The 108,832-nt window shown below is 48.1% G+C and overlaps 2 long non-coding RNA genes and 1 pseudogene across 7 annotated transcripts; 2 read left to right on the plus strand and 1 right to left on the minus strand.

Moving 5' to 3' along the window:
• The first annotated feature begins 35,954 nt into the window (after nucleotides 1-35,954).
• LOC101113870 (developmental pluripotency-associated protein 2-like) lies at nucleotides 35,955-42,003 on the plus strand (annotated as a pseudogene).
• A 294-nt stretch (nucleotides 42,004-42,297) lies between these two features.
• LOC105606443 (uncharacterized) lies at nucleotides 42,298-82,484 on the minus strand. 6 transcript variants are annotated; one of them, XR_009595693.1, is made up of 6 exons: nucleotides 82,386-82,484; nucleotides 81,309-81,503; nucleotides 71,311-71,370; nucleotides 70,433-70,558; nucleotides 54,754-58,375; nucleotides 42,298-43,990 (listed from the first exon to the last, which is right to left on the minus strand). It is a non-coding gene; the product is annotated as an uncharacterized LOC105606443 (long non-coding RNA). The 6 variants fall into 6 exon arrangements; XR_009595694.1 differs by lacking the exons at nucleotides 42,298-43,990; nucleotides 54,754-58,375 and adding exons at nucleotides 65,995-67,043; nucleotides 79,145-79,338; XR_006061477.2 differs by lacking the exons at nucleotides 42,298-43,990; nucleotides 54,754-58,375 and adding exons at nucleotides 70,070-70,362; nucleotides 79,145-79,338.
• Nucleotides 82,485-82,512: 28 nt separating this feature from the next.
• Nucleotides 82,513-96,095, plus strand: LOC105606444 (uncharacterized). Its single transcript, XR_003590937.2, has 4 exons — nucleotides 82,513-82,622; nucleotides 92,414-92,484; nucleotides 93,581-93,675; nucleotides 95,559-96,095. It is a non-coding gene; the product is annotated as an uncharacterized LOC105606444 (long non-coding RNA).
• The last annotated feature ends 12,737 nt before the right edge of the window (nucleotides 96,096-108,832 follow it).

Here is a 108,832-nt window from a genome sequence, read left to right on the forward strand (position 1 = left end):
AGATTACCATTCATCACTCTATTGTCACACCACCAACCAATCAGAAGAAGGTCCATGATCAGCCATCCTACCCCCTAAACACTGTCTTTAGTATCACACATTCAAAAAACTAAGATCATGATATTCAGTCCCATCACTTCACGGCAAATAGAAGGGGAAAAATTGGAAACAGTGACAGATTTTATTTTCCTGGGCTCCAAAATCACTGTGGATGGTGATTGCAGCCATTAAGTTAAAAGATGCTTGCTTCTTGGAAGAAAGCCATGACAAACCTAGGCAGTGTATTAAGGAGCAGAGACAAAACTTTGCCGACAAAGATCCATGTAGTCAAAGCTGTGGTTTTTCCAGTGGTTGTGTACAGATGTGAGAGTTGGACCATAAAGAAGGTTGAGCACCAAGGAACTGATGCCTTTGAATTGTGGTACTGGAGAAGACTCTTGAGGCTCCCTTGGACTGCAAGGAGGTCCATCCTAAAAGAAGTCAACCCTGAATATTCTTTGGAAGGACTGATGCTGAACCTGAAGTTCCAGTACTTTGGCCACCTGATGGGAAGAGCTAACTCACTAGTAATGACCGTGATGCTAGGAACGGTTATGGGCAGGAGGAGAAGGGCATGGCAGAGGGTGAGATGTTTGGATGGTATCGCCGACTCAATGAACATGAGTTTGCGCAAACTCTGGGAGATAGTGAAGGACAGGGAAGCCTGGTGCACTGCAGTCTGTGGGGTTGCAAGAAGTCGGAGGTGACTTAGCGACTGAACACCACCACCACCAATGTCTTTAAAAATCCTTGCCATCAGAGAGTTTGAGTCTTTTAATCATGAGCTGCCCATTCTTCTTGGTGCTCTGCAAATAAATCTTTCTTTCTCCAGAAACTCGGTGTTTTGTTTTGTTTGGCCTCACTGTGCAGCACTGATACTGCAGCTGAAACTGCAATACTTTGACCACCTCAGGCAAAGAATTGACTCACTGGAAAAGACCTTGATGCTGGGAAAGATTAAAGGCAGGAGGAGAAGGGGATGACAGAGGATGAGATGGTTGGATGGCATCACTGACTTGATGGACATGAGTTTGAACAAGCTCCGGGAGTTGGTGACGGATAGGGAAGCCTAGCCTGCTGCAGTCCATGGGGTTGCAAAGAGTCAGACATGACTGAGCGACTGAAATGAACTATGCAGCAAGCACACGGACATGGGTTTGACAATTTCAGCGTGAGTTTTGGGGGAGATGTGATTCAACCCATGTCACTTAATTTTCTTAATTTCGTTTAAATCAGAGTGTATCTGGGGACTTCCCGGGTAGTCCCATGGTTAAGAATCTACCTTGCAATTCAGGGGACACAAGTTAAATCCCTGGTTGGGGAAATGAGATCCTACTTGCCTGGGAACAAATAAGCCTGGGCACCATAACTAGAGAGTCCATGTGCTACAATGAAAGATTCTGCAAGGGCTTTCCTGGTGGCTCAGTGGTAAAGGATCTGCCTGCCAGTGCAGGAGACATGGGTTCGGTCCCTGATCCAGAAAGACCGCACATGCCTCAGAGCAACTAAGCTTGTGCACCACCTCTATTGAGCCCGTGCTCTAGAGCCTGAGAGCCGTAACTATTGAAGCCTGTGTGCTGTAGAGTCTGTGCTCTGCAATGAGAGAAGGCACAGCAATGAGAAGCCAGTGCATCGCAGCTAGGGAGTAGCCCCCACTCTTCGAAACTAGAGAAACGTTTGCAGGACAGCCAAAAATTAAAAATAAATAAATATTAAAAAAAAAGATTCTGCCAGCCCCAATTAAGTCTTGACACCAGCAAATAAATTATTTTATTTTTAAAAATTTTATTTTTTAAAAGTGTAACTGTTCTGGAACCCTGTCAGGCAGCATGGAAGGGAAATTCACTCTCAGGAAGGCAGCTCTGGCTTCCTGCCTTCCCACCTGCAGAGATGCTGAGGGTCTCTGGAGGCCATTGAGACCCTAGGGGGCAAGACCCTTGGAACTTCCCTCCTCATTGGTCGGTGCTGATATGCCCTCGTCCTAGCTGCCCACTTCCAGATGAAACTGGGAGCCCCACTCCTACCTGCCCCCACATCCTCCAGGTGCTTGTTCCCCCAGAGCCCCCCAAGGATACAGACCAGCCCTCAGTTTGCTCCTTCTCTGCCAGCCCCTCCCTCAGCCCCCAGCCGCAGGCAATTCAATTCTTTTCTGAGTCTAAGAAGACTCCGAATTTGGCCTCAGAGCAGAGAATTCTAAGTGTCTAGCCTCAAAACCCAGTTGGTATGTCTTAAGGAGGAAGGGAGGGAGTAACAAATAGCTGGGTTCTTTTTTCCAAGAGTAGGGAAACCAAATGCTCACATTCCATAGTTTAGTAGATGATGCTGGCACATTCAAGCTTTCTGTCCTCCACTGTGCTCTCTCTCAGCAGTGGCTTCTGCAAATCTCTATTCTGCTTGGAACCACCCTCTGCCACCCTCCTCCATGCCCCCCCCACCCCCACCCCCGGCTGACCTTAAATGATGCCAGCTTGTCTGCCTCCTTGAACTCCTGTGATTTCCTGCCAGCAATCCTTGCACATGGCACCATCTCTTCTCCTCTGCTTCCCTGGGAGGTGGAAAGTTCCGGCCCCAGGCCAAGTGCTCCCCACTCTCCTCCAGCTCCATCAGTGGCCCCTCTTTTAGATTTTTTTTTTAAAATAAAGTTTTATGTTTGGTGGTGGTTTAGTTGCTAAATCCTGTCTGACTCTTGAGACCTCACCATGGACTGTAGCCTGCCAGGCTCCTCTGTCCATGGGATTCTCCAGGCAAGAATGCTGGAAGTTGGTTGCCATTTCCTTCTTCCTGACCCAGGGATTGAACCCTGGTCTCCTCTACTGTTTATGTTTAGAAACATTGATGATTTACAGAAAAGTATACAGAGACTTGTCATATACAACCCTCTCACCCAGTTGTACACTACTAACTAAGTTCACACTTCACTCAAATTCCTTTAGTTTTTACCTAATGTCCTTCTGCTGTTTCAGGGCGCCACCCAAGATGTCTCGTGACATTCTGTTGTCATGCCTCCTTGGGCTACTCTTGGCTGGGACAGTTTCTCAGACTTTCCTTGTCTTTGAGAATCTTGATGGTTTGGGGAAGTATGGTTGTCAGTAGACTGTCCCTCATTTGGGGTTCTTGTGGTGGTTTGTTTGTTTTTCTCATGACTAGACTGGTGTTTAAGGGCTCTTGGGAGGAAGACCACAGAAACGAAATGTCATCCTCATCACAACGTTTCAAGGCTGCCTGATGTCAACATGCTCACTGCCGTGGGTGTTGACTTTGATCACCTGGCTGAGGTGGTGTCTGTAAAGGTCTTCTTTGTCTCTCATTCCATACTGTGCTCCCTGGAAGAAGTCAGTAGGTGTAGCCCCTGCTTAGTGGGTGGGGAGTCAAGCTTCATTTCCTTGAGGGGTCAATATTTACATCAATTATTGACAATTTTCCCATACAGAGACCTCTCTCCCTCTTTTATTTGCTTATTCAATCATTTATTTGCATCAATACAGACTCACAGATATTTATTTTATCCTTTGAGTTGTTATCAAATATGTTATTTCTTTTTTGTTCACATTGTTCCTACCTTTGACTTTGGGTTGAGTCAATTTTAGTAGCTTCTGTGGTCCTTTGATGTGGCCCCATCCCTTTGTTTTGGAAGCATTTCCTTCCTTCCTTCCCAGCTTCCAAGATGCTCCAGGCTCCTCCCCCAGGCTAGAATCAGACACTTCTTCCAGGAGCCCTGGTGTCTGTTATTAAGGAGAACAGGCTAAGGAACCTAGGTCTGGGTGCTGTGTGCCTTCTAAAGGAACAAAATTGGAAATTTACGTGGAAATATAGATAACCTGTGTATAATACACATGACTAGGATGCTGGGAGAAATATCAACAACCTCATATATGCAGATGATACCACTCTGATGGCAGAGAGTGAAGAACTAAAGAGTTTCTTGATGAAAGTGAAAGAGGAGAGTGAAAAAGCTGAGTTGAAAGTCAGCATTAAAAAAAACTAAGGTCATGGCATCCAGTCCCTTCACTTCATGGCAAATAGAAGGGGAAAAAGTTAAAGCAGTGACAGATTTTATTTTCTTGGGTTCCAAAATTAGTGCAGATGGTGACTGAAACTGTGAAATTAAAAGATGCTTGCTCCCTGTAAGGAAAGGTATGACAAACCTAGACAGCATATTAAAAAGCAGAGATACCACTTTGCTGACAAATGTCCATCTAGTCAAAGCTAAGGTTTTTCCAGTAGTCATGTATGGATGTAAGAGTTGCATAATAAAGAAGACTCAGCACCAAAGAATTGATTCTTTCGGATTGTGGTGCTGGAGAAGATTCTTGAGAGTCCCTTGGACTGCAAGGAGATCAAACCAGTCAATCCTATAGGAAATCAATCCTGAATATTCATTGGAAAGACTAATGCTAAAGCTGAAGCTCCAATATTTTGACCACCTGATGCAAAGAGCTAATTCATTGGAAAAGACCCTGATGCTGGGAAAGACCGGGGGTGAGAGGAGAAGGGGGTGGCAGAGGATGAGATGGTTAGATAGCATCCCTGACTCAATGGATATGAATTTGAGCAAACTCCGGGAGATAATGGAGGACAGGAGAGACGGGCATGCTGCTTTCCATGGGGTCACAAAGACTTGGACATGACTTAGTGACTGACCAACAACAACAGCATTTCTGTATTTACCCATTTATATTTTTATAAGATAAATGAGTTGCTGCTTATATCTCCAACTTTAAACCAGTACCACGTGGTTCATTCCAGCCTTTCCCTTGCTCATCTATAACTTCCCTCTGCAAATGGGAGAGACTCAGCTCCCACCACCCATCATCCCTTTACTTATTTATTTGTCCATGTGATTCAGCGGTGTTAGCTTGCTCACCATGAGCAATGAATTTATCAGCAAGAGAACAGCACTACATGCAGCTCCCTTTGTCAACAGACTTTGGCAGGATGAGAAAGGGGAAACAGAGAATGAGATAATTGGATGGCATCATTGACTCAGTGGACATGAGTTTGCGCAGGCTCCAGGAGATAGTAAAGGACAGGGGAACCTGGCGTGCTGCAGTCCATGGGGTCACAAAGAGTTGGATACGACTGAGTGACGGAACAGCAACAACAAAGTCTTATGGCCACCAGTCATTCCCACAGTTGCTTAAGAAACTTCAGATCAGCACCTCTTCTCCCCCATCTCCTTCAGGGAGGTTATGCGACTTTTCTAATACAGTTACATTCTTTGTTCACAGTCTGCACTCTATCCTGGGATTCCCCCACTATCTCCTAAATGAATTTTTTAAAAAAATGTGTCTCCATTAAGGTTTGCTCTGTGCTGTAAAGCTCTGGGGATTTGACAGTGGACAATGTCGTGCATCCATCATCACAGTGTTATATAGAACCGTTTCATTCCACCCCCCTAATTCTCCTGTGCCTTCCTTCCAACCCTTGGCAACCACTGATCCGTTTTCAATTTCTATCTCCTGCATTTTATTTATTATTTTATTTTTGTCTTTTCATGGCTTTACGGCTCATTTCCTTTTTAAAAAATTCTTTTTGGAGTGTAGTTGGTTTAATGTTGTGTTAATTTCAGGTGCACAGTAAAGTGAATCAGTCACACACACACACACATTAATACATGTGCTGTGCCATGCTCAGTCGCTCAGTCATGTCTGACTCTGCAACCCCATGGACTGTAGCCCCCCTGACTCCTTTGCCCATGGGATTTCTCAGGGAAGAATACTGGAGTGGGTTGTCATTTTGTCCAGGGGATCTTCTCGGCCCAGGGATTGAACCTGCATCTCTGATATCTCCTGCATTGGCAGGAGGATTCTTACCACTGAGCCACCCGAGTAGCTATATGTAATATATATATGCACATACCCCTTTTTAGATTCGTTTTTCCCAACAGATCATTACAGAATGTTGGGTAGAGCCCCCAGTGCTCTACAGTGGTTATTAGTTATCTCTGTCTTATATATATATATGTGTGTGTGAGTCGCTCAGTCGTGTCTGACTCCTTGTGACCCCATGAGCTGCACCCACCAGGCTCCCATGACTTGGTGCCCACCAGGCTCCTTCATCCATGAGATTCTCCAGGCAAGAACATGGGAGTGGGTTGCATTCCCTTCTCCATATCTTATACAAAGTAGTGTGTATATGTCAGTTCCAATCTCCCAGTGTATCCATTCCCCCGCTTCTCCCTAGCGACCATAGGTTTTTTTCTACATCTGTAACTCTATTTCCATTTTGTAGATAAGTTCATTTGTATCCTCTTTTCAGATTCCACCTATGAGTGATATCATATGTTACTTGTTTTTCTCTGTGTGACTTACTTCTCTTGGAATGATAATCTCTAGGTCCATCTCTGTTACTGCAAATGCATTTTAACTGTACTCCACTTTCTCCATGGACTCCTGCCCACCAGCATTTATCATCCTTGAAAATCCTTCTCTCTAATCACTTTGGGTACCTCCTACTATGACATCACCTGTTGTCTCTCAGACACAAACTCCACATTTGCCCTGAATTTGAATGAACTTTTTGGCCAGCTAGATGGTACATGTGGTTCCCTTAAGGACATTTGTACATCTGCTGGCTGGTGATGCCAAAAAGAAAGCAATCTGAAAACTTGCTTACACAAATATTCATAGCAGCATATCCTTGAGAACTAATTAGCATAAAAATCCAAATTTCCATCAATTGATGGGTGGATAAACAAAATGTGGTCTGTGCTCATAATGGAATATTACTCAGCAGAAACAGGAAAGAAGCGCTGATACAGGCTACGGCGCAGATGAACCTTGAAAACATTGCACTATGGGAACGAAACCAGAGACAAAAGGCCCTGTCTTATGTTACTATGATTCCATTTATATGGGATGTCCAGAACAGCCAAATCCATAGACAGAAAGAAAAGAAGACTGGCAGTTGTGAGGGGCTGAGGGGAGGGAGAATTAGCGGGCAATGGCTAAGGGGTGATCAACATGTTTTAAAATTGATTGTGCTGATGACTGCACAAGACTGTGACTATACTCAGTCAGTTCAGTTCAGTTGCTCAGTCGTGTCTGACTCTTTGCGACCCCATGAATCGCAGCACGCCAGGCCTCCCTGTCCATCACCAACTTCCGGAGTCCACTCAGACTCACGTCCATCGAGTCAGTGATGCCATCCAGCCATCTCATCCTGTGTCATCCCCTTCTCCTCCTGCCCCCTATCCCTCCCAGCATCAGAGTCTTTTCCAATGAGTCAACTCTTCCCATGAGGTGGCCAAAGTACTGTAGATTCAGCTTCAGCATCATTCCCTCCAAAGAAATCCCAGGGCTGATCTCCTTCAGAATGGACTGGTTGGATCTCCTTGCAGTCCAAGGGACTCTCAAGAGTCTTCTCCAACACCACAGTTCAAAAGCATCAATTCTTCGGCGCTCAGCCTTCTTCACAGTCCAACTCTCACATCCATACATGACCACTGGAAAACCATAGCCTTGATTAGATGGACCTTTGTTGGCAAAGAAATGTCTCTGCTTTTGAATATGCTGTCTTGGTTGGTCATAACTTTTCTTCCAAGGAGTAAGCATCTTTTAATTTCATGGCTGCAGCAACCATCTGCAGTGATTTTGGAGCCCCCCCAAATAAAGTCTGACACTGTTTCCACTGTTTCCCTATCTATTTCCCATGAAGTGATGGGACCAGATGCCATGATCTACATTTTCTGAATGTTGAGTTAAGCCAACTTTTTCACTCTCCACTTTCACTTTCATCAAGAGGCTTTTCAGTTCCTCTTCACTTTCTACCATAAGGGTGGTGTCATCTGCATACCATCAAATTGTACACTTTAGATAGGTGGATTGTATGGTATGTGAATTACAGCTTCATAAAGTTGTTACAAAACAACACAAAACAATTCCCTCACTGATTTGTGCTAAGACGATATCCATTGAGATGAGTCATACTCTGTGAATTCTCAGGATGACTCAGGGTTACAGGGTTATTTTCATGACAGCCCCAAGTTGGGCTTCAGGTCGACCCAGGACCAGCCAGGGAGGTTTATTCAAAGGTGCTCAGAACTGCTTTATGCAGGAGCTGGCCATGCACACCTGTGAAGCCTCTTTGGCTATGCGGTCCCAGAGATGGAGCAGGCTGTGAACAAAAACACTGTCAGGGTCATTTCAGCTCTGGACCCTCCTTTCCCTCCATTCTAGGGCTTGAATTGGGATTGGAACCTGGGACAGTTCTGCAAGTGACAGAATTTGAGCCCTGTCTGTAGGACTGTGGCCCACACCTCCAGGGTGGGGGTGGGGTGGGGGGGACCACTTTCTGATGCCAGATCAAACGTGGACGTGATTACAGCAGTAGGGTTAGGTTGGTTTAAGTTGCTCAGTCATGTCCGAGTCTTTGTGATCCCAGGGACTGTAACACGCCAGGCTTCCCTGTCCTTCACTGCCTCCTGGAGCTTGCTCACACAGCAACAAAGCAGCCAAAGAAATTGGTGCCAGAATCTAATCTGAGAGGGAGTGTCACACATAGAGTCATACGCATCTGTTCTCAATGGGAGTGACCTGTCACGGGGGACGGAGATCAGGTGGATTGTCAGAGCAATTACGTAGAATTCGCTCTCCCTCCAGTTCCAGCTCTACTTGCTGACCTGTTGGTCTCGCTCAAAACCTCCCAGCATGTTCGTCAGTAGGAAATCTGGACACTGTGTATTTCCTGCTGATCGGTCTCCCTGTCCACGACCAGAGGGCAGGCAATGAAGGAGCTGGTTTGTCTTCCTTTTCACCACTAACTCACCTGGTCTTACCCTCTGTGGTGGGTTGAATGGTCCCCAACCCCCTGCCCCCATGGATCTACCTAGAACCTGTGAACATGACCTTATCTGGAAAAAAGGGTCTTTGCAAATGTAATTAGATATTTATTTATGTATTTGACTGCACTAGGTCTTAGCTGCAACACTTGGGAGCTTTAGATCCAGCAGGGTAACTCTTAGTTCTGGTAAGTGGAATCTAATTCCCTGACCAGGGATCGAACCCCGGCCCCCTGCACTGGGAGCCCAGAGTCTTAGCCACCAGACCACCCGGGAAGTCCTCTGCAGATGTAATTAAGTCAAGATTCTCTACTTGAGATCATCCTGGATTATCTGTCATTGGCCCTAAATCTAATGACTGATACTCTCATGAAGGACAGAATAGGAGAAGCCACACAGAGGGGAAGGCTGTGAGAAACGAAGGCAGAGATCCAGGCAGTGCACCTCAAGGCGAGGAAGGCCTGGAGCTGCTGGAAGCTGCTAGAAGCCAGGAAGCCTCCTCCCTGAAAGTCTTTGGAGGGAGTTGGGTCCTGCTGACCCCTTGATTTCGGACTTCTGGCCCCTGAAATTCTAGAGAATACATTTCTATTGTTTTATGTCACCAAGTTGGTGGGGATTTGTTATGGCCGCCTGAGGAAATGAATACATCCCTGAGTCTCTGAACTTCATCTATAAGATGTATTAAAACAAAACAGCATGGACCATGTGCCAGGGATTACGTAGGCTAAGCCTTAACCTACTTATGCCATCTAATTCCTGGTATTCCCATTTTGCCACGTTGGAAGGAGGTGAAACAGGAGGCTGTGACTGTGCCGTGGACAGGCAGGACCTGCTGTGTGGTCACCTCCCCCAGGGCTTTTGTCCTTGGCTCCCTAACACTCAAGCACTGGGAGTCTAACTCATATAGCCTCTGGCCTGGCCTGTTCCTGAGATCTTCCATTCTGTGCACCAGCAAGCACTGCAGGGACTTGAGGGGCCACCGGGGGATTAAAGGGTTAAACCCAAACCTCAGTGGCCAGGCCTCTGATGTGGTCCCATTGCTGTTGTTCAGTCACTAAGTCATGTCCAACTCTTTGTGACCCCATGGACTGTAGCACACCAGGCTTCCCCGTGCTTCACTATCTCCCGGAGCCTGCTCAGATTCATGTCCATTGAGTCAGTGATGCCATCCAACCATCTCATCCTCTGTCCATTTCTCCAAACTACAGGGAGGGAGCACAGCCCCATCTATCAGCAGAAAATTGGATTATTGGATTAAAGATTTACTGAACATGGTCCTGATCACCAGAGCAAGACCCAGTTTTCCCCACAGCCAGTCCCGCTGTCAGGAAGCTTACACAATCTTCTTATCCTCATCCATCAGAGAGCAGACAGAATGAAAACCACAATCACAGAAAACTAACCAAATGGGTCACATAGATCACAGCCTTGTGTAACTCAGTGAAACCATGAGCTGTGACGTGTAGGGCCACCCAAGACAGACGGGTCATGGTGGAGAGTTCTGACAAAACGTGGTCCTCTGGAGAAGGGAATGGCAAATCACTTCAACATTCTTGCCTCAAGAACTCCATGAATAGCATGAAAAGGTAAAAAGTGGTTCTGGGGTTCTCCTATTGCTCTGCCCAGAAGGTCCTCTCAGCAGCTCTTCCCATCCCTGCCGAGCCCTAATGTACCCTGATTTGGAGAGGAATGCTTATGCTGGGAAACAGAGTAGACCCAGAAGTCCTCCCAAAGAGCATCCTCTCCTCTTCCAGAGAGACACTGAGTCCAACCTGGGTGGTGACAGGCAGGTTGGCCTGTTGCTTCATTTTGGTGCTAGTGTGGACCGTGACTGCAGCCATGAAATGAAAAGATGCCTGCTAGCTAGAAGAAACGTTATGAAAAGCCTAGACAGCAAAGCAGAGACATCACTTTTTAAAGGTATGATTTTTCCAGTAGTCGTGTACAGATGTGAGAGTTGGACCATAGAGAAGGCTGGGCGCCAAAGAATGGATGTTTTTAAATTGTGCTGGAGAAAACTCTTGATAGTCCCTCAGACTGCAAGGAGACCAAACCAGTCAATCCTAAACGAAATCAACCCTGAGTATTTCTTGGAAGGACTGATGCTGAAGCTCCCATACTTTGGGCACCTGATGTGAAGAGCTGACTCATTGAAAAGACCTTGATGCTGGGCAAGATTGAAGGCAAGAGGAGAAAGGCGTAGGACAGGGTAAGATGGTTAGCTAGTATCATGGACTCAGTGAACAAGAATTTGAGTAAACTCGGGGAGACACTGAAGGACAGGGAAGCCTGGCATGCTGCAGTCCACGGGATCACAGAGAGCTGGACACAACTTGGCAACTGAACAACAACAACAACAAGTAGGAGTCATGGCAAGATGTTGACGGCTTGGCAGGACAGAGACAGGGCCTGTGAGAAGAGTCATGGTCACAGTGCACAGGGCAAGTGGGCTCACTGGGAGCCCCCCACCCTCAAGGGTGGGGACCCCTTGTCCCTTCCTAGAGCCACAGCTTCTAAGCACGATGGCTCCTAGGAGGCTGCCCGCAGGCACCCCTCATCTGTCATCCTTTAGCCTCAGAAGAAAGCAGCGTGGTTTGTTAAAACACATTTCATAATAAAGTAAACAAGTTTGGGTCCCAGGCTGCAGGACACGTGTTCAAGGCAAGTAACATGAGCCCTGTGACCTTTCCCACGCTGGCCGGCTGGGAGCTCGTCCACCTCTTGGGCCAGAACAAGTGCACCTGTGAAAGTCACCCAAGCTGCCTCCTGCTGTTCCCTCTTCCTCCAGCAGCAAATAGCAGCTTGCAGATGCCTTAGGTGCCAGCTGAGGCCCAGGCGGGACGGGCTGTACGCAATGGCTCCTCTGGGGCTGGGGCCACGGTGCAGTTATTTATAAGCTCTGGCTGCTGCCAGCCGTCCTGGATCAGGCTGGTTTGTTTGAGTCTCTGGTGCCAAGTGTTTTCCTTTTTTTTCTTTTCCCAGTGAGCATCTGAATCTGAACATTGCCGGAGAAACCCAGAATAAATCACTGGATCAATACTTGCTCAACACCCACTGTCAAGGCCTCAAAGTTACAAATGTATGGTTTATCACCCACTCTCCCCTGGAATGATGGTGGGGCTGCTGGGTGTGTGTGTTGGGGGGTACTTCCAAGAGCACCTGCCTAGAATTTGTCCTTGAGTATGTCTGGTGGCTTAGCGGTAAAGAACCCGACTCCCAATGCGGGACACCCAGCTTCAATCCCTGGGTTGGGAAAATCCTCTGGAGAAGGAAATGGCAACCCATTCCAGTATTCTTGCCTGAAGAATCTCATGGACAGAGGAGCCTGGCGGCCTACAGTTCATGGGGTCACAGAGTCAGACACGACTTAGCAACTAAACTGCAGTGTCCTTTTTAGAGAGGGCTATGTCAGAGATTTGTTGTTATTTACCAAGTAGATTGATGTCCCTGAAGAAAGGATATTCAGAGTATTTATTTGCATAATGTAGGGCTCAGGGCTGCACTGTGACTTCCACAGGCCCTGAGCACTTCTGTTTTTTTTTTTTTTTTTTGTCTCATCCTTCATTAAAAAAATAATGATAAAATTTTTTTAATTAAAAATTGGTATTGGGTTGGCCAAAAAGTTCATTTGGGTATTTTAATATCATTTTTCAGAAAAACCTGAATGAACATTTTGGCCAACCTATCACTTCATGGGAAATAGATGGGGAAACAGTGGAAATAGTGTCAGACTTTATTTTTTTGGGCTCCAAAATCACCACAGATGGTGACTGCAGCCATGAAATTAAAAGACGCGAGAAGAAAAGTTATGACCAACCTAGATAGCATATTCAAAAGCAGAGACATTACTTTGCCAACAAAGGTCTGGCCAGTCAAGGCTATGGTTTTTCCAGTGGTCATGTATGGATGTGAGAGTTGGACTGCGAAGAAAGCTGAGCACTGAAGAACTGATGCTTTTGAACTGTGGTGTTGGAGAAGACTCTTGAGAGTTCCTTGGACTGCAAGGAGATCCAACCAGTCCATTCTGAAGGAGATCAACCCTGGGATTTCTTCAGAAGGAAAGATGCTAAAGCTGAAACTCCAGTACTTTGGCCACCTCATGTGAAGAGCTGACTCATTGGAAAAGATTCTGATGCTGGGAGGGATTGGCGGCAGGAGGAGAAGGGGACGACAGAGGATGAGATGGCTGGATGGCATCACTGACTTGATGGACATGAGTCTGAGTGAAGTCCCGGAGTTGGTGATGGACAGGGAGGCCTGGCGTGCGATTCATGGGGTCGCAAAGAGTTGGACACGACTGAGCGACTGAACTGAACACAAAGCAGACATGATTCAGGATGGATTTGCTGCTATATATTCATTATTAATGTATTCACTTTTTCCTTTTGATTTTGTAAATTGTGTGTGTGCCATGCTCTCAGTCGTGTCCAGTTCTTTGTGGCCCCAGGGGCTGTAGCCCACCAGGCTCCTCTGTCCATGGGATTTTCTGGGCAAGAATACTGGAGTGGGCTACCATTTCCTCCTCCAAGGGATCATCTCCACCCATGGAGTGACCCTGAGTCTCTTGTGTCTCCTGCTCTTGGCAGGAGAGTTCTTTGCCACTGTGCCCACTGGGGAAATAATTAAAACCTTTTTGAGGGCTCTTAAAGTGCCCCGGTCCAGTGAGTGCCTCCTGCTGGGCCTCCCTGCCAGAGCTGTTTTATTCTCTGATGGTCACCCACATTCAGATTTACTGTGCTAAGTGATTTACATGCAAAGTCCCATTTCTTCTCTGCAAAGTCCATGGGGAAGGTAGCCTCCCTACCCCACATCCACAGATGGGGAAGCTGAGAAGTGAGATCACTTGTCCAAGGTCACGCACAGCTGGGGCTGCACCCACTGCCTCATCCTCAACTTCCACGCTAGATGCCTCTTCACCCACATTTGACTTCAAAAAGCTTTCATGCCCACAGTTCATGCTTCCTGGAGGCCACTTGGCAATAGCCACTTGCTTCTGGCCCAGTGAGATGCTACCAGGAATAGAAGGTCCAGGCAGAGGGAACCACAGGGGTGTGGCTGTGTCTGGAGCCAAGCTGTCCCTTCCCCACCTCCCTGGACATCCCTGGGCCCAGTGGCCTCGGTGTTGTTCAGTACCCGAGGCAGTTGGCTCTGTCTGGCCTTGACTGCCTCAGACCCAGGGCCACTGCCCTGTGAAAATTAGTAAAAGGCGTCCCTTCCTCAAGACCCTTGATTGCCAGGAAACTGGTGCATTAAACACCCAGATCTATGATGTGCAACATGTTTGTTATGGGGCCCCTTGTAATGTGTGACGTGTGCATCCTGCCCAACCAGACAGGGTGGCCCTGGCCAAGCTCCCAGAGCCCTGGTGCCAATGCCCGCTTTCAAGGATGCTTTAAGTGATAATAGGCCAGTGTTGGGAGAAGGCTGGAGATGAAAGCATTTGCAGCAGAGAGGTGGGGGGGGGGGGGGGGGGGGGGGGCAGGGGAAAGGTCTCAGGCTGGCTCCACAAGAAGGGGTTGGGGGCTGCAGTTGGAGTTGAAAGCAGAAATCTTGGCTGCCTGATGGTCACATGGGGAGTTGTACTTGAGGTCAGGAACATCTAGCCCTGCATGAACCAAAGGCGGGCCTTGGAGCATGCACCGAGTTCTACAAAGGCAAAGACTAAGGGACAATTACGTCTGCCGGGGCAGAAAGGACAACCAAGAAACGCTTCATGAAAGACGAAACATCTGAGCTGGGCTTTGGCGGGATAAATAGGAGTTCACTGTGCCAAGAATCCAGGAAGAACATTTTAAAAAGTGTGTAGGGCTTCCTGGGTGGCTCAGTGGTAAAGAATCCACTTGCCAAATCAGGAGACATAGATTTGATCCTTGGGACAGGAAGATTCCCACATTGTTGTAAAGCAACCAAGCCCATGGGCCATGACTACTGAGCCTGTGCTCTAGAAGCTGGGAGCTGCAAGTACTGAACCCAGGTGCCCTAGAGCCCATGCTCCGCAACAAGAGGAGCCACCACAATGAGAAGCCTGCACTCCACAACTAGAGAGTAGCCCCCGCTCACCGTGGGTAGCGAGAAGTCCATGTAGCAGTGAAGACTTAGCGGAGCCAAAAATAAAGAAATAAAATTATTATGTTTTAAACAAGGTGTGTGGAAGAGAAGGAACAGAGAGGCAGGAGACTACAGGATTTCAAAAGACCCCTGGGTCACCCCTGTCTGGCACTGACCCACTCTGTGTTACAGGAGTGGTTTGCCACATCGCTTTCCCACTGCACTGCAGGCTCTTGTGGGCAGGGACTGAGTCTAGTTTGCTCGTATCTCAGAACAGGTTATGGCCTGGCATAAACAGGCTCTTGGTAAATATGTGCAGGAAGAATGTACCCCCTGTTGTTTGACTAGCTGTTGCAGCCAGAGTTTAAGGGGTTGGGAATTGGGATGGGGAGGTGGGAGGAAACAAGGCAGAGAAGACCAGCTGGAGACACTGTGTGGTCCTGGGGGCTCTGCCATGGAGCCCATGTTTCACTGTGTTGGGGATGTGGGGTCAACAGAAGGGTGATCCAGACCTGCCTAGGTCACCAGATCTGTTGCCAAAGGTTTGAGGTGGCCTCCAGTTCAAGGGTGGCTCAGTGGTAAAGAATCCGCCTGCTAATGCAGAAGTTGCAGGAGACTGGGTTTGATCCCTGGCTCAGGAAAATCCCTTGGAGGAGAAAATGGCAACCCACTCCAGTATTCTTGCCTGGAGAGTCCCATGGACAAAGGAGCCTGTATAGGGTTGCAGAGTTGAATATGACTGAGTACGTATGCACCAGGCCAAGTGGGCAGAGCCTTGAGATAACGGAGGAGAGAGGAGGAAAGTGTTGGGGCTGTGGGCTCCTGGCCATATCTACTTGCTCTAAAATGATGAAAACTGGGGAATTCCCTGATGGTCCAGTGGTTAGGGTCTCCCACTGTCACTGCCAAGGCCCTGGGGTTCAATCCCAATGTGGGGAACTGAGATCCTACAAGCCATGTGGCATGGTCAAAAGGAGGAAAAAGATGGAGACAGTCCCACTGAGGGAAAGAGAGAGTTCTCCAGTTTAGAGGCATGAGTCAAGAAGAGCACCATAGTCTCCTGGGTCAACTTGGGTGTGGTAACATTTGGAAAACATAACCTGTCACAGGGCTAGCATATAAAACTATTCACTCAGCACCATGACCAAGTGGGATTTATGCCAAGTGTGTAAGGCTGGTTCAACATTTAAATACTAATGAATGTAATCTATTGTATCAACAGACTAAAGAAGAAAAAGAACCACATGATCATATCAACAGATGCAAAAAAATCATTTGACAAAATCCAACACTCACTCAAGATTAAAGCTTCCAGCAAATCATTAAGAGGGGTACTTCCTCAACTTAAAAAACATTTACAAAAAAACTACAGCTAACATCATACTTAACGGTGATAAACTTGAAGCTTTCCTGCTAAGATCAAGAACAAGGCAAGGATCTCCCCTCTCACTGCTCCTTTTCAACATTTCGCTGCAAGTCCTGGCTAACGCAATAAGACAAGAAATGGAAGTAAAAGTTATACAGATTGGGAAGGAAGAAATAAAACTGTATTCACACATGACACAATTTTCTCTGTAGAAAATCTGAAAGGACCAACAACAACAACAAAAGCTCTTGGAATTAATAGGCAATTTTAGAAAAGCTGTAGGATACAAAGTTAATACGTAAAATCCAGTAGCTTTCCTGTACCAGCAACAAATGAGTGGAATTGAAGTTAAAAACATATCATCATTTACATTAGCACCCCCCCATATCTATATGAGGAAAACTACAAAATTCAGGTGAAAGAAATCAAAGAACCAAATAAATAGGAAGGTGTCCATGTATCAAGATGTTGTGTGTGCTAAGTCACCCAGTCATGATCAACTCTTTGTGACCCTATGAACTGTAGCCTGCCAGGCTCCCCTGTCCATGGGATTCTCCAGGCAAGAATATTGGAGTGGATTGCCATGCCCTCCTCCAGGGGATCTTCTCTACCCAGGGATTGAACCGGCACCTCTTATGTCTCCTGCATTGACTGGTGGATTCTTTTACCACTAGCGTCATCTGGGAAGCCCAAGAAGATGTCAGTTCTTAACTTGATCTGCAGATTAATGTGATCCAAATCAAAATGGCAGCAACTTATTTTATGGATATTGATAAGCTGATTCTAAAGTTTACTTAGAGAGGCAAAAGACCCAGAATAGCCAACTCCATATTGAAGGGGAAGAACAAAATCAGAGGAGTGACTTGACCCAATTTCAAGTCTTATTATAAAGCTATAGTAATTAAGACAGTATATTAATAGCAAAAGAACAGACAAATAGATCAATGGAACAGAATAGAAAGCTCAGAAATATACTCACATAAATACAGTTAACTGATCTTTAACAAAAGAGCAAAGGTAATACAAAGGAACAAAGAGAATCTTTTCAACAGATGGTGCTGGAACAGCTGGGCAACTATATGCAGAAGAAGCATTCAGACATAAATCGTACATTCTGAAAAATTAACTCACAATGGATGACAGACCTAAACATAAAGAGCAAAACTGTAAAGATTCTTGAAGATGATATCAGAGAAAATCTAGATGGCCTTGGGTATGGCGATGACATTTTAGATATTACACCAAAGGCAAAATCCATGAAAGGCAGAACTGATAAGCTGAACCTCATTGAAATAAAAACTGCTCTGTGAAAAAAAATGTCAAGTGCATGAGAAGACAAGCTACAAACTTGGAGGAAATATTTGCAGAAGACATATCTGATAAAGGATTGTTATCCAAAATACACAACAAAGTCTTAAAACTCAACAAGACATCAAACAACTTAATTATAACATGGCAAAAGAAAAAAATAAAATGGCGAAAGATTTGAACAGACACCCTACCAAAGAAGATATACCAATGGCAAAATGCATATGAAAAGATATTCAACATCATATGTCATTAGAGAAATGCAAGTTAAAACAATGAGATACCACTAGACTCTTAACAGAATGGTCAAAATCCAGAGCACTGACAACACCAAATGTTGATGAGGGTGTGGAGCAGCAGGAACTCTCATTCATTGCTGGTGGGAATGGAACATGATTCAGCCACTTTGGAAGACAGTTTGGCAGCTTCTTATGAAACTGAACATACTCTTACCAATGTAATCCAGCAATCTCAGTACCTGGTATTTACCCAAATGAACTGAAAACTTATGTCTACACAAAAGCCTGCACTTGGATACCCAGAGCAGCTTTATTCATAATCTCCAAAACTCGAAAGCAAACAAGAGGTCCTTCGGAAGGTGAATGGATAAATGAACTGTGGAACATTCACCCAATAGGATATTATTTACGAGAATTCCCTGGTGGTCCAGTGGTTACAACTGCACTCTCTCACTGATGTGAATCTGAGTTCAATACCTGGCCCAGGATCTAAGACCCTCACAAGCTGTGCTGCCAAAAAATAAAATAAATAACCCTGAAGCTTGTTAAAAGACGCTTATTCCTTGGAAGGAAAGTTATGGCTAACCTAGATAGCATATTGAAAAGCAGAGACATTACTTTGCCAACAAAGGTCCGTCCAGTCAAGGCTATAGTTTTCCAGTGGTCATGTATGGATGTGAGAGTTGGTCTGCGAAGAAAGCTGAGCGCCGAAGAATTGATGCTTTTGAACTGTGGTGTTGGAGAAGACTCTTGAGAGTCCCTTGGACTGCAAGGAGATCCAACCAATCCATTCTAAAGGACATCAGTCCTGGGTGTTCTTTGGAAGGAATGATGCTAAAGCTGAAACTCCAGTACTTAGGCCACCTCATGCGAAGAGTTGGCTCATTGGAAAAGACTCTGATGCTGGGAGGGATTGGGGGGCAGAAGAAGAAGGGGACGACAGAGGATGAGATGGCTGGATGGCATCACCAACTCGATGGACAAGAGTTTGGGTGAACTCTGGGAGTTGGTGATGGACAGGGAGGCCTGGCGTGCTGCAATTTACGGGGTTGCAAAGAGTTGGACATGACTGAGAGACTGAACTGAACTGAAATGAACTGAAGCTTGTTTTTTTAAAAAAGAATATTATTCAAGATTAAAAAGAAATGAGCTCTCAAGCCATGAAAAGATGTAGGGAATACAAATGTATGTTACTAAGTGGCAGACACCAATCTGAAATGGCTACACACTTTATAATTCCAGCCACATATATGACATTCTGGAAAAGGCAAAACTGAAGATGGGAAAGGATCAGTGGTTGCCAGGGGAGAGAGCGGGATCAACAGGAGACACACAGAGGCTTTTTAGGCCGTGACGTTTTACTCTGTAAGATACTAGTTATACAATAGCGGATTCGTGTCCTGATACATTAGTCAAAACCCACAGAATGCACAACGCCAAGAATGAACCCACCTGGAGCATGAACTTTGGGCGATGATGTGTCAGCATAGGCTCATTGATTGTAGTGAAAGTGTCACTCTGTGGGGCAGGGTGAGGGAGGCTATGGTGTGAGACTTGTAGCTTAGTCTCTGGGTCATGTCCGATTCTTTTGCAACCCCATGGACTGTAGCCCACCAGGCTTCTCTGTCCATGGGATTTCCATGGCAAGAATACTGGAGTGGGTTGCCATTTCTTTCTCCAGGGGATCTTTCCGACCCAGGGATCAAACCCACATCTCCTGCGTTGGCAGGCGGATTCTTTACTGCCAGGGAAGCCCGTGAGTGTGAAGTGACAGGAGGTAAAAGGGAATTCTCTGAAATTTCTGCTCAGTTTTGCTGTGAACCTAAACCTGCTCTAAAAGATAAAGTCCATTACAAATTACTGAGTCGATCTCCCTTCCTACTCCTGTCATCAGTCCCTGAGCTGGGGGAGGAAGGAGAGAAGGGAGCTCACAGGAGAGGGGCTCCAGAAGAAGCAAAGGACCCCAGCAGTCCCACATCCAGGCCTGCTCAGGTCATCCCTACCTTCCCAGGCCTCAACAGCCTAGGAGGGGACACTTGAGGGGGTTGATGGTGACTGTAAAACATGGGCTGAGTGGGGACTTCCCTGGCGGTCCTGTGGTTAAAACTCTGTGCTTCTACTTCAGGGGACACTGGTTCAATCCCTGGTTGGGGAACTAAGATCCCATATGACCAAAACAACAAAAACCAACTCCCACCCCCAAATCCAAGGGTTGGGTAGTCACCTCTGGGCAAACTGCCTCTGGACTCTGGCTCCAGAGGTCCTGGCTCCACCACTTTTCAGCTGGGAAACTTGCCAAGTGGACGCCTGTCTGTAAAATGGGCGTAGTGCATTCACAATAGTGCATCTACTGTGGGTGCCGATGAAAATTACCGGAGTAACCCAGGCTGATGGCCTAGAGCGGACAGCTGGACAGCAGTACCAGCCAGGAGGCAATCGTAAGATCTCCGCGTTCCTGCACGCGCCGCTGCGCCCCCTGGTGGCCGCATAGGGAGCGGCAGCACTGGCCGGCGGCCTGGGGCAGAGCCACGCTCCCTCCTGCGGCTGTGCGCGGCTTGCTTTGCCAGCAGTGAGCATTGCGTGCCTGCGTGCCCTGTCGCTTCAGGAGTGTCCGACTCTTTCCGACCCTATGGACTGTGGCCCACCAGATTCCTTCTGTCCATGGAGTTCTCCCTGCGCGAATTCTGGAGTGGGTTAGTATGCCTTCATTAATCAAGCGTCCCTAGAGGTAGCCATGCTGTTTTCTCCCAGTTTCCTCTTTCTCGGGTCCTGGGGTCGCCATCCCCAGGACAGGTTTGGTGGATGCTCGTAGAAGTGTGCTCTAAAGGCTTTCACCCACCGATAACCGATAACCAACTCTATCCAGGATGAAGCCCCTACCCCTTGTCCTGTGTCTCCCCCTTGGGCTCTCCCAGAACACAACCCCAGAGGTGGAGGAGCCAACCCCTTCCTCTCTGGAAACCATGTACCAGCCCCAGGCAGCCCACCCTACTAAGCTGGACTGGTAGGGATGGATGTACCAACAGGTCCTCTCCAGGGACTGTCTGTCAAGGAGCAGGAAATCCAGGGAAGGGCCCTGCTCCCTGGTTTTTAAGGGACGCTGAGTGCTACCACTTGGAGGGGCTTTAGACACTCCTGTCTCCCCTGTGCATGCCTGCTGGGTGTGCGCTCAGTCGCTCAGTCGTGTCTGACTCTTTGCGACCTCGTGGACTGTAGCCTGCCAGGCTCCTCTGTCCATGGAATTTCCCAGGCAAGAATACTGGAGCGGGCTACCATTCCCTTTCTCCAGGATGTCTTCCCGACCCAAGGATGAAACCCGTGTCTCCCAAGTCTCCTGGATTGGCAGGCAGATTCTTTACCACTGAGCCATCTGGGAACCCCATCTCCCCCAGCAACCACAAATAAGGAAAAAAAAATTGGCAAAATATGTGTTTCAAATTCCCAAGTTGATGGGACTACTGTTTAATTCATCAAAGGAAGAAATTAAGAGAAAACAATAATGTACTGGTGAAGTAATTGATTGGTCATTAGGGGAAAATTCTAGATTCTACTTTAAAAAACTCTATTAGGTAACTTATTTGTAAGGATAAAGTTTTTTTTTTTTAAGTGTACCTAAATTTATTTATTTATTTTTTGACTGCACCATGTGGAGTGCAGGGATCTTATTTCCTTGGGATTGAACCTGTGCCTCCTGACTTGGGAGTTCGGAGTCTTAACTACCAGGGAAGACTCAGGGATAAAATATTTATTAATAACATCTTTCTGGATTATTTTCTGGTGCTGTCCTCAGTTGGCACCTCAGATGACATCTTTCATGTCAGTGTGCCCTCAGTCCCCGGCTAGAGCCCTTGAAGGGTCACCCTCGAGCCCTCTGATGAGAGTGGACCCCCACCAGCCTGACTGTTGGTATCTAGGTGCCCATCCTAGGACAGCCTGAGTATTATTAGATTCTAGAGGAAACTGGCCAAGGGCACAATTCTGCAGGCCAGAAGCTGAGTGGAGCCCCCGCCCCCCGCCCCTGCCCAGCTGGGATAGCAGAGTGGGAACCGTGGGGGAGGGAGTAGAGAACTCTGTGTCCGTGCGTCCGTGTTTGGGGTTTTAGTCTAGACCTGAGCAGGTTGTGAAATAAGGGCATTTGAGCCATGTTTTTTGAAATTTCTAAGGGCCAGTTTGGCCCAAAGTGACACATTTAGTTTAATATCACTGATGTTGCCTTGGATGTAAGAATGCTGCCAGGAAAAGGCTCTGTGATCAGGCTGCCAGGGCTGGAGGGTGGCTGACAGTTCTGCAAGGAGAAGAGAAGGGCCTCTGAGCTCAGGGAAGAAGGAGGGGTCTGAGGCTCCCATGTGGACTGTGGCCAAGCTAGGAACTAGGTGGGGGCCTCGCCTGTCCCCACCTGCACTCAGGGTTTCACAGATCCCAGTGTTTCTTACCACCTCTTTCACAGGCTCAGAAATCTCAAAAGGACGTGGAAAAATTTGAGGTTCTGGTCATTTGAAAGACATCAGTTGTGCAGCATTTTTTCATTTTTCTCTGACAGAGTTTCATGTGCGTTTTCTGTTTTAAACTTCATTTTTCTGTGATCAAACTAGTAGAGCCACAGAGAGCTGGGGAAACTGGGAATGAAAAGCAAGTAAAACCCCTGTGGCTCTATCATAAAACACGGTTGGCACATGGTTCCATTCCCTCTGTTCATGAACATGGCTACAATCCCAGGTCACTTGAAAATCTAAGTTATGTGTTAAGATAGCAAAACATGGAGAGAGTAGGTCTTAAGTGTTCTTAATACACACACACACACACACACATACACACACACACACAGACAGGCAATTATGTGAAGATATGGGTGTGTTAATTAGCTCGATTATGGCAATCATTTCATAGTGTATACCTGTATCAAATCTTTTCTTTGTATACTTAATGTATATGATTGCTGTCAATTAAATATAAAGTTGGAAAAATTTAAAAGCAGATTTCTTCAACAAATAAATTGCAAGATGATCAGGGAACCTATAGATAAAAAAAAATTTAAATGTCAAGTTAACCAATCAGTGGATCCTGATTCAAACAGACTGTTTTTTTTTTAAAAAAAAAGTATTTTTGGCATCAAGGAGACTATTCATAATACAGCACTGATGATTTAATTATGTTGAAGTTTATTTTTAGGTGTGGTGAGATTAAAAAGATTCTGTACTTTTTGTGCATTTAGAAATATTTACAGATGGAATAATATACTCTCTGGGATTTGCTTTAAAATAATAACAGTTGGAAGGAGAGGGTAGAGGTCAAGATGAAATGAGGATAAATTTGACAACATGTTGATGGCATGTGAGATCTTAGTCCCCCTACTAGCGACTGAACCCGTGCCCCCTGCACTGGAAGCATGGAGTCCTAACCACCGGAATGTCAGGGAATTCCCTATTTCTCTATTTTTCAAAAAATATGTTTGCAAAAAAAAATGTTTACAATTCCTCATAATGAATGCCCCATAATAAAAAAGTAAAAAAAAAATTTTTTTTAAAAAAAGGACACACAGGGACTAGGATTGACCTTTTGTTGCAAAGGGACTCAGCCACTGAGAGGTACCCCATGGGCTTTGTTGTTTTTTAGTTACTAAGTCATGTCGGACTCTTTTCGACCCCATGAAGTGCAGCACACCAGGTTTCCCTGTTCTTCACTAACTCTCAAAGTTAGCTCAAACTCCTATTCATTGAGTTGATGATGCCATCCAGCCATCTCCTCCTCTGCCACCCCTTTTTCCTGCCCTCAATCTTTCTCAGCATCAGGGTCTTTTTCAATGAGTCAGCTCTTTGCATTAGGTGGCCAAAGTATTGGAGCTTCAGCTTCAGCATCAGTCCTTCCAATGAATATTTGCTGGGAAGAGGCTATTCAGACTGGTCCAGCCACCAACTCCCTCCAGATGCCCCTTCCTAAGGCTCAGTAGGGCTTTCCAGGTGGCTCAGTGGTAAAAAATTCTGCTGTCAATGTAGGAGACATGGGAGGCTCAGGTTTGATCCCAGGAAAGATCCCCTGGAGGAGGAAATGGCAACCAACCCCAGTATTCTTGACTGGAGAATTCTGTGGACAGAGGATCCTGGCAGGCTGAGGTCCATGGGATTGCAGAGTCAGACATGACTGAGCAAGTGAGCATGTATGAAGGCTAAGTATCCAGTGTCCGCCAGGGGGCGACTGAGACCATGTTTAACTGACCCAGAGCCGAGGGGCTGGAGTGCTATTTTCTGGACCCCCTTTGAAATGTGCTGAAATTTCAGACTCCGTGGGGAAAGTTTGGACACATACCTAAAGATGTGCAGAGGGTCAAGGCAAGGGCTGAGATAGCAGGAATGTTGCTGAAAACCTGTGGATGAAAATTGGGCTTTCCTGCTGATTTCTCGAGAGAATTTTATTTCTTTGGCTTCTATCCCTGAGTTTCTCTAGTCTCCATTGTGGGTTTTTTATTTTTTTAATTGTTCGAGGGGGACATACAATTCATATATCATAGTGTTTACCCATTTAAAGTGTACAGAGTAATCATTTCTAGAATATTCGCAGATATGTGAAACTACCACCTCCTTCAATGTTAGTTTTTTGTTTGTTTGTGTTTTAAATCCCCTCAAAAGGAAACTGCTGGACTTCCCTGGTGGTGAAGTAGGTGGGACTCCGCCTGCCAACGCAGGGGATACAGATCCGATCTCTGGTCCAGGAAGATTCCACATGCCGCCGAGCAACTAAGCCCGTGTGTCACAACTCCTGAGCCTTTCCTCTGCAACGAGTGAAAACGAAAGTCGCTCAGTCGTGTCCGACTCTTTGCGACCCCATGGACTATACAGCCCCTGGAATTCTCCAGGCCAGAATACTGGAGTGAGTAGCCTTTCCCTTCTCCAGGGGATCTGCTCAACCCAGGGGTTGAACCCAGGCCTCCTGCACTGCAGGCGGATTCTTTACCAGCTGAGCCACAAGGGAAGCCTACAACAAGAGAAGCCATCACATTGAGCAGCCCTTGCACAGCAACAAGTAGACCCCGCTCACTGCAGCTAGAGAAAGCCTGCACGAAGCAGCACAGGCCCAACACGGCCAACAACAGAAAAGAAGGAAACTGCGGGCCATCTGGCTGTCTCCTGACTACCTTCCTGACCCCTGCCCCTAGCTCTAAGCCACCACTGATCTACTTTCTGTCTGTAGATTTCCCCACACTGGATATTCCCTTGTGGTTTTGATGAGTGAGGAGGCTTTTTTCTCTCTCATCCTGGAAGTGAGAGCATTATGGGGACCCCCTCCCCGAGGGCCTCCTGTCCCTCCCTCTCGGTAAGCTTGGTCCAGAAGTTGCAGGTTGCCGTGACGCCTCTAGACTGCTCAATGAAACTGGCTTCTCCAAAATTAGACTCTGAGGAGGCTGGGGTCCACTGGATCACAGACCCCAGTACACACGTGTGCACACGGGAGGAATTACAGTGGGCTAAAGAGCAATTTCAGTTCAGAGAGACTCCGAATGCCCTCATAGCTGGCCAGGGAGACTGTATAGCCCCTGTGGAAGTGAGTTGGCGGTTCCTCAAAAACTCAAAGTCACCACATGACCCAGTAATTCTACAACTAGGTTTACATCCAAGAGAATTGAAACTGTACATCTCTGCAACAGACTTGTACACAAATGCTCTTAGAAGCATTATTCACAATGGCAAAAAAGCCCAGAAGCCACCCGATGTTTATCAACAAAGAAATAGATAAAATTAGCATATGTGTACAACAGAATACTATTCAGTCATAAAAAAGAATGAAGTACTGATACACGAATGAACCTTGAAAACATGAAGGTCAATGCGTGAAACCAGACACAAAAGGTCACATATTACATGATTCCATTTGCAGGAAAGGAAATAAACAAATCCATGTAGACAGAAAGTAGATAAGTGGCTGCCTGGGGTTGGGGGAAGAGGGAACTGGGAATGACTGCTAATGGGGATGGGGTTTTTGGGGGGAGATGAAAATGTTCTGGGGTCAGATAGTGGCGATGGTTGAATGACCCTGTAAATAGTTACAGTGAATTTCACACTTTAGAATGGTTAAAATGGTGAGCGGAGAAAAAAAGACTGAACCCAAGGGGCCGTCTTTCAGTCAGGGAGATGGGCAGTAGGTCTGAAGACTCCTTCTAGAACTGCAGTGCAGAGCAAAATCTGAAATGTTCCAGATCATGGGCTGCGATTGCCCTCACTGCTCCCCTGAAATGGCTCTTGTCTGGGTCACGGATGATATGCTCCTGGTTTTCTCCTGCTTCTCTCAGGGCTGATCTTCAGCCTCCTCTGCTGGTCCCTCCTTTTCTGCCTCCCAAGTGTCTCCAGACATCAGTGCAGCCTGAACTGTCCCTGCCTCCAGCCTCCCTCGTCCACCTGCCTCTCCATCTTGCTGAGATGCCCAACAGGAAGTTCAAAGCTAACTTCTGCACAACCGCTTCCGCCCTCCCCATCCCAGTCTGCTCCTGACCCCTGTGATCTGTACTCCATCTTTCCAGTGGCCCAGGCAGAAGACGCTGGGGTCATCCCTGGCTCTTTCTCTCACACTCGACATCCAGTCTTTCGGAAAAATTCTTTCAGTTTGGTGACGTGAGAAGATGCTCTGGATTTGACTGTTCTCACCACCTCTCCTGCTTCCTCTCTCGACCAATTACTGTAATAACCCCCTGGGGAGTCTCCCTTTTGCTCTTCCAGAATCTTCTCAATATAGCAGCCACACTGATCATTTTAAAAAATAATAATAATTAATTTTATTTTGGACTGCATCGGGTCTTAGTTGTGGGATGTGGGATCTTAGTTCCCAGATGAGGGATTGGATCCAGGGGAGCCTCACACTGATCCTTTTAATCATGAATCAGATCATGTCACTCTTCTGCTCGAAACCTCCCAAGGCCCCCATTTCACTGAGGGGGGAAAAAGCTGAAGTTTGTTCTGTTACCGAGTCTAAGCTTGTACTGCTTGCCTGACAGGACAATAATTGAGACATGAGTTGTTGGGGCAAGGAATCACTTTATTCAGAAAGCAAGCAAACTGAGAAGATGGTGGACTCACGCTGCCAAGAACCATCTTGCCCGAGTTAGAATTCTGGCTCTTTCTATACTAAAAGGGGAGGGAGCAAACTCAAACAATCTGCTTCCACTCAGACTCTGGAGGGGACGTGTTCATTTCTGTGCATCACCTTACGGTCAGCATCACCGACTCAATGGACGTGAATCTGAGCAAACTCTGGGAGATGGTGAAGGACGGGAGCCTGGCATGCTGCAGTCCATGGGGTCGCAAAGAGTCGGACACAACTTGGTTACTGAACAACAACAAGGCTGCAGTCATTGACTGATGGACCTGCTCAGGATGTTCCCTGTGAGCTAACAAAGGTGTTTTAGCTTAATGCTCATTACCTGGGAAGTAGGGTTCCCAGAGCTGGGCTATTATGTATAATTTAAGCTTATGGGCACCATCTATACAGTGATTAACTTCCAGCCACTTTACCCAGGGAAGGATGATTGAGCTGTGTGTCAGCAAAGAGGAGTCTGCAATGCCAGACTGCAGCCCCATTTAATTTTTTTATTGTGGTAAAATACACATAAGTTTTCCAGGTGGCCCTAGTGGTAAAGCATCTACCCGCTAATGCAGGAGACTCAGGTTTGATCCTTGAGTCTGGAAGATCCCTTGGAGAAGAAAACGGCAATCCACTCCAGTATTCTTGCCTGGAAAATCTCATGGACAGAGGAGCCTGGTGGGCTACAGCCCATGAAGTTGCATAGAGTCAGACATGACTGACTGAGCGTGCATGCATGCAAAATACATGTAACATGAATGTTGCCGTTTAAAACCATTTTAGAGTATGTACTTCAGTGGCATTAAAGGCATTCACCATGCCGGGCAACCACCATTATTGTTTGGTTCCAGAACTTTTTCATCACCCCAAAAAAAGACCCCACACCAATTAAGCAGCTGCTTTCAGTTCTTTCAGACTTCCCTGGTGGCTCAGACAGTAAAGCGTCTGCTACAATGCGGGAGACCCGGGTCCAATCCCTGGGTCGGGAAGATCTCCTGGAGAAGGAAATGGTAACCCACTCCAGTATTCTTGCCTGGAAAATCCCATGGACCTCGAAGCCTGGTAGGCTACAGGCCATGGGGTCGCAAAGGGTCAAACACGACTGAGCGGCTTCACTTTCTTTTCAGTTTTTTCTTCCCTCCAGCCCCTAGAAATCACTTGTCTGCTTTCTGCCTCTATAGATATACCTATTCTGGATATTTCTCTTTTTTTTTAATTAAAAAAAAACTCAACTCTTAGTTGAGTCATGTGGAATTTACCTCCCCGACTTAGGATCAAACCTGAACTTCCTGCATCGGGGATCTGGAGTCTTAGCCACTGGACCACCAGGGAAGTTCCTCTCTATGGGCATTTGCAGGGACCTGGGATGCTGGAATGACCAGGGGAGGGGGTCGGGATGGTCCCAGAGCTCCAGGATTACCCGCTAAGTCACATGGCTTTGCTTCTCAGGTTGAATGTGCTTTAGGCAGAAACATCACGACACAAAGCAGTTTCCTCTTACAGCCTGATAAAGAGGATCCAAGGAGGGCAGAAAAGCAGGCCAGGAACAGGAAGAAAACTCACGCTCAGATAGAACATGTGATTCCATGAGTATCTCAAATATGCTCAATCCAGCCAAGATCGTGTCTGCAATCAGGCCGATGAGAAGTCCTTGCACAAAAATAGCACCCTTGGAGATAAGAAGATGTTTCTTACCAGGAGAATTTTCTTTTGGGTCTTCACATAGTTCACCAGTGACTCTGGAGGGAATTTTGAGGAACGAAGGCAATAAATGTGATGAAGAGGTTGGAGGGCCTGATTATGAGTGAAGATGAAACGACAGCTTGGCCATAGCATGGGTTTCGGGGAGTTATGGCCTCCATTTGGCAGATGCGAAGGGTCCCAGATGGAAGGAGAGGTTGGAGGAGTCTGGGAGGGTATAAGTAGGAGTAATGGTGTGATATTATGAAAAGAAAGCGATAGGCTGTGGATAAGATGGTTTCTGGGCAAAGAGCCTGTTTAAGAAACAAATAGCCTCCGAAGGGCGGTGGACGTGCCTCATGGCTCGTTAAGGCAAACATTTGGCAAGATCAAAGTCTTAGAAGCTGCTCTGTTGGGAGTGACCACCTCCTCCCCAACTCAGATGCTTCATCTCCACGCCCCTTGTCTCTTTCACAAGTTTGGAAGTGCCGTGTGGGTTTGCAACCCAGGTCTTCAGGGTGGTGGATGGAGTTCTGGGCCGTGAGCACAGGCTCAGAGGAGAGCTTAGCAAGGAGGAGCAGATAGATGAGCTGGCTGGAGAGCATCTTTATCTACCCAGGGAGAAGAGGATGGAGGGTGCTGTTGGAATCCTGGGGTAAACAACACATGTGCTTCTGGCCTCTGGCCTGAGCCAAGCAGATATTGGAACGGTCCTACCCGGGCCAGTTTCTTTGATTTCTATGGTTCCTCTGCCCACTGGGTTGTGATGCCTCAACGTTTCTGGTTGACAAGGCAGTTTCATGTCCATTACCTCCTTGATCGTCCTTACTATTTGAAGCTGACCCTTCGAGTGGCAGAAGGATTTGCATCATCTTGTCTGTTCCCCTGATTTGCTGTTGAGAATATTGGGGCCCCCAAAGAGCAAGTGACTTGATCTGAGGTAGCTGGTGATTCCAGACCTTGCGTGTGGAACACTGGAACCACGCGTGTGACACGTATGAGAAGAGCGCTTTGGTGAACTCCAGAAGGTTGCCTCTGGGAAGAGAAATGGGTGGCTGAGGGTGGACAGGGGCTGGAGAGAGACTTACTGTGTTTGCCCATGTACACTGAAGATTTAAAAATATATATTTATTTAATTTTCTGATCCAGAAGTTGCCCCTTTCTTTCTTTTTATTTATTTGGCTGCGCTGGGTCTTAGTTACAGCATGTACATCTAGTTCCATGACCAGGGATTGAACCTGGGCCCCCTGAGTTGGGAGCACGGAGTCTTAGCCACTGGACCACCAGAAGTTGCCCCTTTCTGACAGCAAAGACCATTTGGAATGTGGTCCACTCCTGTGTCTAGAATTCTGCCTGCTCTTTTTCCCAGGAGCCAGTCAGCTCTCACTAGGGAGGCAGCAAACTCTGAGCTGGTGGTGTGGCCACAGGGGCCTCAGGACAGCTCCCTTTGGCTGGTGTCCGCACTGCGGTCAGTGGTCTGCATGGAAGGGGCAGCGCGGGCCCTGGAGCCGCCATCCCCTCTCACTGGCAGAACTGGACGCTCTTCACCTAGTATCTGGTTTCCTCGTGCTGCTTTTCCTTCAGGAATAAACAGTTCATCTAGAGCGAGTGTAAAACTTTGTTTTGTGGGTCGGGAAGGCCACCTCTCACTGCTCCATTGGAGGAACCCATTTGGCTCCTGGAGTCACCCCTGATGGCTAGTGGACAGAGACGAAGCTGTCCATCCTGGGAGCCCCACAACCCTGCACAGAGCCCTTGGATTGGCTGACCTCTGACCTCTGACCTCTGAGTTGGCTTGTTGGCAGATGGGCTGGCTAAGGGTAGGACCACAGCCAGACTGCTGCGATACAAACGTCACCCTGCCACTTAGCAGCTGTATGACTTTGGGCAACTTACTCAACCTCTCTGTGCACTGTGCCCCCAGCTTCCAAAACATGTGGTAATAATAACACCAACTCCACCAAGCTCTTATGAGAATGAAATGGTTTGGTAGCTGCTCTTAGGACAATGACTGGCACAAAAGATTCTGTAAGTTCTTGTCACATAAACTGAAGCAAAGAGGGTGATCCTCAGCAGGATTCTGGCTCTCTCTCAGGTTCCAGGGTACTTTGTCACTGTGCTCTTCTGGTGCTTAGCAATTTTTTCTTTCTTTGGTAGCGCTGCCTGTCTTTGTGGGATCTATGTTCCCTGACCAGGGATTGAACCCAGGCCCTTACAGTGAAAGCACCAAGTCCTAACCACTGGACTGTCAGGGAATCCTCTGGCACTTAGCTATTTTTTAAAAGAGAAGATTTGTTAATTTTATTGATTCTTTTGGGTGGTGGGGAGGAATCAGTTTCTTCCATTGAATTTCTCTACTGTTTTCCTATTTTCGGTGTAATTGAGTTCTGCTATTTATTAGTTCCTTATTTATTTACTTATTTGGCTGCACTGGGTCTTAGTTGCAGTATTTGGGATCATCAATCTTCCTTGCAGCTGTGGGATCTTTAGTTGTGGCATGTCGGATTTAGTTTCCTGACCAAGGATCGAACTCAGACGCCTTGCACTGAGAGTCTGGAGTCTTAGCCAATGGACCACCAGGGAATACGCTGGTACTTGGCTATTTGTAACTTATATTATTGTTATTGGACCCAGGGTGGACATTGCCTTAAATATCTGGGCTCCACACACTATCTGGTGCAGGATCTGGGTCACAGCAGCTCTGGATGAGCATTAATGAATGAATCAGCAAATGGAACATCCCCCTTCTTCCACATTAATAGACTGTTCCTGGAACAATGAATCACCAGGAAACAACCTTTGACTTGTCTGCGGGGGCATCTGGGTCTGGTTGGGAACTTGTAGGGTCACTGTATGACCTCAGTGGGAGTGCATGAGCCACTCAGGTGCTCCAAATCCAGGCAGGTGCCAGGTGAGTGGCTTGGCTTCTCAGAGTGACATGGAGCAGGACGTTATGGTCCTGTCCCCTACGCCCTCTGCCTGTCTTTTGTCTGTGGACAAACTTTAGTCAAAGAATAAGTTTAATCAGAGAAGTGAGAAACACAACAAAGGAAAATAGTCACAGGAGACCAAATGATGATAGGGTAGTCACTAAGCATCATCAAGGACCTTCAGCTCCTTCTCAAAGACTACAGCTAATATTCTGGGCCATATCCTGTCAGCTGTCTTACAGAGACTGAAACAACACGTGGAGAAAACTGCATGATGAGCAGACTGCACCCAGGACATGAGCTGCCACACTTCCGAGAACCAGCCACAAGGAAATGGAAACAGACTGACCCTGGAACTGAAGACTGACTGTACCTAAAACAACCAGGATGACGTTGCTCAGACACTGATGACCAATTTGAAGATGACTGTCAGAGCTGACTGTGCTGCTTCTGCATGTAGCACTCCCCCTACTTCTCTCTATAAAAGCTCTTGCCCCGCTGGTTGCCAGTGTGGGGTGGGGAGTCAGCCTTTGGGCAGGTGTCCACCACCCTCCCCCAACAGTTGCTGGCATCTGAAAGTAAGCAAACTTTCCTTTCCACCAACCTGGCCTGTCTATTGGCTTCTGAATGGTGAGGAGCCAGATCCCACACACTCTTTTGGTAACGAGAGGAGGAGGCTTCCAGCCTGCCAGGCCCTAAGCTGCTGACCCCAGGAGAGAATTCAACAACAGGCTCTCCCCATACTGCCAGGAACAGTGGGGTCGATTCTGCCTGATCAAGTCCTAGGATGGGCCAGGTTATTAGAATGCTAGAGTCCTGGTGAGCGGTCTATCTGCGGAAGTCAGACCAGCAGCTCCAAGAGGCACCAAGTGTCCAGAGAGAAGACTTTTGCTCCCTGACAGGCAACTGGAGAGACTAGGGAAGAAGAACCCTGGGAACAAACTAATGTTGCTTATCATTAGGGCAAAGGCACATGCACACCTTCATCCTTTGACTCAGGACAGTGGGGCTTCCCTGGTAGCTCAGAGGGTAAAGGATCCACTTGCAAAGCAGGAGACCCTGGTTTAAGTCCTGGTTCAGGAAGATGCCTTGGAGAAGGGATAGGTTACCCACTCCAGTATTCTTGGGCTTCCCTGGTGGCTCAGATGTTAAAGAATGTGCCTGCAATGCAAGAGACCTGGGTTCGATCCCTGGGTTGGGAAGATCCCCTGGAAGAGTGCACGGCAACCCACTCCAGTATTCTTGCCTGGAGAATCCCCATGGACAGAGGAGTCTGGCAGGCTACAGTCCATGGGGTCGCAGAGAGTTGGACACGACTGAGCAACTAAGCCCCCACAGCACAATCAGTCCCTGGTACCCAGGGAAGTCCCACCCCATCTGTTCACATCTTAACTGGCGTCCAGAGGGGTGATCCCTTCTGGGACACCCAGAAATAAGGAAAGATATGCCTGGGAGGCTCCTGGCTCCATCACACCAATGTCAGCTCCTGAGCCCTTCTCTGCTCATGGGAGACCCAGACGCTGCCTCTGAGCGCATGGAGCCAGCTGACCAGAGGCAGGAGAAACCTGACATCACTGCCTTGGCTGCAAGTCGGAATCATCAGTGAGGGAGGGCGACAGCAGACGACCCCCTCTGGCAGCCTCCAGGCTCTCACATTTAAAGTCATGAATGTGGTCACTATGAGAAGCATTAGACAGGCTTTGGGTGGTGTCCCATGCTGGGGGAGAGACCTCGGTGCTCCCCACATCAACAGTGGGAGTCGGAGGCCTTCCTTCGAGCAGGTCACATCTCTCTGAGTGCCCACTCCCCTTACCCAACCACGAGCGGGATTGGGGTGGGGCTGTAGGGAGGGAAGGGCCCCAGAGTCCAACTTCAGTCAAAGCAAAGATCAATCATTGAAATATTAGACATTGCATCCTTGTACAGGACAAAATGCTTGTCTGGATGAAGGCTGCTGGATAAATTTAAACTATCTTTGGGGAAAATCTTGGGAAATAAGCTCTCTTTTCAAGCGGTTCACTTCATTCAGTCAATAGACTTGAATGACATTCAAGTGACATTTAAATATGTCTTGAAGCCTCACCGTGGCCTGAGCACCTTACTGTCAGCAGGGAGCCAGGTGCATATTCGGCCCTGAGGATTCATGTTTGAGATGTGGGCAGATAATTAACAATGTGCAGGCAAGTGCTGTGACTGAACTACCCGCAGAGTTGTGGGGAGCCTGAGGGACGTGGCTCTTTGCAGGATGAGAGGCAGGGCACTGAGTCAGGGAAGGCTTTTCAGAGAAGGTAATGCCTGAACTGAGTGATAAAGAATGAGTAAGCATTTGGGGGTCGGGGGTGGGGGTGTGATGAGAGCATTCTGGGCAGAGATCCTAAGGAAGGAAAACATCATGTATGTGTGTGTCTGTGTGTGTATGAACTGTGTGGCTGGCATAGTAAACAAGATGGGGGGCAGTGGTACAAGGGATGAAGGAGGAGGGAGACAGGGCTGGATCAGGGAGGCTGTATGTTCCTTGCTAAGGAGCTGTATTTTACTTTATTAGGGATGGAGGTATGCAAAGGCAAGTGAGTGAAATGCCACATGTATTGTTTGGGTCTCTTTTAGTCCCATATTACAGAAGCCCAGTTGCAATCAGCTTGAGCACAAATGAACCTGATGGCCTTTCAAAAGTGAAATGTCTTGGGGACAGTTCTGCCTTCAGGCAGAGTTGGATCCAGGTGCTCACACAATGTTGACAAGAATCAGCCTCCTGCTGAAACTTCCTGCTGAGTCTTCTGGCTAATTTATAATTAAAATAATATCTGGGTTTCTGTTCTTTTAAAAAAATTTATTTATTTATTTTTGGCTGTGCTGGGTCTTCATTGCTGCCAGGACTTTCTTCTAGCTGTGGTGAGCAGGGGCTACTTACTCTCTAGTTGCTGTGCACAGGCTTCTCATTGCAGTGGCTTCTCTTGTTGTGGAACACCAGCTCTAGGGCACCCAGGCTTCAGTAGTTGCGGCTCCTGGCTTGGTTGTTGTGGTGCATGGGCTTAGTTACTTCTCAGCATGTGGGATCTTCCTGGATCAGGGATCAAATCGATGTCTCCTGCATGGGCAGGCAGATTCTTTACCACTGAGCCAGCAGGGTAGCCCCCGGTTTCTGTTCTTGATCTTCCTACTCCTCTTTGTCCTAGCCCAAATCTGTTTGCAGAATTTGTTGGCTGAATCAATAAAAAGTAGTGAACATCAGGTGCTGTGAGCCACAGTTTTCCAATAAGCATCACAGTTGATGTGATGTTCTAGGTTATCTTCCAGGTCAAGATGACCTGTGCACGCTATGTTGGCTTCACAGACCATGGGTTCAAAGACACATATACCACAGACGATTCAGAAGATTAACCCCAGCACCTATGTTCCCCTTGAGAAATCTCTAACTCAGAGACCAAGTTCGAGTGGATCTGAGACTTGTTTCCCATCCCCTTGCTTGGAGACCTGCAGCAAAATCCTTGCTTTGTTGCAAATCCCCACTCTCAAGAGTTTGCCTTTCTTTGCATTGGGCACAAGAGCCCTTTGCTTAGATGCAGCCCTTTGCTTAGATGCACCCTCTGGGTGGGTATCTTTCCCAGATGGGCACTCCTTCCATGATGGCAAAGGTGGCTGCCAGTAACCCCAGCCTCCCATTTTGCTGATTCAGCAAGCCAAGCAGAGAGCACCTTACTCCAGAAGTCCTGTGACTGCTCTCATTGCCTGGGATTGAGTCACAAGCCCATCCCTGAGCCAGTCAGGGTGGCTGATTTGCCAGACTTGGGTCATGTGCACACAGTGGGTAGGGCATTCAAGTGGACTGAAGGGAAGGGTGGGATGGCCTCCCAAAGTAAAATGTGGGTGCTATGGTCAGCAGAAGGGGAAATGGTGTTCTGGGCAGCTAAAAACAACCGATGTCTGGTTCCATATTGTGTGACTCCATTTATATGAAATGTCTAGAGGAGATAAATCCAGAGACTGAAGGTGCATTGGTGGTTGCCAGGGGCTGGATAGAGTGTGAACAGGAGTGATGGTGGTTTAACGGGTAGGGGGTTTCCTTTTGGCATGATAAAAATGTTTTAGAAACAAACAGAGGTGGCATTTGCACAACACTGTGAATGTACTACTAAATGCCATTGAGATGTTAACCACTTTACAGTGGTTAATGTATTATTATTCTTATTATTTGGCCATGGGTTACCCTGGCCATGGATTGAACCCTGTGCCCCTGCAGTGGGAGTACAGAGTCTTAACCACTGCACTGCCAGGGAAGTCCCAACAAAGGTTAATTTTATGGTATGTGAATCTGGTTGGATAGCATCACTGATTCAGTAGACACGAACTTGGGCAAACTCCAGGAGATGGTGAGGGACAGGGAGGCTTCATATGCTGCAGTCCATGGGATCGAAAAGAGTTGGACACGACTTAGTGATGAACAACAACAACAAATGTGAATCCTACCTCGGTAAAAAATTAAAAAACAAAACAGAAAAATGGCACACCCATATTATGAGAATTCCTTTGAAGAGGCATTAGATAAAGGAAAAATGATTATTACATTGGTTCCAGTTAATGAGAGAATCAATGTGGATCTGCTGAGTACAAGTGATCAAGTTCATCCTCCTTAAACAAATGAACAGTTCGAAGCTTGCCCCAAATCTAGTTGCAGTAAACCAATTTCTCCTTGCTGACCATGATGCCTCCAATTGATAAGGTTCGTCAGGACACTTTGCAGAACTGGTGCCAACAACTTGAGTGCCAGTGGCCAGAAAATAGAGATTATTTGAGACTCCAGAAACTTGCTTATCCTGAAAAAGATGAGTAAATTCCTGAGTCATCTCAGGAGGCCAGATTGCAGTCATGTTGAAGGAAACACAAGATGGTGACCAAGAGCGCAAGCTTTCGGAAAAGTAGGATAAGTGAGAGCAAGGAAGGAACTAATATGGTTGAAGCGATAACTTCAGCTCAGGAAGCCATGCTGGTAGCATGGTCAGAATTGCTGAGGGACTTCCCTGATGGTCCAGTGGTTAAGACTCTGCACTTCAGTGCAGGGGCCACCGGTTTATCCCTAGTTAGGGAACTAAGATCCCACATGCCCCATGGCCTGGCCAAAATAAATGCATAAAAAGATGTTTAAAAAAAAATTGCTGCAAGCCATTCGACCTAAGGCTGTGAATTCATGGCCCCTTCCTATCTCTGTTTAGCCCATTCTGCCACAAGGTTCAGGTGCCCAGCAGTGTGTGGTCCGTGGTAGACTGTTCCTAGCAGACACAGAAGGTTGGGTTCACCTGCAGTTCCATGCAGGTCAGGCCTGAGTCCCTGACACTCCCAGGAGATGTTCTGTCTCTTCCTGCTACCTGCCTGCACTTTCCCATCCTCAGACCTAGAAGATAATATGGTATGCCCTGAATATGCTAAAAGAAATAAGAAAATTATGAAAAGATTAATTGCAATGGGGAAGAGGAAGAAACTTGGTTTGGACACACAATCAATGCTTTTTTAAAATAAAAAATTAGTAATTTATTTTTGGTTGTGCTAGGTCTTCTTTGCTGCTCTCAGGCTTTCTCTAGTTACTGTGAGCGGGGGCTACTCTTCTCTGTGGTGCACAGGCTTCACATTTCGATGGCTTGCACAGGCTCTAGGGGCATGCGCTTCAGTAACTGCAGCAGGCGGGCTCAGTAGCTCTGGCGTTCAAGCTTAGTTGCTCTGCTGAACAGGGAATCTTCCCAGACCAGGGATCAAACCTATGTTCCCTGCCTTGGCAGACAGATTCTTATACACTGCACAACCAAGGAAGTCCCATCACTGCTTTTAGATGGTTTATATCAGGAATTCCCTGGTGGTCCAGTGGTTAGGACTCAGTGCTTTCACTACTCAGCCAAAGGGGGAGGGGTAAAAAAGGAATATAGATGGTCAGTGTCTTAATACAAAATAAATGGTTATCAGAAGGGAATGGGTTTGGGATGCGTGAGATGGGAGAAGGCGGGGGTAATTGTATGGTAATAATGGTAGCTAGACTATCATGGTCTACTATTTTGCAGTGTACACAAATAATTAATTACTATGTTGTACATCTGTAACATAATGTTATATACCCATTTTACCTCAATTAAAAGATCTGTTAGAAAAAAAGAAACCCAGAACACCATGATATCAACTCCCAGGCATCCTGGGACACCTCTTTGTTTCACAGGGCCGCCTGGATGGCATGAGTAGGAAGGCTTTCCCGTCCTTCTCTTTTCCGTTTTAAACCTCAGAGAGTTGGGGCTTGCAGTGTAGTTGAAGCCAGAGGTGATTTTGGGTGTGGCCGCTGGCAGAGCCACTGCCCACCACCGCGGCCGTGGAGACCTGGATGCTTGGTCCAGAAACTGAGCTCATAGCTTATCATGAGACCTGGTAGAGCGGGCTCCAGTGAGATGCCAAGGACGTCTTGTTCACTAGCTGTACCTGTTTTCCTCCCGGCTTTGGGTGGTGGACGGGAGCTGCACTCCACAGAACTTAACGCTGCAGCTCCAGCTGGCCAGGAGGACTTGGAACGCCGGATTTCCATCATCTCTTGGCACTGAGCATGCGCAGATGACGTCACTGCGAAAGGGCGGGTCTCGGGGACAAGCTATTGGCGCTTGGAATTGTAAAGGGGAAAGAGGGTTTTGGCTCATTCTCTGGGCCTTTCCAGATCCTCTGTGCTAGGGTTTGGGCAGAGCCCAGAGCCGCCCTGGGGCTCTCCCAGAATGAGCTTGCATTTGCTTCTTCAGGAATGGAAGTTTGAATCCAAAAACTCCTCCTTGGGTTGCTGGGCACCAGCTGGCTGCGCCAGGGTGAGGCCCTCTGGTCCCAGCAGGCCCGGCCCGCTGGACTCATCTGGCCTGGACTCTGGCTGAGCTGTGCTGCCTGTTCCTGCCTTGAGCTGGCGACACCGGCTGAACTTAACCCCAGAGTCTGATCTCAGTGATGCTTCAGGGCTTCTCAGGACATGGTTCTCAGTCAGCCTCCTGCACTTAGTCACCTGGGGTTCAGGGTCCTGTTTTCAAAGCCGACCCTGGTTCCCCTCCCCCACCAGCCTACTGGGTCAGAACCTCTGAGAGGGATTTTTTACAGACTTCTTTCAGGGATTCATACACCAACTGAAGTTAGAGAGTGTCTAGAGGATGGGACCACGTTTTGCTCTGGAAAGCTGAGGATTTCCTACTTGCTTTCCCTCCTGCCTGGGAGTGCAGGATAGGAATTCTCCCAGATATTGGGCTCAGGCAGAAACCTTAGAGAGGATCCCAGGACTGGGGGACCTTGGTTTGAATCCTGACTCCACCACTTGCCAGCTGGGGACTTCTGGACTAACTGCTTGCTTCCCTGCTCCCCAGTTTCCTCATCTCTAAACAGGGGTCCCCCCCCGGGGAATTCCTTCGTGGTCCAGTGGTGGTGGTGGTTATTTAGTCGCTAAATTGTGTCTGACTCTTTGCGACCCCACGGACAGTAGCCCACCAGGTTCCTCTGTCCATGGGATTTCCCCACCAAGAATACGGTAGTGGGTTGCCATTTCCTTCTCCAGGAGATCTTCCTGACCCAGGGCTCAAACTCATGTCTCCTGCATTGGCAGGCAGATTCTTCATCACTGAGCCACCAGTGGTTAGGACTTCACATTCTCACTGCCAAGGGCCCGGGGTTTGATCTCTGGCCTGAACAACAACAACCATTACACTGTGCTGTCTTTCGCAAGAGGGAGCAGAAGGAGAACCTGATCATCTCTCAGCAGTCAGCCTGTAGCTCTGGAGAGGACCAATCTGCCAAGAAGAGCATCCCAATGAGTCCAGGGGGCACCCGCCCTGCTGATGTATTGCCTCACTCCACGCCCTCCTGGCTTCCAGAGGCTGGAGCCCCGGGAGGCCCCTGGGAGGGAGTGGGAGCGAGGAGCAGGCTGGGCAGGGCAGCGGCCGACTCAGGGTGAAGAATGCAGGCTGCTGTGAGGAATCATGGCACGTGGGCCAGCGGCTGCCTGCTGACACATCACACCCCAGAGGCAGGACAGCGGTGACCTCATGCTGGTGTCAAACATTTGGGGCCCCTCCCAGCACTGCTGATGCCTCAGCATTGCCCAGAGGGAGCCGACCCCACCCCACCCTGCCCAAGTTTGTGTGCTCGTCCCTCCCCTGCACACACAGCAGGACAAGCACACCGCCCGAGCCAAGGCTTCAGTGGAGGTTTATAATTTGGATGCTCCGGGACGGGCGAGGCCAGCAGTTTCCACTTCCCCGAGGGCAGCCACATCGTAAATCCTGGAATACGCACCCGCACATCTGCCACAGCTGCTGGGGGAGGGTGTGATGGGTTTCACGGGGACCGTTCCCAGCGTTCCCAGGGCTGGAGTCCGGGCCTCTCCTGCCTCCATCTATATAAACAATGGCTCACAGTTGGGGAAACTGAGGCCCAGAGCTGCTAAGGACCTGCTACACACCTCCAAGTCAAAGCTTCTTGGCCACAGAGTTGGGACTGGAATGGAGAATTTATCTTGGACCAAGTTCTTGTCTATCTCCTGGACCAGGGTTGTCGTCTTCTCAGCCACTGCTGCAAATCTCAGCTCCCCTGATCCTGGAGGGTGTTTTCCACCCGAGTCAGGGAGCTGTGGTTCCTGGTTTCTAAAAAGCACTCTTATTTCCTTGGCCCTCACCTTCTGACCTCTGAAAGCTCCTGACTTGTCTTCCTGTGGACTTATCCTCCTGTGGTGGTGGTTTAGTCACTCAGTCATGTCCGACTCTTTGTGACCACATGGACTGCAGCCTTCCAGGTTCCTCTATCCATGGGATTCTCCAGGCAAGAATACTGGAGTGGGTTGCCATTTCCTCCTCCAGGGGATCTTCCCAACCTAGGGATTGAACCTGAGTCTCCTGTGTTGACATGCGTGTTCTCTACCACTGAGCCACCAGGAAAAATCCCATGGACAGAGAAGCCTGGGGGGCTACAGTCCATGGGATTGCAAAGAGTCAGACACAACTAAGTGTCTGATCACACATGCACACCTTCTGGAGGTGAGTATATCTACCTTTAGCATTGATTTTAGCCCCATGAATGCCCTCTGTGTCCACCCCACCTTCAGAGAGAGTTTTCTTGAGACTCTGGCTTTGAGTTCTTAAAGTTTCAACAGATGACACTGAGCAAGGATTTTTGAGAATCTACCAAGACTCAGGGATCTGTTCTCCATGCTAGATGGAGGTCAGGTGTCAGAGTATGCAGGGCACAGGCAGCCCCTAACCTGGACTCTGCCCCCCACGCTTCCCTGTGGGTGAGCCAAATCCTTGCACGGGCTTTGACAAGCATCTGGAACAACGGGCAGGGCCACTTTGAGCTCCCCAAGGCTCCTGCTTATTTATTTTACCATCATAACTTGAAGCCAATATTTAAGCATTACCAAGGCAACAGCCCAAATCTCCCAGCCCTTGGCCCCCATCCACCTCCACATGGTGGGGACAAGGGCAGGAGGGGAGTAAGGAAAATGAGTCAACCATTCCCCACCCCGCGACCACCTGGGAAAACAGTGACCCAAAAATCAGATCCCAGCTTCTCTCACGGGGTAATTGGTCTTTTCCATGGGTCTACGACTCAGTGTTTCTCACACAAGAGGAACAGAATCGAGCAAGACCTCTGTCCCTATATTTTATTTTGTTTTTGCAGTAATGGTTGGAGACGAGAGGTTTTTCAAACATTTTATTGAAGCTTAAGGTACACAAAGAAAGTGGACAAGTTGTAAGGGTACAATTTTATGTTTGCAACCTGAACTCTCCCTTTCCCCAGCACCCCCAGCAAGAGCAGCACCCCCAATTTTCCCTGTTCCCTCATCACCATACCTCAGGGTGACCAGGATCCTAGCTGCTCACACTTTTGCCTGCTTTTGACCTAGAGGGAAGCATACATTGCGTTCCATCTTGGATTGAAGCCAATAGCATTTGTAGATTCTGGGAGGTTTCCTTGGTCCTTTTCACCGGAGGGAAGAGCACAGAGGAGCAGAATGCGCCTTCTCTGCTCCACAGGTCGTGGGGGTGTTCTCAGGCTCAGGCGTAGAGAGTGGGCCAGGGAGTGGTTCTGCTTTCAGAAAAAAAGCCACAGCATCCTTTCCTCTTTTGATGTGTGTCTCAAGTCCCCACCTGACGTGCATCATCAGAGAAAGGAGGGGGTCCTCGAAGTCATAACAAAGCCTGCCCAGGGGCTTTTCTGATGGTCTAGTGGCTAGAAATCCACCTTCCAATGCAGAAGACTCAGGTACCCCATCAGGGAATTAAGATCCCTCATGCCTTGGGGCATCTAAGCCCATGTGCTGCAACTAGAGAGCTCATGTACTGCAACTAAGACCTGACACAACCCCCGCCCTGCTGCCAAAAATGGCCTGCCCAGGAGGTCTCCAGAGAGCCCATTCCCAGAGTCCTCACTTCTCCTGGCAGGATGCCTGGGGCACCCACATCTTCTTTACTGGCCAATATACCTTGTCACTGCAGGCCTGGCTCTGATGGCCCCTGTTTTTATGCCTGGTCGGGGCAGGACAAGGGTTTACCCTAATCTGTGTGTCCCAGTGGGGATGGTGGGCCTGGGCTCCCGGCTGCCTGGTCAGCGCCCCCATGCATCCTCCCATGGCTGCCGCTGCATGGATTTCACTTTCTCCCAAGATTGAGGAGGAGTTCTTTCCTTGGCGCTTCACATCCCTTGGGCCAGTGAGTATCTGCAGGGAAGAATGTTTTGTTTTCCACATTTCCAAGCCATCACAGACTGCTGCCTTTGCGAAATACAATAACCTTGTCACAGATGGGAAAAAGCAATGAAAGAAATAAAAGCTGTACAAAATACAAGCCCACATTTCTTTTCTTATTATTTTATTTCAGATATAATAGGACAAGCCTAAGAAGGAGTGAAAGGTATATAGACGTTTCTTGGTGCTTTCTCTTGATTTCTATACTTTGTGGAGTCTGTGATCCGCTCTTAGCTGACCAATACAGGTCTGAGGACCACACTTGGAGCAGCCTCACCTTAGACCGTGACTGGTCTCTACAGTCTGCATTTGCTTGTGATCCCCCTTCCCAGCTCCTCGCAGGGTTTGTCTTCCTATTTCTATGCATGTTGCTTTAGCAGGAATAAAAGCAAGAGAAACATTTACCCATCTACTTTAGGACTTTATATGAGACTCTGAGTGCTTCCCAGGTGGCGTATTTTTGCCTGGAGAATCCCACGAGCCAGGAGCCTGGTGGGTTTCAGTCCATGGGGTCACAAAGAGATGAACACAACTAAAGCAACTTAGCAGAGCACACACATGAGGCCCTGAGCTCAGAAGCCTTGCTCTTTTCAGTTTCTTATCTTTGGGAATTGCACCTGGCTTCTTGTGACTTCTCTGTCTTAGATGTGGGACAAGTTTCCTCTGGAGGCAGGTTGGAATATTATACAGCTGACAAAAGGTGCCAATCCTGTCTCCTCCCTTCATCCCCTTCTGCCCACTGCATTCTGGCATCATGGTGTCACTCTCCAGGAGATGCTGAGAAGCTGGGAAGGGTTCCTGGAGGGTGTTTGAGGCTCCTCTGCCCTCTCCTTGCTTAAGAGACTCCATCCTGTGGTTCAGTCCTGAGCCCTCGTGTCCTGGACTTTTCCTGGGGGGAAAGCTCTCAGGATCCAAGTGGGCTGGCAGCTTCCTCCAGGCTGAGGTCACCACCAGGGATGTAACCAAGCCCTCCACCCCTTGCATCTTCTCTGTCCCCATAGGAAGCCCATAGTTTTGGCTCCTTTCTCTCAGGAGGGACAGCTCCTCTGCAGCCATCCATGGTGTGTCCGGCCCCTCTGGAGGGCAACCCACATGTGCTCTCTGGCCCTAAGTGTCCCCAGACCCATCTGACCATGGGTATATGTGAGACCATGAGCGGGGCAGACTGCGTTTTCTACTTGAGATTGGTTTCATCTGGGCTTCTTTAGGGACAGATGTGTTTAGCGAGGACCGAGTAGCCCCAGCTAGAGACACAGGCAGATCCAGGGGTGTTGGTTGAGATTTATAAGCTGTCACCGGTCCTGCTGCGTACAAGCCTTCCTGCTGTTCCCTTTCCTCTCCTCATTCTTCTGCTCCTCCCCCACCCCCTTTTTAATAACCCTGGCTGCATATTTTCTGTAAACCAAACCATCTGTTTACTAGCTTTTCTAAGTGGTAATAAAGACAATGGAGACCCGAGCGCCTGTTGGGTCCAGGCTCCTTCTCTGGCTGTTCCCAGGTGGCCCAAGAGTGGGGCTTGGAGGTCGCGTGTCCGGCAAGGTCCTTTCTGCCTAAAGTCGCCTGTTCAAAGCTGCATCTCCTTGGAAACCAGCTGTGGCTACCTCCCCACCGCTGTTATTTGCAGCTGTGATCCAGGACCATGGGGTCACCTGCCTGCGGCGAGCTGCCTACTGGATGCGGAGCTGACGCAGAGGAGCAGGGGAGTGAGGCTGCTGGGCTCCAGGTTCTCCTCCCAGGGAATGTACTGAGCTTGGAGGACAGGCGAGCCCAGGAAAACATTTCGACAACAATGCTGAGTGCCTAGGTGACGGAAAGAAAAAAAGAGGAGTCTGTTTGGGAACAGATTTCGGCCTCCTCTTCCAAGGCATTAGTAATTCAAGCAGCAGCGAGTGTCATATTTACTTGGGAAACTATGAAAAGTCATATAACAATGTTCTCTTCACAGCTTTCATCATCGGCTTCCCGGGTTCTGAGTGCAGTCAGCCCCCTAATCATAAACAGGGGTGTGCTCTGCATCTGGCAGCAGGAGTGAGAATGCTGCTGGCAGCTGGGGCCCAGGCCCCCGCAGTGCCCAGTGCCCTCCCTCCCCAGGCCCGGTGTCAGCTGCCAGGCCCCAGGAAGCCCAGAGTGTCCCCCACCCCAAACTACTGAGGTCAGGATGGCACTGCACACCGCTTGGACCAGGAAGAAGCCAGGGCTGGTGGTGCTGACAACCACATGTCCGGCCCAGCAAGATGGCCCAAGGAAAGATGAAATCTTAGGTCAACAAACCTTCACTTGATTATGTTTGGCTCAGATGCTAAAGAATCCACCTGCAATGTAGGAGACCCAGGCTCGACCCCTAGGTCGCTTTATTATGTTATGTCATGTTATTTTTAGTTTTTGGCCACACCCCATGGCCGAAACCCATCCTCTGTTTCCGCCTTCTCCTTTTGCTTTCAATCTTTCCCAGCATCAGGGTTTTTTCCAGTGAGTTGGCTCTTTGCATCAGGTGGCCAAAATATTGGAGCTGCAAAATTCTCTGCTTTCTCTATGATCCACGAATGTTGGCAATATGATCTGCCTTTTCTAAACCCAGTTTGCACGTCTAGAAGTTCCTGGTTCATGTACTGCTAAAGCCTAGCTTGAAGAATTTTGAGCATAACCTTACTAGCCTGTGAAATGAGCACAGTTGTACTGTAGTTTGAGCATTCTTTGGCATTGCCCTTCTTTGGGATTGGAATGAAAACTGACCTTTTTTCTGACTATTAGTGGGAGGAGCCAGTTCAACTCTTTACAGGCCAGGCAGGTAACCTGACAGTGAAGGGGACAGGTGTGGGCCACAGGTGGCCTGTGGGGTGGTGGTACCAAGGAGACCTGGAAAAGAGGCTTCTCCTCTTCCCCAACCCATCACTTCCATGCAAAAATGTGAGCCCTGGGCTGCCACGCATCTGAGTTTTTAAAGAATTCTTTTTGTGTGGAAATTCCCAAATTGAGAAATGTTGGCTCACATATAAAGGACATCTTCTATAGGCCAAACAAATACCTCTGGATACCAAGTTGGCCTCTGGGCAATTGGTTTGCAACCTCTTGGTTACACAGTTTCTAAGTTTCCTGTCAGCTCTGAAGTTTAACAATTTTACAACCTCCAGCCAGCCATCTCCTCTGTTAACTGGAAATGAATCACATGGCTTATTTTGAGTAAGAATAAGCAGACATAGATGTTACCAAAGCTGATTCCAAAGGGTTCATTCTAAAAAGCAGTTTCTCAGAACTTCCCTGGTGGTCTAGTGGCTAAGACTCTGTGCTCCCAGTGCAGGCGGCCCAGGTTCTATCCCTGGTCAGGGAACTAGATCCCACATGCTAAAGATGGGAAACTAAAGAGTCCATGTGCTGTGACTGAGACCTGGAGCAGCCAAACAAGTGAAATAAATAAATACTTAAAAAGAAGTTTTTCCAAAGGAGGCATTATGTTTCCAGAAAAATCTCAGGGAAAATTATTGCAAGCAACAACAGGAGCTGTCGAATTGGACTCTGAAGAAAAGGGTAAAGAGATTGAACCAGCTAGTGTGAAAGTTGGAGATAAAGTTCTTCTCCCTGAATATGGAGGCACCAGAGTTGTTCTAGATAACAAGGATTACTTCTTATTCAGAGGTGGTGACCTTCTTGGAAAACGTGTAGACAGAAACAAGTCACTACTGAAATGACATCACGTGATGTTGCCCATTCCACTGAAGTTCTGAAATCTTTTCATCATGTAAATAATTTTCATGTCTCTCTTTTATGATAAATTAATGAGATTTTTTTTAAAGTGGTTTCTGCAAACTATCCCAGGCCAGTCTATTTCTCTGTTGATTTAGGCGCTGCTGTGAACTCACGGTCGTTAAGATGCCTGCTCTAACCTGGAGGAACAGGGAAAGCAATACGCTTAGTGAAAGAGGCCAGACACAAAAGGTCACATGCTGTATGATTCCATTGATATGAAACATCCAGAATAAGCAAATTCATAGAGACAGAAAGTTGATTAGTGGTTGCCAGGGGCTGGGGGAAGGAGTGATGGGGAGAAACTGCTGATGGGTACAGGGCTTTCTTTTGGGGTGATGCAAACGTTCAGGAATTTGCTAGGGATGATGGTTACACAATGTTGTGAGTATACTAGGGACTCCTGAACATGGTTTGAGAATGGTGAGCTTTATGGTATGTGAATTACGTCTTAACTTAAAAATATACTGTAGGGACTTCCATGGCTGTCCGGTGGTTAAGACTTTGCCTTCCAATGCAAGGGGTGTGGGTTTGATCCCTGGTTGGGGAGCTAATATCCCACATGCCTTGTGGCCAAAAACCAAAACAGAAGGCACTGGCACCCCACTCCAGTACTCTTGCCTGGAAAATCCCATGGACAGAGGAGCCTCGTGGGCTGCAGTTCATGGAGTCACTAAGAGTCGGACACGACTGAGCGACTTCACTTTCACTTTTCACTTTCATGTTTTGGAGAAGGCAATGGCAACCCACTCCAGTGTTCTTGCCTGGAGAATCCCAGGGACGGGGGAGCCTGGTGGGCTGCCATCTATGGGGTCGCACAGAATCGGACACGACTGAAGTGACTTAGCAGCAGCAGCAGCAGCAGCAGCAACACATGCAACAAAAACTTTAAAGAAGGTCCCCATAAAAAAAATTCTTAAAAAAAATACTGCTAAGTTGTCAATTCTCAGATCGGTCTATAGATTTTATGCATTCTCAGTCAAAATTCCAGCAGGTTTTTGGGGTAGAAATTGACAAACTGATTCTGGAGTTCAAATGGAAATGCAGTGGACAAGGAATACCCAAAACAACTTTGAAAATGAAGGGGAAAGGAGGAGTTCTTATACCACCTGATTTTAAGGCGTGTAAAGCTACAGCAAGCAAAATAGTGTGGTATTAGCATAAAGACAAACAGGTTAGTGAAACAGATTAGAGAGCCCAGAAGTTGACCCAAACACTAGATCCCACAATCTAAAGATGGGAAACTAAAGATTGCTAAAGATATGGGAAACACATATAGGCAATAAAATTTTCAAAAGGGTTTCAAAGGCAATTCAATAAAAGAATAGTTGTTACAACAAATATTCTGAAACAACTGGATATCGATATGCAAAAAAAAAAAAGAATCTTGATCCATCCTTACATCATAGAAGAGTATTAACCCCAAACATACTTAAATGTAAGCCTTTAAACTATAAAACTTCTATAGGAAAACACAGTAGAAAATCTAGTAACTTTGGCTTGCTGCTGCTACTGCTGCTAAGTCACTTCAGTCGTGTCTGACTCTGTGTGACCCCATAGATGGCAGCCCACCAGGCTCCCCGTCCCTGGGATTCTCCAGGCAAGAACACTGGAGTGGGTTGCCATTGCCTTCTCCAAAGCATGAAAGTGAAAAGTGAAAGTGAAGTCCCTCAGTCGTGTCTGACTCTTAGCCACCCCATGGACTGGAGCCTACCAGGCCCTCCGTCCATGGGATTTTCCAGGCAAGAGTACTGGAGTGGGGTGCCATTGCCTTCTCTGCAGGCAAAAATTTATAAAACATGGAATGAAAAGTACTACCCACAAAAGAACAAATTGATAAACTGAATTCATCCAAATTTAAAAGTTTTGGTTGTTGTTGTTGTTTTTTTTTTTTGGAAAGACACTGTTAAGGAACTGAAGACAAGCCATAGACTGGTAGAAAATATTTACAAGCTATACATCTGATAAAATATGTAAAGAACTTCTAGAAGTTAAGAAAACAACCCATTAAAAATGGGTGAAATATTTGAACAAATACAGAATGATTATTTTGTTTAATAAGCTTGTACTTTTCTTAGTGGATGGCCAATAAGCATAAGAGAAAATGCTAAAATCATTACTCATTAGGGAAATACAAATTAAAACCACAGTGAGATGCTGCTACACACCTGTTCAGTTCAGTTTCAGAGCTTAGTTGTGTCTGACTCTTTTCGACCCCAAGGACTGCAGCACACCAGGCTTCCCTGTCCATCACCAGCTTCTGGAGCTTGCTCAAACTCATGTCCATTGAACTGGTGATACCACCCAACCATCTCATCCTCTGTCATCCCCTTCTCCTCCTGCCCTCAATCTTTCCCAGCATCAGGGTCTTTTCCAATGCATCAGTTCTTCACATCAGGTGGCCAAATTATTGGAGCTTCAGCTTCAGCATCAGTCCTTCCAATGAATATTCAGGACTGATTTCCTTTAGGATTGATTTGCTTGATCTCCTTACAGTCTGAGGGACTCTCAAGAGTCTTCTCCAACACCACAGTTCAAAAGCATCAATTCTTTGGTGCTCAGCTTTCTTTATGGTTTCCAACTCTACATTACCTTTTTTAAATGTAGGATGTCCCTACATAATCTTAAAAAAAAAAAAAAACTTTAGCAAAACTGTATTTGACTGTATCAGGTCTTAGTTGCAGCATGTAGGATCTTTAGCTGCTGTGTTTGGGGTCTAGTTCCCTGACCAGGGATCGAACCTGGGCCCCCTGCTTTGGGAGCCCAAAGTCTTAGCCACTGGACCACCAGGTAAGTCCATTAAGTTATTTTTTAAAAAGAAATTTCATGGGCTAAAATTTCAAAGGCAGTCTCCTCCAAGTGTCTTGGACTTGGTTTACTTCCAGCTCATGGATAGGTACCAGGACCATGATGATTTAGGGGCTCTCCCCCAACCACTCGTTTGACTCAGGCCAGGCTCCATATCACTTGCTTTCAGCCCACAGACCAAGCTTCCTCCTCCCCCAGGAAGGATGTTGCTCCCTACTGGCTACATCCTTACCTCTTCCTTCTACTCCAGGTCTCAGTGACAACCTCCATTCTGGCAATCCCATTCCTGGGTATATATCCAGAGAAAACCATAATTTGAAAAGATATATGCACCTCAATGTTTATTGTTGCACTATTTATAGTAGCCAAGACATAAAAGCAGCCTAAATGTCCATTGCTGAAGGAATGGATAAAGAAGATGTGGTACGTATATACAATGGAATATTACTCAGCTGTGAAAAAAAGAATGCAACAATGCCATGTACAGAGACATGGATGGACCTAGAGATTGTTATACTGAGTGAAGTAAGTCACTTCAGTGTTGGAGGAGACTCTTGAGAGTCCCTTGGACTGCAAGGAGATCAAACCAGTCAATCCTGAAGGAAATCAATCCTGAATATTCATTGGAAGGACTGGTGCTGAAGCTGAAGCTCCAACACTTTGGCCACCTGATTGGAAGAACTGACTCATTGGAAAAAACCCTGATGCTGGGAAAGACTGAAGACAGGAGGAGAAGGGGATGACAGAGGATGAGATGGTTGGATGGCATCACTGACTCAGTGGACATGAGTTTAAGCAACTCTAGGAGTTGCTGATGGACAAGGAAGATTGGGGTGCTGCTGTCCATGGGGTTGCAAAGAGTCGGACACAACTGAGCAATTGACCTGAACTGAACTGAACTGATGTAAATCAGGCAGAGAAAGACAAATCTCATATGATGTTGCTTATATGTGGAAACTAAAAATATAGTGGCTTCCTGGGTAGCTGAGCGGTAAAGAATCCATCTGCAATGCAGGAGGCCCGGGTTGGATTCCTGGGTCCAGAAGATCCCCTGGAGAAAGAATTGGCAACTCACTCCAGTATTCTTGCCTGGGAAATCCCATGGGCAGAGAAGCCTGGTGAGCTACAGTCCATGGAGTCACAATGATTTGCACATGACTAGTGACTGAGCAATGAGAACAAAAGAAATGGTACAAGTGAACCTATTTACAAAACAGAAAGAGTCATAGATGGAGAAAACACACTTACCAAGGGGGAAATTAGTGGGGAGGAGTAAATTAGATTGGGACTGATGTATACACACTACTGTATGTAAGTAGATAACTGCTAAGAACCTACTGTTTAGCACAGGGAGCTCTACTCAATACTCTGTAATGACTATATGGAAACAGAATTGAAGAAAAGAGTGGATGTGTGTATTTGTATAACTGATTCACTTTGCTGTACAGCAGGCACTAACACAATATTGTAAATCAACTACACTCCAATAAAAATTAATTAAAACGTATATACTAATCTCCAGGTCAAGAACATGGAGTAGGAAATGGCAACCCACTCCAGTATTCTTGCCTGGAAAATGCCTTGTACAACGGAGCCTGGGCAGCTACAGTCCTAGGGGTCACAAAGAGTCAGACGCGACTGAAGCAACTTAGCACGAGACACACACAGGTCAAAAACAAACAAACAAAACCCTGTCTTGACAGACTTCTAAAAATGCCCTTCTCCGTTCTGTCTTGGGCTCCCCTGGTGGCTCAGATGGTAAAGAATCTGCCTGCAATGCAGGATACCTGGGTTCAATCCCTGGGTCAGGAAGATCCCCTGGAGAAGGGCATGGCAACCCACCGCAGTATTCTTGCCTGGAGAATCCCATGAACAGAGGAGCCTGGCAGGCTACAGTCCATGGGCTGGTAGAGTCAGTCATGACTGAGTAACTAACACATGCTATGTCTTAATCCTTGGAACCTGTGACTAGGAGGAGACACCACTCCTGCAGTTGTGTGATGTTGTATGGCACGGTTGATCTTAAGATGGGAGGACACAAGCCCTTAAAAGCAGAGAGCTTTCTCCAGTTAGTGACAGAAGAAGTGGAGGGATGCAGGGTGTGAGAAAGACTAGACACAATTGTTGCTCTGAAGATGGAGGGCCACATGAGAAGTAATGTGGGTGCCCTTGAGTTGCTGAGAGTAATCCCTCCACCCTTGCTGACACCAGCCAGAATATAGTCCCTCAGTCCTTCAGTTCAGTTCAGTTCAGTTCCGTCGCTCTGTTGTGTGCGACTCTTTGTGACCCTAGGGACTGCAGCACGCCAGGCCTCCTTGTCCGTCACCAACTCTCGGAGCTTGCTCAAATTCATGTCCGTTGAGTTGGTGATGCCATCCAGCCATCTCATCCTCTGTCATCCCCTTTTCTCCTGCCTTCAATCTTTCCTAGTCTCAGGATCTTTTCCAGTGAGTCAGTTCTTCACAGGTGGCCAAAGTATTGGAGTTTCAGTTTCAGCAGTCTTTCCAATGAATATTCAGGACTGATTTCCTTTATGATTTGCTGGTTTGATCTTGCAGTCCAATGGACTCAAGAGTCTTCACCAATGCCACAGTTCAAAAGCATTAGTTCTTTGGTGCTCAGCTTTCTTTATATTCCAACTCTCGCATCAGTACATGACTACTGGAAAAACCATAGCTTTGACTAGATGGACTTTTGTTGACAGTGTCTCTGCTTTTTAATGCTCCCTAGGTTAGTCATAGCTTTTCTTCCAAGAAGCAAGCAACAAACCTCAGTCCCGGCTATAGACTAAATGTTTATGTTCCTCCAAATTGAAGTGTTGAAACCTAGTCCCCAGTGTTGTAGCACTTGGGAGTGGGGACTTAGGGAGGTGATTAGGTCAGGAGTGTGGAGCCCTTACGGATGGGATTAGTGTCTTTATAAAAGGGACCTGGGAGAGTGCCTTTGCCCCATTCTGCCAAGTGAGGATTCAACTAAAATATGGCTGTCTACAAACCCAGAAGTGATCTCTCACCAGACACTGAATCTGCTGGTGCCTTGATCTTGGACTTTCCAGTTTCTATTTATGGGCTTCCCAGGGTTCCCTGATAGCTCAGTTGGTAAAGAATCCACCTGCAATGCAAGAGACCCTGATTACTGGGTCAGGAAGATCTGCTGGAGAAGGGATAGGCTGCCCACCCCAGTATTCTTGGGCTTCCCTTGTGGCTGAGCTGGTAAAGAATCTGGCTGCAATGCAAGAGACCTGGGTTTGATTCTAGGTTGGGAAAATCCTGTGCAGGAGGGAAAGGCTATTCGCCTGGAGAATTGCAAAGAGTCAGGTATGACTGAGCGACTTTCACTTTTACTTTCACAGGCTTCCCAGATGGCTCAGTAGGTAAAAATCTGCCTGAAATGCAGAAGATGAAAGAGACATGGGTTCGATCCCTGTGTCAGGACGATCCCCTGCAGGAGGGCATGGCAACCACTCCAGTATTCTTCCCTGGAGAATCCTATGTACAGAGGAGCCTGGTGGGATACAGTCCACAGGGTCTCACAGGGTTGAAAAGAGTCAGATATGAGGGAAAGCAACTGCGCACGTGCACATGTATATTTTAAATATTCATGTTTGCATGATTCGGCTGCCCTGGGTCTTAGTTATGGCCTGTGGGATCTAGTTCCCTGACTAGGGGGCAAACCTGCACCTGCTGCATTTGGAACGTGGAGTCTTAGCCACTGGACCACCAGGAAAGTCCCCAGTCTATAGTTTTCTGTTATAGTAGTTCCAACGGATTAAGACAGTTCTGTGGATGCTAGAAACTGGATTCTGTGAACAACTGGAGTGAGTCTGCAAGTGGATTCTTTCTAAGAGCTTCCAGGGAAGATTCCAGCCCAGGCCACACCTTGATTTTTGCTGTGTGAGACCCTGAGCATAGAACCCAGACATCTGACCTATAGAACTGAGAGCGAATAAATGGGTGTTGTTTTGAACTGTTGAATGTGTGGTAACTTGTTATGGCAGCAAAACTCATCTACTTCCTCAGAGAGACTCCCTGACCATCCCGTCTGCAGCAGCCCCCACCCCCAGCCACCCAACAACTTTGTAATTTTCTCTCAGCCCTTCAGTTACAGCAAAGCAGTAATTTTGTCTGTTTTGTCTGACTCTCTCTGATACTACGACTTAGCTAGGAGGGCAGAGACTATCTATTTTGTTCACCTGGGGATCTGGAGTCCCAGCCCCCAGGACTGACCTGCAACTGGCCCTTAATTAGTGTTAGTGAGGTGGGGGGTGGAGGGAAGAGGGGAATAAATTGGGTGTTTGAGATTAACAGATACATATACTATATACAAAATAAACACTTAAGAACCTATTAGACTTCCCTGTGGCTCAGATGGTAAAGCATCTCTCTACAATGTGAGAGACCTGGGTTTGATGCCTGGTTTGGGAAGATTCCCTGGAAAAGGAAATGGCAACCCACTCCAGTACTCTTGCCTTGAAACTCCCATGGACGGAGGAGCTTGGTGCAGGCTACTATCCATAGGGTCAAAAAGAGTTGAGCACGACTGAGCGCTTCACTTTAAGAACCTGTAGCATAGCATGGGGAACTATATTTAATATCTTTATAATAATCTAAAGTGGAAAAGAATCTGAATGTATACATATATGTGTGTGCGATGTGTAACGAAATCATTTTGTTGTATACCTGAAACTAACACAGTACTGTAGATCAACTATGTTGTTGTTGTTTAGTCCCTCAGGCATGTCTGACTTGTGACCCCATGGAGCCTGACAGGCTCCTCTGTCCATGGGATTTTCCAGGCAAGAATACTGGAGTAGGTTGCCATTTCCTCCTCCAGGAAATCTTCCTGACCCAGGGATTGAACCCACACCTCCTGCATTGGCAGGCAGATTCTTTACTACTGAGCCACAAGGAAAGCTGTAGGTCAACTATACTTAATTTAAAAATGTCAGTGAATAGATGAGCGATCCTTGAAGATGTGCAGCCTAACCTCCAAGGAAAGAAAAATTCTTGTTTAGAATCTTTCTGGAAAGATCCAGTGATACTGTTATTGTTTTGCCCAAACATGACCGACCAATTCTTAGACGAAAGGGATAGAAGCAGCCTGGCAATTCCTGGAAAGATTAAAGATAGAATTTCCATGTGTATGTAGTGGTGGTTACACAATTCTGAATATACTAAAAACCACTGCATCGTATAACTTTAAAAGGATGAATTGTATTGTATGTGAATTATATCTCAGAAAAAAAAATGGGTATGTTACAAAGGGAAGAGTAAGAAAACAATTGGGACTTCCCAGGTGGTCCATTGGTTAAGATTCCATGCTTCCAGTGCAGGGGGTGCCAGTTAGATTCTTAGTCGGGGAACTAAGGAAAAAAAATGTGAACGGGGGTGAGCGTTGTCAGCATCACAAAGGTAAAGGATGGATGGACCCAGGAGAGGGAGGGAGGGACTGTGGAGTCCTTCCCACACCTACATTCCTACTTGGAGGTCAGACTGCTTCCCTCAGTACCACTGCCAAGACGCTGAACCTAAGAAAGCTCTTACTTTCCTGCTGAAAACACAAAGATATTTTCAGGTTTGCTCATTGGTATTCTTGTACTTCCAGGGGAAAAAAAAAAATCTATCTGTAATTTGGCATGTTAAGGCCAAAGAGTGCATGCAAGTTTCCTCTCTTCTCTAGGTGTGCCCGTGATGTCATACAGGGATCTTCTGAGTTTCTTTCTCAGGTTCCCTGCTGAGCCTTCCAAGAGCCCAGCCTCGTGCCCTCTCCAGGCGGTGGCCACCTGCCTCCTCCTGGTGTCAGCCTGCAATGAAGTCCCTCTTGTCTGATTCCGAGTCCATGGCCGATCCTTCCAAGGAATAACAGAATGCATGGAAGGAACTAGGTTCCCAAATAGCACATATAGCAGAGAGAGAAATTCCTGTTTCTTTCCCAGTTCCTCAGGGTTCATGCCCAGAGCCCTTGATTAACCCTGAACAGTCACATATATGATTTACAGAAATCAAATCACCCACCTGTGGTATCTTGGTGTGGGACCTGGAAACATCACACATGTAAATCTGAGCCTGGAGAGATTCTTGCAGTGTCAGGCCTGCGTCCACCTACAGCTTCCTCTAGGTGTCAAGCTGAGGCCTGGAAAGCACAAAATTCATTTTCCTTAGCCTTTCACAGACTTTTCCTCTTGACCCAGAAGATGAGTCCTGCTGCTGGGCTATTCAGAGACCAGGCCTTTTTATAAGCATATCGTCTTTGTTTTGAATCTTTCCTTGGAATTTCTGTAATCAAAGCTGACAAGTGCTTTTATCCCAGATGGACAGAGACGCTTGGTTCAACTCAGAGGCTTCCTGGTGTCTGCCTGGTCCCTCCTCACCATGGAGAACCCTGAGGCCTCAGCAGTGACGGCTGACTGGCCATGGCTCCTTTTCCTGGGTCGGTCTGCATTTGGGACCAGGAGCCTGGACCCCTCTGGTCCCATCTGGCTTTCCATGATCTCAGTCCTTCAATGGTCTCTGCATCTTCCCTGGGATAAACACCTCCGTCCCCACTTGGCTAACATCTTAACTAGGTTTTCCCAGATCGAACCACGTCAGCTTCACACTGTCTGAGGATGCAGACTCTGAAGGATCATGAGTAAAGCTAGTCATCTTGGGTTTTGCACAAAGGTGAGAAGATGTTGTTGGGTGACTGGAGATGGAGGTTCGAGTCCACTGCCCTGGACGCCCACTCTGGGAGCTCAGTTGGGATGTTTTGATCCACTCTCGCCAGAGGGCGCCGCACTCCTTTATTGTTCCCCCAGTCTTGCTTCCAGATTTCAGAGGCTCAGGTAGAGGGGGTGGACGCTTTCTAGATTCTCACAATCGCCGCTTGGCAAATGACTCAGAGGCATCACGTTGCCTGTTGGGGAGCTTGATGGTTTTAGGAGCGAAAACTCAGCTGACCTGACAAAGGCTCTTTGATCAAATGACCAGCTTTTGTACTGAACCACAGACGGCAAGCAAGAGTTTCCTTCTTGATTCCTATTCCATTTTATGACTCAAAAATAATTTCCTCCTTTTCCGAGGACAGCATCCACCCCATCTGGGATCTTTTGTGGCATAGAGATCCAGGAAAAAAAAAGTGCATCTGAAAAAGTGGATCCACATTAATCTTGGGTGCAGCTGTACTACACCAAGAAAATGCACCAAGACATTTATCTTTCTTGGTGCTGCTGGTCATTCAAAGGAGGGCAGGACGGAAGCCCTCAGCCACACAGGAATTGGACCACTATCCTCTTCCTCATGGACTGGACGGGGGTCCAAGGACAGACCTTCCATCAGCACAGCTCTCACTGTCCATGGGTGAGTGAAAAGCTGCTCAGAATACTACCTGGGGGAGCCCAGCCCAGGAGTCCTTGGAGATGGATCTTAACTCTCCCACCAGGGAGAAACCAGAGGCGTTGTGCCATGGTGAGGTGTGTATGTGTATGTAAAAGTTACAGGGGTGCAATCTGGGGGAGTCCCTCCCCTGACTCTGCCCATCGGTGCAGTTTGCACTCAGGATGCAGAAGCCGGGTCCTAGAGATGCTTCTGTTCTTGTTCTGGGGATCTGTGCTGCTCTGTTTCCCCAGGTGGCCAGTCTCGCTGTGCCTCTTCCATCCATGGGTGTTTCTGGCCTTACTAGGCTCTGTGTCACTGATAATAAAGGTGGCCTTCCCCTCTGGCCCAGTGCACATGGGCTCCAGGGAGCCTGGAACGCTGGGGAGGGCAGCCCAGCAGGCCGCACAGCCTAGATACTTTAACTGCAGAGCCCCTCCGGGCCTCTCCTGGGATGGCTGGGGGCCCTGGATGGGAAAAGCAGCTCTGGTTTCATCCAGGGCCTCTACAGGTCAGCTCGCCTTGGTCCCCTGGGGTCTGTGTTCTGGCCACCACTACCCTGGCTGGGAGGCACGCCATGTCCCTCAGCCTAGTTTAAGCAAGTTTTTGCCCTGGAACTTTTTTAAAAAAAGAATTTTTAAAATTTATTTTTGGCTGTGCTGGGTCTTTGTTGCTGCATGTGGGCTTTCTCTAGTTGCAATGAGAAGGGACTACTCTCTAGTACACGAGCTTCTCATTGTGGTGGCTTTTCTTGTTGTGGAGCACCTGCAGGCTTTAGTAGCTGAGGTTCCTGGCCTCTAGAGCACAGGCTTAGTAGTTGTGGTGCTAGGGCTTAGTTGCTCTGAGCCACGTGCGGTCTTCCCAGGTCAGGGACTGAACCCATGTCTCCTGCATTGGCAGGTGGATTCTTTACCGCCTGGGGCCAGGGAGGCCCCACAAGTTTTAAAAATAATTTTTGAAAGAAATTATTTTGGGGCCACGCTGTCCAGCATGCATGATCTTAGTACCCCAACAAGGGATCAAATCTGCACCTCCTGCAGTGCAAGCACAGTCTTAGCCACTGGACCACCAGGGAAGAGCCTGTCCTGGGACATTTTTACAACAGAGAATTCATGTGGTGGTTGTTGTAGGGGTGGAGGTTCTCAGAAAGACATCAGAAAAACTTGTTTCTCCCACAGGCCATCCTTCTGGAGCCCCACCCCCGCAGAGGGCCTGGCTCCTTGGTGCTGCTGCCAAACTGGGTGATGGAGAGGTGCTCTCCAATTCATGGCTTCCCATGGTTTCCTTTTTAAATGGAACCACTTCTCATGTTCGCCAAATAAGAACTTTAAGGGCAACAGCAACATACTATTCTCCTTCTTTTAAATTTAGCCCTGTTGCAAGGCACAGGGCTTCCCTGTTGGCTCAGACAGTAAAGAATCTGCCTGCAATGAAGGAGACTCAGGATTGATCCCTGGGTTGGGAAGATCCCCTGGGGAGAGGAATGGCAACCACTCCAGTAACCTTGCCTGGAGAATTCCATGGACAGAGGAGCCTGGTGGGCTACAGTCCATCAGGTCACAAACAGTCGGACACGACTGAGCGACTAACACTTCCACTTTGTGAGGTGTATGGGATCTTAATTCCCCAACCAGGTATTGAACTTGAGCCCTCGGCAGTGAAAGTACGGAGTCTTAACCATCAGATCACCAGGGAATTCCCTATTCTTATCATTTTTTAAAAGGAAAGCTCTTCCCAGGAAATTGTTTACTCTCAGAATGAATGACCAGTGTGTGTGTGTGTGTGTCTTTTTAAAATTTATTCTTGGCTTGGTGGTGCAGCTTGTAGGATTTTAGTTCCCCAGTCTGGGATTGAACCCATGCCCCCTGCAGTGGAAGCTTGGAGTCTTAAACACTGGACCACCAGAGAAATCCCTGGATGGCCTTTAAATGAAATACAGCTTGCTTTATGAAACACTTGGCACATTCCCCCTGGTATTTTTGCATTTCCCTGCTCATCTGTGACCCTGTTGTCAGGCCCCTGTGTGCCCTGCAGACCTGGGGCCTCTCTTCCACCTTTCCTCCTCTCCCTTGGGTCCTATGTCTACCTCTGGTAGGACTTGGCATTGGTTTTTCACCAAGACACTTACTTGCATTGCATGTCTCTGCGTGCTTATCCTAGCACGTCTCCCCATGGCACCTCCAAACCAGCCTCATTACCTTGAATGGCAGTGGGTGGGGGTGCTGCTCAGAGTGGCTAAACCAGTGGCATCCAACTTGGAAGTTTCCCAGCTTCTTCTAGTAACCTGTGACCAAATGGGTATGGGACAGAAATATGCAGGTGAGGGAGAAAGTTTGGATTTGCATTGAAAACCTTTGAAGCGTTCCATGAAGAAACCAAGTTTGAGTCAAACACTGAAGGGTCAGGAACCTACCAGAACTTTCAGTAAGTTCATAATCCCTCTATAGAGTAAAGGCACACTGAGAATTTATCACCCCTGGGGGCTGAGGACCAGGTGATGCCCCTGGAGATACTCCCTTAGGAGCACAGCCCAGACCGGCTGGTCCAGAGCATCCTTCAGCTCTGGCCTTGATGCCACTGGGCTCTTCTTGTTCACAGCTCAGAAAATGGTCTCAGCCCGGGGGGTGCCTTTCAACTTCTGTCTCTCATACGTGCAAAACATACTTTCTCCTTCCCCCAAACAGCTTCTCTTTCATCTTCCCTGTTTTGTCATCTCCCTTCCCCAATCTTCCTCATCCCCAGAGTTGACCCTGTGAGCTGCTCCTCTTCCCTCCATGAGCTCCATCAGTTGTCCTGGACTGTACATTCTTCCCTTACAAGGTCCTGGGGAAGAGCGCTTTTTCTCTTCTGTCTGCTCCCAGCCCACAGGCCTATTCCACCTTTGCTTTCTACACTTTACACAGGGTGGTCACCCGTGGAGCATGTGATTAAATACTAAGTTGACGTGCTCTAGGTTGTCTTGTCTCCTGCTAAAGAAAAAACTATTCAATGACACTTAAACAAAAAATTTTTTTTAAATTTATCTGGTTGTGCTGGGTTTTATTTGGGGCACGCAGGATCTTTTAGCTGTGGCACATGGGATCTACTTCCTGGACCAAGGATGGAACCCGGGCCCCCTGCATTGGGAGCGTGGGGTCTTAGACCACCAGGGAAGTCTGTAATGACGTTTGCTGAGGGCAGGAGAGCAGACTTTTATTTAAACAGGGGTCATGGCAATGGGTGCAGGGACCCCTGCAGTGGGATCTTGCAGTGGGAGAATGATCTCAACTCCGAACACAGGGTGGGCACGTGGGGGTTTACAGCCAGAGACCAGGGTTGGGTGGGGTTGGTGGATGGAAAATTCCTAAGAGGAAACATCAGGGGTGAGCTAAACCAACCTCACAGGAATTTTGCTAAAGGCAGGCCAGGGTGGGCAGACAGCCCCTGGAGGCTGGTGGGGGATGAGAAACTGATCAGATTTCGAGGGTGGAGACTTCTTGCTAAAACTGGATTTTGTAAGGAAGGGCACAGATGAGCCTAGAAAGTTCAGGAGTCTGAAAAAGTTTGATCAAGCAAAGAATCTTTGTTCTTTCCCGATATTTGCCTATTGGAAATACCGATTTTTCTTGTCCCCATGCGGTGCCAGATATTAAGTGTATCCCACAGCTTCTCCATAAAGCTGTGATGTGGGAAAAATGACTTTCTTACCCACGAGATCAGCATTCTCCTCAGGGAACAAAAGGTCTTTGTTTAGGAAAATACCCCATGAAGGGGTGAAAGGTGAAAACCACAGAAAAGGAGACAGGAAACCAAACCAAACCCCAACCACTTTAAACTCTTCTGCATAGTCAAAGGACAGGTATCTGGGGGGAGAGAGAGAAGCAAGAGGTGGGGCTATGAAGGAAGAGATGGTTGATGGATGTTTAAGAACAAGCAGAAGGCTCATATTCTGTTATTAGCATTCATAAACTTGTTTCAACTCCCCAAACCTTCAGCAAGAATGCAGAAACGTCTTTTGACGTTATTATTATCCTTACTTGGTTTTCATTCAGAAGGCATGAGGTCATACCCGTGCCAGAGTTGATGCCAAGCTGGAGATAAAGCAACAGGCAGAATCAGAGCAGGAGCAGGGCAGACTGGACTGTGGGGCAGAGAAGTGTGATGGGAAGCAATCTCGGGGAGGCTTGGACCTGCCTAAGGGGCTGGAGGGGACGGTGCCTGCAGCCTCATCCTGCCTGCAGCCTCATCCGGCACTCAACAAGCCTGCCTGGACTCATCTTGTGGATGGTCTGCATGCCACCTCCAGACAGGGAGGTGTTAATATTAAGAGTTTGGTGAGTCTTCACTTTCAATAGACATTTATGCTGCACCGACTGTGTGGCAGGCACAGTTCCAAAGGAGACACAGGAGGAACCAGCTGATCGGTCCACAGTTTCCATTGCTCCTTGGAATAAAGCTCGCTTCCTTGCTTAGAAAGCTTTGCCAGCTCCTCCTGCCTGGAAGTGATGTCAGCATTAGCACATGTTCCCCAGTGTGGCCGATGATCCCTTCGGGCCCTGCCCCAGTTCACCTATTCAGCCTCCTCCTCTGAAATCCCTCAGGAAGCCCCTCGCTCTCAGTTCATGGCTGATTCCTGGATATTCCCAGGATGCCTCAGGTCAGGCTACAAACCCTCCACACACCAGATTCTATTCCTTCTTCCCTGGACCTTTCCTGTCTATCTTTTCAAGCCAGGTCATGGCTGGGGGTCCTTCCTGACCACTCCTTCCTTTCTCCCCAACCCCTCTCCATTCCCCAGGGCCCAGCAGCCTCCACCATGTTGGTGTCTGTGTTCTCATGGTGCTCTCCATGGGCCAAGATGGACCGCATTATCATGATCCATTTTCATAGGGTCTCCCCTCTTGGGCGGTAAAGAGGAGAGGGACCAGTCTTACTCATCTCAGGGCCCACATGGCACCTGGTGCTCTATCAGCATTGAACTGTCTGGACAGTGAGGCTGAGAGATATTTTCACCTGAGGATCCCGAGAACTTTCTCCAGCATCAGTAGGACAAGGAACAGCAACTATGGCTGCAGCCTGCCCTCTGACTCATTTTCATCCAACTCCCGGTATAAATAGCTCCCTTTCCCCATATCAGAAGCCATCTGCTCCCACTAGCTGCCCAGTCTATAAATATCCTGTTGGATCCAGCCTGCCTTGGCACAGCGGCTGAGAGGACTTGAGGGGAATGAACACCAAAAGAGATGAGGGCGGTGGGAGTGAAGATGCAGAAATCGCCCAATCTCGCACTTTTTGCATCTCCAGCCACAGGCTGACAACACTTCTCACGTGGGCTTGGAAACCCCCAAAATATTCCTGGGAATCCGGCAGAGACAGATAAACATCAGCTACTCCTGGTCTGGTGGTTTTCAACACACTGTCTGCCGCGTCTCTCACCGGCTGAGACACAGCTTGGAACTCAATTTGAGGCAACCCTCCCCATTCCAGTGGGATTCCTGCAGGATGGGAAATGATATGGCTTTGAAAGGAGTTGCTTTTCAAGCACATTTCAAACGGCGTTGTGTAACTCTATGCTCCTCGAAGCTCCGTTTTACATTTAACAAACGAAAGACCTCCATTCCACAAGGTATTGTGCTCTAAAACCTGCACAGATTGCCAAGGAGGCAAAAAAGAGGCTAGTGTTTGGGAGAAGGGACCTGGGGTATGTTCCAGCTCCTCCTGCAAACACAAGCCCACTGCAGGCATCACGCACCCTGTTTGTGAAACTGCCTGGTTTGTGGGTACAGCAGAGTAAAGCCTCTTCTTTACTCTTCAGGGCCCGCCCCACACACCTGGGGGGCTGGTTTCTTTCTAATATCATCCCTCCCCCCCACCCCCAACCAGGGCACTCTCAGCAGCCCTTGCCTTTGAGCAGCCACTGGGTGGTAGAAAGTTCTCTGGTCAGTTCAAGTCTACAGGGTCTCTCCACAAGGCAGATGGGCAGAGGTTCAATTTCTTCTCCCCGACCCCCAGCTCTGGCTGCACCCAGCCAAGACCCTGCGATGGGAGATGGTAGATGTGCCTTTCTTCTTCTATTACTTCCTCTTTTTTTTAATATTTATTTTTATTTTTGGCCGCATCAAGTCTTAGTTGCAGCACGTGGGGTCTTCCTTGCGGCATGCAGGCTTCTTTCTAGATGCAGCGTTCGGGCTTAGTTCCCCCAAGGCATGCAACCAGGGATGGAACCCGTGTCCCCTGCATTGAAAGGCAGATTCTTAACCACTGGACCACCAGGGAAGTCCCCTTCTTGAAGTCCCCTCTGTGTTTTCAGCTGGGATCTCCAGAGAACGGTTAGGAGATAGAGGTATGTTTTTACTCAAGAATTGGGCTTCAAGGATCATGCAGGTGAATGTGTTCAAGATCTAGAGACAGTAAGCTGGAGACCTGGGAGAGATGAACTTCCCTGGTGACTCAGACTGTAAGGAGTCTGCCTGCAATGCGGGAGACCTGGGTTTGATCCTTGGGTTGGGAAGATTCCCTGGAAAAGGAAATGGCAACCCACTTCCGTATTCTTGTCTGAAAAATCCCATGGACATAGGAGCTTGGCAGGCTACAGTCCACGGGGTCCCAAAGAGTTGGACACGACTGAATGACCTCACTTCTTTTTTGGGAGAGACGAAGGCATGCATTCCAGTGGGAGCTAGAGTCTGAAGGCAGAAAGCAGATGATGTCCCAGTTTGAAGACAGTCGGGCAGAGAGAGAGCTTTCTTTCCTACTCAGCCCTTCAGTGGATTGGAGAGGCCCACTCACAGGGTGTGGGGGTGGGGAGAGAGCTTTTGGTTTCATTCTGTCTGTGGTCTCAAATGCTAAGCTCATCCACAGACACAAGCAGAAATAACGTTTGGCTCAGTCCCTAGGCCCCCTGCACCTGGCCAAATTGACACATGGAATGGACCCCCACACTTGGTTTCTCCACATTGTCTGTCTACTTTCTTCCTTCCCACTCACTAGGCTCCTCCAGGGTGAAGTGGGTGGGGGCTCCCATGTCATCAGCCATTGTTTCCTTTGGCCATGGCAGACATTTAAAGCTGTGAGGGGCTTTGAGATCCCTCAGAGGCTCCCAGGAGCTGGGGGACGGCTCACCTGTGGTTGCCTTGAGGGGGATGGAGCCTCACTCAACTGGGGTTTTAGCTTCATGGCTCAGCCTCCGTCTCAGGGCAGCCGTCTGGGGTCAGCTCTTTCTCATGGCCCATATCTGGTCCATGGGAAAGGCAGGAGGTAGAACTCTGTCCCTAACTGTGCAGCCAGCTCTCCTTGTAATGACTTTAGGGCTCCTTGCTGTTAAGATTTCTCCAGTATGCAACTCACTCCAAGCTCCTGGGTACGTATGTCAGCCCTGTGAATGGCATCCTTGAAGTCCTCTTTACTAGGCCCCCTGCTCCCATCCATGGGTGGGGCCACAGCCTCCAACATCTCTCTTTGAAGACTTCTAATTGAAGTCTTCTAATTTTGATGCAGATGTATAGAACGGACATGTGGTCACAGCTGGGGGTCAGGGGAAGGAGAGGGTGGGACAGACTGGGATATTAGGATTGACATATATTCCCTACTATGTGTAAAATAGATAGCTGGTGGGAGCTGCTGCATAGCACAGGGAGCTCAACTTGGTGCTCGGTGATGACCTAGAGGGGTGGGTGGGGTGGGAGGGAGACCCGAGAGGGAGGGGATATGTATGTGCAGATAGCTGATTCACCTTGCTGTACAGCAGAAACTAATGCAACACTGTAATCCAATGTTACTGATATTCCAATAGAGAAAACAGAAATCATCTAATTTTCAATCTCTCCCTGTCTGCCTTGCCACCTCTGGTCTGTGGTTGGTCACAGCTCTTTGCAGGCCATGCAGACATGGTCTAGTGCCTCCTTGGAACATAGGAGTGGTTGGTACCTACTGGTTTGTTCTCTGCCTCAGGACCTTCACCAGAGTTGAAACAGAATCACTTTTTAATATCTCACTCCATTTGTATTAGCTGAGGGTACTAGGCCAGCAGTTAGTTTTACTAGTACAGTTGTCTTCTTTGGATTAATGATAGGGATAGACTCAAGGCATGAAAATGTTTATCAAACTCTAGGACAGGGCTTCCCTGGTGGCTCAGTAGTAACGAATTCACCTGCCAATGCAGGAGACACAATCAATCCCTGGTCCAGGGGGATCCCACATACTGTGGAACAACTAAGCCCGTGCGCCACAACTACTGAGGCTGTGCTCTAGAGCCCAGGAACCGCAACTACTGAGCCCACGTGCTGCAACTACTGAAGTCCGCAAGCCCTGGAGCTTGTTCTCTGCAATGAGAAGCCACTGCAAAGAGGAGCCCACGAACCACAACTAGAGAGTAGCCCCTGCCTGCTGCAACTAGAGAAAAACCGGAGCGGCAAATGAACCCAGCACAGCCAAAAATTTTTAAATGAAATAAAGTATATGTACGTACTTGAAAATGGTGAGTAGAGAGGCCTGGATATATTTATTTTTAGAAGCCTAACCCATTGCATTCCCAAGGCCTGCCAACAAGTCCTTCCTCCATATTTGAGATGGATGTCGTGTCTGGCGGTGGGAGAACACCCCCAATATTCTTCCATAAAGACATTTATTCAGGCTGCCTCACCTCGCTCCGCTTCCACCTCCCTCCAGCCCGCTGTGGGGCTCCCGGTGCCTGCTCTGAGCACAGAGAACATTGCCAGGTCAGCAGTATGCACCATCCCTCAGACACGAGGAGTATTATTTAGTCTACAAGCTCTCAGAGGAAATATCTGCTTGCACGTGAAAAATCTCTGGAATTTCTCTGTTCCTCTCAGTCTTGCGTCCCTGTATCTGTGAGACCGCCTGGAAAAGCCTCTGTGTATACAAGTGCTGCCTTGTTCTGGGGCTGGCCACCATAGGCCCAGCTCCAGGACACCTAGATCCCCATCAGCGTCACTCCGAGCTGCCCCTGTCCCTCTGAGACATGTTGTGTCCAGGAGGAGGAAGGGGAAGAGGAAGAAGAGCGAGAGGAGGAGGGAGGAGGGAAGATGGAGAAGGGAGGGGGAGGAGGGAGAGGATGAAGGAGGATGGAAGAGGGAGGATGGAAGAGGGAGGAGGGAAGAGAGAGGATGAGGAGGAGGGAGGAGGATGGAGGAAAGACAGGAGGATGGATGAGGCAGGATGAAGGTGGGAAAAGGGAGAGGATGGAGGAGGATTGAAGAGGGAGGAGGGAGGAGGACCCTCTGAAGATCAGAAGTGAGAAGTCCTACACAGCTGAGAAAATATAAGAACAAAACCCACAGCCTTAAACCCCCTGGTCCTTGAGTACCCAAGCCTTAATGCTTTTTACTAATGAACCAGAGGAAGATTTGGGCTCTAGGTGATAATGCAGACTCCTAACACCCAGCTCACCCACAGGCTCTGCCTGGGCTGCACATCCCTCTATTCCCAGCCCCACTCACTCCCCTTCTAGATTCTCCTTCTTCCTCTCTTGAGTGTCCCCTGCTCCCCGCCCCTCCTACAGGCAACTGACTGTCCACAGATCTGGAGTTTATTTAGACAAGGTGCCCTGGATCCCAGGGGGCTTCCAAGGGCCTACTAGACAGGCTGTGAAGGCATAAGTACTGAGGATCTGCCTTTAACTCTTTCACACGAAACCAGGGAAACCCTCTTCTTCCAGTCTCCCGTGCCTCTCTATCCCTCACCCTCATCACTGTCTCCAGGGCTGTCTTGTCTCCATCCGAGCCCAGTTCCGGCAGCGCAAGACCACAGCTTTTCAGCTCCTTTTAAAAATGTCCTCCTCTTTATGCCTTTGGGTTGGGTCAAACCCAGCAGGTTGGGTTAAGCCAGACTAGCACGGAAAAGGGAAGGTGGAAAAGAAAATTCAGGGGAGAGAGGGTACCCTTTGGAAAACAAGAAATAGTCAAGTACCAGGTGTGAGTGTTTTAAATAGAAACCTGCTTACATTGCACTTGCCATAACAACAGCTGGGCTGGGAGGTCCTACTTCTTTTCAGAAGACTAACATTTAACTTCCAGACGGTTCCGGAACAGTCTTACCATCACATGAACTCATGACAGCAAAGGCCCAGTGGCCTGGCCTGCCTGTGCATCTCAAATTCCTGGTTCTAAGTTAGGTACTAAACCTCTCACATTCGGACACACACACATACAATGACCCTGTTTTTCAAAATGCAGTCCTACATGGGAATTTATGACATCAAACCCTTAAAAATGTGGAAACATCAGTTTCAAAATACTTCATAGGGGAAAATAATAAACCTCTTGATTCACAACGCCTTTGCTCTGCTTATGGTTCATTTCTGAAACTGTGACTGACTCGGGACTTAAGAGGCATAATCGAGTATTCATATATGCCCAGGCTTAGCACTGCAGACTGCTCCTCTGATCTGGAAATATTTTCCCTTCAGACAGGAATAGAGAGGTTACTTTTGGGTCACTCCCAACCTCACAAAAAGGCTTTTCAAAAAGGAGGAAAGAAAAAAAAGTTCTGATGTGTCGGGAGAAACCAGTGAGCTTTCAAATGATGAAGACGTGGTGAGCCTCCGGGGCTGTGAACCGCTTGGGTGGGGAGTGGGTGAGAAAGGCAGGGTTCCGGGGGGGGGGGGGTGGAGAGGGGTGGAGGCCCTGTTTCCTCCAGGTGTCCTTTACACAGACTTTCCAGCCTGGCTGCTGGCTGCAGGCTCCGTCCCTCTCCTGTGGCTGGGGCATCAGCTCGCGCGATCTTTCTGGAAAGCTTGTGTAACGGCCGTCCGCCTGCCTGTGGCTGCCGCACCCGCCGCTCCGCCAGTCCCGGGGCTCTGTTAGCAACCGGGGAGGTGACAACACGTCAGATGCATTTCCTCCTCAGGAGCTCATAAAAAGCAGAGCCGGTTGGCCCCGGCAGAGCGAACACCTGTGTTCCTAAATCATCGAAGGTTCTGCCTTTCCTCTGGAATGACCTCCCCTTTCCTGTGTCTGTTGGAAAAGCAGAATATACAGAATCAAGGGGGCAGCGAGGAAGAGAGGCAAACTATTTGTCCAACTCTTCCCATCTCTTTGAGGAATCAGAAAGCTTCCTTCAGCTTCTAGAACTATTGAGTTCCTTTGCTGTTGTTGTTTAGTTGCCAAGTCCTGTCTGACTCTTTGTGACCCCATGGACTGCAGCACGCCAGGCTCGTCTATCCTCCACTGTCTCCCAGAGTTTGCTCAAACTCATGTCCATTGAGTTGGTGATCCCATTCAACCATCTCATCCTCTGCCGCCCCTTCTCCTTTTGCCTCAATCTTTCCCAGCATTAGAGTCTTTTCCAGTGAATCAGTTCTTCACATCAGGTAGCCAAAATGTCGGAGCTTCAGCTTTAGGATCAGTCCTGCCAATGAATATTCAGGTTGATTTCCTTTAGAACTGACTGGTTTGATCTCCCTGCTCTCCAGTGGACTCTCAAAAGTCTTCTCCAGCCCCCCAGTTCAAAAGCATCATTCTTCAGCATTCAGTCTTCTTTACGTCCAACTCTCACATCTGTCGGAGTAGGCAATGGCACCCACTCCAGTACTCTTGCCTGGAAAATCCCATGGACGGTGGAGCCTGGTAGGCTGCAGTCCATGGGGTCTCTAAGAGTCAGACACGACTGAGCGACTTCCCTTTCAGTTTTCACTTTCATGCATTGGAGAAGGAAATGGCAAACCACTCCAGTGTTCTTCCCTGGAGAATCCCAGGGACAGGGGAGCCTTGTGGGCTTCCGTCTATGGGGTCGCACAGAGTCCAACATGACTGAAGCAACTTAGCAGCAGCAGCAGCTCACATCTGTACATGACTACTGGAAAAACCATAGCTTTGACTATACAGAGCTTTGTTGGCAAGTGATGTCTCTGCTTTTAATATACTGTCTAGGTTGTCATGAAGCACAAGCTGGAATCAAGATTGCCAGGAGAAATATCAATAACTTCAGATATGCAGATGACACCACCCTTAAGGCAGAAAGTGAAGAAGAACTAAAGAACCTCTTGATGAAAGTGAAAGAGGAGAGTGAAAAAGTTGGCTTAAAGCTCAACATTCAGAAAACTAAGATCATGGCATCTGGTCCCATCACTTCATGGCAAATAGATGGGGAAACAGTGGCAAACTTTATTTTGGGGGGCTCCAAGATCACTGCAGATGGGGACTGCAGCCATGAAATTAAAAGGTGCTTACTCCTTGGCAGGAAAGTTATGACCAGCCTAGACAGCATATTAAAAAGCAGAGACATTATTTTGTCAACAAAAGTCCATCTAGTCAAGGCTATGGTTTTTCCAGTAGTCATGTATGGATGTGAGAGTTGGACTATAAAGAAAGCTGAGTGCCAAATATACTTTTGAACTGTGGTATTGAAGGAGACTCTTGAGAGTCCCTTGGACTGCAAGGAGATCCAACCAGTCCATCCTAAAGGAGATCAGTCCTGAGTGTTCATTGTAAGGACTGATGTTGAAACTGAAACTCCAATACTTTGGCCACCTGATGCAAAGAGCTGACTCATCTGAAAAGACCCTGATGCTGGGAAAGATTGAAGGCAGAAGGAGAAGGGGATGAGAGAGGATGAGGTGGTTGGATGGCGTCACTGACTCAATGGACATGAGTAAAATCCGGGAGTTGGTGATGGACAGGGAAGCCTGGTGTGCTGCTATCCATGGGGTGGCAAAGAGTCTGACACGATTGAGTGACTGAAATGAACTGAACTGAACTGAGCTTTTCATAGCCTTCCTTCCAAGGAGCAAGCGAATTTCATGGCTGAAGTCACAATCTGCAGTGATTTTGGAGCTCAAGAAAGTAAAATCTGTCACTGTTTTCACATTTTCTCCTTCTATTTGCCATGAAGTGAATTTCTTAAAGTAGAGTGAATGCCTAATCACTGAATAGACTTTGCAAAAACATCCAGTGTCTCAGCTAGTGCCCAGTGTGCAGGGAATGCTCAGGAAATCTTTCAATGTGTATTTAATGTTCTTCAGTCACTAAATCATGTTTGACTCTTTGTGACCCCATGTATTGCAGCACAACAGGCTCCTGTATCCTCCACTATCTCCCAGAGTTTGCTCAAACTCATGTCCATTGAGTCAGTGATGCCATCCAACCATCTCATCCTCTGTCGCCCCCTTCTCCTCCTGCCTTCAGTCTTTCCCAGCATTAGGATCTCTTCCAGTGAATTGGCCTTTCACATAAGGTGGCCAAAGTATTGGAGCTTCAGTTTCAGCATCACTCCTTCCAATGGATACTCAGGGTTGATTTCCTTTAGGACTGACTGATTTGATCTCCTTGCTGTCCAAAGGACTCTCAAGAGTATTCTCCAACACCAGAGTTTGAAAGCATCAATTCTTCGGCACTCAGCCTCCTTTATGGAGGAAATGTAAGCCCTATTACAGGTATTGGGCTGTGACAGTAAACAAAAAAATGTCAAATCCCTGCCCGCACAGAGCTGGTGTTCCAATGAGGGAGGCAGGCAGAGAACAGACAGGTAGCAGCTGCTGTTACAGATATGGATGAAAGCTCCAGGGATCATCTGTGTGGAAGGAAGACACACAGGGGTGGGTGGCTGGGGCGGTCCGGGGAGGAGAGTGGTTGGGAAGGTCTCACTGGCTGGCAGGCATGTGGATGAAGACCTAAAGGAAGGGATCGAGGTAGCCACGTAGATGACCCCAAGAGTGTGTTCCAGATGGAGGAAGCAGCACGTGCCAAGACTCCAGTTGCACGTGTCTGATAAGTTCAAAAATCAGCAGGATGGCTGGGGTGGCAGCAACTGAGTGGACAGAGAGCTGAGGTGATGAGGCCAGAGGGGGTGAAGGAAGGAACTTTGTTTAGAGTCTAGTGTTCAAAAATTCCCAGAAGCACATGCAAGGGAAAAGATCGTTTCGATTGGAAAGTGACATGACAATGGTGGCTAGAACAGACAGCAGCACTGACAGCAAGTCATGGGGGTTTGGGTCACAGGAATGAGTGGATAGAGCATCTTGGGGCTGACAGAGGTTGTACTATTTTTTTTTTTTTCAAAAATATTTATTTTTGGCTGTGTTCGGGCTCAGTAGTTGTGGTGCACGGGTTTAGTTGCCCCTTGGCGTGTGGGATCTTCTTGGACCAGGGATTGAACTCGTGTCCCCTGCATTGGCAGGTGAATTTGCAACCACTAGACCACCAGAGAAGTCTCAGGTGGTACTCCAGAGGGAGGATGTCAGGGAAGTGATCTGAATCCGACTCAACTCGAACGGGCTCTTTAGATCCTCCAGTGGGCAGGGATGTTCTGAGGTCTCCTGCGGCCCCAGGGCTGACCCTTTGGATGAGAGAGAAAGCAGAGTATTCCTAAAACAACCGTGCTGAGGTCAAAGGAGGAGAGTGCTTACGTCTTTACATCTGGGACTGCGGCTCCTCCACGCTGCTTTCCGGCATGTGTGTTAGCAGCCACCGGTCTCATTGCTCTGTCAGGAGGTGAGAACGTGGGTTGTGGCATGTCCTCTGGCTTGTCAAGGCTGAGAAAGAGGAAGCTTCCTTGTTGAATCTGCCTTTGCCTGCAGCTCCTAAACCACTTTCTACTCCAGATTCCCCTCCACTCTGCCCCAGATTTTAAGTGAAACCATCTCAGCATATGATTCCCATGATCACTGTGGAATCCAAAACAAATTGCTATCTCTAACCTTCCTAGGACCTTATCTCATTGAGATAAAGACATTCTGGGCTTCCCTGGTTGCTCAGACAGTACAGAATCTGCTTGCAATGCGAGAGTCCTGGGTTCGATCCCTGGGTTGGGAAGATCCCCTGGAGAAGGGAATGGCAACCCTCTCCAGTATTCTTGGCTGGAGAATAGTCATGGACAGAGGAGCCTGGCTGACTAAGTCCATGGGGTCGCAAAGAGTCAGACATGATTGAGCAATTAAACACACACACACACACACATACTCCAGAGCTGAGAAATAGCTGCTTCAGACTCAGACTCCAGGCTTTATCCTGAGGCCGACCCGTGGCTGAAGTCAAGAAGAAGGGGAGTGGGTCAACGACACTGAAGTCTACTGCTGCCCATGCAGCCTTGGGAGCTTAGCCCTGCCTTCCCCTGGAGCATCATCACCTTTCCTCTCTGCCCTCAACAGTTCTCCCAGTCGCCTCCACAAACTTTGGGGATGTCACTCTATAAACGAGTGTCTGAGCCCTCCTGAGCTTTTGTTCTTGTTTTCATTGTTGTGGGGAGTTGGCCCAGAGGACACTCTGGCCTGTGGGACATAGTTACCTCTGGAGGTGGCTTCCAAGGCATTCTGAGTCATTCTCACGCCACACAAGTGGAACCATCCTGGAATAAATAATTAAAAAAAAAAAAAAAACACATAAAAAAACCCCCAAAACCTACCCAGTTTCCTGGCAGTTCTGAAACTCATAAGGGGCAAGATGTTGCAATACCAGGGGGGCAGGTTGAAGAGTGAACCGTTGTACTGTGGGAAACTTGGACGTGATCTCATCGAGCCCAGGCTGCTGCGCGGGCTCTGTCTGCTTCTACAGGGAAGTGTCAGCGAACCGAGGAGGAGAGCCAAGCCCCAGAAAATGCCAGAGCGAGTTGCTAATGTGGGTGAGCTGTGAGAAGGCGGCCCTGACATCCCCGGTCAGATGCGAGTGAGGACGCGGTCTGCTGACCACTCTGGTTTCTTTGCTGAAAGCCCAGCTGTGCTGGGAACTGACCTCATTCATGAAGTAAACACTGAATCAGATACCAGCAGGCCTAGCCCTGGGTAAGTGGGAACAACATAGATGTTTCCATAATTACGAAGCTGCCAGCTGGATCTGGGAAGAGCAGCTCTCAATATGTCAATCGGAGTGAGTTCATCACCTGCTCCTGCCAAAGGAATCAGAAGCCAGTTTGCCTCGTTGCGGTTGAAATTATTTATGTGAAAATGCTTTCCTTACGTTGTCGTTTTTATATCCCAAATAATGTACTGGAAAGCAGCGTAGTCTAGCAACTGGAAGACGAGATTGGGAATCTGTGGATTGGCGCCCAGTCCTGGCCGGGTCTGCAGCCCTTCCCTCCTCTGTGCCAGTGGCCGCTGTGCTCGGGATCTTGTTACTGGAAGGTGGGGGTCATAGAGCAGGGACCTGTCTCATGATCAGGCTTGGCTGCGCTCCTGGGTCCTGGTGATCACGTGTCACACGTCGAGGTCACACTCACTGTCAGCTTTTGCCGTCCACTCGGGATTCTGCTAAGCCTGTGCACCCACCTGAGAAGTTATTCATGCCCTGACTTCCCATTTCCACCTGGCTCCTTCTCCCTTTTACCCACAGCTCATTCAGGGGGTGAAAGAATCCATTTGCTCCTCCATAAACAGCTGAGACCACTCTTTGCAAAATATTCATAACTGGGGGGGGGGGAGAAATTACTTTTAATCCTTGCCACATTTTGGCTCAGAGGGTGAAGAATCTGCCTGCAATGCAGCAGACCTGGGTTCAATCCCTGGGTTGGGAAGATCCCCTAGAGACGGGAATGGCAACCCACTTCAGCATTCCTGCCTGGAGATTCCATGGACGGAGGAGCCTGGCAGGCTACATACAGTCCACGGGGTCGCAAAGAGTCAGACACGTCTGAGCGACTAACACTAACTTCTAACGGGTATTACATTTTTGTCCTCATTTACTTCTCTTTCCTGAGGGAAGTAAATGAGAGAGCTGGACTGCCTGAGTCCCAAGCCCAGCTCCTCTGCCCTTTAGGACGGGTGACCTCGGGCAAGTCACTTAAACTCTGCTCTGTGCCTTCAGCTCATCATTTGTGTGTGTGGGGCGGGGGGGGGGGGGGGGGGGGGGGGAAGTGAAAACAGCACTGACTCTGCAGAGGTGCTGTTGGGATTAAAGGGTTAAGTTGTGTGAAGCACTCAGGACTGCACTTGGCACACAAACAGGACAGCTAAGTAGCAGCCTTTGTTATCATTCTTACGGTTATTATTAGTATGAATGAGCAAGATCACACAGCAAGGAATGGCCATCTTTACGTAAGCTGGTGGTAAATTTACAAGGTGAAAAATCAATAACTAGTTCGCAGACATGGCTATAAGAAGCCAGGTGGCCAGAGTTAGGATTGACTCATTATGTCACTTAAACCAGTTACTTAATTTCTCTTTTAGTTTCTTTATCTGTTACATGGGGGTGTTTACTGTTCCTTCCTTAGAATAATCTTGTCTGATTTTTTAAAAAAATCTTATTTAACTATCTATTTGGACTTCCTGGTGGTTCAGCAGTAAAGAATCCGCCTGCCAAGCAAGAGACGTGGGAGACTGGAGTTCGATCTCTGGATCAGGAAGATACCCTAGAGAAGGAAATGGCAACCTGCTCCAGTATTCTTGCCTGGGAAATTCCATGGAGAGCAGAGCCTGGCAGGCTACAGTCCACGGGGTCGCAAAAGAGTCACACATGACTTTGTGTATTATGTATTAAATTAGTTTTTGGCCATGCCACATGCCATGTGGGATCTTAATTTCCCAACCAGGGATTGAACCCACATTCCCTGCACCCCTGCATTGGAAGTGTAGTCTTAACCACTGGACCACCAGGAAAATCCCAGAGTGATGACTTCTGACTATAGTTTGAAAGTTTCTCATGAAATCTTTATGGACAAAATAGTGACCAACAGCCTTCAAGAGCTCGAAGGGACAGTAGATAATCACGTGTCACATCTCCCTCTAAGGTGACACCACTTGCTCAGGCCACACAGCTAATCATTGTTCAGGCTGGAATCTGTACCTGGCCCCTGTCCCTGTTGCAGGCTCTGCTCCCATCTCCCTCCTCCCCGTGGCTCCTGGGTGTGGTCAGGTGGAATCCAAACAGCACCCGGGACAGTGTCCTCCCAAGGCGTTCTCCAGTGGCCTGCCCAACAGTCCTATCCTTGGCCCTAAACTCTTCAACATCTATCAACAACTCGGATGAAGCCAAAGATAACTGCTTATCAACCGTGCAAATAACGCAGGGCTGTGTGGGAAGGCCAATATGTCGGAATCACAGAATTGGGATCCAAATTATCTCAACAGGAAGGAATGATTGATGGAATCCAGCAAGATAAAATGTAACTGGAATACATGTAAGCTCCCGCATCTAGCTCCAAAACTTGATTGCAAAAGTATAGGATGTGGTTGGAAAACATGTCCAGCTTCACCCGTAATCAAAGAAATGAAATGGAAGCAAGCGTGAGATAATCACTCTTCCCTATCAGATTGGCAACAATTAAAAGAGTGAAAATTCCCGTTTGGTGGCGAGGGAGTGAGGAAATAGGCTCTCCTATAAACTGACTCTGGGCATACAAACAGAAACCACCCATTCTGGAGGGTGATCTGGAAACATAGAGCAGAAACTATAAAATGTACCACTTATCCCAGTGGTTTCTCTTATCAGAATGAATCCAAAGGCAGTTATGTTAAGATTTATGTACAAGGAGAGTCATAAAATTACTGTTAAGAGAAGAACACTTTTTGGGGAGGGGGTTGGTATTCAGTTTGGGGACAGAAGTTGCAACACCATGCAGGGCCCTGTGGAGCTCCTGGGCACAAAGCCTTTTTGTGTCCCCCATTTCTTTTTTCTTTTTAAAAAATAACTTTGCTTATGTATTTAATTTTGGCTGGCCTAGGTCTTCGCTGCTGCACGTGGGCTCTCTCCAGTCGTGGAGCCTGAGTTTCTTATTGCAGCGGCTTCTCTTGTTATGGAGCATGGGTTGTAGATCACAGGCTCAGCGCACGGACTTAGTTGCTCTGCGGCATGTAGAACCTGTGTCCCCTGCATTGGCAGGCGGATTCTTAACCACTGGACCACCAGGGAAGTCCCCCCATTTTTTTGATTATAGGAAAGAGTCTTCATTCAGCCTCCATGGCCTTCTCTAAATTCCAATGGGCAGATTCAAGCCCTTGTTAATTAGGGAAGGGAGGGGATGTGAGACCAGGGAGGAATAAACAGTCAAGAGCAGCCTTGGAGCAAGGGCCCATTTCCCCATCAATGTATACACACAATAATATTTTTGAGCTATTTTGCAGACACTGAAACCCCCTCCAGGTGGGAGAAGTTAATGATTAACGATAGCATGCTGCTCACAAGCATGCAGACCCCAGAGCAGATGGACCTGAAGGTTGAATGATGTGGAATCCTACCTACCTCACCACCAACCCATTGGAAGAATGTCCATGAGTTAATCACCCCCTTTGAACAACTGCTAGAAAACTTCTGTCTTCTCCAAGTTGGGACACATGGTTTTGAAGGCCTGCTGTGTCCCCTTTTGCCTGGCGAAGCAATACAGCTATTTTTTTCTATTTTACCCAAAACTCTGTCTCTGAGATTCAATTTAGCACTGGTGTCAGAGAAACTGAGCTTTTGGTATCAGTCTTGGAGGCCTAAGAAGGGTACCAAACAGCTATTATCAATACTTGACTCTATAAAGAGGAGGCGTTAGGGTCTGTGTAGCTCAAGGCCAGACCAGGACTTACAAGAGGTAATATATATATGTGATACACATGCTTAGCCGCTAAGTCGTGTTCAACTCTTTGCGACTCCGTGGACTGTAGCCCACCAGGTTCCTCTGTCCATGAGATTTTCCAGGCAAGGATACTGGAGTGGGTTGCCATTCCCTTCTCCAGGGAATCTTCCCAACCCAGGGATCGAACCCAGGTCTCCCACATTGCAGGCAGATTCTTTACCATCTGAGCCACCAGGGGAGCAGCAAAGCAGATTTCAAAGTTCATTTGGCCCCCAGTTAGGATGGGCTGTCCTGTAGATTTCCAGTCACTGGCAGATGGGCCCTTGTCCAGACTGTCAAAGTGGATAGTTATTGCTCCTTAGCCCCTGAGATGAAATGCTCATCTTATTTTCCTCTAACGCAAAGAAGCAACAAACTTTGCTGCATAGAGTCATCAGGGGGTAGACTCACCACTCTCCACTCACCAAGGTGGGAGGGAGATGACACCAGGTTTCACTTCCTGATACAAATTCTAGGAATGAGCTGAGAACCCTCTGTCCCCACCATTACTGAGAGTCTGTGGGAGATGACCACCCCCTTTACCCCAAGTCTTTTAGGACTACATGCTGTGTATCCATTTCACCAAAGGTAAAACCTAAGGGAGGCTTTTTAGCTGGGCCTGAAAAAAATAAAGATGAGTGCTCCCTCTCACCAAATCATTTCCACTGTATTTTGGCTTCCAGGGCTGAGTGTTCATCTGCTCTATCTACACATTTTCTCTTTTGTGTTAGTTTTATCTAAAACGTTCAGTTTCAATCACAAATCACATCTGTCTTAGCTATGTTGTATACAACACCCCCGAATGTGGGGACTGGTTTCTTTTGGATGCTTCTCCTTACTATGCTTCTGTGTTTATCATTTCAGTTTGTTAAGCCTGTGTCTGGTCTCTTTTTCAGCTATCAACTGTGTCGGGGGGCATTATACTCGTGGTTGGGGTTTCCCTGGTGGCTCAGTGGTAAAGAATCGGCCTGCCAATGCAGGAGTTTGACTGCTGATCTGGGAAGACCCCACATGCAGCGGAGCAACTAATGCCAAGCACCACAACTACTGAGCCCACGTGCTGCAACTGCAGAAGCCCGTATACCTAGAGCTATGCTCTTCAACAAGAGAAGTCACCCCCGTGGGAAGCTCATGCACTGCAACTAGAGAGTAGCCCCCGCCTGCCTCAGCTAGAGAATAGCCCCCTCTCACCGCAACAAGAGAGTAGCCCACGAAGCAATGAAGACCCAGCACAGCCAAAAATAAAATACATAAATACAATTGTTTTTAAAAATACTCATGGTTGACCCTTCATTGAGCCCTTGAATGAGACACTCATCATGTAATCTATCAGATAATCCTCATTAGCCCACAACCTTGGAGCTGGGGACAGCCTCCCTCCACTCATTGTGCTTAGAGGAATCTTTTCATAAGATAACACTTATCACATCACCAATCACAGGCCTAGGTGGCCTCCAGGGCCCTGCTGCCTCCAGACTCCAGTGTTTCTCTTACCAAGATCTCTCACTCCAAGCTCAAGCTACATAGACCTATCGTTTCTTCCAAGCTGTCATACTCTTTCCAGCCATGGAATTTCTGTGCATATTCTTCCCTATCCCTGGGGTTCCCCTTGTCCCATCTCTCCTTCCTATGCATCCTTTGGGCCTTGATTGATGTTATTTCCAGCCCTCAGCACCTCAGAATATGACTGCTTTTGGAGACAGAGCCTCTAATAAGTTAACTATGTTAAAATGAGAAAATTAGAGTGGGCCCTAATCCGATCTGGCTGCTGTCTTCATGAGAAGAGATTCGGACTTCTGGAGAGAAGCCAGTTGGTTGCAAGTGCAGAGAAGAAAGGCCTTGTGGGACATCCCTGGTGGTCTAGTGGTTAAGACTCCACACTTCCACCACAAGGGGTGTGGGTTCAATCCCTCTTCTGGGAACTAAGATCCCACATGCTGTGCAGTATGGACAACTTAAAAAAATTTTTTTAAAGCCATGTGAAGATGCAGGGAGAAGGTGTTAGTCTGTAAGCCAAGGAGAGGCCTCAGGAGGAACCAAACTTGTCTGCGCCTTGATCTTGGACTTCCAGCCTCTAGAACTGTGAGAAAATAAACGTCTGTTGTTGAAGCCACCTGGCCTGCAGTATTGGGTTGCAGCAGCCCAAGCTGACTAATACTATTAAGAAGTCACTTCTTCAGAGACATCCTGCCCCCACCCCCCGCCTTCAGCACTATATTGCTTCTCCTCATGCACATCACAGTTTGTAATTCAGTTCAGTTTAGTTCAGTCACTCAGTCGTGTCCAACTCTTTGTGACCCCATGAATCGCAGCATGCCAGGCCTCCCTGTCCATCACCAACTCCTGGAGATCACCCAAACTCATGTCCATCGAGTCGGTGATGCCATCCAGCCATCTCATCCTCTGCCATCCCCTTCTCCTCCTGCCCCCAATCCCTCCCAGCATCTGAGTCTTTTTCAATGAGTCAACTCTTCGCATGAGGTGTCCAAAGTACTGGAGTTTCAGCTTTAGCATCATTCCTTCCAAAGAACACCCAGGGCTGATCTCCTTTAGACTGGACTGGTTGGATCTCCTTGTAGTCCAAGGGACTCTCAAGAGTCTTCTGCAACACCACAGTTCAAAAGCATCAATTCTTCAGTGCTCAGCTTTCTTCACAGTCCAACTCTCACATCCATACATGACTCCTGGAAAAACCATAGCCTTGACTAGATGGACCTTTGCTGGCAAAGTAATGTCTCTGCTTTTGAATATGCTATCTAGGTTGGTCATAACTTTCCTTTCAAGGAGTAAGCGTCTTTTAATTTCATGGCTGCAATCACCATCTGCAGTGATTTTGGAGCCCAAAGAAATAAAGTCTGACACTGTTTCCACTGTTTCCCCATCTATTTCCCATGAAGTGATGGGACCAGGTCCCATAATTAGTTTTCTGAATGTTGAGCTTTAAGCCAACTTTTTCACTCTCCTCTTTCACTTTCATCAAGAGGTTTTTTAGTTCCTCTTCATTTTCTGCCATAAGGGTGGTGTCATCTGCATATCTGAGGTTATTGATAATTCTCCCGGCAGTCTTGATTCCAGCTTGTGCTTCTTCCAGCCCAGCGTTTCTCATGATGTACTCTGCATAGAAGTTAAATAAGCAGGGTGACAATATACAGCCTTGACGTACTCCTTTTCCTATTTGGAACCAGTCTGTTGTTCCATGTCCACTTCTAACTGTTGCTTCCTGACCTGCATATAGGTTTCTCAAGAGGCAGGTCAGGTGGTCTGTATTCCCATCTCTTTCAGAATTTTCCACAGTTTATTGTGATCCACACAGTCAAAGGCTTTGGCATAGTCAATAAAGCAGAAATAGATGTTTTTCTGGAACTCTCTTGCTTTTTTCATGATCCAGCGGATGTTGGCAATTTGATCTCTGGTTCTTCTGCCTTTTCTAAAACCAGCTCGAACATCTGGAAGTTCATGGTTCACGTATTGCTGAAGCCTGACTTGGAGAAATTTGAGCATTACTTTACTAGTGTGTGAGATGAGTACAACTGTGCGGTATTTTGAGCATTCTTTGGCATTGCCTTTCTTTGGGATTGGAATGAAAACTGACCTTTTCAGTCCTGTGGCCACTGCTGAGTTTTCCAAATTTGCCGGCATATTGAGTGTAGCACTTTCACAGTATCATCTTTCAGGATTTGAAACAGCTCAACTGGAATTCCATCACCTCCACTAGCTTTGTTCATAGTCACTTATTTGGAAGACTACTTGGATGTCATCTGTATCCCATCCTCAGGATCCAGACACCTGGACAGGAGGAAATGTGTGTTTAGGTTCTCCATAGAGTCTCCAGCAACTAGCAAGCACAGTGCTTGCTGGACACATGGGGTGAGGTGTTCCCTGTTGCTTAATGAAAGTCTGAAGTATTATTTCACTGACATTAAGAATGAGGACATGGAGGTTCAGTTAAGCTTCCTAAAGCAGCTAAGCAGCAAAGGGGGACTGGAACTCTTGCAAGCCCCTAAAGCTCTGACTGGTAACCACTACTGAACCCTCTGGCTTGAAATGCATATTCATTGCTTCCTGAGCACCCATCACTTGCTGACTTCTATCTAGGCACTTGGAATGCAGCCATGATGGAATGGACAAAATCGCTGCCTTCACATTAAGAGGGATGTCAAATAAAATGAAGAAGTTATATGGTATTTTAGTAGGCAATAAATGCCATGAAGCCCAGTGGAAGTGTGGGATTATGTAACTGAAAATCAGAGGTTAAAGAACGCCTTTCTTTTCTCCATCTCTCTTTCTCTCTTTCCCATGCCTTGAGGCATGAGGGATCTTAGTTCCCAAACTAGGGATCAAGCCCACTCCTCCTGCACTGAAAGCACAAAGTCTTAACCACTGGACTGCCAGGGAAGTCTGAGAATGCCTATCTGAATAAGGACTGTCTGAGTCATGCCTTGATGGAGGTGAGAGAGGGAGACTTGGGGCTATTTGAGGACAAGCTCCAAGCAGAGGTAAAAGCAAGTTCAGTGTCCTGGAGGCAGACGGAAGCCAGGCAAAATGATCTATATGGCTGGAGAAAAGGAAGTAAGTGAATTGAAATTAGGAGAGGGGCTCAGAAAGCTTCCAGGAGCCAGGTGATTGAGGACATTTGTGCGTGTGTGTTCAGTTGCTCAGTTGTGTCCGACTCTGCAGACCCCATGGACTGCAGCCCACTATGTTCTTCTGTCTATGGGATTATCCAGGCAAAAATACTCGAGTGGGTTGTCTTTTCCTCCTCTAGGAGATCTCCCTGATTCAGGGACCAAACTGTGTCTCCTGGGTTGACAGGAGGATTCTTTACCACTGAACCACCAGGGAAGCCCCGGAGGACATTTGTAGCCATGGTCAAACTTTGGCTTCTACTCAAGTGAGAGAGAAGTCTTTGGAAGGTTTCGCACAAAAGAAGCCATGTGGTATGACTTTGAACAGAATTACTCAGGCTGTTTTCATGTGAGACATAGACTGAGAAAGAGATGGGTAACGGTAGACTCTGGGAGAACAGTTTGCAGGCCATTACGATAACCCATTTACAATAATCTATGAGACATGCGGGGCTAGGTCTAAGATGATGTAAGTGGAGGTAGGATTCTAGGTATATTTTTAAGAAAAAACCAATAGGATTTGTTGACAGATTGGATGTAGGATGAAGAATACAAGGTTTGGAGTCTGAGAGCTCGAAGGTCAGGTGTTCCATTCCCTGAGAGAAGGAAGAGCATGGGGGAGCACCTTTTGGTGAAGAGGCTCAGGAGTTCTGTTCCAACAGGATGAGTTTGAGTAGCTGACTGGAACTCAAGTTTTGATTCCAAATAGATAGTTGTATATTTAAGTACTAGGGTTCAGGGGAGAGGCTCTTATCAGCATATAGATGGTCTCCAAGGTCCCGAAACTACATGAGATCACCAAGATATAGTAAGTGGAAAGAAAGAAATTCAGGGAACCAGCACTCTGGACACTGCAACATTAAAGTTCAGTGGAATGAGGAAGAACTAACAATTGAGACTGAGAAGTATTGTAACCGAAAGTGGGGTTTGGCTGCTCACTGCTCAAAAGCCATTAAAGAGGCCAGGTTGGTTGAAAGGGGTGTTTCCTTTATTTTGGATGCCAGCAACCAAAAGGAGGGTGGACGCCTGTCCAAAGGCCAACTCCCTGTCACTGATAGTCAGTGGGCAAGAGCTTTTAGAGGCTGAGGGAGGGGGCTACATACAGAAACAGAACTATCAGCTGACAGTCACCTTGAAACTGGTCATCAGTGGTCTGACCAGCATCATCTCGACAGTTTTAAGTACAGTTAATATTCAGTTCCAGGGTCAGTTTGTTTCCATTTCTTGCATCCAGTTCTCGGAATTCCAGCGGCTTATATCATGGGTACAGTCTGGTCATGATGTAGTTAACTTCTTCCACCTGGGGTTTCAGTGTCTGTAAGACAGCTGACAAGATAAGGCTCAGAATATTATCTATAGCCCTTGAGAAGGAACTAAGAAGGAACCATGCTTAATGGTACATTATTATTATTTACTCTTCTTTGACTGTTTTTCTTTGTTTCTGTGTTTTCTCACTTCTCTGATTAAACTTATTCTTTGGCTAAAGTCCCCCCCCCCCCCAACAAAAGGCAGGCAGAGGACGAGGGGTACAAGGACCATAGGGTCCTATTCAGTTCCAGTAGGAAGAAGAAATTCGAGACTGGGCAGGCCTGCAAGTCAAGTGAGGAAAGTGTTTCTTGGAGGTGAGGTGATAACCTGTTTCAAATGTTGCCGACAGGGCAGGTGAGAAAACAACAGGAAGAAACTGTGCAGTTAAAGGATTCAACAAAGAGAGGGGAGAGGGGGCCACTGGGACTACAAACACTCTTTTAAGGAGCTTTGATATTTGGAGAAAGGTAGAAAGCGGCCCTGTGAGTCCGAGGGAGAAAGGAATCAAAGAGTTTCTTAGGAAAAAATATTTTCATGCTTATGGGAAATTGAGGCTCAAAAGGTTAGGTTACCCCGCCCCCCAGGACTAAGTCCTCTGGTCCAGATTCTTCTTCCCATCCCTACGCTGCTTAAGTGATAAATTTAAGCCTTATTGGGGTCTCTCTGCCCGGCCCCCAATAGGATCTAGGGCAGTTTGAATTTTTACTTTACTTGGACCAGAGGTACAACCGAAATTTACTACCTTAAGTCAAGAAACCCTTCAAATTAAAATTTGGACTCTGACTAATTTTGGGGGGTTCCTGGAAGTCGCCGCGAACTTCCAGACGGCGTCTGAGTTGCCAGGGGAACCCACGCACACAGAGACCTACAGCGCTGCCCGCAAGCTTTCGGAAAGCTTACCAACATCAACTGACCGGCTCTCCTCCAATCTCGTATCGGGGACGGGGCTCAACGCCCCGTCTCCACAGCAACGTCTTTGTCTGAGCCCAGGGCTTGTGTACCGTGGGAGGCGCGCTCGGATGACGTCATGCACCCCCGGCGCTTGCGTGATATCAACTCCAGCGCAGAAGCGGGCTCAGCCTGCCCGCAGGTACGAAAACGAGCAAGACCTCGGACACTGCGCACGTGTCATTTCAGGTTGGCGCCTGTGTAGTTCTTAAACAGCAAGTTGTGAGCGAGCACTCTTAAAGTCTGCATGCCTGCGCTGCTATGCCTTTAATTTTAGCCAGAGAAACCATCAGAGATTTGCTTCAGTTCCATCTGGCTTTCTAAGGGCCTAAGGGGTGGGGGAGTCTGGTGGGCTGCCATCTGTGGGGTCGCACAGAGTCGGACACGACTGAAGCGACTTAGCAGCAGCAGCAGCAGCAAGGGTGTTGGAGAAGACTCTTGAGAGCCCCTTGGACTGCAAGGAGATCCAACCAGTCCAGTCTAAAGGAGATCAACCCTGGGTGTTCTTTGGAAGGAATGATGCTAAAGCTGAAACTTCAGTACTTTGGCCACCTCATGCGAAGAGTTGACTCATTGGAAAAGACTCTGATGCTGGGAGGGATTGGGGGCAGGAGGAGAAGGGGATGACAGAGGATGAGATGGCTGGATGGCATCACCGACTCGATGGACAAGAGTTTGGGTGATCTCCGGGAGTTGGTGATGGACAGGGAGGCCTGGCATGCTGCGGTTCGTGGGGTCGCAGAGAGTCGGACACGGCTGAGCGACTGAACTGAACTGAAGGGCAGATACCTGAGAATCAGACAGTTTGTCTCTCCTGTCTCTTACCGCTCCTGGTGCTGCTGCTGCTAAGTCGCTTCAGTCGTGTCCGACTCTGTGCAACCCCATAGACAGCAGCCCACCAGCCTCCCCTGTCCCTGGGATTCTCCAGGCAAGAACACTGGTGTGAGTGTGTGTGTGTGTGTTAGTCACTCAGTTGTGTCCGACTCTTTGTGACCCCACGGACTGTAGCCCACCAGCCTCCCCCGTCCCTGGATTCTCCAGGCAAGAACACTGGAGTTGGTTGCCATTTCCTTCTCCTATGCATGAAAGTGAAAAGTGAAACTGAAGTCGCTCAGTCGTGTCCCTGGTGCCGTTGCATCCTTAATGACACCTACTAGTCTTGAAAATTCTAGTTGAATTCCCAGATTGTGTTTCCAGCAGGTTTCCTCTAGCAGACTATCTCCTTCCTAAGCCAGTGCTTTGTAAGGTCAGCAAGCAGACTTTTTAACAGTTTAACAAGTTTAACACTTGTTGTTCAGTCACTCAGTTATGTCTGACTCTTTTTGACCCCTTGGACTGCAGCAGACCAGGCTTCCCTGTCCTTCACCATCTCCCAGAGTTTGCTCAAACTCATGTCCATTGAGTCAGCGATGCCACCCAACCATCTCATCCTCTGTCACCCCCTTCTCCTCCTGCCCTCAATCTTTCCCAGCATCAGGGTCTTTTCCAATGAGTCAGCTCTTCGCATCAGGTGGCCAAAGTATTGGAGCTTCAGCTTCAGCATCAGTCTTTCCAGTGAATATTCAGGGTGGATTTCCTTTAGGATTGACTTATTTGATCTCCTTGCTGTTCAAGGGACTCTCAAGAGTCTTCTGCAGCATCACAATTTGAAAGCATCAATTCTTTGGTGCTCAGCCTCCTTTGGAAATAGGTAAATTAAGGGTAACCCAACTGTGACTGAGAGCCTGAAAAGTTCTCTTGAATTAAGTATTTGAACTTTTAAGAATTTGTGACTTCTGTTGACAGCTTGTGGTTCCTTCTACCTTCTTTCAGATTTTTAGCCAGGATCTAAGCAGTCGACCTGGCTAGGTAAATGACCCTCAGGTAAATGAAATGTCACTGTTCAGGAACTTTGGAAGCACCCAGGGGTGCTGAGCCCCAGGGGATACAATGATGATGACAGCCCTTGCCATCAGTGATAGCTCATTTCATTGACTCATTCCAGAAACATGAATTTGAGCACCAGTTGTGTGCTAGATATGGTGCAGCCAGGAGTCAGACTTGATTGAAACTTGGCCCTGCTCCTGACTTGCTGAATGATCCAAGGGTGAGTTATAAGCCTCCTCTGCATCTCAATTTTATGATTTGTAAAAATGAGCATAATCCTACCCCCTAAAGACAATAGGCCTACGAGGCAGACCTCGTGCTATGGTTTGGCTGAGGGGGCTGTTCTTTGCACTTCTTTATGTTTCTCCCCTTCTCAGTGCCTGTCTTTACAGGCCTTATACATAGGACAACACCACTAGTGGGAAAACAGCCCCCTGACCAGCACACAGCCTCGGAGGCCATCCACAGATTCTGCTCAAGTTATTTCGGAGACAGCTTTCATCCAGGCGCAGTTTTTTGTGGGTCTGTACGCTGAGGCCATGACTGAGCAACTAACACACACAGTCATGCTGAGGCCAAGTTAGATTTAAGCAGACCTCTTCCGCTTCATCTGCAAACAAGTTCCTCTTAAACCACCCAAATCCAAAAGAAGAAAAACAAATCCTTTTCTTGAAGTGTGTGGAGGCTTGACACTAGGTGTTGGAGGGCGGCCTGTGAGGTTAGGTCAGATCCTGGGTCACCGTCGGGGAGGGATGAGGCACCATAAGGATTGGGGAGCGAGTGTCTGGCTCCCTTGTCACCACAAGCCCTGTGGTTTCCAACCCTGTCTGCATCCCCGTCCCGCTAAACAACAGAGGGAGAGAAAACAGACATGCACACAGGCGGACACACACACACACACACAGAGCCTGCAGAGGAAGTGAAGCACCAGATGTTCTGGGTTTCCTGTTCGATGCTTCCACAGCTGGTCGAGTCTGTGGTTGTGGTTTGTCTGTCTCGGGCTCATGTGAGAGACAAAAGCTGGGCTGACGGGAAACCTCCCCTCTCGGCCCACCCCCTTCCTCAGCTCTAACTGATCAGTCACACGGAAACCTGGCAGGTCAGACATTTCCTGAAACACCCAGAGCCTGGATTCTCCCAGGAGGAGGCTGAGTCCCCCTAGCCCTGCAGAGCAACCCTGGTGCTGATGGTCGGCTAGATCCTGGGGACAATAGAAATCTCTCCAAATATACTAATGATATAGATCTGCATTGCTGCAGAATAGAATGAAGCTGCAGAATAGAATAGAATGACAGTGGGTTGCCACATGCACTAAGCCAGTGTCTGGCATAGAATAACCATTCAGAAACAGCACATGGAGGAATGAATGAGGGACAGGGAACTTCATCTTGGGGTTCAGTTCAGTTCAGTTGCTCATGTCCGACTCTTTGCCACCCCCATGGACTGCAGCACACAGGCTTCCCTGTCCATCACCAACTTCCGGAGCTTGCTCAAACCCATGTCCATCGAGTCAGTGATGCCATCCAACCATCTCCTCCTCTGTCGTCCCCTTCTCCTGCCTTCAGTTTTTCCCAGCATCTGGGTCTTTTCCAATGAGTCAGTTCTTCGCATCAGGTGGCCAAATTATTGGGGATTGAATACTTTGGGGTTGAATTTAAAAGTCCTGGCTCACCATCATGTGTCATAAGTGGCTCTAGATTCAAATTGACAACGGATTGAAGCAGCACTGTGCTACTGACTTACCACAAGTCATTTAACTTCTCTAGGCCCATTTTCCTCATCTGTAAAATGGAGACAGTAATATCTATTGCCAAAAATATGCCAAGAACCTGCCTGCCAATATAGGAGATGTAAGAGAGCCAGGTTTGATCCCTGGGTTGAGAAGATCCCCTGGAGGAGGGCATGACAACCCACTCCAGAATTTTTGCCTGGAGAATTCCATGGACAAAAAATTCCATGGAGGAGCCTGGCAGGCTACAGTCCATGGGGTCATGAAGAGCCGGACACAACTGAGCCACTGACACTTTCACTAAAGATCATCACCACATCATAAGATAATGGCGATGCTTAAATGAGTTAATGTATGTAAATCACTTAGAATGGCTGCTGGCAGTTACTAAGGGATAGATAAATATTACTGTCATCAGTGTTCGATTGCATTTGATTCTGACAGCAACCTAACTACAGGTAGGCTCTGTGAGTAGTGCCATTTCACAGATGAGAAAACTGAAGCTTAGAGAGATGAAGTCACTTTTGCAAGTTCACCGAGGTAGTGAATAGTAAGACTGAGACTCCTCTCCAGTTCTGTCTGACTCTTTCTTGTGTGTGCATGTGTGTGTGAGGTTTTAACCGCCTCCTGCAGGTGCATTTTTTTCATCTCCTCCTGGGAGCCCTCCTCCCACCCCCACCACACAAGGCCCAGCCTCCTCCTGCAGACCTCCCTGCCTGCAGCCTCCAGCTGCATCCCTGCTTTCAGAGAAAGGTCTTGCTTCCCTGCAGAAATGTACCTTGAAGAGTGATGTCTTGCAGATGGTTGTGCCTAGCTGGGAATAATCAAATAAATGGCTCATTGGGGGAGAATTTCACGAATAGCAGCCTGGCCAGGAAGACGTTTTGTTGTGGTGGTTTTGGCTGGGGAGGTGGTCCTTTTCTGTGCCCCTCTATCCCATTGCTCCGATGGTGGCTTCATCTGACAGAAGAGGCAGTGGAATATGGTGTGAAGTCTTATGCTCAGATTTAGTGAGCATCATTATTGCTGGAGGAGCTCTGAAAATGCAGATTCTCAAGCCCCACCTTAGAGTCTGTGAGAAATGTATTTTCTCAAAATACATTTTGAGAAATACTGGTGTTGTGGCAAGAGGCGCAGACCTAGGTTCAAGTTCCTTAAATAGCTGTGCAACCTTAGGAGGACATTGACTCCTTCTGAGCTTTAATATTCTCATCTTTAAAATAGGAATTAAGCCAATCCCACCCATCTCATGGGGGACCACCAGTGAAAGTGCTTCATTCCCTGTGCAGTGGGAGAATGTGAGTGGTGACCGTTTCTGTGTTCATGCTCAACCACGTGCCGTGGAGAAATTCAAAGGAAGGCACAGACCCAGGCCCAAACCTCAGAGAAGTTCCTTAAATCTTTGGTGAGACAGGGAACTGTGGGCCCCTGAGCGTAATCACTTCTTTGGTGAAGGCTGTTGGCCAGAAGGGGAGGAAGTATGCTTTTCCACCTCTCCTACACTAGTCTCTCCCAGTGAATAACATGGCAAAGTGCACCAGAGCCTGAATCAGTCAGGGCATTCCAGCTAATGGGGCAGTAACGAACCAACACTGGGTCTCAGTGGCTAAACACAATAAGGGTTTCTTTTTCTCTCTCTTTTTAATATTTCTTTTAATTTATTTATTTGGCTGGGCTAGGTCTTGGTTGCAGCATGTGGGATATTCAGTCCTTGTGGCATACAGAGTCTTTAGCTGCAGCATGTGAACTCTTAGTTGCAACATACATGGGATCTAGTTCCCTGACCAGGGACTGCACCTGGGACCCTGGCATTGGGAGCTCGGAGTTTTAGCCATTGGACACCAGGGAAGTCCCAAGGGTTTATTTCTTGATCACGCTGTATATCCCAGCAGATCGGCAGTCAGTTCTGCTCCACAAACTCATGCAGGGACCCAGGCAGAAGATGTTGGGCAGAAGTGTGCCACCTGGAACACTCTTCCATCATCAGAGTGGACTAGAGATGGGGGCCTGGGCGATTTACTCCCTCAGCCTGGCCATGGCATGCATCCCTTCTGCTCAATTTCATCAGCTGAAACTAGTCAGACGCATAGCTGGGAAAGGCAGGGGAGCAAATGGCATGTTTGGGGAGCACTGTTTACCCAATTGTAGGCTAATGTAAGTGTTATGAGCACATTTCGGGTAGGCGAGGCTAAGTTATGGGCTTCCCAGGTGGCCCAGTGGTAAAGAATTCACTTGCCAAGCAGGAGATGTGGGTTAAAACCCTGGGTCGGTAAGATCCCCTGGAGAAGGAAATGGCAACCCACTCCAGTATTCTTACCTGGAGAATCCCATGGACAGAGGAGCCTGGCAGGCTACGGTCACTGGGGTCACAAAGAGTTGGACACAACTTAGTGACTAAACAGCGGCGGCCACGACAGCAGCATTGTTTTTGCTGCAGGGTACTTCCTGCGTCCAGTAGGGAGATCTGAAAACTCTTGGCCCAGATTTCCAGCAAGGGCACAAAGACCAATGTTTCTCAGAGAGAAAAGGAAGGACGATTTCTCTGTCGAGTTGCTTCTGCACGCTATATGCTGAGAAGCTCAGCTTTCCTGTCTGGTAAAGCCGAGTTTTATCTGCTTGAGAATGTAGTAGTTTTTTTTTTTTTTTCTCCCCTCTCTCTTCTTCCTTTTTCTCATTCTTGCCTGCCCTCAAAACATGGGAAGAGAAGTAGTCTGCCTTGAGCAGCCAGCAGTCTGGCCTGGCTCCCTGGGCTGGAGGGGAGCCATCTCCCAGCAGGCTGAGAAATACCCCAGAGCTCCCAGGCTCCTGTGGGCGCTGGGTGGGAGGCTGACACAGCCTAGAGGCGGTGTGCCTGGCTGCCAGCCCCACCCTCCTCGGAGTGCTCTGCGCAGAGCGGAGCTGAAAGCAACCCAAATATCTTCGGAAATGGAGAACGCTGGACTGGAACCCAGCAATTTGGGGCAGCAGTTTTTCTGGAGCACGTAGCTGGGGAATTCGCCTCGAGAAATCTCATTCCTCGAGTGTTGGTGGATAAATGGCACTTATTTGTTTAACCTCAAATCAAGCCACAGTCCCCATTTTCTGGGCTGCTTTGAAAGGGTTGTTTTAAAAGAGCTGAACAAGCTGAAAATCACGGGTCTGGTTGTTGGAATGGCTTTGCAGAAAGTGGTGGGCTCAGAAAGTTCCTGAATTTTCTGTAGAATGTGACTGGCAGTGGGGGGGCGGGGTGTGGGTAGGGAGGGGGGGGGAACACAGCCTGGACCCTTGTCCTGCATATTGACTGGACTGTTTCTATGAGGGGGTCCAGCCTTGTCAGGGTCAGTGTTCTCTTGACCTGGGTTCCCTTGACCAGAGTTTCAGGTGGGAGGAAATCCTGGAAGATTGCTTTCTGAAATCTGTTCAGGCAGCTTTGTATAAAGTGGAGTTCTTCTCTTCTTTCTGTCTGACCAGTCTCTACTTCCTTCCCCTCTTTCATAACAGAAGGTGTTTCCCACCACCCCCCCAGAAAGATTTTTTAATTAAATTTATTTATTTTTAATTGAAGGATAATTGCTTTACAATATTGTGTTATTTTCTGCCATACCTTAACATGAATCAGTCATATGTATACTGTCTGTTCCCTCCCTCTTGAACCTCCCTCCACATCCCACCCCTCTAGGTTGTTACAGAGCCCCAGTTGAGTTTCCTGAGTCGTACAACAAATTCCCATTAGCTATCTATTTTCCCATTGGCCATCTATTGGAAGGATTGATGCTGAAGCTCCAATACCTTGGCCACCTGATGCACAGAGCTGACTCATTGGAAAAGACCCTGATGCTGGGAAAGATTGAAGGCAGAAGGAAAAGGGGATGACAGAGAATGAGATGGTTGGATGGCATCACTGACTCAACGGACATGAGTTTGAGCAAGCTCCGGGAGTTGGTAATGGATAGGGAAGCCTGGCGTGCTGCAGTCCATGGGGTGGCAGAGTCTGACATGACTGAGCAATTGAACTGAACTGACTGATCTATTTTATATATAATAGTGTATATGTTAGAGCTTCCCTGGTGGCTCAGTTGGTAAAGAATCTCCCTGCAATGCAGGAGATCCAGGTTTGATCCCTGGATTGGGAAGATCCCCTGGAGAAGGAAATGGCAGCCCACTCCAGTATTCTTGCCTGGGAAATCCCATGGATAGAGAGGAGCCTGGTGGACTACAGTCCATGGGGTTGCAAAGAGTTTGACACGACTGAGCAACTAAACCACAGTGTGTGTTTCCATGTTACTCTCTCCATACACCCCACCCTCTTCTTCCGCTGCCCCCCATGTCAATAAGTCTGTTCTTTATGTCTGTGTCTCCACTCTGTGCTAAGTTGCTTCAGATGTTGGTTGCAATTGGCCGTGGTGGGAGCACAGGTGGACCTCAGAGATATTGCAGGGCTTCCCCCCACCCCCTGACTACCACAATAAAGCAAATAGCACAATAAAGCAGGTCACAGGCTTTTGGGCTGTGTTCTTAGGGCTGTCAGAGAAGACCATTTCTTTCCCTTGGCATTGTTAAAGAGGTAGGATGTCAGTAGTCATCTTGCCAGACACAGGGAGAGAATTTCTTAGAGATCAAGGGAGCAAAGGACACTCATGATGTCACTTGAATGCCTGAATCCAGCCATAGCTGAAGCTGATATTTTCCTGAATGTTCCAGTTACACAGATCAATATTCCTCTTTCTTTGTCTAGGTAGCATGAGTGGAGCTCCTGCCAACTGTCAATAAAAATGCCATGAATAATACATATGGGTCACCCATAGCCAATTAAACAGATTTGGTGTTTGTCCTGATTGTGGTGGTGGTTTCATAGGTGTATTTATCTGCCACAACTCACTGAATTATACACTTTGAGTGCGTGCATCTTATTGTAAGTAAATTATATCTCAGTTAAGATGCTGCTGCTGCTGCTGCTAAGTCGCTTCAGTTGTGTCCGACTCTGTGCGACCCCATAGACGGCAGCCCACCAGGCTCCCCCGCCCCTGGGATTCTCCAGGCAAGAACACTGGAGTGGGTTGCCATTTCCTTCTCCAATGCATGAAAGTGAAAAGTGAAAGTGAAGTCACTCAGTCATATCTGACTGCTAATGACCCCATGGACTGCAGCCTACCAGGCTCCTCCGTCCTTGGGATTTTCCAGCAAGAGTACTGGAGTAGGTTGCCGTTGCCTTCTCTGAGTTAAGATGCTACAAATTTAAAAAAAGAGGTGTATGTGTGTGGTGGGTGGGAGTGGCTTTCTCCTATCTAATTCTGCCAGGTAAAGACTCAGATAGGAAAAGAAGATGAAACCAGAAGGATGGTTCTGTAACTCACACCAGCTGGTTCCTGCTTCCACCTGTTACCATGATTTTTACCCACCCATCCATTTACCAGGGTCTTCCTTGGTGGCTCAGTGGCAAAGAATACACCTACAATACAGGAGACCCCTGCAATGCAGGAGACGTGGGTTTAATCCCTGGGTTGGGAAGATCCCCTGGAGAAGGAAATGGCAACCCACTCCAGTATTCTTGCCTGGAAAATCCCATGGACAGAGGAGCCTGACGAGCTACAGTTGCAAGAATCAGACATGATTGAGTGACTAAACCATGAACCACCACCACCATTTACCACCTGGGACCTCTTAGAGAAGAAGAAGAAGGAAGGATGGAAGGAAACAGCCCTCTTGAAGCGGGGAGAAGCAGAACTGAAGTTGCGTCTTCTATCTCCCGCCAGCCCTGGAAACCTGCCAAGTTACCGTGACCCTTCATCCAGTGATAAGAGCCTTACAGAGCAGCAATGTGACCACAGCAAACGGGCAGCCCAGCAGAACTTCACCTGCTGGTCCTTTGAGAGGGAGTTGAAACAAACTCCTATGAGCTCATTCTCTTCTTCTGTCTCTGGGGTATGGGAGAGGGTGAGCTCCAGGTTGCAAATAAGGAAAAGCCTGGATCAGGCCTCTTTCCTGAATCCCACCCCTGGGTCCTGGCTCAGGGCCCTAAGGCTGCTGTTCCCTCCTGAGCACCTGGGACAGCATCCTGTTTCCCACACTGCCTGCTTAGTCTTGAGGGGAGTTAAGAAATAGTGTCAGGACTTCCCTGGTGGTCCCGTGGTTAAGAATCCGCCTTGCAATGCAGGGGACTCCAGTTGAATCCCTAATCTGGGATATAGGATCCCAAATGCGGGAGAGCAACTAAACCCGCATGCTGAAACTACTGAAATCCGTGAGCCACAGCCAGAGAGTCCACTCGCTACAACGGAAGATCCCACAAGACGCAACAAAGATCCTGTGTGCCCCATCTAAGACCTGAAGCAACCAAATGAACAAATAGATATTTTTAAAAAAGAAATAATATCAATGACAGCAGCTACTTCTACTTCTTTCCTAGGAGACCATCTGAGTGCCCACCCCATGACTGACTCCATAAGCAGGAGATGACTTCATCCCCAAATCCTGAAGGTAAGTTCTCTTAGCAATCGCCATCATACAGCTGAGGAAGCTGATGCTCAGAGAGGTTAAGTCACTTGCAGGGGTCACACAGCTAAGGAGAGGCATGGCTGGGCTTAAGACTCAGGCTGTCTGGTCCCATACCTGGCTTCCAAGCTGTACAGAGTGCAAAGCAACGTAAATGACATTTGTCTTTCGCACCTGGTGACACTGAATTCATAATCAGCAGGCCCACACAAGGTGAGCCATCCTGGGCAGATGGATATCAAATGCCTGCCGCCAGTGTGAGTGTTCCCTGGGCAGTGGCCAGGGTGGAGATTTCCCAGTCCCTGGCATGGATCCCCACCTGCAGCCCATGGGGAGGTCCTTGGGAGACTGCTGAGGGCAGAAGCAGGCCTCCCAGCTGCAGATCAGCCTGGAATGGGCTCAGGACTCTGCAGGAGTAGCTGGGCGCTCGTCTTCCCCTGGCTGTGGGCGTCTCTCCAAGAGTGACAGGAGAGCTATTTCAGAACAAGCAGGAGTGTGCCCCTCAGATGACTGCCTGGCCCCAGAGAGTGCAAGGGCTGAGCCAACAAGACCTCCACAGACATCTGGGGCTCCCTGCAGGATGGACACAGGTGTGGCTCCTGTGCCCCGTTCACACCGGTCATGCTCAGGTCCAGTCCCCTGATGCTCCCACTGGAATCACCTCCTTCCCCACTGCCACCCTGTCCACAGGAGGACTGCTCAAGGAAGGTCTTGCCTGGGCTGAAATTTTGGCTGGGTTCCAGGGAGCTGGCTTGGTCTGATTGGGTGGCGAGGATGGGGGAGGGGGAAGAGGTAAGGGGAAGAGGCTGCAGGTGTGGAGGGAGATGGAGGAGTGGGGGTTCATGGTGGCCAAGTGGTCGGGGGGGGGGCGGTGGTGTGGACAGACAGGATAGGGAAAGATGGAGCACAAAGGGGCTCTGAGGCCAGAAAAGGGAGGCGGGCAGCATGCATCCCCGGACTGGAGGGAAGAAAAGCATCAGAATATTTAGAGCAGAGAAGCAGAGCCGAGTGGGTCGTGTGTGTGTGTTAGTCACTCAGTTGTGTCCAACTCTGTGTGACCCCATGTACTGTATCCCACCAGGCTCCTCTGTCCACGGGATTCTCCAGGCAAGAATACTGGAGTGGATTGCCATGCCCTCCTCCATGGAATCTTCACGACCCAGGAATTGAACCCAGGTCTCCTGCATTACAGGCAGACTCTTTACCCTCTGAGCCACAAGGGAAGCCTGAGGGGAGTTATAAAATAGTTATAGTATGGTTATTGATCAAAGCCATTGGGTGGGAGGGGCTGAGGGGTCCCCAGTTTGAGGGCGGAGATGCCCCAGTTTGGGGATAAGTGCTGTCTGGGTATGTCTGGCTGGCAGGAAATGAGGTAGGGCCAGGGTGCTGGGTTTTGGCTCTAGTGTCTGTGGGCACAGAGAGCAGCTGCAGGGCGCTGAGCCCCAGAGCCCCAGCGCTGGCCTAGCAGCTAGACGTCTGAGGTGTTTGGTGGTGAGGATGTTTAACCGTCTGCTTACAGTCCATATGACTTGCATAGCACTCAACCTACTCAGCCCTTAGCACGTGTTATGTCATTCAATCACCCAAGCCTCCTGCAGACAGGGAAAGAGGCCACGACCCTGGTCTCCTCCCAGGTAGCGAGTGGAGGGACCAGTGTTGGGACCTGGGTCTTTCCCCTGGGCGTGTCACCTGGTGTCCATGGACCTGGGTCTTTCCTCTGGACATGTCACCTGGTGTCCATGGACCTGGGTCTTTCCTCTGGGCGTGTCACTTGTTGTCCAGGGACCTGGGTCTTTCCTCTGGGCATGTCACCCAGTGTCCATGGAGGGGGCAGGAGCTGAGGTGGGGGCTGCAGCTTCTGGGGACAGTGGATGCCAGCCAGCTGGTCCCATTGGCCAGGACCCTGCTTCTCTCGTGGGGCAGCATGGTAAGGTATTCTGAGTCAGCAGGAGGGTGGACAAGGGAGTGTGAGTAAAAGTGGGAGTGAGTATGTGTGGGTAAATGTGAGCATGCCACTGTGAGGTGTGTGAGTGTGGAATGGCCCTCTGTTCTGGGGCTGGACCAGCCAGGAGACAGGAGCCCCTTGGAGTCTGGCAGGGTCAGGAAGTTGCTCACCCTCCGTGTATGCAGCAGCTCTCCTGGGCGGGGACAGGATGCTGTGGTCTCTGCAGAAAAACGGGAACCAGGGAGGCAGTAGAGGAGGCAGTGGCTGAGAGGGTGGATGGGACATAGGCCTGGAGAGGACGGGGGAGTCCAGGGGATGGGATGCTTGAAAGGTGAAGAAACTTTGGAAGTGCTCCAAAACCCTGAAGAAAGAGGGGAGGGCTTTGTCTTACGTCCCTAGAGATTCACTGGGGGACAAATTAAGTCCCTGCCCTCCTGGAACTGACTTGCCCCTCTGTCAGCCTGGCCTCTCACAGCTTTCTTACCTCCTGGGTTCCTGTCCATGCACCTTAATTGCCAACTCACACCCTGGGGCCCCAGCTCTGGGAGTGTGCCACCCTCTGCTCTGTCAGCGGGAACCCTGCCCATCTTGGAAGACGTAGCTGGTGCTTCATGGCTGAGAAGCCTTCCCACTTGTGGCACAAAAGGTTTCTCCCTCGTGGTCCAGGCAGCTTATTCCTAAGACCTTAGCTCCCCAACTCTGCTGGGGAGTCTTTCAATTCTCCTCACCCTCTGTGACAACGTGTCAAAAGCGGCAGGGCTGGACTCACAGGGTTTTATTTACTGCTAACAATAAAAAACCATGCATGCGGGACTTCCTTGGAGTTCCAGTGGTTGAGGCTCCATGCTTCCACTGCAGAGGGTGTGGGTTCAACCCCTGGTCAGGGAACTAAGATCCCTCATGCTATGTGGCATGGCCAAAAATAATAATAATAGTAAAAACCATGCATGTTGGGTGGAAGGGATAGGTAGGGGGATTGTGGTGGAGGCAGGAGACGTCGCATTCCTGCCATGTCCCCAGAGGAGCCCCATTCCCATTTTTCTTTGTTAGGATTAAAGATTGGGGAATTGAGAGTGAGACTAACTTGGTTCGGGTTCACTCTGTTGCTTCACAGGTGGCCGCCTTTCACACCGTAATCTGATATCTGGAAATGTGAGAATTTGAAGACAATAATCGCCAAAAAAAAAAATGAAAGACTTTTCCATACAAAGATGTTCACAGCAGTGTTATTTATAATCGTGAATTGGAAACTACCTAGATTTGCTAACATGGGAGAATGGCCAGATGAATAATGGTATTAACATTATCTACTGCATAAATATTAGATAAACATTTTGAAAGATGGTTATGGTGATTCTGCGGTCACATGGAAAAGTTTTGTAGTAATCTAAGATGTCACGGATATGTTAAACAAACAGCCTTGCATCAAAAATGTCTGCATGGGAGGAACAGTGAAAGAAAACACAATGAGATGTTAATGGTTGAAGTGCTTTGGTGATTCTGATTTCTCCTTTCCACTTTCCTCTAACAAGCATGAACACTTATATCAAGATTAATTATACTTAAAAATATCTTTTTCCTTATCTTGAGAGTCTTTTTTAAAAAAATAATAAAATGACACCAAGAAGAAGAAAATAAGCATGTTAATTAACATTTTGTGTGTTTCCTTCCAGTCCTTTCTCCACGCATATTTCCACATCTATAAATAGACATGTAGTTGACTAGAAAAGAAAAAATCCCAAGGAATGTTGGAGGCGTTCTCTCTGGGCTTGGAGGTCCCACTTCGCTGGAAGTTTCCCTGTGGTTGTGGGAAAAGGTAGAGCATTGGCCCAGGCTCCTGGGGTGAGAGCTGCTCCCTGCATGGAGTCTCAGGTCAGAGTGAGCCCACCACTGTCAACCTGAGAGCTGCCCCGTACCCCGGGGAACCAGCTTGCTGATGGGCTGCCCCGAGACCCACGTTCTCCATTCTGGCCTCTTAATCCTGGTCCCATCCCCTCCACTGCCTTTCTAAGCACCTTGAAGCAACCAATTTGCTAATTAATCCTGACCTTTCCAAAGTCTGAAGTCCCTAATCAGTGAGAGACTTTCCCTTTTCAAGTGGTGCTGGCAGTTGTTGTCCACAGGCAGTGGGGTTTCCACCTCCATTCCGTGGGTTGGCCAATCAATGGCAGGTTTGGCCCTGGAGGTTCGGTGGGGCCTGGGCTTGCTGGGCCTTGCCCTGCCTCACCCTGCTTAGGTGGGGACATTCGCTCCAGGGCTCTGTCAAGGCCACCACCCTGGTCCCCTGGAATCTGCTAGCAAGATTCAGGTGACTGTTGACTCACTCACCCCCAACAGACCGGGCCAGCTCACCCCTCCCAGGCCTGGGACCATCTCCACGCCCTTGATCTTGGGAGAGTTGCTGCCCTTACTCTTCCATGGAAATGCTATGCACTCTGGGGACTGGGGGGCATGAGGGAGGTGGGGGATATGGAAGCCTTGTTCTGTGCAGCCTGTCCCTGCAGAGGACTCCTACTCCCCACCCTCACCCCATCCCACCCTGTGGCCACATGGGCTCCGTGAATAAGATCCTGTGATTCAGAACTTCTCTATTCCCCCAACATCCCATCCTGCCCCCCTCCTCCTCCTCCTGCTCCCCTCCCACCCCGCCACTCCCAGCCTCTCAGTTGCTTTCTGATAACCACAGCTGGGTTTCTGTCTTGGTCAGAGGTGAACATGAATCAAGAGTTACCAGGTTCTGCCCTGAGCTGACTTTCTTTTTCAGCAGCCTGTTTCCACTTAGAAAGGCAAAACAGGTCAGGCTAGCCAAGCTCTGCTTGCTGGGTCAGGACAAGGACAGGGTGGGGAGGCTGGGCTTGGGACCAGGGATCAGGGCAGGCTTGGGAGTGGGGGACACGATGGCCAGGACCTGCCATCTGCACTGCCCTCCAGAACCCACCACGCAGAGGCACTGGTTTTGTAGCATAGGTGCTCTTTCCCAAGGCCTAAGGGGACGTGGCACAGGATATGGTCATGTTTTTATTTTTCAACAAGGGGAATTATTTTGGTTCAATTCTCTAACATCCTACATACATCAAAAAACGTCTGCTAATCACCCACTCGGTGCAGAGTATATGGTTTGTTTTCAGAGGAAGCCTCTATCACCCCACTGCTTACCTCCAGCCCAGACTTTTGGAGTGATGCTGTCTCTCACCTCTTGGCCTTCTGTCTAGACCTGGTGCATTGGAACTCAAGTGAAACTTCTTACCACATTTCCTTTGATATATTAGACATTCATTTTAGGTTGAGATTGTGCTTCTAACATCCTTGTGGATGGTACCAGGGGGCCTCAGACACCAGGGTGCCCCAGAATCAATGGCAGAACCAACAAAGTCACTGATTGCCTGGGACAAATGGTGACCTGGAGGCAGAGGAAGGAGGCCTGAACCACCCTCTGTGTTGTGATTGGACTCTTCTGGTTTCAGGGACAGAAAGGTCCTTAGAGACTAAGGGTCCGCTGGAAGGATCACTGCAGAGCTAAAGCTGGGAGGGGCCTCAACCAGGCCACCACAACCAGGGGGCACTGCTGTTTCTGCAGGACCAGCAACCACCTCCCCTCCCATAGCAGCACCCACTATCACACAAGAGGCTGTTCTCAGCATTTCTAAGCATGCTCTCCTCTTCTTGGGGGTGGGCCCATGACTCAGAACCTGCCAATCAGGGTACCCACTCACACCTCTGACACCAGTCCTCCTAGGCATTTTTGCTGGGCAGGTACTCTCTTTCCTGTAGATGACCTTGGGGGGCAGGTGAGTGGTAAGGATGGCAAGTTTTAGGTTTCAGGTGACCTGCCCCACCCCCCACCCCCCAGCTAATCTGATCCTAGAGGAGACTTTATCTTTGGGAAAGATGGAGGCCTGATGATATCACTTGACCTCATTGATCTTGTTGTACCTGAACCTGAAGCTGGCCCAGTTTTCAGATCAAGGCTCATAGTTTTTCCCCTTAAGTGGGGATGAATTTGGCTTCTGGTACTATTAAGTAAGAGAGAAGCCCGCAGGGGTTATTGTTGCTTGCTCCACCCTGAAGGATATGGCTTGGGTCCTCAGGAGGAACCAATTCAAGTAGATTTTTAAACAACTAGACCTGGTACAGCCCCCAACACACACACACACACACACACACACACACACACACACACACACACACACACACACACACACACAGAGCTTCTCTTTGCCCAAACTTAGTATGCTGGGCCAAATGCATGCATGCATATTTAGTCACTTCAGTCACGTCAGACTCTTTGCCACCCTATGGACTGTAGCCCGCCAGGCTCCTCTGTCCATGGGATTCTCTAGGCAAGAATACTGAAGTGGGTTGCCATGCCCTCCTCCAGGGGATCTTCCCAACTCAGGGATCGAACTGGGGTCTCCTGCATTGCAGGTGGATTCTTTATTGCTAAGCCACTGAGGAAGCCCACTAGACAGAATAGGGGCCCTCCAAAAATGATCTTCCCTGGTGTGTCAGTGGTAAGGAATCCACCTGCCAAGCAGGAGATACAGGTTCAATCCCTGGGTTGGGAAGATCTCCTGGAGAAGGAAATGGCAAGCCCTGCCAGTCTTCTTGCCTGAAAAATCCCATGGACAGAGGAGCCTGGTAGGCTACAGTCCATGGGGGTCACAAAGAGTTGGATACAACTTAGTGATTGAGCAAACAAAGATGTTCAGGTCCCAGTCCCCAGAACCTGTAACTGTGTGCCCTCATGGGCAGAAGGGATTTTGCAGACTTGACTAGTGTTAAGGACCTCAAGACAGGGAGGCAATCCTGGATTATTCAGGTGAGCCTCCTGTCATCTCAAGCATCATTATCAAAGGGAAGCAGAAGGATAAGAGTCAGAGAAGGCGATGTGACAACAGGAACAGAGGCTGCAGCGAATTGAGGAAGAGGCCATGAGCCAAGGAATGCAGGTGCCTCTAGAAGCTGGGAAAGGCAAGGAGGATTCTCCTCCAGAGCCTCTGGAAGGAGCAGCCCTCATGACGCTGTGCTTTTTGCCTTGTGTATCGTCTACTGGGTGGCAAAGTGTCATAGTCTAGGTGGTTTAAGCAACAGGGATCTATTTTCTCATACTTCTGGTGGCTGGGAGTCCAAGTTCAAGGTACCAGAGAATTCGATTTTGGGGGAGGGCTCTCTTCCCAGCTTGTAGTGACTGGCTTCTTGCTGGGCCCTCACCTGACCTTTTCCCTGAGCATATAGGAAACAGCAACCCACTCCAGTATTGTTGCCTGGGAAATCTGGACAGAGGAGCCTGGTGGGCTACAGTCCAAAGGGTCGCAAAGAGTTGGACAGGACTGAATGACTGAACACACACACACACACACACACACATCACATAGGAATTTGGGGGGAGGAACACAAGTTAGTCTGTGACACTCAGTGAGAATGATTTTATATTTCTGACCTCCAGTTCTGTAACAGGATGAACTTATGTTATTGTGAGTCATTTGTTGCAGCAGCAGTCCAGAAAATAATATACTTGACCAGCAATGCTCTCTCACTCTCACTCTCTCACCTTCATGTCTTCCCATGTGCTGTGCCTTCTGCCTGGCACTCTTAGCTGGCAGGCTGGCTCCTGCCAGTGCTTCCTTTCAACTCAGGGGTTCACAAAGTTTTCCTTGACCCTGTATGACTGTAGGTTTATGTATCTGTCCCCCAGCCATGCTGAAAATTCCCATCTCGCATTCCTCCATTAAGCAGGTACATGTGGAACACCTGCTCTGGGTTCTGCAAAACCCAACGTTTTTGCCCCCTCGGAGCTTTCATTCCAGAGGGGACAGAGGGCAGGGTCTGCTCCCCTCTCAACTGTGTCTCCCTGGCACCTGCAGCATCAGACACACGGCGGACTCCATAGCTATTTTTTTTAAGAACGTTAAAAACATTGGTTACTTTTCTTTTGGTCGCACTGGGTCTTTGTTGCTGTGAGCAGGGTTTGTCTGGTTGCTGTGAGTAGTGGCCACTCTCCGGTTGCGGTGCTTGGGCTTCTCGTGGCGGCTTCTCCTGTCGTGGAGCGTGGATTCCAGGTGCATGGGCTTCAGTAGCTGCAGCACTCAGTAGTTGTGACGCATGGGCTTGGTTGCTCTGTGGCATGCAGAATCTTGCCCGACTAGGGGTCCAACCCATGTCTCCTGCATTGGTAGACAGATTCGTATCCGCTGGACCACCAGGGAAGTCCCTCCATAGCTATGAAATTAATCAGAGACACAGCTGGTGAATCTGAAAGAAGTGCACAGTTCTGGGCCTCACACTCATACAAATCCACATGACTACCATTCTAGAAAAAGCCCAGACCTCAAGACTCAAGGCTGGCAGTCCGCTGGAGTGAGTTTTGCTGGCTCTCAGAGTTCCCTGGGCTCTTCCACTCTGGCCAAGGCTTCTTGTTGCTCAGCCAGTGGTCCTAGGCCAACTCTGGGGCCCAGGGCACACGTAGATCATTCATCAGTCTGTCCCTCCATATGTCCACTCTGAGCTGGGTTCCCTTGCCCCTCTTTTCCTGAGCCTGACAGTTCTCAGCGTGGTGATTCTTCCCTCCTCTCCTCCACCCCTTGCCCAGGGACATTTGGCAATGTCTAGAGACACTTCTGGTCGTTGTCATACCTCTAGGTTGGGGTGTTATGCCCACTCAGGTCATATAGTGGGCAGAGGCTGGGGGTGCCTCTCAATATCCTCTGATGCCCAGGACAACTCCCTTCTAGTGTAACCAAGAAAGTCCAGTCCCAAAGGTCAGTAGTCTTGAGCTTGAGGAACCTTGAGGCCCGACCCCGCACTTTTGAACTGTTTTTGGCTGGAGAGTTTCAGCATTTGGGCTGTGAGATGTGACCCCTGCCTCTTTTTTTAATGCTTATGCTCTTGTTAGTTCTTTCATCACACGCACAGCTTGTGGGGCTTTAGTTCCTCGACCAGAGGTTGAACCTGTGCCCCCTGCATTGGAAGTGCAGAGTCTTAATCACTGGAGGACCAGGGAAAGCCCTTGACCCCTCTTTTTTAAATTTTAATTAAAAATTGAAAAAAAATTATCTATTTGTCTATGCCAGGTCTTAGTTGCTGCATGTGGGATCTAGCTCCTTGACCAGGGATCAAACCCAGGCCCCCTGCATTGCGAGCACAGAGTCTTAGCCTGTGGACCACCAGGGAAATCCCTGACCTCTCTTCTTAGAACTCAATGGGCAAAGCTCCCCTGTATTATATTATGGAAGGGAAAAATCTGCTGCCATGTTATCTTCTCTTGAAGGCTGTTGCTAACTTTGTTTTCGTGGATTCTGCCTGCTGGGGCTGTGATGTCTGAGGCCACATCAGACTGAGATAGGGTGTTCACAGATTCCTGACACAACAGCAAACCCCCAAACACACCTGTGGTTCAGTCCCTGTTCACATCAGCTGAGCGACAGATGGGTGTCTAAAGTCACCTTGGCACCAGACCATCCTGGGCCCAAGCACTTAACTAGTGGCCTCTGAGCCTCAACATCCTGATTAGTGAAACAGAGAGAGTAAAACCTGTTCTACAGAGCTGTAGGGGAATGAGATCTGTACTCATTGGATTGTGGGAACTGACTTGTACTGCCTCATGACAGTGGAATGGTCACTTTTCAGGAATTTTGTGAGCCTGTGGTTAAATATGATCATCATTAACAATTTAGTTTTACAACTTATGATTCAATAGATTGCATTAAAAAGAAAGCAACTACTCAAAAGTCATCACTTAATATTTTACTGTGTGTTACTGTTGTCTTTGCCCTTGAGTTGATTTATATCTGGAAAGACTGCAGTGGCAGCCGCAGTCAATTCCACGGCTGGTGACGCCAATTCAGTGGCTTGGAATCACTTATGATGGAAGATTCACACCAAGGAAGTTGGTAAACACTATTAATCAGGGCTTGCTTTGTTGTCCTGTTGATTTTATAGGTTTAAGAGAGTGATGGAGAATATGATAATGTAGGTTAAACTTGAAAGTGAGTCATGTCTCTGGTGAATGTGCACTGTGAATAGCACAAAAAAATTAAGAACGTATTCTTCCTGTGTTCAAACACTGTGATGTGTGCGTGCGTGCTAAGTTGTCTCAGTTTTGTCCGACTCTTTGTGACCCCAAGGACTGCAGCCCGTCAGGTTCCTCTGTCCTGCAAGAATACTCGAGTGGGTACCCATGCCCTTCTCCAGAGGATCTTCCTGACCCAGGGATTGAACCCATGTCTCCTGTATCGTAAGGGGATTCTTTACTGCCGAGACATCGGGAGGCCCTAAGCACTGATGCAATTCAGCAAAAAAGTGAAGTTCCAATACACATCTTTACTGTTTCTTGCTTCCTCACTAAATGGAAATGTTAATCAACCTTCATGTCAGAATGGCACTCACTCTTCAATGACATGAGTGATTTCTTTTGTTGAGGTGGATTTAGTAATCAAGTGTTTATTTGTAGTAAAGTTTATACTTAACGTATACACATATATTTATGGACATGCCTCCCCCTCAGAGAGCCGGTTGTTAAACACTAGCCCAGCGCAGAATGTGAGTGTGCATGTCAAAATTCTTAACACAGAGACGGTGTTCCATCTGCAGTGTCAGTTCAGCTGATGGCCCCAGAGCACTATGGGAAGGTAACGTGTGTGTCTGAGCTGAGGTGGGAACTGGTTCTTGTAACCATGACCTGGAGGGTCCAACTCCCTGCCCATCAAGTCACTTTTGCTGGGCATCCTTGGGGCTATATGGCACACAGGTATGTGGGCCAGGTGAAGCATTTGAGAACCCAGGGTGGGAGCCTCCAGGTTTGGACTGGTCCATCTGGAGATGACCCAGACAATGCAGGTGAACCTGGACTGAGCTGTCTGGAAGGGCTGGACTGTGGCCTAGATGGCCTTGTGTGTGTGTGTGAGGGGTGACCTCGAGGGGCACGTTCAGGGTGAGTCCAGCCTAGCAAGCGAAATATTAGACACTGAGCCCTTCACACTGAGTCATCCATTTATTCACAAAACATCCTGCCTGTGCAGCTCTGGGCTAGGTGCTAGTCATCTATCTCATGTATCTTTCTTTGTCTTGTGGAGGCAGTGTTCTAGGCAGAAGGGACAGGCCCCAGCAGCTCTAGAGTGTGGCTGGAATCGGTGGAAGTGGGGTTGGCAGCATGTGGGGGACTAGATGAGGAAGTGTCCTAGTTACTGTTGTAAATAAGAAGCACTAAGCCAGGCTCACATGTCACTCTTGTACTAGTGAAGCTCATCAGCAAATGTTGGTTGAATGAAAGCCATCAGGAGACAGGAAGCTCATGCCTGAACTTCTAGGTGGCAGGAAGGAAAGGTTCTCGAATGTCTGAGAACCTGCATGAGCATCATTCTGGGAGAGTGAGCCAGGAGGGAGGTTCAAAGCTGCAAGGACGCCCCCCACCCCCCGACCTGACCAGGCAGAAGCTAAAAGCACGTCCCCTGTGGCAGGACCAGTCTGCAGGTGGGGATGATTGCTATAGTAGGTGCTTTATTTTTTTTCACAAGCATAATTGCTTTACAATGCTGTGCTAGTTTCTGCTGCACAACAAAGTGCATCAGTGTATGTATACACATATCCTCTCCCTCTTGGACCTCCCATTCCCCCACCCCTTTAGGTCACCACAGAGCACTAAACTGAGCACCCTAACAATTGATGGAGTGCTGTGAGTTTTTGACTCAGGTCATGCACCCCTTGCCTGGCAGGTTTGGACTGGCCCCGGTGGGACTGGCGAGGTCAGCCAGTAGCCAAGTCAGCTTTTCAGACTTTATATAAAAGGCCCACAGGTGGGGCGAGGGATAAATTGGGAGTATGAGATTAACAGATGCATGTTTTCATATATAAAAGAGATAAATGACAAGGATTTACTGTGTAGCACAGGGAACTATATTCAATGTCTTATCAGTTCAGTTCAGTTGCTCGGTCATGTCCAACTCTTTGCGACCCCATGAATCACAGCACGCCAGGCCTCCCTGTCCATCACCAACTCCCGGAGCTTACCCAAACTCATGTCCATCAAGTCGGTGATGCCATCCAGCCATCTCATCCTCTGTCGTCCCCTTTTCCTCCTGCCCCCAATCCCTCACAGCATCAGCGTCTTTTCCAGTGAGTCAACTCTTCGCATGAGGTGGCCAAAGTATTGGAGTTTCAGCTTCAGCATCAGTCCTTCCAATGAATACCCAGGACTGATCTCCTTTAGGATGGACTGGTTGGATCTCCTTGCAGTCCAAGGGACTCTCAAGAGTCTTCTGCAACACCACAGTTCAAAAGTATCAATTCTTCAGCACTCAGCTTTCTTCACAGTCCAACTCTCACATCCATACAAGACCACTGGAAAAACCATAGCCTTGACTAGATGGAACTTTGTTGGCAAGATAATGTCTCTGCTTTTGAGTATGCTATCTAGGTTGGTCATAACTTTCCTTCCAAGGAGTAAGTGTCTTTTAATTTCATGACTGAAATTACCATCTGCAGTGATTTTGGAGCCCCCCAAAATAAAATCTGACACTTTCCACTGTTTCCCCATCTATATCCCATGAAGTGATGGGACCAGATGCCATGATCTTCGTTTTCTGAATGTTGAGCTTTAAGCCAGCTTTTTCACTCTCCTCTTTCACTTTCATCAAGAGGTTTTTTAGTTCCTCTTCACTTTCTGCCATAAGGGTGGTGTCATCTGCATATCTGAGGTTATTGATATTTCTCCTGGCAATCTTGATTCCAGTTTGTGCTTCTTCCAGCCCAGCATTTCTCATTATGTACTCTGCATAGAAGTTAAATAAGCAGGGTGACAATATACAGCCTTGACGTACTCCTTTTCCTATTTGGAACCAGTCTGTTCCATGTCCAGTTTTAACTGTTGCTTCCTGACCTGCATATAGGTTTCTCAAGAGGCAGGTCAGGTGTCTGGTATTCCCATCTCTTTCAGAATTTTCCACAGTTTATTGTGATCCACACAGTCAAAGGTTTTGGCATAGTCAATAAAGCAGAAATAGATGTTTTTCTGGAACTCTCTTGCTTTTCTCATGATCCAGCAGATGTTGGCAATTTGATCTCTGGTTCCTCTGCCTTTTCTAAAACCAGCTTGTACACCGGGAAGTTCACGGGTCACATATTGCTGAAGCCTGGCTTGGAGAATTTTGAGCATTACTTTGTCAGCATGTGAGATGAGTGCAATTGTGTGGTATTTTGAGCATTCTTTGGCATTGCCTTTCTTTGGGATTAGAATGAAAACTGATCTTTTCCAGTCCTGTGGCCACTGCTGAGGTTTCCAAATTTGCTGGCATATAGAGTGTAGCACTTTCACAGCATCATCTTTCAGGATTTGAAATAGCTCAACTGGAATTCCATCACCTCCACTAGCTTTGTTCGTAGTGATGCTTTCTAAGGCCCACTTGACTTCACATTCCAATATGTCTGGCTCTAGGTGAGTGATCACACCATCATGATTATCTGGGTTGTGAAGATCTTTTTTTGTATAGTTCTCCTGTGTATTCTTGCCACCTCTTCTTAATGTCTTATAACAAGCTATAGTAGAAAAGAATGGGAAAAAATAATATAGATATGTACATGGGCTTCCCAGGAGGCTCAGTGGTAAAGATATCCATATGCCAATGCAGGAGACACAGGGACACATGTTCGATCCCTGGGTCAGGAAGATCTCCTGGAAGGGGAAATGGAACCCACTCCAGTATTCTTGCCTGGGAAATCCCATGGACAGAGGAGCCTGGTGAGCTGCAGTCCATGGGGCTGCAAAGAGTCAGATACCACTGAGCAACTGAGCACACATGCATACACACACAGGTTATTTATTATAATTGAATCGCTTTGCTGGATACCTGAAACTGACATGATATCATAAATCAACGAGACTTTAGTTATAGACAAACAAGTGGCCCGAAGGTGAATCTTCCTGGGATGTTTCCCCCAAAACCCCTTTCCCATGTTTTTTCCTGCTGGGAACGCCCACCTTGCTCTGCACCCAACCCCTACGACTAGTGGATTCATTAGTGGAAATAAGACTTCCAGTTACATTAGAATTTTAGATAAACAACCAATAACTTTTTAGTCTCACAACACTTGGCAACTCTGTGCCACCCACATCTGCCTGAACTGGGTCCTCTTTTCTAGCCATCCCCCTGGGTGGGGTTGCTTGGAGCAAGGTGGTCAGTTGCAGCCTTGAGGAGGATCCCAGGAGCTGAAGGACGCAGAGGCATCAGGCTGAATCTCTGAGGGCAGACCTCGGCCAGGATCGAGTCTCAAACTTCTTAACTCCCACCTACCGAAGGGCGGCTGGCACCTAGCTTCTCTGAGCCTGTGTTGTCCCCTCTGTCAAGTGGGGACATTACTAGTACACATAGGTGGTTGGGAAGGTTGAAGGAGGACACTGGGCATAGAGCCTGGTGTATACGGAGTGCTCCATAAATAGTAGGCATGATCACATGCTTACCCATTATTATCTGTATTTTGTTACTCATTTATCACAATAAGAAATGATTATTAGTATAGCTCAGCCTCTTGTTTTACCTGCTAGTCTATTGCCAGCATCTAGAATGATGTCTGGAGGGTCTTGCCTGGTGGTCTAGTGGCTAAGACTCTGCACTTTAAATGCAGAGGGCCTGGGTTCAATCCCTGGTTGGGGAACTAAGATCCCACATGCTGCAACTAAAAAATCCTGCATGCCACAATGAAGATCAAAGATCCTGTGTGCTGGAACTAGGACTCAGTGCGGCCAAATAAATACTTTCTTTAAAAAAAAGAATGTTGCCATTTTCAGTCTTCCAACTTTATTGACGCTTTCAATGGCTAAGTCTAAGATCTCTCTTGGTAAATGTCACATTGCACTTGAAAATATGTGGGTAATTTTAAAATATCTTTGGATGTTGTTTTCTAACCTAATTCCACAGTGATAAGAGAACAGACTCTGTAGGATTTCAATACCTTTAGACCATCAAGCTTTTGCACTCGATCTTATGTCCTCGGATATGTTTCAGTGTCTTCTAGTTTATAGTCAATGGGAACTTGAATAGAATATGTATCCTACTGTTGTGTGAAAATTGTATAAATCTTAATTATGTTGAATTGGTTCATGGTGCTTTTCAGGTCTACTATATCCTCCTACTTTTCTGTCTATTCATTCTATTAATTTTTGACAGTTTGATATTGAAACTCCAACTAAAAATCTTGATTTAGCTACTTAAAAAGAATTGTAATATAAAAAAAGAATTTGAATATATAGTAGAACTACGTGTAACTCTGTTCTGTATTTTCCAGGTCTCTGTAAATGTATTCTTACACTTTCATAATTCAAAACATTAGAAAGAAAGAGAGAAAAAAAAATCTTCTTTGGTTTAAAAAAAAAAAGGATGATGCTTGAAACACAGTAGGTGCTCAGTAACTATGTGCTGAGTGACTACTAAATAGTGGGGGGAGGTGTTCACCTGCAGGTAGCCAGGAAGAGCCCAGGCGCACAGCCTGATTCCTGACATTGGCCCAGCCTGCTCCCATTTGATCAGATCTTGCCACAGCATTGCCCTGGTGATAAATAAACAAGACAAGTGGGAACACAGAAAGTCCAGGCTGAAGTGTGTGGCTTCGTTTCCACTGAGTTCTGGGAAGTCAGACCCGTGACAGGAGGCGGGTGGCCTCTGGGTGCATGTCGGGATCCTGGCGCCTGTTGAGGGCCCTGTGGGGATGGAGGATGTCACCGTCCCAGGGTCCCAGCCCCGCCCATCCCTCCAGGCAGATGGGGAGGAAACTGGGAAAACAGCCCCGGGATGGGCAGTCACACGTTTTCTGTTCTAGACGTCCTCCCGTCTGTCCTCGTCAGGCTGGATGGCATTGCTGAAGGACACGGCATCCCACAGGCCATTTCCGAGGTCAGAGTTCTGGTTTCACGGTTTTTTGGGGGTAGTGCATGTCGTGCATGCATGTTCAGTCATGTCCAACTCTTTCTGACCCCATGGACTGTAGCCCGCCAGGCTCCTCTGTCCATGGGATTTCCCAGGTAAGATTACTGGAGTGGGTGGGCATTTCCACCTGCAGGGATCTTCCCTACCCAGGAACCAAACCTATCTCCTGCATCTCCTCCATTGGCAGGAGGATTCTTTACCCCTAAGACACCTGGAACTCTAATTGAGATGCCCTACAAGCACCAGAGAAATCCTAAATGAAATCAGTCCTGAATATTCATTGGAAGGACTGATGCTGAACCTGAAACTCCAATACTTTGGTCACCTGATGCAAAGAACTGACTCATTGGAAAAGACCTTGATGCTGGGAATGACTGAAAGCAGGAGGAGAAGGGGGCAACAGAGGATGAGATGGTTGGATGGCATCACCAACTCGATTGACATGGGTTTGAGCAAGCTCTGAGAGTTGGTTCTG

Source organism: Ovis aries, chromosome 12 (assembly GCF_016772045.2).
Source record: "Ovis aries strain OAR_USU_Benz2616 breed Rambouillet chromosome 12, ARS-UI_Ramb_v3.0, whole genome shotgun sequence".
Taxonomy (NCBI): Eukaryota; Metazoa; Chordata; class Mammalia; order Artiodactyla; family Bovidae; genus Ovis; species Ovis aries.